Below are 144179 nucleotides of genomic sequence, written 5' to 3' on the forward strand. Positions count from 1 at the left end.
TTTTAGGAACATGGTATGGCTTCTACTGGACATTATGCTGAGGTTAAAAATCAGTATAATCAATGAAGAAAAATAAGTCAAATTATTAGAAAAGGAAAAATAAGATTATCATTTTTCTCTGATAATAGCACTATGTCTTTTAAAAAAACACCATCTAGGGGTGCCTGGGTGGCAAAGATGGTTATGTGTTTGACTTTGGTTTCAGCTCAGGTCATGATATCAGGGTCCTGAGATCAAACCCTGTGTCAGACTCTGTACTTAGTTTGGAGTCTGCTTGAGATTCTCTGCCCTGGTCTCTCTGCCCCTCCTGCTTGTGCTCTCACAAACACTATCTCTCTCAAATAAATAAATAAATAAATAAGTCTTTAAAAAAATCAAGGGTACTAAATGAGAAAAATATGCGGCCAAGAAATATTTTATCCAGCTAGGTTGTCACTGAAAATGGAAAGAGAGATAAAAAGCTTCCAGAAGAAACAGAAACTAAAAGAATCTGTAGTCACCAACCAGCCCTACAAAAAATATTGAAAGGGATCCTCTAAGCAGAGAGAGAGCCCAAAAGTAACATAGAAAGGAACAGAGACAATATACAGTAACTGTCACCTTGCAGGCAATACAATAGCACTAAATTCATATCTTTCAATAGTTACCCTGAATGTAAATGGGCTAAATGCTCCAATGAAAAGACACATGGGATCAGAATGCATAAAAAAATCAAGACTCATCAATATGCTGTCTGCAAGAGACTCATTTTAGACACAGAGACACCTCCAGATTTAAAGTGAGGGTAGACAACAATTTCTCACACTAATGGACATCAAAAGAAAGCTGGGGTCACAATCCTTATATCAGACAAATTGGATTTTAAACCAAAGACAGTAATAAGAGATGAGGAAGGACACCATATCATACTTAAAGGGTCTATCCAACAAGATCTAACAAGTGTAAATATTTATGCCCCTAAAATGGGAGCAGTTAATTATATAAGTCAATTAATAACAAAATCAAAGAAACACATTGACAATAATATTATGATAGTAGGGCACTTTAACAACCCCCTCCTGAAATGGACAGATCATCTAAACAAAAGATCAACAAGAAAATAAGGCTTTTGAATGACACACTGGACCAGATGGACTTCACAGATATATTCAGAACATTCCATCCCAAAGCAACAGAATACACATTCTTCTCTAGTGTACGTGGAACATTCTCCAGAATAGGTCACAACTTGGGTCACAGATCAGGTCTCAACCAGTACCAAAGAACTGGGATCACTCGTTGCATATTTTCAGATCACAATGCTTTGAAACTAGAACTTAACCACAAGAGGAAAGTTGAAATGAACTCAAATACATGGAAGATAAAGAGCATCCTACTAAAGAATGAATGGATCAACCAGGAAATTAAAGAAGAATTTTAAAAAATTCATGGAAACAAATGAAAATGAAAACACAACTGCTCAAAATCTGTGGGACACAGCAAAAGGGGTCCTGAGAGTAAAGTATATAGCAATACATGGCTTTTTCAAGAAACAAAAAAGGTTTCAAGTACATAACCTAACGGTACACCTAAAGGAGCTGGAGAAAGAAGAGCAAAGAAAGCCTAAACCAAGCCAGAGAAGAGAAATATTAAAGGTCAGAGCAGAAATCAATGAAACAGAAACCAAAAGAACAGAAGAACAGATCAATGAAGCCAGGAGCTTGTTCTTTGAAAGAATTAAAAAGACTAATAAGTCCCTGGGCAGACTTATCAACAAAAAAAGAGAAAGGCCCCAAACAAATAAAATCATGAATGAAAGAGGAGAGCTCACAACCAAAACCAAAGAAATACAAACAATTATAAGAATATATTATGAGCAACTATATGCAAACAAATTAGACAATCTGGAAGAAATTGATGCATTCCTAGAGTCATATAAACTACCAAAGCTGAACCAGGAAGAAACAGAAAACCTGAACAGACCCATAACCACCAAGTAAATCAAAACAGTAATCAGAACTCTCCCAATGAACAAGAGCCCAGGGCCAGATGGCTTCCCAAAGAATTCTACCAAACATTTAAAGAATTAATACCTATTCTCCTGAAACTGTTCCAAAAAATAGAAATGGAAGGAAGACTTCCAAACTCATTTTATGAGTCCAGCATTACCTTGATCCCAAAACCAGACAAAGACCTCACCAAACAGGAGAATTAGAGACGAATATCTCTGATTAACATAGATGCAAAAATTCTCACCAAAATACTAGCCAAAAGGATTCAACAGTACATTAAAAGGAGTATTCACCACAACCAAGTGGGATTTATTCCAGGGCTGCAGGGTTGGTTCAACATCCACAAATCAATCAATGTGATACAACACATTAATAAAAGAAAGAACAAGAACCATATGATACTCTCAATAGATGCTGAAAAAGCATTTGACAAAGTACAGCATCCCTTCCTGATCAAAACTCTTCAAAGTGTAGGGAAAGAGGGCACATACCTCAATATTATCAAAGCCATCTATGAAAAACCTACCGCAAATATCATTCTCAATGGAGAAAAATGGAAAGCTTTTCCGCTAAGGTCAGGAACACGGCAGGGATGTCCATTATCACCACTGATATTCAACATAGTACTAGCAGTCCTAGCCTCAGCAATCAGACAACAAAAAGAAATTAAAGGCTTCCAAATCGGCAAAGAAGAAGTCAAATTATCACTCTTCGCAGATGATATGATACTATATGTGGAAAACCCAAAAGACTCTACTCCAAAACTGCTAGAACTTGTACAGGAATTCAGTAAGGTGTCAGGATATAAAATCAATGCACAGAAATCAGTTGAATTTCTGTACACCAACAACAAGACAGAAGAAAGAGAAATTAAGGAGTCAATCCCATTGACAATTGCACCCAAAACCATAAGATACCTAGGAATAAACCTAACCAAAGAGGCTATGAATCTATATGCAGAAAACTATAAAGGACTCATGAAAGAAATTGAGGAAGACACAAAGAAATGGAAAAATGTTCCATGCTCCTGGATTGGAAGAATAAATATTGTGAAAATGTCTATGCTACCTAAAGCAATCTACACATTTAATGCAATCTCTACCAAAATACCATCCATTTTTTTCAAAGAAATGGAACAAATAATCCTAAAATTTATATGGAACCAGAAAAGACCTCGAATAGCCAAGGGAATATTGAAAAAGAAAGCCAAAGTTGGTGGTATCACAATTCTGGACGTCAAGCTCTATTACAAAGCTGTCATCATCAAGACAGCATGGTACTGGCACAAAAACAGACACATAGATCAATGGAACAGAATAGAGAGCCCAGAAATAGACCCTCAACTCTATGGTCCACTAATCTCCGACAAAGCAGGAAAGAATGTTCAATGGAAAAAGGACAGCCTCTTCAATAAATGGTGCTGGGAAAATTGGACAGCCACATGCAGAAAAATGAAATTGGACCACTTCCTTACACCACACACAAAAATAGACTCGAAATGGATGAAGGACCTCAATGTGAGAAAGGAATCCATCAAAATCCTTGAGGAGAACACAGGCAGTAACCTCTTTGACCTCAGCCGCAGCAACATTCTTCCTAGGAACATCGGCAAAGGCAAGGGAAGCAAGGGCAAAAATGAACTATTGGGATTTCATCAAGATCAAAAACTTTTGCACAGCAAAGGAAACAGTTAACAAAACCAAAAGACAACTGACAGAATGGGAGAAGATATTTGCAAACGACATATCAGATAAAGGGCTAGTATCCAAAGTCTATAAGGAACTTAGCAAACTCAACACCCAAAGAACAAACAATCCAATCAAGAAACGGGCAGAGGACATGAACAGACATTTCTGCAAAGAAGACATCCAGATGGCCAACAGACACATGAAATAGTGCTCCACATCACTCGGCATCAGGGAAATACAAATCAAAACCACAATGAGATATCTCCTCACACGAGTCAGAATGGCTAAAATTAACAAGTCAGGAAATGACAGATGCTGGCGAGGATGCGGAGAAAGGGGAACCCTCCTACACTGTTGGTGGGAATGCAAGCTGGTGCAACCACTCTGGAAAACAGCATGGAGGTTCCTCAAAATGTTGAAAATAGAACTACTGTATGACTCAGCAATTGCACTACTGGGTATTTACCCTAAAGATACAAACATAGTGATCCAAAAGGCCACGTGCACCAGAATGTTTATAGCAGCCATGTCTACAATAGCCAAACTATGGAAAGAACCTAGATGTCCATCAATAGATGAATGGATAAAGAAGATGTGGTATATATATATATATATATATATATATACACAATGGAATACTATGCAGCCATCAAAAGAAATGAAATCTTGCCATTTGCGACAACATGGATGGAACTAGAGGGTATCATGCTTAGTGAAATAAGTCAATCAGAGAAAGACAACTGTCACATGATCTCCCTGATATGAGGACGTGGAGATGCAACATGGGGGGTTAGGGGGATAGGAGAAGAATAAATGAAACAAGCTGGGATTGGGAGGGAGACAAACCATAAATGACTCTTAATCTCACAAAACAAACTGGGGGTTGCTGGGGGGTGGGGTGTTGGGAGAGGGTAGGGGGTTATGGACACTAGGGAGGGTATGTGCTATGGTGAGGGCTGTGAAGTGTGTAAACCTGGCGATTCACAGATCTGTACCCCTGGGGATAAAAATACATTATATGTTTATTAAAAAAAAAAAGAAAGGATGAATACCCAACTTTTGTAGCAACATGGACGGGACTGGAAGTGATTATGCTGAGTGAAATAAGTCAAGCAGAGAGAGTCAAGTATCATATGGTTTCACTGATTTGTGGAGCATAACAAATGACATGGAGGACATTGGGAGATGGAGAGGAGAAGGAAGTTGAGGGAAATTGGAAGGGAAGGCGAACCATAAGAGACTATGGACTCTGAAAAACAATCTGAGGGTTTTGAAGGGGCGGGGGTGGGAGGTTGGGGGAACCAGGTGGTGGGTAATAGGAGGGCACGTATTGCATGGAGCGCAGGGTGTTGTGCAAAAACAATGAATACTGTTACGCTGAAAAAATAAATAAATAAAAATTAAAAGTAAAATAAAATAATGAAGTCATACATTTGCAATGATGTGGATGGAACTTGAGGGTATTATGCTTAGCAAAATAAGTCAATCAGAGAAAGACAATTATCCTATGATCTCACTGATATGTGGAATTTAAGAAACATGGCAGAGGACGTTAGGGGAAGAGAGGAAAAAATGAAACAAAAAGAAACCAGAGAGGACGACAAGCCATAAGAGACTCTTAATCTCAGGAAACAAACTGAGGGTTGCTGGAATGGGGTGGGAGGCATGCAGTGGCTGTGTTATAGACATTGAGGAGGGTATGTGTTGTGGTGAGCACTGTGAATTGTGTAAGACTGATGAATCATAGACCTGTACCCCTGAAGCAAATAATACATTTTATGTTAGTAATAATAAAAATAATAAAAATTTTCCATGGAGAAGCAACATGGGGGGTTAGGGGGATAGGAGAAGAATAAATGAAACAAGATGGGATTGGGAGGGAGACAAACCATAAATGACTCTTAATCTCACAAAACAAACTGGGGGTTGCTGGGGGGAGGTGGGGTTGGGAAAGAGGGAGGGGGTTATGGACATTGGGGAGGGTATGTGCTATCGTGAGTGCTGTGAAGTGTGTAAACCTGGAGATTCACAGACCTGTACCCCTGGGGATAAAAATACATTATATGTTTATTAAAAAAAAATTGGAAGGGGAGGCGAACCATAAGAGATTATGGACTCTGAAAAACAACCTGAGGGTTTTGAAGGGTCAGGGGTGGGAGGTTGGGGGAACAGGTGGTGGGTAATAGGGAGGGCACGTTTTGCATGGAGCACTGGGTGTTGTGCAAAAACAATGAATACTGTTAGGCTGAAAAAATAAATAAATTTAAAGAAACAGAATGTTTAGAACAAAAAAAATAATAAAAATTTTAAAATAAAAAATCACCATCTACAGATTTTTTAATTACAAATAAGTTTCTAAAAAGTTGCTTGATTTAAAAAAATCAATGTATAAAAATCAGTTGCACTTCTAATTAATAGTAGCAAGCAGATGGAAAGTGTAACTTTTCAATTTTCACATTTATATTCAGAGTAGAGCCTACATTGCTATTCACAGTTAAACAAATATTAATGGAGTGAAGAACCACATAACTAATGTTTAGTCACAAAGTAGAATATTGTCAGCACTGCAGCAACCCCCTACATACTTCTCCTTAATCATAACTACTTCCTTCTCCCTAAGTGTCAACACTATCTTGGTTTGGGACATAATAATTCCCTTATTTTTACCACTAACTTTTAAAAAATATATATATTATTTATTTATTCAAGAGAGAAAGAGAGAGCATGAATGGAGGGGTATTGGTTAGAGGAAGAGTGAGAAACAGGCTACCAGCTAACCAGAGAGCCCCATATGGGTCTTGATCCTGGACCCTGGGATCATGACCTGAGCTGAAGGCAGAGGCTTAACTGATTGAGTCACAGAGGAGTCCCTACAACTAAATTTAACATACATGTAGGCATGCATAAACAATATAAATTACTTTTGCTTGGTTTTCATTTTTATACAAATGTAATCATACTTAAAATTCTTTCATATTTTGCCACTTCTGTCAATGTATCAATAAGAAAAAGACAAGTAATTAAATAGAAAAAAAATGGGCAAGGTACCTAGAGAAGGACTTTGCAAAAGATGAAACTTAAGTAATGAATAAACATATAAATAATCACATCAATCTCATTACTAACTAAGAAAATGCAAATTGAAGACACAATTAGATGCTATTTCATACCCAACAGAGTCAGGGAAAAAAATCAAACACATATAGGGATGTGAATTAACTAGAACTCTCATGTACTATGGTGAAATGTGACTTGGTATCACCACTTTGGAAAATGAACCGGCTTTATTTATAAAGTGCAACTAGAAATGCACATATTCTATGTGCTAACTTTTCCACTTTCAGGTAAATTATAATAAACAAGTAAACTCTTGCTTAACTAATCATGATATATTCATATAAACAGTTCTTAGGAGCATTGTTTTTAGAGCAAAACCAGGAAGCTACTCAAATGCAATAAAACAGATAATTAAAATAATAAATGAATTACAATTTATAAATACTATACAATACGACAAAATTGATGAGTTATAGTTATAAATCATGAGGGTGAATACAAATACTAACATTTCTGGACCTCAGACCCTTTTTCTATAAAATTAAGGGTTTTCCCAAAAAAGGAATTTATATTACCCCTCACAAGCAAACTGAAAAGGAAAATCCCTTAAGAACAGATTTTTAATACTAAAAAAATAACATTATTCATTAAAGAATAATTCAGGATAGTGGAGCCTGGGTGGCTCAGTTGGTTAAGCAAATGACTCTTGATTTCTGCTCAGGTCATAATCTCAGGGTTGTAAGATCCAGCCTGCTTAAAGATTCTCTCTTGTTCTCCTCCTGTCCCTCCCCCCACTCTCTCTCTAGAAAAAAAAAAAGAATGATTCTGGATATATTATGCAGGAGTTCAGTGATTTCATTTACATAATTTTTCACTCAACCCTTTTTATTTTTTTAAGATTTTATTTATTTAAGAGTGAGTGACAGAAATAGTGACTGAAATAGTGAAAGAGAGCACAAGCAGCAGGCTCCCCACCAAGCAGGGAGCCCAACATGGGGCTAGATTCCAGGACTCTGGGATCATGGCCTTAGCCAAAGAGGACACTTAACCAACTAGCCACCCAGGCGGCCCTCAACAGTGGTTTTCTTGTTGTTGTTGTTGTTTTACAGGGGTCTTTTATATGCAGATGGAGGAATAGTCCATAGTGCAAGGTTATGCCCAAGCAGAATACTGGCCAAAGTGGGTAAAAAATGTGACTAGTTACAACATTTTACCAAGAAATATTTACAGTTAGAAAACCAGGTTGAGGAAATGTGCTGTCAGGAGGGAAAATATAAATCCAAAGCCGAACAGAACAAAAAAAATGCTAAGAAGAGAGAGGGAGCTGATGAATAACATCTGAAGAAGGTAATCGACAGGCTGTAAGTATATGTCAAAATATACTGGAAGAGGAAGTCTGAGTAAGTTTGGTCCTGTTATTTCTGTTAGGAGTGCTTCCTTATATTGGCAAAACAACACTGGACATCTTAAATGACTCTATGTAAATAAAATCAACTAAATCCATTTGAGAGGTTGGGATGGGGAAGGAGAATTGATTTTCACCAGCATTACAAATTGAAAATTAATTTCCAATCACTTTTACATTTTTGAGAAACTGATTACATAATCAGTAGCAGAAGGGGAGGCACTAGAATGACATAGTAATGGGGAGATTATATTTAAACATAGGAACATTGATCATTACAGTAAAATATTTACTTTTTCCCTTATGACTTTTAATGAAACATCAATAATTGAAAATGTAGGTCAATTTTATTTTGTCTACTAGGAGACAAGTATCATTGTAGCCTTGTATCCTACAGACTCTCAAATTGTATTTCTCAGCTGCTGGCCATTGGCTTACCAGGCCATACTTTCATTGCTTTGTACCTAGAACCATCTTTGCCCCTCATTAATTTGACAATAATTGGTTTCTCTACCCTCTTTGTTCTCTCTCTCATTCATGGGTCCAGACCAAAGAGGTGGTCTTCAAGTTCACCATTCTGGAACATTTTTGTAAATTGATGAGGGTCAGATTCAATGATTTAAAATCCTACACCAGATACCTGTTGTATCATGTCTAATTTACTATTATCCTAGGTAGGTAGTATAGGCATAGTAATTCAATATCTTCATCTTTGCAATAAAACATTGGGAAATAAAAGCCAAATTTAAGTCAGAAATAATATTTAATTTTAGGAATATTGAGTTGGTTTTCCCAAAGGCAGAGATGGAGATGGGGATTCTTGAGCAAGTAATTTATGGGGGGATGTTCTCAGGAGAAAGGAAGTTAAGGAAGCAGATACAGCAGGTAAAACAAACAAACAAAAAAATAAACAAAAAACAAGAATGTGGTTTATCCTGGAGTTTACATTGAGCATGAATCTTACAGGGGATGCTGGAGCATGAACTACACCAGAGTAGGTACTGCCATTTGTATGCCCATACCAGTCTGCTTCTGAGAGTGTGGGTAGCACTAAGTTTAGGGGAGTACATTATCTCTCCAGGAAGATTAAGGCAATTCTCTAGAGAGGGGCCAGCTATAAATGTTGGTAGCCAAAACCCATGACAGCTGAAGGACAGGAACAACAGCCAGGTAAAGAGGATCTTGATATGGTGCCAAGAAGGTCTACTAGAAGCAGAAAGAAATTTCCTACAAACACTTTCAATGATTACTGGACCATGGAATTGATATAATAAAAGTTGCCAAGTTTGAATTCTGTACAATATATTGTTTGATACTTCACAAGCATATTCCAATTTACTAGAACAAAAAGACTGGTTTTTAAGAATACCTTCAGTTTAAAATGAGATAGGATCTACCCTATTTTCTATTAAGATTTCACTGAGAACAATACTTATGAACTGAATCACTGATGATTGTCAAATGGAAGGAACTATACCAATACAAACTGCAGCATTTCAAAATATTTGACAGAATAATGAGGATTAGGGCATTTTAAGATTCTTGTATAATTTTTAAAATATTATATTAATAAAATACAAGTAAATCACATGTATCTGACCAAAAAAGGGGAAAACTTCATAAAGAGAGATATTTCCCCCAGAGAACTCTGAGTAGAAACACATAGCTTTTCCCTCAAAAAAAGTCTAAAATCAACATTCATAAATTATCCCAAATCAGATATAATTTTAAAGAGACCCACTGGCAATAAGATTTATCATCATTTATAAACAAAAGAGCTGACTAATTACTATAAATGGTATCCATTAGATTTAAGCCAACCAAGATCTTGGGCCGCAGCTCAGGCTATCCAGTTTTACTACAAGTACCTTAACTTAGCAATTTTCCCTTCTTCCTACCTCATATAAATGAGACTGACCATCTTTCCATACCACCTAGTGTAAGATCCCTGAGCTTCATTCTTCTACTTCTGATGACACACTAAATACTGCTCCATTCCACTGTGCTCACTCCTACCCATTATTGAAAATAGTAGTAATTTTATTGCAAGGGGAAAGTGGAGGATATCAGTATTTGTTGAGTATCTCTTATAAGACAGGAAATGTACATGTTTTAATCAAGTAGTAAGTTTTGGGGGCACTTGAGTGGCTCAGTCGGTTAAGCATCTTCTTTGGCTCAGGTCATGATCCGAGCATTCTGGGATTGGGCCCCAGGTCAGGTCCTTGCTCAGAGGGGAGTGTACTTCTCCCTCTGGCCTTCCCCCTGCTCGTGCATACTCTCTCTAGCTCTCAAACAAAATCTTTTTTTAGAAAAAGTAGTAAATTTTCACTTCTATTATCTTTTTAAATAAACCTATAAACCTTATTCTCATCCTAAAGCCAGAGAAACATAACTTAAAAGCAGTTAAATAACTTGACAGATATCTTACAAATAATAAATGACTAGGTAGATACTTGAGCCCAAAGATTGGCCTCTTTAAACATCTGCACCCTATTATATCAGTGACTCCCAAAGTGCAGTCCCTGGACCAACAGCATTACCTCAGAACTTGTTGGAAGCTCAAGTTCTTGTACCTTATTCCAGACCTACTGACTAGATACTGTCAGATGTAGACCCAGAAATCTGCATGAGACTTTCAGATGATTCAGGTGCATCCTAAAATTTGAGAATTTCTGTCCTATACTGTATTTCTTTTTTTCAGTGAAAAGAAACAGATGATGTCTATAATCCAGCTTTATGTACTTTCTCCTATTGGAAATTCTATGATGTATGGACCCCAAAGATAACCCCAAACTTTGACTTTAAACACTGTTTCTATTAATAAGTTTATTCAAGGTTTTGTTTACTTTTTCCTTGATGCTAGTAAATAGTTCTATTTCCTGGACATCAACCTGAGTCTCTCCAACATTACCACACTTTTCACTTAATGCCTAATTATTCATTCATTCATCCATGCACTCTTCCATGCAACAACTTTATTTGAAAGCCTTCTGTGCCTCAGGGTCTTGTGCAAGGCAGGTTAATGGCCTCACAAAGAGGTTCATGTTCTAATGTCCAGAAATTCTGAATACATTATGCTACAGGGTAAAGGGAAGTTAAGCTTGCAGATAGAATTAAGGCTTTGAACCAGCTACTTTAAAATAGTGAGATTTTCCTGGATGATTAGCACTTTAAAAATGGAATACTTAGGAAGGGAAGGAAAATAAGATAAAAACAGAGAGGAAGGCAAGCCATAAGAGACTCTTAACTCTAGGAAACAAACTGAGGGTTGCTGGAGGTGGGGTGGGTAAGGGGATGGTGTGACCGGGTAATTCATTAATGCAGGTACTTGATGTAATGAGTACTGGGTGTTATATACAACTGATGAATCACTAAATTCTACCTCTGTAACTAGTAACACACTACATGTTAACTAAATTGAATTTAAATTAAAAAAATTATAAAATGAAAAAGATCTGTATGAGAAAAACCACAAAACTCTGCAGAGCAAAATCAAAGAATAACTAAATAACTATATAAATGGAGAGATAGCCTGAGTTCATGGACGGGAAGATTCAGTATTGTCAAGATGTCTTTTCCTCACAATTTGATCTATGGATTCAATACAATCCCAGACAAAATCCCAGAAAGTTATTTTATGGATGTCAATAAACTTATTCCAAAGTTTATATGGAGAGCAAAGACAAAACAAAAAGCTAAAACAATATGGACAGAAAAGAAGAAATTTGGAGGACTAATGCCACCTGCTTCAAGACTTCATATAAAGCTATAGTAATCAAGGCAATGTGGTTTTCAAGAAAGAACGGTCAAATTAATGGGACAATACAGAGAGCCCAGAAACAGACCCATGTAGTTACCTGATTTTTAATAGAAGAGCAGCAGAAATACAATGGAGCAAAGATAAGGCTCTTCAAGAAATGGTGCTGGAATAACGGCATTCACATGCAAAAAAAAAAATTAATCTAGACAAAAAACTTACACCTTTCACAAAAAATACCTCAAAATAGATCATAGAGTTAAATGTAAAATTCAGAACTCTAAAATTCTTACTAAGATACAATAGAAGAAAACCTAGAAGACTTTGGATATGGTGGTGCCTTTTTAGATGTAACACCAAACGCAATTCATGAAAACATAACTGAGAAGTTGGACTTCATTAAAATTAAAAATTCTGCTCTGTGAAAGATAACATTAAGAGAATAGGAAAACAAACCAAAGATGGGGGCAAATATTTACAAAAGACATCTGATAAAAGACTGTTATCCAAAATGTACAAAGAACTTTTTTTAGAGTTTTATTTACTTCTTTGACAGACAGAGAGAGACAGCAAGCAGAAGCAAGGGGGTAGGCAGGGAGAAGGAGACTCCTCGCCGAGCCTGATATAGGGTTTGATCCCAGCACCCTGGGATCATAACCCGAGCCTAAGGCAGACACTTATCCAACTGAGCCATACAGATGCCCCTGTAGAAAGAGCCTTTAATATTCAACAATAAGAAAAAAAAAAACCTTTTTTTAAAATGGGCCAAGACCACAAAAGACCCCTTACCAAAGAAGATATACAAATGACAGATAAATATATAAAAAGATGTTCCACATCATATGTCATTAAGGCAATGTGACTTAAAACAACAAGACAGCATGAAGCGCATATTAGAATGGCCAAAATCTGAAACACTGATGACATCAAATGCTGACAAGGAGGTGGAGTGTCAGGAATTCTCATACGTTGCTGGAGGGAATGCAGAATGGTTCCATTACTCTGAAAGATGGTTTGGCAGTTTCTTACAAAATTAAACGTTGTCTTACCATACAACCTAGCAATTTACCCAAAGGGGGTAAAAACTTATGTCCACATAAAAACCTACACATGGATGTTTAGAGCAGCTTTATTCATAACTGCCAAAACTTGGAAAAAGCCAAAATGTTCTTCAGTAGGTGAATGAATAAACTGTGTTATGTCCAGATAATGGAATATTTTCAGTATTAAAAATAAATGATCTCTCCACCCATGAAAAGACATGGAAGAGTGTTGTATTCATATTAGTGACTGAAAGAAGCCTATCTATGAAGACTAATATTGCATGATTTCACTTGTAGGACACTCTGGAAAAGGTCAAACTATGGAGATAATGAAAAGATCATTGACTGTTGGGGAGGGGGTGGGGGGAAATAAATAGGCAGAACACAGCGAATTTTTAGGGAGGTAAAAATACTTTGTATCATATTATAATGCTGGGTATATATCATTATACATTTGTCCAAAATCACTGAATGTACAACACCTAGAGTCAACACTAAGGTAAAGTATGGACTTTGAGCAGTCTTAATATATCAATATAGGTTTATCCTTGGTTAAAAAAAAAAAAAGTACTACACTGGTGAGTGATGTTGATAAGGTAATATGGTATGCATATGTGTGATCAAGGTATATATGGGAAATATCTGTACATTTTACTCAGTTTCATTGTAAACCTCAAACTGCTCTAAAAAATAAAGACATAAAAAAATAAAAAGTTCTACTTAGAGTAACTTTAGGCCCTTTAAAAATGAATTTCTTCCTTAGCATTTCTTTCACCAGTGTGAGTGTGTGGGAAGAGAAGTTGTTTTTCTTAAAGGCTTCTAAATGATAATTCTTTTTAGCTACAGATTTTGAAAAGCATTTAAAAAGAGTTTCACAGTGTACTCTCCTGGATGACATCTTTCTCTTGATGTAAAGGACTGACTTTAAAAAAAATATATATGTTTTAAATAGTTGCTCTCCCCAAGGCAAAGGTACCTCATTCTAATGTCTCTTCAGCCTCTTGCCTCTTTTCACCCTTCAATTTTTCCAAAGTCTTTCAACGTTACTGATGAAATTCCCCAATATTTTATTAGGTGGGCTAGACCAAATGAAATATTTTATTCTATATTGTCTCCATTTTGAAGTTATAAAGAAAAAATATTCTAGGTAATAGAACTCAATTTTTGCTGTGTTTAATTCCATTACCCATCCTGTTAACTCAACAATTTCTAATTTTCTTTTTTTTTTTTTAAAGATTTTATTTATTTATTTGACAGAGAGAGATCACAAGTAGATAGAGAGGCAGGCAGAGAGAGAGAGAGGGAAGCAGGCTCCCCGCTGAGCAGAGAGCCCGATGCGGGACTCGATCCCAGGACCCTGAGATCATGACCTGAGCCGAAGGCAGCGGCTTAACCCACTGAGCCACCCAGGCGCCCCTCTAATTTTCTTTTTTTAATAAAACACAAAAAGCTCAAATCTACATGGTTGGAAGTAGAGATATTAAGATTAAAAATGGATGTTCTTTAAGTGCTCAACAATTAAAAATAAAGAAAATAAACAGTGTCCTGGAGTTTTACTGCAACACCCACAGTAGCAGGAGAGAGGTGTCATATTTACTATGATCTTTCTTAATATTTCACCAAACTGTACAATGTAATTTGAATTCCCCAGGCCTTGCTAATAATTCAGGAACCTTATATTTGTACATAAACTTCTTCCTGGAGAGTTCAAATCTCTTTCATAACATTTTCTCTAACCATACCAACATTCTACTTGGAAGTCTTAGTTATTTGTTTTCTTCCCAATGGCACAGATGAGAAAATGAGATGTAAAGACTCTGTATATCTGATAATCTGAGAAATTGTTGAGTCAAAACTATAATGTATCACTTAAGTTCCAAACTAATTATCAAGTCAGCTTTGATTCTTTCCTAGGTTAAAAGTTAACATTTATTCTTTCTGGTGAGAAACTCCCTCTTCTATCCAAGACTAGATTTAGCTTCCTGTGTGAAACAACTAAAAACAAGGCAAAATGTGTATTAAAAATGGGTTAGACTCTGTATATCAGTATCACAAAATAATGATCCCTAAGGTAAGGAAAACTAATGGGATAATACCCTGATTATACCATATTATCTAGAGAAAGTTTCCAAGCTATAGCACAGGGATGGAGAGCACAAGAAGAATGTGAAGGACACCCTGATTTAGGATATGGAGCTAGAATATGGGAATACCAAGGCAACTAGAGTTTTCAGGACAGTATACTAGACAGGAAAGAGTTTCAAAAAGAATGACTTTAGAGACCTGCAGAGGGTCCCCAAGTCATCTTCTTAGATCAATGCACATACATGAGGAATTATCTCATGTCAGGGAAAGAACTAGTCAATGACAATTTTCTATGGGTCTCTACATTAGTATTCCAGGGCTTACATTACAAACTGGGTGATTTAAACATAGAAATTTATTTTATCACAGTTTTGGTGGCTGGAAGTCCAAGATCAAGGTTCTAACAGGGCTGGTTTCTCCTAACACCTCCCTTGACTTGCAGATGGCACCTTCTTGCTTTGTCCTCCCATGGTCTTTTCTCTGTGAATATGTAACTCTGGTATCTCTTCCTGTTTTTCAAGGATATAAGTCATGTTGGATTAAACCCCAGGCCCTATGACCTCAATTGATCTCTATTACCTCTTTAAAGGCCCTATCTCCAAATACAATTACAGTGGGGATAATATAAATTATATATTTGACATATATATTTTTTGACATATAAATTTTGACATATAAATTTTGGAGGTTTATAATTAAGTCCATAACAATCTATTATTTCTGCATGTCATCCAAGCAGATTTACTAACTGCCTTTGTTCTAGTATATCATTTCAAGGATGTTTATACAGTGAACTATTTTATAAGATAGAGACAATGTCTACCTTGGAAGTAAGTGGTGGCATACTTTTTCTCCAATATAAAATATCTATATTTACTAAGCTTAGAGTTTCCTCTTATAATGAAACCTACTGCATGTTCAGGAGTCACCTGGTCCTCTTCACATTGTCCTGTGAGAACTGGGATTTATAGAAGTTAACTCTGTTCAAATCTTATATCTTCTGCCAACATTTATGATACTGTATCAGCTAAGTTGTTGGCTTGCAAGTAGAACAAAAGCTCAGAATCTTCAGAGAACTTCAAAAGAACTATCCAAAAGAATTAGAACAGGACCAGAAATAGTTCTTGGTCCCACCAATCAAAACGGAAAACTGTAAGTCACAAGGTATATCAGAGAGGACTCAGAATGACACTGATGTAATAATGGAGAAAATTTAGCCCTCATGACTTCTGTAGTCCTATCTGACAAAGCTTAAAAGCAAGCCTCGAAAGGATGAAAGCATTTCAAAATAATTTAACTGCGACTCAGAAGAAACTCAGAAGAAAGTTCAAGAATATCTAGGGCCTAACAAGGTTTTCTAACGTTCAATAAAAATATGACTAGATTCACAAAGAAGCAGGAAAATATGTCCACAATAAGGAGAAAAGGAGATCAATAGGAACTGATCCAGAAGTTAGACAAATGTTAGAATTATTAGATAAGGACTCTAAAACAGTTATCATAACTAATGCCATATGTTCAAGAAGGTAAAAGACAAAATTAGCATATTAAACAAAGAAAAATTCATAGAAATTAAAAAATACACTGACTGATTGAAAAAAATTCATTATATAATATTAACAAGAGATTAGCCATTACAGGAAAAAAAAGTAGTGAACTTCAAGACATACCAAGTAGGAATGGTCCCAAATAAAAGAGAAAAAGACTAAAAAAAAAAAAGAGCCATATTATTGAATTGTGGTATATCAAGTTCTCTAATGTATATGTAAATGGAGTCTTCAAAAGTGAGGGGGAGTATGGTGAACAGGAAAAAATGTTTAAAGGAACAATGGCCAAAAATTTTCTAACTTTGAGGAAAACTAGAAATCCAAATCCACAAAGTTCAACAACCCACAGGCACAAGAAATATCAAGATGTATTTATCATTGCATATCACAATCAAATCATGTAAAACCATAGATAAAGAAAAAATCTTAAAAGGAGCCAGAGACAAAAAAGACATTACATACAGGGGAATAAAAGTGGGAATTATAGCAGATTTTGCACTGGATTCAATGCAAATGAGAAGACAATAGAACAGCATCTTTAAAAGAATGGAGAGAGGGAAGGGAAGAAGGAAGGAAGGGAGGGAAAGAAAGGAAAAAAGTAAGGAAGAAAGGAAGCAAGAAAATCATAAATCCTGAATTATGAACCTAGCAATAATATCTTTCAAGATAAAATTAAATAAAGAATTTTCATACTTGCAAAAGCTGAAATTACTCCTCATCCAGACTTTCATTACAAATAAAAGTTAGAACAATTCTTCTGGCAGGATGAAAATAATACTAGTTGAAAATCTGTATTTTCACAAAGGACTAAAGAACACCAGAAGTGGCAAACACAATAACTTTTAGAATATTTCTTAACACTCTGTGAAATATAGTTGTCAATTTAAAAGCAAAACAATAATAATGCAGGGTATTGTTTATAGCATATATAGAATAAAATCCATAAATACCATAGTGTAAGGACTGAGACAGGGGAAAACTGTTGGAAGATTTTTGTACCATAGAAAGTACTATAATATTAATCTAAGGACTAGGAAAAATTATATATGTGTCCTGTAAACCTTGAAGCAATCACATAAAAAGGAGAAACACAGCTAATTAGCCAACAGAGGAAATACAATAAAATCATTAAAAAACCCATTCCCCCCAAAAAAGGCAGAATAGGAAGAGGAAAAAAAAACAAATAATTGATGCATGTAGACAAAACAGACAGATGGTAAATTTAAACCCAACCATATCAATAATCACATTAGATTTAAGTTGTCTAAATGCCACAATAAAATACAGAAATATATTGAATAATGTAGAAAGGAAGACTGAAGCATAGGTTAAACCAAGAAATCCAATTTGATTATGAAGACGAGAGTAGGTTAAAAAAAATTGACAACAGATATATCATACTAACACTAACCAAAAGAAGACCAGACCAGTTATATTAATACCAGAAAAAGTAGATTTCATAACAGAATATTTTTTAGGGTGGGGTGCCTGGATAGCTCAGTCAGTTGTATCTGACTTTTGGTTTCAGTTCAGATCATGATCTCAGGGTCATGAGATTGAGCTCTGTGCTGGGCTCTGCACTGGATGTGGAAACTGCTTAAGATTCTCTCTCTCTCTCTCTCCCTCTTTGCCCCTCCCCCATTCCAATAAAAACCAAAAAGAGTATTCTTTAGGGGGAATAAGAGGCTACTTTGAATACTGTACCTCCCAAAGAACAATAAAATATGGTCAATTATTAACTCAAATCTGAATTCTGGTCACTATCCACCTTTTCTTTTTCTTTTTTTTATTAATTTTTAATTTTTTTTTATAAACATATAATGTATTTTTATCCCCAGGGGTAGAGGTCTGTGAATCGCCAGGTTTACACACTTCACAGCACTCACCATAGCACATACCCTCCCCAGTGTCCATAACCCCACTCCTCCTCTCCCAACCCCCCCTCCCCCAGCAACCCCCAGTTTGTTTTGTGAGATTAAGAGTCACTTATGGTTTGTCTCCCTCCCAATCCCATCTTGTTTCATTTATTCTTCTCCTGCCGCCCAGCACTCCATGTTGCATCTCCATGTCCTCATATCAGGGAGATCATGTGATAGTTGTCTTTCTCTGATTGACTTATTTCAACTAAGCATGATACCCTCTAGTTCCATCCACGTCGTCGCAAATGGCAAGATTTCATTTCTTTTGATGGCTGCATAGTATTCCATTGTGTATATATATACCACATCTTCTTTATCCATTCATCTATTGATGGACATCTAGGTTCTTTCCATAGTTTGGCTATTGTAGACATGGCTGCTATAAACATTCTGGTGCATGTGGCCTTTTGGATCACTACATTTGTATCTATAAGGTAAATACCCAGTAGTGCAATTGCTGAGTCATACAGTAGTTCTATTTTCAACATTTTGAGGAATCTCCATGCTGTTTTCCAGAGTGGTTGCACCAGCTTGCATTCCCACCAAGAGTGTAGGAGTGTTCCCCTTTCTCCGCATCCTCGCCAGAATCTGTCATTTCCTGACTTGTTAATTTTAGCCATTCTGACTCGTGTGAGGAGATATCTCATTGTGGTTTTGATTTGTATTTCCCTGATGCCAAGTGATGTGGAGCACTTTTTCATGTGTCTGTTGGCCATCTGGATGTCTTCTTTGCAGAAATGTCTGTTCATGTCCTCTGCCCGTTTCTTGATTGGATTGTTTGTTCTTTGGGTGTTGAGTTTGCTAAGTTCCTTATAGATTTTGGATACTAGCCCTTTATCTGATAGGTCGTTTGCAAATATCTTCTCCCATTCTGTCAGTTGTCTTTTGGTTTTGTTAACTGTTTCCTTTGCTGTGCAAAAGCTTTTGATCTTGATGAAATCCCAATAGTTCATTTTTGCCCTTGCTTCCCTTGCCTTTGCCAATGTTCCTAGGAAGAATGCTGCTGCAGCTGAGGTCAAAGAGGTTACTGCCTTTGTTCTCCTCAAGGATTTTGATGGATTCCCTTCTCACATTGAGGTCCTTCATCCATTTCGAGTCTATTTTCGTGTGTGGTGTAAGGAAGTGGTCCAATTTCATTTTTCTGCATGTGGCTGTCCAATTTTCCCAGCACCATTTATTGAAGAGGCTGTCCTTTTTCCATTGGACATTCTTTCCGGTTTTGTCGAAGATTAGTGGACCATAGAGTTGAGGGTCTATTTCTGGGCTCTCTATTCTGTTCCATTGATCTATGTGTCTGTTTTTGTGCCAGTACCATGCTGTCTTGATAATGACAGCTTTGTAATAGAGCTTGACGTCCGGAATTGTGATGCCACCAACTTTGGCTTTCTTTTTCAATATTCCTTTGGCTATTCGAGGTCTTTTCTGGTTCCATATAAATTTTAGGATTATTTGTTCCATTTCTTTGAAAAAAATGGATGGTATTTCGGTAGGGATTGCATTAAATGTGTAGATTGCTTTAGGTAGCATAGACATTTTCACAATATTTATTCTTCCAATCCAGGAGCATGGAACATTTTTCCATTTCTTTGTGTCTTCCTCAATTTCTTTCATGAGTCCTTTATAGTTTTCTGCATATAGATTCATAGCCTCTTTGGTTAGGTTTATTCCTAGGTATCTTATGGTTTTGGGTGCAATTGTAAATGGGATTGACTCCTTAATTTCTCTTTCTTCTGTCTTGTTGTTGGTGTACAGAAACTCAACTGATTTCTGTGCATTGATTTTATATCCTGACACTTTACTGAATTCTTGTACAAGTTCTAGCAGTTTTGGAGTGGATTCTTTTGGGTTTTCCACATATAGTATCATATCATCTGTGAAGAGTGATAATTTGACTTCTTTGCCGAATTGGATGCCTTTAATTTCTTTTTGTTGTCTGATTGCTGAGGCTAGGACTGCTAGTACTATGTTGAATATCAGTGGTGATAATGGACATCCCTGCCGTGTTCCTGACCTTAGTGGAAAAGCTTTCCATTTTTCTCCATTGAGAATGATATTTGTGGTAGGTTTTTCATAGATGGCTTTGATAATATTGAGGTATGTGCCCTCTATCCCTACATTTTGAAGAGTTTTGATCAGGAAGGGATGCTGTACTTTGTCAAATGCTTTTTCAGCATCTATTGAGAGTATCATATGGTTCTTGTTCTTTTTTTTATTAATGTGTTGTATCACATTGATTGATTTGTGGATGTTGAACCAACCCTGCAGCCCTGGAATAAATCCTACTTGATCGTGGTGAATAATCCTTTTAATGTACTGTTGAATCCTATTGGCTAGTATTTTGGTGAGAATTTTTGCATCTGTGTTCATCAAGGATATTGGTCTGTAGTTCTCTCTTTTTTTTTTAAAGTGTTATGGATACTTTTAAAAAATATTTTATTTATTTATTTGATAGACAGATCAAAAGTAGGCAGAGAGGCAGACAGAGAGAGAGGGAAGCAGGCTCCCCGCCGAGCAGAGAGGCCGATGTGGGGCTCGATCCCAGGACCTGGTATCATGACCTGAGCCGAAGGCAGAGGCTTTAACCCACTGAGCCACCCAGGCGCCCCTGTAGTTCTCTTTTTTGATGGGATCCTTGTCTGGTTTTGGGATCAAGGTGATGCTGGCCTCATAAAATGAGTTTGGAAGTTTTCCTTCCATTTCTATTTTTTGGAACAGTTTCAGGAGAATAGGAATTAGTTCTTCTTTAAATGTTTGGTAGAAGTCCCCTGGGAAGCCATCTGGCCCTGGGCTTTTGTTTGTTTGGAGATTTTTGATGACTGTTTCAATCTCCTTACTGGTTATGGGCCTGTTCAGGTTTTCTATTTCTATTCTTCCTGGTTCAGTTGTGGTAGTTTATATGTCTCTAGGAATGCATCCATTTCTTCCAGATTGTCAAATTTGTTTCTTGTTTCTTGAGAAAGGCTTTTATTGCTATATATTTTCCTCTCAGGACTGCCTTTGCTGTGTCCCACAGATTTTGAACCATTTAGTTTTCATTATCATTTGTTTCCCTGAATTTTTTCCATTCTTCTTTAATTTCCCAGTTAACCCATTCATTCTTTAGACGGATGCTGTTTAGTCTCCATTATTTGGATTCTTTCCAAATTTCCTCTTGGGATTGAGCTCTAGCTTCAGAGCATTGTGGTCTGAAAACATGCAGGGAATGATCCCAATCTTTTGATACCGGTTGAGACCTGATTTAGGACCCAGGATGTGATCTATTCTGGAGAATGTTCCATGTGCACTAGAGAAGAATGTGTATCCTGTTGCTTTGGGATGAAATGTTCTGAATATATCTGTGATGTCCATCTGGTCCAGTGTGTCATTTAAGGCCTTTATTTCCTTGTTGATCTTTTGCTTGGATGATCTGTCGATTTCAGTGAGGGGAGTGTTAAAGTCCCCTACTATTATTGTATTATTGTTGATGTGTTTCTTTGATTTTGTTATTAATTGGTTTCTATAGTTGGCTGTTCCCACGTTAGAGGCATAGATATTTAAAATTGTTAGATCTTCTTGTTGGACAGACCCTTTGAGTAGGATATAGTGTCCTTCCTCATCTCTTATGATAGTCCTTGGCTTAAAATCTAATTGATCTGATATAAGGATTGCCACCCCAGCTTTCTTCTGATGCCCATTAGCATGGTAAATGGCTTTCCACCCCCTCACTTTAAATCTGGAGGTGTCTTCGCATCTAAAATGAGTTTCTACTCGAAATGGATAAAAGACCTCAATGTGAGACAGGAATCTATCAGAATCCTAGAGGAGAACATAGGCAGTAACCTCTTCGATATCAGCCACAGCAACTTCTTTCAAGATATGTCTCCAAAGGCCAAGGAAACAAAAGCAAAAATGAACTTTTGGGACTTCATCAAGATCAAAAGTTTCTGCACAGCAAAGGAAACAGTCAACAAAACAAAAAGGCAACCCACGGAATGGGAGAAGATATTTGCAAATGACAGTACAGACAAAAGGTTGATATCCAGGATCTATAAAGAACTTCTCAAACTCAACACACACAAAACAGATAATCATATCGAAAAATGGGCAGAAGATATGAACAGACACTTCTCCAAGAAGACATACAAATGGCTATCAGACACATGAAAAAATGTTCATCATCACTAGCCATCAGGGAGATTCAAATTAAAACTACATTGAGATACCACCTGACACCAGTTAGAATGGCCAAAATTAGCAAGACAGGAAACAACGTGTGCTGGAGAGGATGTGGAGAAAGGGGAACACTCTTCCACTGTTGGTGGGAATGCAAGTTAGTGCAGCCACTTTGGAGAACAGTGTGGAGATTCCTGAAGAAATTAAGAATAGAGCTTCCCTATGACCCGGCGATTGCACTGCTGGGTATTTACCCCAAAGATACAGATGTAGTGAAAAGAAGGGCCACCTGTACCCCAATGTTTATTGCAGCAATGGCTACGGTCGCCAAACTGTGGAAAGAACCAAGATGCCCTTCAACGGATGAATGGATAAGGAAGATGTGGTACATATACACAATGGAGTATTATGCCTCCATCAGAAAGGATGAATACCCAACTTTTGTAGCAACATGGACGGGACTGGAAGAAATTATGCTGAGCAAAATAAGTCAAGCAGAGAGAGTCAAGTATCATATGGTCTCACTTATTTGTGGAGCATAACAAATAACATGGAGGACATGGGGAGATGGAGAAGAGAGGGAGTTGAGGGAAACTGGAAGGGGAGATGAACCATGAGAGACTATGGACTCTGAAAAACAACCAGAGGGTCTTGAAGGGGTGGGGGGTGGGGGTGGGAGGTTGAGGAACCAGGTGGTGGGTAATAGGGAGGGCACGTACTGCATGGAGCACTGGGTGTGATGCCAAAACAATGAACACTTTTATGCTGTAAATAAACAAATAAACGAATAAAAAAAAGAAAAAAAATAAAATGAGTTTCTTTTAGGCAACATATAGATGGGTTTTGTTTTTTTTATCCATTCTGATACCCTGTGTCTTTTGATTGGGGCATTTAGCCCATTAACATTCAGGGTAACTATTGAGAGATATGAATTTAGTGCATTGCATTGCCTGTAAGGTAACTGTTACTGTATATTGTCTCTGTTTCTTTCTGATGTACTACTTTTAGGCTCTCTCTTTGCTTAGAGGACCCCTTTCAATATTTCCTGTAGAGATGGTTTGGTGTTTGTAAATTCTTTCAATTTTTGTTTGTCCTGAAAGCTTTTTATCTCTCCTTCTATTTTCAATGATAGCCTAGCTGGATAGAGTATTCTTGGCTGCATGTTTTTCTCATTTAGTGCTCTGAATATATCATGCCAGCTCTTTCTGGCCTGCCAGGTCTCTGTGGATAAGTCTGCTGCCAATCTAATATTTTACCATTGTATGTTACAGACTACTTTTCCTGGGCTGCTTTCAGGATTTTCTCTTTGTCACTAAGATTTGTAAATTTTACTATTAGGTGATGGGGTGTGGACCTATTCTTGTTGACTTTGAGGGGGGTTCTCTGCACCTCCTGGATTTTGATGCTTGTTCCCTTTGCCATATTAGGGAAATTCTCTCCAATAGACCTTCTGCTCCCCTCTCTCTTTCTTCTTCTTCTGGAATCCCAATTATTCTAATGTTTTGTCTTATGGTGTCATTTATCTCTCAAATTCTCCCCTCATGGTTCAGTAGCTGTTTGTCCCTCTTTTGCTCAGCTTTTTATTCTCTGTCATTTGGTCTTCTATATCACTAATTCTTTTTTCTGCCTCGTTTATCCTAGCAGTGAGAGCCTCCATTTTTTATTGCATCTCATTAATAGCTTTTTTTATTTCAACTTGGTTAGATTTTAGTTCTTTTATTTCTCCAGAAAGGGCTTTTATATCTCCATAGAGGGTTTCTCTAATATCTTCCATGCCTTTTTCGAGCCCGGCTAGAACCTTGAGAATCATCATTCTGAACTATAGATCTGACATATTACCAATGTCTGTATTGATTAGGTCCCTAGCCTTCGGTACTGCCTCTTGTTTTTTTTGTTTTTTTTGGTTTTTTTTTTGTGGTGCATTTTTCCACCTTGTCATTTTGTCCAGATAAGAGTATATGAAGGAGCAAGTAAAATACTGAAAGGGTGGCTAAGACCCCAGGAAAATGCGCTTTAACCAAATCAGAAGAGACCCCAAATTGTGGGGGGTACAAAGGGGATAAGAAGAGGTTCAGAAAAAAAAAAGAAAAAGTTAAAAAAAGAAAACAAATAAAGAAAAAATATAAAAATGAAAAAATATATATATTAGATAAACTAGTTAAAAACGTTAAAAAAGAAAAGGGTAAAAGTTAAAAACATTTAGCAGAAGAAGAAAAAAATTGAAAAAAAATTAAATTAACTGCAAGACTAAAGAATCATGGGGAGAAAGCCATGAGTTCCATGCTTTGCTTTCTCTTCCTCTGGAATTCCGCTGCCGTCCTTGGTATTGAGCCCGCTCTCCTTGGTAGATGAACTTGGTCCTGGCTGGATTTCTTGTTGATCTTCTGGGGGAGGGGCCTGTTGTAGTGACTCTCAAGTGTCTTTGCCCCCAGCGGAATTGCACCACCCTTACCAGGGGCCGGGCTAAGTAATTGGCTCGGGTTAGCTTTCAGGAGCTTTTGTTCACTGAGCGCTTTCTGTAGAGTTCCAGAGGACAGGAATGAAAATAGTGGCCTCCCAGTCTCTGGCCTGGAAGAGCTGAGAGCCCGGGCCCCACTCCTCAGTGCACCCCCAGAGAACAGCGCCCAATGAATCCCCGCCCTCTGGCCGCACTCCGAGTTCATCCAGCCTGCGACTGGTTCAAGGTAACCCCAATCTGAGAGCTCAGTCCTCAGCTCTGTCTCTGTAGCTGGCTTCCCTGTTCTAATTCCTGCAAGCTCTGCGACACTCAGACATCCCTGATCCTTCTGTGACCCAGCGGGACCTGGGGCCACGCTGACCCCACATGGGCTTCACCCCAGTTTAGCCTCTGGAGCAATGTCCCTCAGTGGAACAGACTTTTAAAAGTCCTGATTTTGTGCTCCGTTGCTCCGCCGCTTGCCGGGAGCTGGCCCCTCCCCCCGCAGTCTATCTTTCCGTCGCTTTGGTCCTACCTTTCAGAAAGTGGTTGATTTTCTATTTCTAGAATTGCTGTTCTTCTCTTCAATCTCCGGTTGGATTTGTAGGTGTTTGCAATGTTTATATAAGCTATCTAGCTGATCTCCTGCTACCTCATGTAGTCTCAGCCTGCTACTTCTCTGTCATCTTGACCCACCTTTTATTTTTCTGACCTTTATTCGTATATGAGAGGGATTTGGACTAGAAGATTCTTAATTCTTGAACATTATTAGAAGTCTAGAATTTAGTAAGTTTTCCACTACTGAAAATTATCCAACTATTTGGCAACTCATGGGTAATGCTTTTGATGATATTTAGGAATGGTATAAAATATGATGTTATAGTCGTCAAGTATCTTATAAAACTGGAATTCTAAGTTTTTATATTAATATTGGTAACACTGTTATTTTACAAAAGTTTATGAATTACTGACTAAATACCTTGCAACAACTCCATGGGAGTTTCATTGGTAGGTCCAAAAAAATTTCTGCCTTGAAAGTCCAGTTAAATACTTTAAAAAAAAAAACTGTACTCTTTTAAATTCTACATTGGTAGAGAGACCTAGAAGGAGATGAAGAAAACCTGTTTCAAGGCTAAGCAACAGAAGGCAGATAAAAGATATTTCATGGGGTATCCGGGTGGCTCAGTGGGTTAAAGACTCTGCCTTCGGCTCAGGTCATGATCTCAGGGCTCTGGGATTGAGCCCCACATCGGGCTCTCTGCTCTGCGGGGAGCCTGCTTCCTCCTCTCTCTCTCTGCCTGCCTCTCTGCATACATGTGATCTCTGTCAAATAAATAAATTTTTAAAAAAGATGTTTCATATACCCTCAACAAGGCAATATATATTGTTCAAATATATTTTAGCAGCTACTAAAGCAAATAGAGAGAAGGAGATAAAACAAAAAATTTCAAATGATCCTATGGAGACCAAGGAATTGTGCTGTTTTAAAGCTATATATTTCTGTAAATTCCAGACTTTTCTAAATTCTTAATTGTTCTTTTTAAACTTTTAACATATCTGGGAACTGTTAATCCTGTGTCTTGGTGCTCTACCCACCTTAAAGAACTACCAAAAAGTCTAGAGGTGTCTCCTGGGGGAAAAGGGAAAAAAAAACAAGATAACCAAGGCCAAGTCAATTTCTAGCAACAGAACTGGTTGCTCTCCATACTGAAATATATATCCTAATTGACTTATGGAATTGAATTGGCAGGCTAAAAGGTCTGAAGTCACAGTGACGAATAGGGTTGTGTGCTGAAAAAAAAAATGGTCCAGGAATCAGGAGACAGGTCTTTGTTAGTATAGTAACAATTTTATGGTCCCTGATAAGTTACTCAGCATTTCATGGCTCAGCATCTTATTTATACATAGAGAATTCATCCCTGCCTATCTCAGAGACCTCTTTTTTGGATCAAATTATATAAGTTCTATAAAATATTTAGAAATAGTAAATAGAATGAAAAGATAAAATGAGCAATAGCCAGGGTAAAATTATTTGTGAATTATTCTAAACGTTTTAAAGTTTAGCAGTGCCTAGATGGCTCAGTTGATTGAGTGTCTGACTCTTTCTGCTTGGATCATTATCTCATGGGTCATGGGTTTGTCCCACATCAGGCTCTGAGCTCAGCAAGGAGTCTGCTTGAAGATTCTCTCCCTCCCCTCACTGGTTCTCTTTCTCTATGTCTCTCTATCAAATAAATAAATAAATCTTTAATTAATAATTATTTTAAAGTTTGCAATGCTTAATATTTTATACAGTTGACATGTATACTTATTTCATTATTATGTCATTTATTATTTTATTATTAAAACTACCCTTTGTATTACATAAAGGAAATATTTAATTTTCCAAAAGAGAACCTGAAAAAGGTATTGCCCAAGTTCAAAATCTAGTTCATAATATAGTCTAAGGAAGATGTTTCCCAACAAGTTGAGGTACCCAGAAAATGGAACAATCTATCTCCTAAAGAAATAAGTTAAAAAAAAAAAAGTTCCAGTTCTCTAGATATTATAAAGATTATTCCTGCATTGAAAGGAAGGAGGTAAATGAATATTAAATGAACCCTAAGCTGCCAAATGGGTCTATGTAAAAAAAAAAAAAAAAAAAAAAAAAAAAAAAAGCTAAAGAACCCTAGGGACTAGTGATTCTCCCACAGAATGGGGTTTGGCCTTGATGTGCAGGCAAATGCAAGATCTGAGCAAACTGCAAACTGTGGGAGACAGTGGAGGGAGAGGCGTGCACAAACTACATTTTTCTATGGGATAGGAGAAAACAATGTATTGTACCATCCTCTAGTTGTGATACATGAAAAATGTTTCAGTTGACAATGGCTGTGAACATTCTGGTGTCCAATTTAAGAAGCCACTGCTCTAGAATATTAACCAAACCTGGTAAAATTCTCATTAGATGCACTAATGTCAGACTTAAGGTTAACATAACATACACACATACACAAAAATACACAACTCTGCTATTAGGCCAGGGTAATCCCCTTGTTCACCATATCTCAAAAATTAAGTTTCATACATTTCAATGTCAATATATTTACCTGTAATAAATAAAAAAAAATAATTCCCACATCTGTTTAAAATCCAAACAATAAAACTAACCCAAGGTTACCTATAAGATATTTGTGTTCATTGAAGAGGAAAAATTTTCAACAATTATATTTTAGAGGAAAAGCAAATATTCCCTAAAGGTCTATGTTCCAGTATTTTCTTTAGTAAATAAAACTTTAAAATTTACAAATTGTTATTAAAGCATTGAGCTTTTCACTGAGTTTCTAAGAAAGATAATACTGTACTAATATTATAAAGATATTTATAAAAAAGATAGTAATATATAAAACAATTACTAATCCTTACAAGAACCCTATGAGGTAGGTACCATTATTATCTCTGTTTCAAAATAGGAGCATTGGATTTAGAGAGATTAAAATACTCGCCCACGGTCGCAAAAGTGGAGAAGCCTGGATTTAATGAACTATTTATGCCCCCAATATGGGAGCAGCCAACTATATAAGACAACTGTTAATCAAGATAAAGGGTCATATTGATATGAATACATTAATAGTAGGGGGTCTTAACATGCCACTCTCAGTAATAGAAAGATCATCCAAGCAGAAAATCTATAAAGAAACAAGAGCATTGAATGACACATTGGACCAGATGGGACTCATAGATATATACAGAACATTCCACCCTTAAATAGAAGAATACTCATTCTTCTCAAGCGCACATGGAACATTCTCCAGAATAGACCACATACTGGGTCACAAATCAGGGCTCAACTGATACCAAAAGATTGAGATTATTCCCTGCATATTCTCAGACCACAATGCTTTGAAACTGGAACTCAACCACAAGAAAAAGTTTGGAAGGAATTCAAACATTTGGAAGCTAAAGACCACCTTGCTTAAGAATGTTTGGATCAACCAGGAAATCAAAGAACTTAAAAAATTAATGGAAACCAATGAGAATGAAGACACTTCAGTCCAAAACCTATGGGATACAGCAAAGGCGGTCCTAAGGAGGAAATACATAGTCATCTGAGCTTCCCTCAAAAAAATTTAAAAATCCAGAATACACCAGTTCTCTTTACACCTTAAAGAACTGGAGAATCAAGAACAAATTAAGCCAACCCCACACACAAGAAGGGAAATAACCAAGATTAGAGCAGAGATCAATGACATAGAAACTAGAGATATAGTAGAACACATCAACGAAACTAGAAGCTGGTGTTTTGTTTTTTTTTTGGAAAGAATCAATAAGATCAATAAACCATTGGCCAAACTAATCCAAAAGAACAGAGAGAGGATCCAAATTAATAAAATTATGAATGAAAAGGGAGAGATCATGACTAACACCAAGGAAATACAAACAATCATCAGAAATTATTATTGACAGTTACATGCCAATAAGTTAAGCAACCTAGAAGAAATGGATGCATTCCTGGAAACCTATAAACTTCCAAAATTGAATCAGGAAGAAACTGAGAATCTGAATAGACCAATATTAAGTAAGGAGATTGAAGCAGTGATCAAAAATCTCCCCAAAAACAAGAGAGCAAGACCTGAAGGAATCCCTGGAGAATTCTACAAACATTCAAAGAAGAAATAATACCTATTCTCCTGAAGCTGTTTCAAAAAATAGAAACAGAAGGAAAACTTCCTAACTCTTTTTATGAAGCCAGCATTACCCTGATGCCCAAACTAGGCAAACACCCCACCAAAAGGGAGAATTTCAGACCAATATCCCTGATGAATATGGATGCCAAGATTCTCAACAAGATCCTAGCTAATAGGATCCAACAGTACATTAAAAAGATTATCCGCCATGACCACTTGGGATTTATCCCTGAGACACAAGGGTGGTTCAACATTTGCAAATCAATCAATGTGATAGAACAAATCAATAAGAGAAAAGAACCACATGGTCCTCTCAAATGATGCAGAAAAAGCATTTGACAAGATATAGCATCTGTTCCTGATTAAAACGATTCAAAGTATAGGGATAGAGGGAACTAATTCATTTAGAATGAGATCATAGCTGTATGTGATGGCTCTCTGGAAGGAACCATGGTAAGGAATTTGCTTACACGTTTCCACTTAATCCCCTATAACTCCATTAATTCAGTACCATCATGATCTTCTTTACAGATAGGCAAACTGAGATTAGTGAGATCTAGAGTCTTCTAGTTAAGATATCTAAGATTTAGGATTCTCCCCAGGCAGTCTGACTCTAAATCCAATGTGTTTAATTCCTGCACTCTACTGTTTTTGCAAAGTAAAAGAGGTACTTAAAATGACTTCTGCATAAAAATACTATAATCATCTTATCCTTTATACAATGCAGGAGCATAAATCTTTCCAATTCTTCAAACTTTATTCTATTTTTCATTTGTATTAGTTACTTTCTTAAGAACATGGTACACATTACGAATTTCAAAAACATCCATTCACTGGAGCATCATTCTGGGTTACATGGACCTAAGTTCTCTCACTGTGTGAGTACAGTATCCTTTTAGATAGAAAACTTGCTGTTGTTATGTACAGCCACACAGTAAAATCCTTTCATAGTTCAAGAATAAAAACCCCAAACACTTACAGAACTAAAAGGCAAGTAAACTGCAGAAATGCATTTGCACGGTATTATTTATCCTTACTTCACTTTTTCAAAAACAGGAAGGGGCTATCATTTGGTAACATTTCCTGAAAACCCCAAATAACAGTATATCTAGTACTTGTTTCTTCTAAAAGGCCTAGCACACAAAATCATTTGTGTGATATTTCTACCAAAAAAATGCACAACCTGAAACTAATCATGAGGAAACATCATACTAACTTAAATTGAGGGCCATTCTACAAAATAACTGCCCAGTAGTATCCCAAAATATCCTAGTCACGAAAGCAAAGGAATCTAAGAATTCTACATTAAAGAGGACTTAAGAAATATAACAAGTGAATTTAACATGTGATTCTGGATTGGATCATGAACTAGGGAGAATTTTTTTTTTCTAAAAAAGGTACTGGCACAATTAGCAAAAATTTACATCAGATCTATGGATCAGCTGACAGTATTACATCAGAATTAGTTTCTTGATGTAAACAATTGTACTGGGTGATGTAAGAGGTCGTCTTTGTTCTGAAGAAATAAGTAAAGAGATCTTATTTTTACAAATCTCAAATATTTTGGAAAAAAACGTATGTACCAATCCACTGTTTTTTGAAACCAACTTTGCATGCTTTAACTCTATATTAAATTATATATGGATTCACTGGATGCCAAGAGCCAATTTGTTCATTTTGAAGCATTGGGCATACATTAGCATTTTAATAAAATATTGGTGGTGATGTTACCTATATTAACTTTATGAAAAATCTGACTTTGGATGATTACTACTCTATAAACCATATCTGTAGTTTGAAACCTTGTTATACCCTAGAAGCTGGCTTAGCTTTTCCAGGCAACATGAAAAGGATCAATCAACACAATGTGCCTGTCAGTTCTCATCCTTGTCAACTCTAATCCCCAACATTACTGGTCATTTCTTAGCCAGTCCTGAGTATCCTAGAAAGCCCTGGTGGTATTGGACTCTGATCCCTGAATGATTTAGACTCTGTCAATATACTGATCTGCATCTACTTTCTACCACACTGCAAGTCTCAAATTCTTGAAACTCTCTATGACCTCAAACTAACCCATGGCATATTATTTCCAGGAATATGTGGATCCTCAGATTAAAAGAGGCACTCTCACACCACAAACCCTCTATACTTTTGTCTACTTTTATATTCTTTTGATTTTAATGCTAGATTAAACCTCTATACACTGATAGTTTCAAAGGGATAAGTTTTTGAAAGAAATATACAATATTGATCAAATTATCATTCAAACAATAAAAAAGGAAAGTGTCAATAAATAAGAAGCTTAGCTAGTCTTATGTATTTTAAGAATAAATGGATCTTTCCTGAGTCACCCTTGGGGAGGAAAATCTTTTCTAAAGTAATCCTCAGATCTGTTCACTACAAATCTGATTCTCCATGTAATGTGAGTATAGGTAAAAGAGAATTTTAAATACTTCCATGGTTTGTCATTGGAGAAATACTCCCTTTTACCATATGCTATACACTACAAAGTCCTTAATTGCCTTTACTTTGGAAACCAGAAATATGGTCATCTAAATTCTTGGTTGATAAGGAACAACAAAAGACCATTAATTAAAGCAAACAATAAAAATCTAAAAATAAACATAGTCTACTGAAACACCTCAAATACATAATAATTTCTTATTTTGAGAAAAATCTTTATTGTTTGTAAAAGTTTTCACCAATGTTTTCTAAAACACAGATCAGAAGACCTTAGTCCCATTACCACTCTAGCCTCAACATCAGGACATCCTTCTTTTTGTTCGATCATAGTTTCTGAGTATTTTATATTCCTTATACTTCCACACCTAGTAACTTGTGCTTATATTCACCCTTCATTCTATAATTCCTTCATCAATGACAACCTTCTAACTTCTTCGTATCTGCCCAATTTTTATCTGCCTTTCTAGAATCAAGTACAGTATTACCTTCTCACTTACCCTCTCAGTAAGTTAAAATTTCTCATAAGCATCCTGCAACACTCACATATATGGACTATGGAATATCTCACATGGCCTATACCAATACTGGGTAGATGTGGTAGTTATTTTGTACATGTCAACTTGGCTAGGCTATGGTATCCAGATATTTGATCAAACATAATTCTAAATGATTTTGTGAAGATACTTTTTATAGGAGATTAGACTTTAAACCAGCAGACTTTGAATAAAGGAGACTACCCTCCATAATGTGGACTGGACTCATCTAATCATTTGAAGTACTTAACAACAAAAGACTGAACTCTCCCTAGGAGGGAATTCTGCCAGCAGTCTTCAGACTTGAACTCCTTCCTCCCACTCATCTCCCCACCCTCTCTAGATAGATATGTATGGATATAAACATATACACACACATCTTACTGATTCTATTTCTTTGGAGAATCCAGACTAAACTAATACATTGGAGGATACTGGAATGTTTTACTTTGATTCCCTGTATTTTTATGTATCTTTAAATTTTTCCATAACGAAGATCCCACTGGAATTTGGATGTACATACTCTAAAATGCTAACAATTATTATATTAGTGTGTCTTTCATAATTTTTATTTGTATTAGTCCATTTTCAAAGTACCATGTCAAGAACAGTATTACTTATGTTAAACAGAAAGAAAAAAGTTTCGTTTTGTGAGAAAGCATCAGAAATCCCTTTCAGTTAGTTAATCGGAGATTTCATTTATCTCTAGTGCTATTTGTACCCTGATTTGAAGACAGGTGAATAAATGCTTGAGGTCAGCCATTTTGGAAGGTCAATAAAAATGATAAAAACTGTAGTGAACTAGAGAATGTGTGCCTCATCAATAAATGGCAGTAGCTATAGGTCCAGTAGATCACAATTATAAGTTTTTTTTTTTTTTACTGTATCTTTTCTTTTTCTTTTTTTTTTCCATTTTATTTATTTTTTCAGCATAACAGTATTCATTCTTTTTGCACAACACCCAGTGCTCCATGCAAAACGTGCCCTCCCCATTACCCACCACCTGTTCCCCCAACCTCCCACCCCTGACCCCTCAAAACCCTCAGGTTGTTTTTCAGAGTCCATAGTCTCTTATGGTTCGTCTCCCCTCCCCAATGTCCATAGCCCGCTCCCCCTCTCCCAATCCCACCTCCCCCCAGCAACCCCCAGTTTGTTTTGTGAGATTAAGAGTCATTTATGGTTTGTCTCCCTCCCAATCCCATCTTGTTTCATCTATACACAGAAAATTATAAAGTACTCATGAAAGAAATTGAGGAAGACACAAAAAAATGGAAAAATGTTCCATGCTCCTGGATTGGAAGAATAAATATTGTGAAAATGTCTATGCTACCTAAAGCAATCTACACATTTAATGCAATCCCTATCAAAATACCATCCATTTTTTTCAAAGAAATGGAACAAATAATCCTAAAATTTATATGGAACCAGAAAAGACCTCGAATAGCCAAAGGAATATTGAAGAACAAAGCCAAAGTTGGTGGCATCACAATTCCGGACTTCAAGCTCTATTACAAAGCTGTCATCATCAAGACAGCATGGTACTGGCACAAAAACAGACACATAGATCAGTGGAACAGAATAGAGAGCCCAGAAATCGACCCTCAACTCTATGGCCAACTCATCTTCGACAAAGCAGGAAAGAATGTCCAATGGAAAAAAGACAGCCTCTTCAATAAATGGTGCTGGGAAAATTGGACAGCCACATGCAGGAGAAGAATAAATGAAACAATTATAAGTTCTAAAAATATGTTAGACTCTTCTTTTGTTCAAAATATAACAATTTTAAAATGATGACAACTAAGTAAAACAACAACAACAACAGCAACAAACCACTTTGCTTTTCAAACAAACCACTGACAACCCTAATTTCTGGCCTTAGGCTGATACTCCTTCAAATTGATTTACGTTCTCAGAAATAAAATGTTTTAGCATACCCCACTGAGACTATCGTCTTTCAGAATGGTTCCGAATGCTTCTACACATTGACTAGGGTATGAATTTCAGAGACAGAATTAAAGAATTGCACATATCTATTGATGAAGGATAATTAACTGCATTTAAAGCAGAGTGTTTCATCTGTCTCTCTTCAGTCAATTCAAGGGATCTCCCAAGCTAAAAATTACTCAGTCACAACTCTAGGCTATTTTAAAAATATATATGAATAATAAGCTTAAGAAATCAAGGACACAATGAATCATGGAATACTACATCAAAAACTAATGAGATACTGTATGGTGACTAACATAATAAAAAAAAAATCAAGATCTTTTGCTGACATAGTTAATTTAGATTCGTGGTTTTCTAAGGTCATCTGTATCACTCACCCCAGGGAAATATTTTAGGTTACCAAAGTGATGGAGGTGGAAAGGTACCAGAATGGAGTATACAGAGGTCCAGAAATGCCCCAGATTGTCCCAAGCATAAAGAACTATCCTGTCCTTCTAGGACTTCCAAACATCCCCAGTGAATGTTCATGACATGAAAAGCTTATGTGAGGATAGACTTATCTCACTTTATAAAGAAACACAAACCATGTTTGTAAAGTTTTAAAATAACCTAAATTTTCTAGGAATTTGACTTATAGGTACATTGAGGAAAGCTGTGCTTTGCTCTCCAGAATGTTACAAAGAATTTCTCAGTATTCTAGAACATTATGCCAGTGAAGTCAATGCTGCTCATAGCATTTCAGTAGTCCACACTACACATCTGCATCTGTCAGTATGTATAGCTGTCGCAAGTCCACTGATTCTATGGAAAGCTACAAGCACCTGACTATCTCATCATATCTTCTATAGTGGTCATACCTAAGAATTTACATAATGAAAATACATTTTAAAAAAATAAAGTGCTTGGCATTTATGTCTCCTGTAGTCAGAATATTATATTGCTTTTGAAAATTTATGTCAGTAGGTTATATTAACTATAAATTTTATTTCAGGATATTAAATGAGGCATTAAAATATTTATTATTAAAAGAGATTGTTAGGTCCAACTGAGCTGAGAAACACTAATTTAGAATATATCCTGACTGATGAGCCTAATCATTATTCATGTCCTCAAGGTTAGAAATGAAGTATAGTCATTCCATCTCTGAAATGAAATGTTTTACTTTTGCCAAATTATGGACTTATCACAGTGAAGAACATCATTTCTTAAAATTTTATGAAAGCTTTCTTGTTTAAAAATTCAACAACTTAATTTTGCACCTACCTTTTTTTTCATAATCATTGAGTAGGATTTAGGTATACTTATTTTACCACTCTTCACTATTATGGCTTGTGCTAGCTCAAAAAAGAAATAGTAAAAACACATTAAGGGTACTCATTAAGCATTTATAAAATTTGATTTATGTGCACACCATTACTAGATAACCTGTTATTAATGATGCTTTGAAGACTATTACCGTCTATTGCCAAAATCAGAGCCCTGTGAGCTACGGCTCCATCCTCTAATTTTTTAGATTGCATCTAAAACACTTGGCACACCAAGCTTAAACTGTTCAAGTTTCATTGAGATTTGACTAATAATCCCATTCTAGGAGAAATAAAGAAGTCTTTGTTATTAATAACTTAAGACAGCTTAAATTCCCCTTTAAACTGACCTCCAGAACTTTTTAGAAGTTCTACCTGGAGGTCAGATGCAGCTATATGCTTATCAAAACCACTTAAATAAGTCATCATCTGAAATGAAGCATACAGCTTCAGGAAGAAAACAAGATAACAAAACAAGCCACACACCTGGCCACCCAGACGAGCTAAATTAATTCTGGATGAATCAATAGGTTGAGGTAGCTATAACCCAATTTCACCTGCCAGAAATATCTTCCTACAATGTCATCTGAATCTATTTCAGCTATTCAAGTCTGCTGTAGACATTTTCCTCATTATCTTGTTACCGACTCCTTAATATCTAATTAGAATGCAGCATAATAAACAATTAACCAACAAGTAAACGAATGGAAATATTCTCCCTCCAACCTTTGCTTTTTCAGTCAGAGCTATTATCACCACTGCCCCAATGAATTTAGCAGCATAGTATAGCTCTCTTTTTTTCCTAATTATTTCATATAACATTTAGCTCATTCCTATTTTCATTAATTACTTAAACAAAAAAGTCCTGTCCTGTTTCTCCTTTATTCTCTTATATCTGCAAATAAATTTCACTGTGTCACTTTTCTGACCTAAAGTCAAAACCTCTGAACCTGATATTGTTGAACAAGTTGGAATGAGTGGGTTAATATACTGAAAAAGCTTTATTTAACTCATCCTGTTTTCATACCTTCACTGAAATATAACTCATATACTATCATTCACTTAAAGTATACAGTTCAATACTGAGAGACCTCATACCCATAAACAGTCAATCCAAACCTTCCCTCCTCTACCCCAGCCTTAAGCAACACTAATTTACTTTCTGTCTCTATAAATTTGCCTATTACACACATTTCATGTAAATATAATCATATAATATGTGGTCTTTTACAATGGAGTTCTTTTAACTTCACATTTTCAAGATTCATCCAAGTTTTAACATGTATTGGTACTTCATTCCTTTTTATAGATAATCTACTATACAGATATAGCACACTTTATTTATCTGTTCATTAATTGATGGATATTTGGGTTGTTCCTACTTTTGTCTCTTATATGGTGCTATAAAAATTCACGTACAGGTTTGTGTGTTGACACGTTTTCATTTCTCTTCAGTATATGCCTAAAGTATGTTGCTACATCATATGGTAACTTTATGTTTAACCATTTGAGAAACCAAAAATTTTCCTAAGTATTTGTAGCATTTGCCTTTGTAAGGTGCCAATTTCTACATATCCATGCCAAATCTTGTTCCTGTCTTTTTTATTACACTGATAATATAGGAGTTAACTGGTTTTGATTTGCATTTCCCTAATGACTAAAGATGTTGAGCACCTTCTCATGTTCTACCTGGTTTATGTACACCTTCTTTAGATAATTATCTATTCAAATTCTTTCCTTATTTTTAATTGGGTTATTTGTCTTTCTAATCAAGTTGAGAATTTATATATTCCAGATACAAGTCACATATCAGATATATGATTTAGAAAAATTTTTCCCATTCTGTGAATTTCCTTTTCACTTCTTCGATGATGTCCTTTGAAGAAAAGTTTTTAATTGTGAGGTAGTCCAATTTATCTACTTTTTCTTTTATCATTTTTACTTTTGATATCATACCTGGGAAGTCATCACGTAATGCAAGTACATGAAGATTTACTCCTATATTTTCTTCTAAGAGTTTTATAGTTTTAACACTTACCTTTAGGTCTATGATCTATTTTGAGTTAATTCTTTTGTATGATCTTTTTAATATGCTGTTGAATTTGTTTTATTTTATATGCCTTATTTTAAAATTTCATACATTGGGTAGAAAAGATTTAACAGTGAATGCAACACCCTTTAAAAAGTACCAATTATGGTGTGTCACCATTCAGTGTTTGCCCTAAGAACCCAAATTCAAGGGTTTAATTTTCACTGTCACAGATATTTTTAAGAATCATGATAATAGCCACTATGTTCCATATACTTTATGTGGCACATTGAGAGAAATCAATGGGTATCTACAGGATATTGGGCAAGCCATCCTATAGACTTCAATTTTGTCATTAGTAAAATGGTGATATAATAGAGCTCTTAAAGGATTGTAATAGGAAATAGTAAAATGCATGTAAAGTGCTCAGAATAGTACTTGGGACACACAATAAGCTTATTAGATCTCTTTAATAATAGCAGTCTTACTGTTTGTATTACTAATATCATTAATTGTATCTCATTTAATCCCCACAACACAGTCTATTGCAGACAGATTGTATCAGTTAGGAAAACACATATTTCAAAACAGGTAATTTAAAACAGAGAACTAGGTGCAGAGGTAATAGAGAGGGACAGAAAAGGGCCAGGGAAGGAAACTGAGAGAAGAAAATCTAGCAAACTCCCGCCAGTTCTAAAGCCAGAGGAATAAAAAGGGTAGATTATTTTAGTTTATCTCAGAAGACAGGGTTGCCAACAGAAGAGGTGATGTCTGAGAAGCTGGTCATGCAATAACTGGGAACCTGGATGTAGGGCTACTGTCCAGAGGAGAGCCCCGGTGCAACTGGGACCAAGGAGAAGAAAGCGTCCTGCAGAAACTTCAAGAGATGATTCAGGCTCTGCTAGAGCTGCCACTTTAGGAAGAGAAAAAGGGAAGAGACAGTCTGGGGGACTACTTCTATCCTCCAGTGTCCTGACAGTGCTACCCATTGGTTAAACCTAACCAGAAGCAAGGCTGCCCAGGGAAATGTAGTTTGCAGTAAAGGGCTGAGAAGAGATCTGAGAGCAAACATACAGACATCTGACACAGAGGCTAAGTATGTGTAAGAATCTTGTCTCCTGTGCCTGCTGAGTAAGGATTTGGCATGGGAATTCTCTTTTCATCATTAAATAAAACCTCTTTACAATGCTTAAGGAAAAAAAAAAAAAAAGCACTGGAGGATGCCTGGTGTAATCCTGGCAGCAGTAATTTAGATAGTAATTAATTTAATAATTTAGGAGGCAGTCTGCTTTCACTTTAATGGAGACTCAGATTGTTTTACTAGTCCTAAAATCATAAAACTACTCTGATTATTTCTGTCACCACTTGAGAGAGTCAACTATATTAAAACACAGAGACAGAGAGAGTGCTACCTCAAGGTTTGAGGTAGCAAGTTGAGTTCGGTCATTTTACTCAGTCTGTGGTACGTTGTCCCACACAAGGACCCAGTTTTATGTACTGATTTAATACCTGAATGCCTCCCTTTTCGCTATACTCCACTCTTTTCTCCTGTTTTCAGTCCCCATTTAAATTGAATCTTTATATGTGTTTCTTACAAAGTGTATTCGTTTTATGTGAACACATTTTTAATGCATGTGCAAGTAGTTTTAGTTCACATTTTGCTTAATTTTTATCACTCAACTCCATCAATGTCTTTAAGATCTATAAAAATTGCTACTTGTACATCTAATCTCGTTTCTAACTGCTCATATAATGTTTTAAGCTGTGCACCTACCACATTTGACCTGAACACTCTCCCAGAGATACACAGACTGCCTCTATCTCCCAGGCATACCATCAACACTTCAATAAATTTCCGGTACACATACTCTCATGTGCTTCTATGAAAATTTCACTGGCATATAAATACACAAAATCACTGAAACAGGTATATTATATGCCTAATTAAATAAAATATTATATATTAGTATTTATATGAATATATATATTAATACACATTAACATTAATATAAATATTATATATATTTAACTTTACTATGTAGTACATATTGCTTCCCTGAATGGCTGCACTGGTCTATAGTTTCAGAAGCAATGATGAGGCTTTTGATGTCCCCAAATCTCTGACTACACTTGGCACAACCCAGCTATCTAATTATTACCAGTCTAATAGCTGTAGAGTGATTTTTTTCCTTTCCATTTCTATTTCTCTAACAATAATTTAGGGAATCTCATTGCATTCTTGTTACTTTCTTGGGTTTCTCTTTAGTAAGGTGCTTCTATAAATCTTTGATCTATTATTTTTTTGTAACTGCAGTAATATTCTTTATTTGCAGATCATTTTATGTAAAACATAAAACTCTTCTCGATTTTAGACATCAGAAATAGATTTTTCCATTTTGCTAACTGTGAATTAAACTTGTCTAATGTTCTTCACTGAAAAAGAATGGAAATCTTTGTTATGCTCCCCAAATAAGTGAGACCATATGATACTTGACTCTCTCTGCTTGACTTATTTCGCTCAGCATAATTTCATGGAGGACATGGGGAGATGGAGAGGAGAGGGAGTTGAGGGAAACTGGAAGGGGAGATGAACCATGAGAGACTATGGACTCTGAAAAACAACCAGAGGGTTTTGAAGGGGCGGGGGGCTGGGAGGTTGAGGAACCAGGTGGTGGGTAATAGGGAGGGCACGTACTGCATGGAGCACTGTGTGTGATGCCAAAACAATGAACACTGTTATGCTGTAAATAAACAAATAAAAAAAATAAATTAAAAAAAATGAATGAATAAATAAATAAATAAATAAACATTTAAAAAGAAAAAAAAGAATGGAAATCTTTAACTTTTATACAGACTCATTAAATTTTTGCCTTTTGGTTGGTATTTTTGAAGTTTGAAGGAATACTTACCTCTGGATAGTACCTTTCTACCTTTTCTTCTATTAACATTGCTGTTTTACCATTCAAATTTTGACCTTTAAGCCAGTTATGTTACTTTTCCTTGTGGTGATAGGTAATAATTAAGTTTTATTTTGCTCCATATAGTGATCCTTTTTGCCCACCATTTATTAAACAATCCATTTTCCCTATCAACGTGTGTGTCACACCTGTGTAAAGTTCTTACCTATGTCTGTGAACATACTTTAATGTTTCGTTTGCTGAATTTTTCTTGCTTTGACAGCACAATCCATTTCTCTGTGGCTTTGTTTTATGTCTTAATATCTGGCATGGTCAGTCCTCTATCTTTACTCTTATTTTTAAAGACTGGCCTGGTTATTTCTAAATTTTCATTTATCCATATACTTTTATAGTAAAAAGTGAGTTTAGTAAGCTCCTCAAATATTATATTGTAATTTTGGTTGGAGTATTATTAAATTTATCAATGAATTTGAAACAATCAGTATCTTTACAATATTTTGTCATCTGAATCAATAGCTTGGAATATTTTGTGTCCTCTATTTGTTCTAAACTTCAATTATAAAGATCTATTTTTCTTATTAAAGCAAATTCCTCAATTACTAATGACAACGTGTTCTCTTATTAAATGTTCTAAGTGGCTATTTCTGATCATTTTTCTAGAATGATCTTGTTATCAGCAACATAGCAGGTGAATGCTTTAAGAATCCTTAATTCTGATAGTTTGTTTGGAATCTGTCAGTTTTTTTAGGTAAATTTCATCACAAAAAGAGTGTCGGGGCACCTGGGTGGCTCAGTGGCTTAAAGCTTCTGCCTTCCGCTCAGGTCATGATCTGAGTCCTGGGATCGAGCCCCGCATTGGGCTGCTTGGTGGGGAGCCTGCTTCCCTCACTCTCTCTGCCTGCCTCTCTGATTACTTGTGACCTCTGTCAAATAAATAAATAAAATCTTAAAAAAAAAGAGTGTCAATTTTATTGTCCTATATTCCAATCCTTACATTTCTAGTTTCTTTCTCTAATGCTGGCTAGGTTGTCCAATCCTAGATTAAAATGCAGCAGTGATAATATACTTGTCTTGTTATAAATCGCAAAAAGAACATATTTCAGTTACTCAAGTACAATATTTGAAATAGTGTGTTAGAATACAAATTTACCAAGATAAGGAAGTTCCTTTATATTCTTGACTTGATAGAATTTTCTATTTTAAATTGATGAAGAACTATATCAAGTATTTATTCTGTACTAGTTAAGATAACTGTATGAATCCTCCCTTAATTGACTTATGTGGAAAACAGTATTGATAGATTTCCTGAATTTGGGGATAGTTTTGCATGTGTAGGATAATCTTGATTATGGTGTATTACTTTAATAAGCTATTAGATTTAATTTAATATTTTATTGGGGATATTGGCAACTATGTAAGAAAAAGGAAAATTCTTTTCTGATTTTGTAATCAAGATTATATTATCTTCACAAAATGACCTAGGCATAAGTGTTCCTGTTTTTATATTCTGGTGCATGAGACAAGAGGAAATGTAAAAACAGATCTTTGACCATTGGGTAGGACTCATATGTAAAACCAACTATTCTTAGACTATTCTCAGAGAAGTGGGCCTAATACCATTTTAATTGCTTTGATTCTTATTGGCCTACTGAATTCTTTGAACCAATTTAAACATTTTACATTTATCTAGATTATAAACTTCAATCACATTTTCACCTATATTAATATATGCTTTCACATGCAGTTACTTTCTAAATTATTGGATACAAATTATTGTATTTCTTTTTTTTTTTTTTTATTTTACCCTTTTTATTTATTTATTTTTTTTCAGCGTAACAGTATTCATTCTTTTTGCACAACACCCAGTGCTCCATGCAAAACGTGCCCTCCCCATCACCCACCACCTGTTCCCCCAACCTCCCACCCCTGACCCTTCAAAACCCTCAGGTTGTTTTTCAGAGTCCGTATTTCATTTTGCCTATTATTTATATCTTCTCTTTTTTCATCTTGACTACATTACAGAAGGCCTGACTACTTTATTAATCTTTTCAAAGTATAATCTTTTATTATGGTAATTTTATATTAAAGCTGGTCACTATTTGATTTCTACCCTTATATTTTTCTTTTTATTATTTACTGAAGTATAATTAACATGCAGTGTTATAGGGGTTTACAATATAATGATGCAACAATTCTATACAGTGCTCAGTGCTCATTATGCTGAGTTTACTCTTAATCTCCTTATCTATTTCACCCAATATTATTTACAATAGCCAAAATATAGAACAGCCCAAAACCTTTTCTCAATTTAAAAAATGCTTATTTTCCATGACTTTTTACATTATTTATTATATTGATTCTCCTTTTGAACCAGTGACTTCAAAGGACTTATATTTATATTATCTATTTTAGAAAATATTTATTTACACTATTCCATATTTTTTCTTTGACTTTGTCATTTACCTTTTCACTCTTCCCTGTTTTCTATTGGCTACATCAGTATTTCTTTTCTAGGTTTAAAATTTAAACATCTTATTTTGAAGATATATCTACACTCATGTTTATTGCAGCATTATTCACAATAGCCAAGATATGGAAAGAATCTAAATGCCCATTAATCAATAATAAAGATGTGGTATCTATACACAATGGAATATTATGCAGCCATAAGAAAGGAGGATATCCTGCTATTTGCAACAACATGGATGGACCTTGAGTACATTATGCTAAGTGAGATAAGTCAGATAGAGCAAAACAAGTACTGTATGATATTACTTACAGGTGGGATCTAAAAAAAAAAAGGCAAGCCCATTAAAAAAATAAAAGCAAAATGGTAGTTACTAGGGAATAGGAGATGGAGAGGTAAGACTGATTTATTTAAGGGTACAAACTTGAAACAAGTAGTAAATAAGCCTTAGTGATCCAGTAATCTAATGTACTATATGATGAATATAGACAAAATATTTACCATAATTTTGTAATGTACTATGGCTATAACGGCAACCATATTATAATATATAAATGTATCAAGTAACACACTGCACATGTAAAATTCAGATGTTATATGTCAAATGTAATGGAAGGCAGCTATGCTCACCACTATACCACCAATGCCGATATGTAAAATACAATGAACTAAAGAAATAAAAAATAAAAGCGAAACATTTTATTCTGCTCTTACACTGTTTGCCCTTAAATTATGATACATCTGTGTATTTATTTAGCCTATTGGTATTTCAAACCATATCAGTATCTATATTGTCCTTATAAAAAACAAAGTACATTAGCACACATTTATTTCTCTTTGTTTCCCCACCCCAATGTAACAATAATGTCTAAAATTTTCTTTTACTTCTTCTAGAATTTTCCTTAGATACAACAATTACCAGATATTGATTTACCCATGATTAATAGAAATTTTTCATTTTCACCTGAATTTAACTATAAAAAAGCATTTAAAACCAATTTGTGTATTTCCCTCATAATTACCATGGTAATTTGGTCAAAATGTCCTAAAAGAGACTGCCCTTGCAAACAAAATATATAGTATAGTATAGAAGACAAAATAAAATCCTTTTTTGTTTCTAGAATTTCTTGCTGGGACAAAGGAAGGGTTCATTTTGAAATAATAAATAAAAAGTTAAACTCTCTCCTCCAAAAGTCATAAATTTCAGGTCTTCCTTTTCAAAAGATGAATTCAGGATCTTTTTGCAAAACTTAAAAAATCCCAAGAACCTCTTATTTTAGTATGATGTTAGAGCTTTCAACAGAATATGAACTACAATACTAACTTAAGGTTAAAGATGTGGCATGATCCATTTTAATACAGGTTTTGAACTGAAGTAGGTAAATTGAAGTAGGGGGTCAACTAAGGGCATAAACATTACCAATTCGGGATCCTGAAATAATCATCCTGTTCAAGAAATAATTAAGCTCTAAAGCTCAGGAATGTGTGGGGATATACCAAAATGACAAGTTAACTGATAAAATTATACTTTTTCAAAACAGTAATTTAGAATATACCCATTTTTAGCAGTTTCGGAGACACAGTTGGCTAATAAAGCATGTATCAGTGGAGACAGGGCATAGATGAGAACTTTACTTTCTCATCAGTTTTGCTGTGAATTTAAAATGAGTTTAAAGAATAAAGATTTTAAGAAAATAAAATAAATTAGTGACTGGCCTCATCATGCCAAATATTCCCACTAAAACTGGAACTAAAAATATCTTTAAAATAATTGCGTTATCCACTATGCAAAGAAACACAATAGGACAAAGCATTTTAGTAACTCCTTCACTGATCTGCATGTATTAGAGAACTCTTCCTTGGAAAAGGGATTACTAGTTTAGACATGAGTTTTCCTTTGTTGGGTGTGCACAGATTGATTATATGCTCATTCATAAAAATACTTCTTAGTAATTAGACTACCTTACTCTGGAGGATTCTGAGCCAACTGCAATGGTCATAAAAGATACTTGAAATCAGTTAAAGCTGTAGGTATAAATCTAGCACAGATGCCTTCAGTACCATTAGGTATTTAAACATTTATCATTTCTTCAGTAAAAATCTATTAAATTATTTCTACAGATTCAAGTTCTCTTAGTATACAGTAGTTTTATATAACCTCAAGAGAATAATCAAAATCCAATATAGTTAATCCAGGCACCATCAAATTTAAGAATAAGAATATGTGGTTATACTTATTTTGTCAGTAACCTGTTGGACTCAATGTTCATTATACTGTGCATATTCAGTATTTTTTTTAAAGATTTTATTTATTTATTTGGCAGACAGAGATCACAAGTAGGCAGAGAAGCAGGCAGAGAGAGAGGAGGAAGCAGGCTTCCTGCTGAGCAGAGAGCCCACCCGATGTGGGGCTCAGTCCCAGGACCCTGGGATCATGACCTGAGCGGAAGGCAGAAGATTTAACCCACTGAGCCACTCAGGTGCCCCCCATATTCAGTATTTTTAAAATGACTTATTCTCTAGCCTAAGGAAAAAGATTTTGGATTTATGGATTATGGATTTAAATTCCATATCTATAAGTCAAGCAGAGAGAGCCAGTTACCATATGGTTTCACTTACTTGTGGAGCATAAGAAAAACACGGAGAACATTGGGAGATAGGAAGGAGAAGTGAGCTGGGAAAAATCAGAGGGGGAGCAAACCATGAGAGACTGTGGCCTCTGAGAGACAAACTGAGGGTTTTGGTGGGGAGGAGGGTGTGGTTTGGGGTGAGCCTTGTGGTGGGTATTAAGGAGGGCACATATTACATGGAACACTGGGTATGTTGCATAAACAATGAATTTTGGAACACTGAAGAAAAATTTAATTAAAAAAAAAATTCCATATCTACGATCTGGACTCTAGGTTTTTCTCCATCACATGGAAGGTGGTTGGTGTTTGGAGTGCTAATGCCTATATTTGAATCCCAGCCATAGTATTTACTTGTAGTGTTACCGAATAAAGTTACTCAACACTCCTGAGCTTCAATTTCCTTTTCTACTAATAGGAGCTAACACTAAAATTGTACTAAGTCCCAAGAAAATTCTTAAGTTATATAAATGACCTTCACAATAAACCCATTCCTAGATTCTATTTTTATTCTCATTCTTAAAGAGTGTATACTAAAGAATTGATACTAAAATGCCTTGCCCAATGACCAGCACTGATACTGAGGCAGGCTGATTTCAGAGTCAACTTCTTTGTGAAGATTAAAGGCTATCAATTCTGTAAAGCATTTATACTGGTTATAGACTTTCACTAATCACTGGTTAAATGTTAACTAACTAATCAAGTATCATAGCATGTGTATTCAGGGAGTGGGGGGGCTTAGGCTTCACGTTTAGACTTTTGATATAAGACAAAGTATATTTATTCAGAGAGATTTATTTCTATGCAAATATATTAATTTGTTGTAACTAAGAATTTAAATTATACTGTGGTTTTTGTTACCACTCTTCAGCACCTCTCTTTTTTCTTTATTTACAATATGTGTACTTTTTAAAAGATTTTATTTATTTATTTGACAGAGAGAGACAGTGAGAAACGAAACACAAACAGGAGGAGCAGCAGGCAGAGGCAGAAGCAGACTCCCCACTGAGGAATGAGTCCAATATGAGCCTTGATCCCAGGACCCAGGGATCATGACCTGAACTAAAGGCAGATGCTTAATGACTGAGCCACCCAGGCGTCCTGACACTTCACTTTTTAAAATTTGTGAGATACATTAAAAAATGAAGGCCCAGACAATGAAATATGATTTGACAATAAAAAGGAATAAAGAGCTGATACATGGATGAAGCTCAAAAACATTATGCTAAGTGAAAGAAGGTAGACACAAAGACTATTATAGGATTCCATTTATATGAAATATGCATAAAAGGAAAATCTCTAGGGACAGGAAGTAGACAGTGACTGCCTGGGACTCGGGGTTGTGGGAATGGGAGTGAACATAAATGGTCATAAAGTTTCTTTTCCAAGTGACGGAAATGCAGCATGTTATAGTACAATCTAATTTTAGTACAATTTTTATTATACTTTATGGTATGTATTTTATCTTCCAATGAAGCTATTACAGAATATGCAAGTAGCCTCGTCTCCCTTAGTCTCTGTGAACAACTATAATTAAATACCTGGGTGCTTTAAACAATTACCTTTTTCTGTTTCATCATTCCATCTAGCAGAACACTCACTCATCTATCTTTTTTGTTTCACTTTTTAAGTTTCAATGTATAATTATTATATAAAAACTGCACATGTTTAATGTATACAATATGATGAGTTTGAACATTGACATACACTTGTGAAACTATCACCACAATCAAGATAACATACCTATCACCACCAAAGTCTCTTCCTGCCCTTCTTGTGTGTGTGTGTGTGTGTGTGTGTGTGTGTTACGAATATTTAAAAGGGGATCTACCCTCTTTAATTTTATAAATGCACATCAAGGTGTTGTTAACTATAGGCATTATGCTGTAGAGCAGATCTCTAAGACTTACTCATTTTGCATAACTATAACTTCTTACCCACTGAACTCCCTGTATTCTACTCCCCCAAGCCCCTTGCAACCAGTATTTTATTCTGATTCTGTAAGTTTGACTAATTTTAGATAGTTCATATAAATAGAAGTATGCCTTATCTGTCCTTCAGGTTTATTCATGCTGTTATGTATGGCATAATTTCCCTTTTTTAAAAATAATTTATTTATTTATTTGACAGAGAGAGATCACAAGTAGGCAGAGAGGCAGGCAGAGAAAGAGAAGGAAGCAGGCTCTCCACTGAGCAGAGAGCCCAACGCGGGACTCGATCCCAGGACCCTGAGATCATGACCTGAGCCACGCAGATGCCCCAATAATTTCCCTTTTTTAAGGCCAAGTAATATCCTGTTGTATGTGTATACTCCATTTTCTTTATCCATTCGTGTGAAGTGACATTTACTTTCTCATCTAATAGTCCTATCCTTGATAACAGATACCATGTCTTTTTCTATCACTGTGCCTCCAAGAAGCAATGCAAACATCTGTTTAATAAATGAACAAATGGGGTTATTTTTCTTTTATGTAATTAATTCTTTCAATAATCCCTGAGATTTGGGCAACTTTTCTTCATTTTACAAATGCAAAAACAAAGGCTGGGCAGGTTAACTAAAAAGTATTGGATCATGTAATTTGTAAGTATTTGTAGGTAGAATTTAGACTAAGAATGATGACTGTGTCTCTATTATATCTGAACAAAAAGCCTTATGTCTACCCTTCCTCCAACCCAGGATTGACACATTCTGCAGGAAAGACATAAATCCCTTTAGACTAAACATCTGAAGGGTGTTTAATTTGACTTTACTTTTCCCTGAAATGCAGAAGCCACTTCTCTATTACAAGCAGTACTATTTCTCTAATTTCCCAATTTTGACCAAGGCTTTATTAATCTACATCTGATTAAGAGCCAAGACCACCATCCTCTAACATCCAAATTAAAGGAAAAGTGGCATGAGTTTTAAAAGAGATAAAAAATTATAAAACATCCATGTCTGAAAATGTTGATGATGCAGATTTCTTTAGCACTTATCTTTTTAAGCAAATACTTTAAAATAGTTCGGAATTTTTAACAAAATTATTCTTGCAATAAATAAGCAGGGATTTTTAGTAGCTTTGCTTATGATATTAAACTTCTGTAGGAAGGTAAGAATAAATGTATAATGAAATATAGACATTTCTACTCTAGGTTATGGATGGTGAGTATTTATATCACTTGTAATCAATTAAAAAAACCCTTATCTCGTAGATATATAAAATTGGGCTTTTCAAAGAAAAGGCATAGTGTTTGAATGTGAGAGAAAGAGAGGACTAATATAACAATTTACATCCTACACTTCTATTAGAGACATCTGCAAAAATGAGAATCACATTCCTTAATTAGGAATCTAGCACCATGTGGATTTTTCTACCTTAATGTGGTCATCTCAACTCTCTTTTAAGTACATTTGAAAAGTTATTACCAAAATAAAAGAGATACTGAGATCAGTAAAATAAAATGGCATTTCCAGAATTCCAGATAATTGAATAATCCAAACAAGGTGGTAAAGATAAGAAACACATTTTCCTTGTATTTTACCTTGTAAGGGTAACATTTACATGTTTAATGAAACCCAGTAATTTGACAAAACACAGAGGTTAAGTCCTGTTAATTATTATAGCACACCATATATTTTTGTTTTTAATCAAATTCTATGTCTACAAAGAAATAAATGACACATATGCTTTCAAATAACTATATATAACAAATATTAGGCCAATGTTCCAGAATCGGCTGGCAACTGGCGTAAGATCATAACGTCTAACTAGCCAAGAATGTTATTTTCCTTCTTGGAGTTTCTAGAGTACATACCTCCTCTATCACTTATCACATAGTGTTCACAGCCATTCTTTACACTGCTGTCTAGTTTTATTATTCATTCTTGTACAGTGATTTATCATCCACTGTCATGACTTATGCCCAGTCTAGATTGACACTTCTTATTGAAAAGGACTGGGTATTATATTTCTGAGTGTCCTCTACTCCCTCAAAAGCAGATGCTGCATACATGGCAGGCCATCAATACTATTTGTTGAATGATTGCAGGGAGGTTGCTGGGCCCAGCATTCCTGTTCAATTGCCTAGGAGAGGGTATACCGATGTTGCCACCCTTTTATTATGTAGGAGAGATATCTTCCATTTGTAGCTGCATGTTCAAGAGAAAAGTAAAGTACATTCTTTGTGTTGCTTTTTTCCCCTTTATTCTGATGTTCTTGTTTAAAATTGAAGAAATTTACTGAAGATATTTGCTGATTTGGAAAAAATATATATATTTCTGACACACTGATAAGAGAAAAACCGAAAAATTCAAATTCATTTCTAGTCAAATTAGAGAAGTACTACTCTGTTTTCTTGAGACCTACTTTCACACTTCAATGCCCATTTATTAAAACTCTTTTATTTCTGTATCATGGAAATTATAGAATCAAATGTTTCACCTAGAAAGAAATGTCAACTGCAACCAATTAGGGCCTGAATTTGTGAATTTTTGTTTTAGAATGTCTAATTTCAAAGTATTCATGAATGTGAGCTCTAGAAATTGTTTTCAATAATTGCTTTCTTAAAGTTTCTTGCTTTCTAGGGTTTTGAAGATGAGTAGTCATTTTTGTTCATAAACATACTTACGGAAATAAGTTTAGTGTAGATTTAGAGATATTCCAGTAGAAATATTTGTATTTTAAAATTAATGGCATACTTTGAGTAACTCCCATTTATACAAGCATGAAATTCAGGATATTATCACAAATTGAACATATCATCAATAAAAAAAATCAATTTCTACCCCTTAAAAATAGATGACACTTCTTTACCAAATTTTAATTTAAAATTACATGTTAATTAGGAGTTCTTTCCAATTCAATAGTCTCCCTTTTGAAACATATCACATGTACTCATAAATATGAAAATATAAGAAATACTTTTTCCTTTTTTAATGAAAACAATCTTTAATCCTTGAATAAGTCAAAAAAGCTCTCAGAAGAGACAAAAATTATAAAATGGCAGTTTCTATATCTCATTCTACCAATCAACTAAGTAGAATTTTAGTAACTGACAGTTCAATAGATGTATTAAGAAAAGATGAAAACTTGGCTTACTTCCTATTTATTTCTATTTGTATTTAAATTTTGGAATGCATATGAAATTCAGGTATAAGCATTTAATACCAATACTGAAATATGAGGCTTTTACAACTTTGTTACAATAAACATGAATTATTAAATATTGTGTCCTATTATAATATTTCTCCATTTCTAACTGAATTATAAATCTGTTAAAGGCAAACAACATATCTTGTACTTTTCTATATTTCCTCCAGTTGCTTGCATGAGCCATTGTCCAATTTCTGTTGATCTTATTCTGATCACAAATCTCACAAGAAAAACTTTTTCTGATTTCATAATAAGGAAGAATTAGTAGAAAGTGTGTCATTAAATAATGAAATACATTTTAGTCTTCCCTTTAATTTGCTAAGGTATTCCTCCAAGCACTGTGACAAACTGTTGAACAATGTAATTATGAGATCTCCATTTAGAATGAGGTAAAATTCTAAACTGAATAAACATATTATTCTGAAAGCATTATGCTTAATTCTAGGTGCTGTAATATATGGAAGATGCCAGTCAGATTGACAATGAATTTCAAGGGTTGTTATGAAAGCCAAGGAAAACAAAGAAATGAAGAATTCCACATTTTCTGGCATGATGAAAGGCAACAATACATCTAAGTACTCAGAACAATCAAAACTTGGCAGATGAAAACAGTCCTTTAAACCAAGAGTATTAATATCACCACTGGATGTGTATATTTTCCCCCACCCATGGCTCTAGCTTTTGCCACTAATTGATTATTATTTAACAGATGAGTACACACACAATAAAGATGACTTTAGAATAATAAGAAACAAAGATTCATGCAGAGAACCAGGATTAAATCACAAACTGGCAATATAACAGAACCTTTATTTCCAGAATGCAAATATCTCATCATTAATTTGTAAACACTGCTAATATAATTCTTTTAAATTTGCATTACTGAACACTGGATAAATTTTTTTTTCCGATTTTATTTATTTTTTTCAGCGTAACAGTATTCATTATTTTTGCACAACACCCAGTGCTCCATGCAAAACGTGCCCTCCCTATTACCCACCACCTGTTCCCCCAACCTCCCACCCCTGACCCTTCAAAACCCTCAGGTTGTTTAATGAAATAGACATATTAATAGCTTCATTCTTCTGTTGGTTTCACATGTGAAAAATCTTTTAATTATAAAATGATGCCATGTACACATGCATGCCTTGCACACATCTTCCCATTATGTTTAATAATAAATCACTACTAATTAGTATACAAAGTAATACATTTAATAAGTGTTAGATATGAAATCTTGCCCTTTCATGTGAATAGAAATACTGACTCGTCCACTTATTTAATTAAAAGGCCATACTTATGGGTGCCTGGGTGGCTCAGACAGTTAAGCATCTGACTCTTGATTTTAACTTGAGTCATGATCTCAGGGTCCTGGGATTGAACCCTGTCTTGGGTTCCCAGTTTAGCAGGGGTCTTCTTGTCTCCCTCTCCCTCTGCTCATGCTCTCTTAAATAAATCTTTAAAAATAAATAAATATAAATAAATAAATAATATAAATAAATAAAAATAAAATAAATCTTAAAAATAAATAAATATTTAACTCATATGCATCATTTGACAGTTTGCACATCCTTTATTTCTGAAGAGATTTGCCAAGTGAAGACATTTCATGATGTGCAATAACTTTTTTTTTGAGAGATAAGGAGAAAGTACATGTGGGCACTTGCAAGTGGGTTGGTGGAGGAGCAAAAGGAGAGAGAGAGAATCCTAGGCAATTTCCACACCCAGTGCGAGCCCAACCTGGGGCTCAATCTCACGACCTTGAGAACATGACCTCAGTAGAAATCAAGAGTAAGATGCTTAACTGACTGGGCCACTCACACTCTAAAGGGCATTAACTTCTAATGAAAAAAAGTTCTAAAGAAATTTACCCCCAAAGCATATCTTTAAAATTCTTTTAAAAATACCTATTTATTTATAACAGGAATAGATTTGAGGAATAAATACTCTTCCAAGGATAAAGAATTATTTTTAAAAAATCCATATTCCTAGTGAGCAGATCTGATTCTCAGTTCTATCTAGTTATGTCACATTGAGCTTATATTCAAACCTATTAAACCTCATTTTCTCATCTGTAAAATAGAGACATTCATAACCCCCAGATTTCTGCTTGTTCTCAAGCTCCCTTTGCTAGTTCTGGAAATAGATTAAGTTTTCACTAAATATAAGAGAAAAGGATGCTGGTCCCTCAAGATAATTTTTCATTTTTCTATATATGATGACACATTTTCATCTAGCTTCCCTTAAAAAAACTTATCATAAATATAACACACATGTAAAAAACTGCACAAAAACCTACAGCTCAGTTATATGCCATAAAGCAAGTGCTCATGAAACCACTCTCCAATCCAAACTTAGAACATTACCACTACACAGATGCCCCCTCCTGGGCCACATTTCATTCTGTCTTGCTCACAGGTAATCACTCTCCTGATTTTCCTAACAATTACATTCTTATTTTTTCTTTACACTTTATAAAAGTACATCCCTAGATTTTCCTGTGCTTCGAAATTTATATACATATTTTTATATACCACATATCTTGCTATCTTCTTTCATTCAACATTGTATCTGATTTTCATCTATGTTGCTACATGTGTTTGCAATTCTCCTTTTCATTACTTTGTAGTATTCCACTGAGCAAACATGCAAAAATTTAGGTTTTTATCCATTCTACTATTGATGAATGTTTCTGTTGTCTCCAGTTACTAATATAATGGATAATGTATATGAACATCCACTCTCATGTGTACTGGTAAGCACATGTGTACATTTTTAAAGGTGTATTTCTTGAGTGGAATTGCTAAGTAATAAAGCTAAAATATTTTCTCAAGTGACAAAGACCAAAATACAGAATTCTGGTTTTTTTCTATCATTTTGCTAAGATTTTTGTACTATAATTTTAATATTAGCTATTCTGCAGCAGTATATCATATTTAAACTTACATTTTACCGATGACTGAAGGAGTTTGAATCCCAGATTATATGTTTGTCAGCCACTTGGATAAAATCTTTCCAAAATATTTTTAAAAGTTTATTTTCTAATTGTTACTATTCCCCAAAGGGGAATAAAAGACACAAAAAATTTATGCTTTTTGGTCTCTGTCCTTCACTTCAATCAGACAGTGTTGACCTTCAAGAAGGTATATTCAATATTTTTGCCCTGTACATTATTTTCAGTTATCAGATTAAGTTTAATTACCTCCTACACCATTTCTAGAAGACTTGTAACTCATTTGCTATGCAGCAATAGCAATTTAAAGAACCTGTAGGAACACGCATACTTTTCCCATCTTACTAACTTACCTTATTGAGGGCCATCCCATTTTCCCAGTTTGAAACACCCTTCTTTCTGTACCCAGTATCATGGAGCTTCCAAACTAGTGATTCTTATATTCAGTACTTGGAATCTTCTAAATACAATTAAAAGGAGAAAAGAGGCTCAAAGTAGAAAGGTGACTAGAATCAAGCTTCTATGAATATTTCTGTTCTTTGGGTCTGTTGTCTTTCCTCCTCTATGCCTGACTCTTGATGGATTTTACTTGTTAATAAGCTCACCCTACTTTGCTTTGAATGGTCCCCTCAACACACATCTTCAGTTTTCTCTTTCCCTCAATTATCCACAAACTTCTTGGAACCATCTTGCCCCTCCAGCATTCCAAATACTTTTGCTTTCTAGCCCATCTGAGAAAATGCCTTCAGACCTACTGGTCCATGAAACCAGTTAATTCAGTTCATTCTGTATGTGTCCAGGTTCTGAGATGACATAGACACTCACAGTGTTTAAACTCCCCAGTCTGTCATTTTTGTGGTAATGTTTTTTTTTCCATTTTATTTATTTTTTCAGCATAACAGTATTCATTGTTTTTGCACAACATCCAGTGCTCCATGCAAAACGTGCCCTCCCTATTACCCACCACCTGTTCCCCCAACCTCCCACCCCTGACCCTTCAAAACCCTCAGGTTGTTTTTCAGAGTCCATAGTCTCTTATGGTTCACCTCCCCTTCCAAATTTTTTTTTTAATAAACATATAATGTATTTTTATCACCAGGGGTACAGGTCTGTGAATCTCCAGGTTTACACACTTCACAGCACTCACGATAGCACATACCCTCCCCAATGTCCATAGCCCCCTCCCCCTCTCCCAATCCCACCTCCCCCCAACAACCCCCAGTTTGTTTTGTGAGATTAAGAGTCATTTATGGTTTGTCTCCCTCCCAATCCCATCTTGTTTCATTTATTCTTCTCCTATCCCCCTAACCCCCCATGTTGCTTCTCCATGTCCTCATATTAGGGAGATAATATGATAGTTGTCTTTCTCCGATTGACTTATTTCACTAAGCATGATATTATCCTAATTCCATCTTACTTTTTAGAGTTCTTACTTACTCCTTCAATTGTGTTTCTTTCTTTTCTTATCCCCCAAATGTATGTTTCTCTGGATACCAACTCCTTTGAAAAGCACAAAGGCCAGGATTCCATTAATTATTATTCTACTATCTAAACCTGCATTAAAAGTTCTGACTTCTGGGGCGCCTGGGTGGCTCAGAGGGTTAAGCCTCTGCCTTCAACTCAGTTCATGATTTCAGGGTCCTGGGATTGAGCCCCACATCGGGCTCTCTGCTCAGCAGGGAGCCTGCTTCTGTCTTTCTTTCTGCCTGCCTCTCTGCCTACTTGTGATCTCTCTTTCTTTCAAATAAATAAATAAGTTCTGACTTCTACCAAAATTATAGCTAATTCTAATTGCCAATGGGTCACAAAACCCAAAACTGTTGTCTTAATATCACCTACATTTGTGAATTTGGTATTTTCATGACATCATTCTTTCCATTGTCCCTCAAGTTAGTAATCTGAAAATATGAATGCTAATTTTTCTTAAAATATCCTTCTAATTTGCCTTCTACTTTATATACCCAGTACATAAAAGTAGAGTATGTAGACTGGGGTTTTTCATTCAAGGGTGCATGGAGTTATGGGTAAGTGACAGAGAATCTGTGCATCCATAGAAAGTATACATAATTTTGTATATACCTATGTGAATTCATAAAGCAACAGTATTAATTTTCATTAGTTTATTAAAGGATTAAGAATCAATGTTCCAGATTTTAATCACCTTATACCAGGATTATTGCAGTAACCCCTTGGGCTTAATAGGCTTGTTTTCTAAATTTGGCTGATCCAGGTGATGAATCTTTAAAGACCTATTTTAATCCATCCAATATTAATTTATTCATTTAATAAATATAAATTGAATATCTCCTATGTGACAAATACTATTCCAGGTTCTGGTTTACAGTGGTGGACAAGATAGAAAAAAAATCCCTCTTCTCATGGAGCTTACATTTTAATGAGCAAAGAAAAATCAAATAATCTATCAATAAACAAAGAATCGAGGAAATACCCATCAGTCATATTTTCTGTCCATATAAGTAAATAGGGAGATTTCATAGTTATGGGGTACCTATTTCAGAAGAGATGGTCATGAAAAGCCCCTCTAAGAATCCGATAGCTCTAAATGAGAAGAAACAACCCACATACAATGAGGAAAAGCATCCCAAACAGAGGTATACGTTAACACAAAAGCCAAAAGAGGGTAATGACCTGGTATTTTGTAAGAACAAAGGAAGAGGCCAGTTTTGCTCAAGTACAGTGAACAAGAGGGAAAAGTGGGGGTGAGGTCAAAGGGATAGGTAGAAGCAGATAATTTAAGTCTTTGGAAGTGAGAACAGAGTTTGGATTAAGTGTAAGCACAATGAAAATTTAGCGGAAGTGATGGTATCTGATTTACCTTCTGTAAAGAATGAAAGCATCTTGACAAAGTAGAAGAGAGGCAATTGAAGTATTGCAGCTAAGAGAGTGTGGAGGTTGAAATACTTGTCTCTGCAAAGCCTACACTATTTTCTTCTTGGGGCCTCAGTGTAGTCATGGTGATGTTACCTGTGCTTTATTTGTCTCCCCTTGCTTTTGCATACATTACCTCCTTTTCTTGACATCACAACTCCACAGTATTAAACCTGTTACACAAACACTATTAAAAAAAAAAAAAGGAAGACACCAGAATGGTTGAGATTGATCTTGAAACAATCAAGTGGCAAAGTGAACTCATTATTATTTACATGTGTCTTTTAAATTCTGTTATAACTTTAACTACCTTATTGACAGAACCTGGCCTCTGTACTATTTGTACCGATATGTGTATTAAGCACTATGGTAACATGTAAAAGTTCAGGTTTTGAAGTACTTTATTTATAAAAATAATAGTCAAAATACTGTTTTATCTTTAAAATGCTAATGAATACATTGTAAAAAAGGAAACATTTTTAAATCAATATTAATCAATGTCATTTTTAAAAGCAATTATACACCATGAATCATGATTATAATTGTATGGAAACTACCTTCAGCTAATAAACAAGTAGGATTAAAATTAAAATGTTTTGAGGGTAGATTTGATCTATTATAACTAATTTGTGTTACTTCTACCCTAATTCTGTTCTTAAATGCCATTCTCTTCTTCAATTTTCCTTATATATCATCCTATCCCCTTTTATTTCAAACATTCGTGCCCAACCTTGTCTCTATACATGTATTTGTAAAACTCTTTTAGCTATTAGCAAAGTTTAAATATTATGTGCCAGAAAGTTATTAAAAACTGATGGTGAAAGGAAGCAACATGAAACTCATATTATGTGGATTCTTAGCAGAAGACCATTATGACATTTGTGGTTGGAGAAACGAAAGTAGGTTCAACAAATGCATTTAATTTTTTTATACCTGATTTCTAGTTAATCTTTCTACAAAGGAAAAAAAAAACTGGTTAAAAGCCCTTGGAAAACTTAAGGCTTAGAAGGACCTCAAGGCTTGCATTAGGCAGAAAGTTAGTTTTGTGTAGGTAATATTTGCACATTATCTTGAATGTACAGAGGAAAGATACTAGAATAAGTGAAAATTCCATCAAATTAACATCAAACCTGAATATTCCTGACTCCTACAAGCAAACCAACCATCTTAGCTAAAATTCAAATCAGGGCACAATTATGCTGAACTTGTGATTATCAGAAATAACCAAGTTCTACCAGTAAAACATCATTTATCACTTCATTCACTTTCCAACTTCTTGAAATTTAATTACATATAATCCAGGAATCCCACTTCAGGGTATCTATCCAAAATAATTAGTCAGGATCTCAACAAGATATATTAGCACTCCCATGTTCATTGCAGTACTAGTCATAATTGCCAAGTTGTGGAAACAGATGAAAAAAATTTTAAAGGTGTGGTATATATATACAATGAAATATTATTTGGCTTTAACAACGAAGAAATTCTGACACACATTACAACATGAATTAAACTTGAGGGCATTATCCTAAGTGAATTAAGTTATAGAAGGACAAATGCTGTATGATTTCACTTATATGAAGTATTGAAAATAGTCAAATTCACAGATTCAAATAATAGAATTGTGGTTTCCAGTGGCTGGGCAGAGGGGGAAATGGGGAGTTTGTAATCAATGGGTATAAAGTTTTAGTGTCAGCAAGATGAATAAGCACTGCTGATCTACTGTACAAGATAGTGACTATAATCAGAAACATTGTATTCAACACTTAAAAATTTATAGACCTCATGTAGTCATTACTGCAGCCAAATAAAAAGTAGTAATTAGCCCTGTATAAAAACTAACCATTCTTGTAACCGTTGTTCCTATAGTGCAGTGTTTTCAGTTCTATACTCATTTCATTATAGTTACTAGTTCATATGTCTGCTTTTCCTATCAGAAGAAAAGTTTTGGCCATTACATTTTATCTCCATCTTTACAAAATCCTTATGAGACAGAAACAACAGAGATCCCAGACTATATATTAAAAAAGCAAGGCGAATTGATTCAACTGTCAAGAACAAGCTGGAATATCAATCTACTTTCTCAGACTCCAAAGCCATGTTGTATTCATTAGTCCATACCCAGTAGCCCTTGTGTTAAGAACTCTTAGCACAGATAGAAGGAGGGACTTATATTTGCTTAAAAGTTCCTTAATGACCTCAGCCTGTGGGTCTAGAGGTCATCATTAGTTATCCTAAGTTTCAGAGATGAATCAATATTGCAGTGTTTTATAATGGATTTAGGGAAAAAGTTAGAAAACTATATATATGCAACCTCCAGAAACCATGCTTCATCACCTCCTCAATTATCATCAATTGAAAAAGTTGCTTTGACTACTTTTCAAGATGCACTTCTGATGAATGTATGACAAATGAATTACAAACAGAAGGGTACCTTCCTGAATAAAGAAATCCAAATTAAACACCAAAAAAATTTAATTATGTCAACTGATAGGAACATTTCTCCAAAAATCATCATATGTTGTATTAAATACAAAGTTCAGGTTTTAAAGCAACTTCTTTTCAAAGATCAACTGTCAAGATATGGTTTTTGCCTTCAAAATACCAGTACATTCACATACACAACTGTAAAACAGAAATGATTCCTAGACAATATTAATCAACATCATTTGTTTAAAAAAGCAATTGGTGCACATCATGAGTCATGATTATAAATGTATGCAAACTGCCTTTGGCTAATAAACAAGAAGAATTAAAACTGTACTGAGTGTCAACCAGATCAATGATAACTAATTTGTATAGATTTAAGTTATATCTACCTACCTCAGGCAATCACTGATTTCTTTAACAACTGTGTTGGAACATACTTTTGAGCAATTAGAACTCAGTTGCTATCAAATAGCTAAGATTTTAAAATGGCATTTAAAAATTACACGCTTGAACATTTAGAAGAAATTAAAATCCTCTTTATTTCTGATTGCTTATTCTTTAGGCCACGAACATTTTCTGAGTTCAATTTAAATAATTTCCTGTGGTATTTTCTAGCATTCTTGATATTCGTAGGCTTCAAGGATGAGGGTTAAAATAAAACACAACTTTGTTGCAAACCACATAAATAGGATTAATTCCTAACAAATAAAAAAGTGACTAGGGGCGCCTGGGTGGCTCAGTGGTTTAAGCCGCTGCCTTCGGCTCAGGTCATGATCTCAGGGTCCTGGGATCGAGTCCCACATCCAGCTCTCTGCTCTGAAGGGAGCCTGCTTCCCTCTCACTCTCTCTGCCTGCCTCTCTGCCTACTTGTGATCTCTCTCTGTCAAATAAATAAATAAAATCTTAAAAAAAAAAAAGTGACTAGCCTATGTATCTTGTCTTAACTTGAAAACTCCAGAACTCAAATTAAAGAATCCATTTGAAACCCTCAGGTTGCCCCAACCTCCCACCCCTGACCCTTCAAAACCCTCAGGTTGTTTTTCAGAGTCCATAGTCTCTTATGGTTCGCCTCCCCTCCCCAATGGGAGGTTGGGGGAACAGGTGGTGGGTAATGGGGAGGGCACGTTTTGCATGGAGCACTGGGTGTTGTGCAAAAAGAATGAATACTGTTACGCTGAAAAAATAAATAAAATGGAAAAAAATAAAAAAAAAAAAAAAGAATCCATTTGACTGAGAAAGTTCCAGGTAAATTTTCTTTCTCTAAATTTCTGGGATAAAAATCCAAGAGCATCTCCTATGCCATGCATAAGGGAAGAGGTCTAAGACTGCCTATGTTCTCTGATACAAACAATCAAGTTGATTCTAGAAAAATCACTTAAATCTCTACCATCCACCTCCAAGTAGATAATGGTTGAAAATTTTAGGCTCCAATGTCCTATAAAAACCCCTCTCCCTTTCCCTTAGATTCCCTTCAAGGCTAGTATTTATACCTTAATTTGAGAGGATGATTAATAAGATATACTCTTATTCCTTATAAATCATGAAGAGATAATGAAGCCAGCCTCTGAAGCCTGAACCATCACAGTGTTTCACAAATCTATGCTAAGGGCTAACCATAAAACTATCCTCCTATTGCAAAGAAGTGATCATTGAAAATATAACTTAAAGGCTACCTGGATGGCTCAGTTGGTTAAGCAACTGCCTTTGGCTCAGGTCATGGTCCTGGAGTCCGGGGTCGGGTCCCCCATCAGGCTCCTGGCTCTGTGGGGAGTCTGCCTCTCCCTCTGACCTCCTCCCCTCTCACACTCTCTCTCCCTCTCTCTCAAATAAATAAGTAAAATCTTTAAAATTTTAAAACCAAAACTGTTTAGATTTTCACTTCTTGAAATCAAGTAGATAACAGATATCAACTCTCCCGTAGAAAACAATTTCTAAAAACTCTTTAAATAGCTTCTGAAAAACAATGAAGAGAAAAAATGATAGTGAAGAATATATAGAAGTGAAAACCTAAAAGAATTAAAAGAGCTCTCAAAGCTTATTTTGTCTTGATGACATTTTCTGATCTGGAATAAATATCTAAAAAACTAAGCTGCAATTTTGGCAACATCATACAGCAACAGGAAAATACAAAGTTCAGGGCCTTCCTAATGTTGGGCTCTGACATTCCACTCATTGAGAATATATGCATATATGTTTATATATAAACAAAATGAATGGCAACAATGTTAAAAGGAACAGGAGGGGGAAATTAGGATCACTTGTTATGGTAAGGCATTCACACTACCCTTGAAGCTGTTTACTGTCACTTGAAATTAGATTGGCTTAGTTGTAAATGTATACTGAAACCCTCCAGTAACAACTTTGAAAAGAAAAAAAAGAAGTATAACTGATATACTATGCTAAGAGAGGAAATAAAGGGGACTTATATAATATGCTCAATTAAAATCAAAGAAGACAGAAGAAGAGTGGAAGTTAAAACTAGGAACAAAGAATAAGGGAAACAAATAGAAAAGAGTAACAGATACTAATCCAACGAAGTAATCAATAATGACTTTGAATGTCAGTGATCTAGACACATTGTCAGAGAGGATCAAAAAACAAGATTTTGGGGCGCCTGGGTGGCTCAGTGGGTTAAAGCCTCTGCCTTCGGCTCAGGTCGTGATCTCAGGGGTCCTGTGATCGAGCCCCGCATTGGGCTATCTGCTCAGCAGGGAGCCTGCTTCCTCCTCTCTCTCTCTGCCTGCCTCTCTGCCTTCTTGTGATCTCTGCCTGTCAAATAAATAAACAAAATCTTAAAAAAAAAACAAGATTTTATCTTGTATACCAAAAACTCACTTTAAATATAAAGATACATATACTGTAAAAGTAAATGGTTGGAGAAAAATGTACCATGCTAACACAACTCAAATACAAACAGAAGTAAGATATATTAACTTCAGACATAACATACTTCAGATCAAGAAAAGTTATCATCCATAATGAGGGACAGTGCATCATGATGAAATCCATTCTCCAAAAAGATGTAACAATCTCAAAATGTATGTAATTAATAAGAGCATCAAAATACATGAAGCAAAAACTGACAGAACTGTAAGAATTAACAGACAAATCCACTATTACAGTTGGACATTTCAACATCTACCTATCAGAAATGGGTGGATCCAGCAGGCCAACGTCCATAAGAAATAGATGAACTCAGTAAAACAATCAACTAGGTATGATGGATATCTACAGATTACTTAAGCCAACAACAGAATAAAAATTCTTCTAAAGCTCACATGGAACATTCACCAAGATAAACAACATTCTGGGCCATAAAACAACAATGCAAAAGAATGGAAGTCATACAATATCTATCCACACATCACAAGAGAATTAAACTAGAATTCCACAGCAGAAAGGTAGCTGCCAAATACAACATACTTGGGGACACATTTCTTAGTAACATATGGGCCAAAGAAGAAATCATGAAAGAAATTTTAAAATAGTTCAAACTAAAGGAAAAAGACAAACAGCTTACCAAAATTTGTGGGATGCACTGAAAGCAGTGATGAAAGGGAAATGTATAGCATTGACTCTATATGTTGGATCAGAAAAAAAAAAAAAGATCTAAAAATCAATCATCTAAGCTTCCCTTTAGGAAACTAGAAAGGGAGAACAAATTAAACACCAAATATGCAGGGGGAAAAAAGCAATAATAAGAGAGAACTTAAGATGGCTGCATAGTAGGAGGACCCTAGGCTTGTCTCATCCCTTGAAAACTATCAAATCATTCTAAGTACTTCAGAAATCAACCTGAGGACTGACAGAACAAACTCCATAACTAAAGGGAGAGAAGAAGCCACATCAAAGAAAGTAGAAAGTGCAGAGATGTGGTTTGAGAGAGAAGTGGATCATCTGTGCTGTAGAGGGGAGGGAGTCCTGGGTTCAGAGAAGGGTGAGGGTGAGAGGGACAAAGAGAGAGAGGAGCACATGGGGGAATATACAAGGAGGATATTTCCCCCAAGCCACTGCCTGGGAAAAGGAGAGGAGGTGATCTTCCTGAGTTCTTGCTGCCAGGGGCTTTAAGACTAGAGTTTTAAAGAACAGTGAGCTTGGCTGGGATACAGCCCAGAGGGTGCTGCCTTACTCCTAAAGAGTAGGCAAGCAAACAACCCTGGGACAGATGGGCATGGAAACAGAGATTTGAAGAAAGCCTGGGGCACACAGGGGGCAGATGATTTGCTCATCTTGGGGCACATGCCTGAAGAGGCAGAGTTTTGGGAGATGCTTCTCCAGGAACAAAGGAGCTGATGGGCACCAATTCCTGCCCTGTCCCTCATCATTAACACAGAGCCAAGTGCAGAAACCAGCTCAGCCCTGATACCAGCTGCCTAACCTGCTTACACCATGTCCCACACCTCTGTGCACTAGCAAGACTTGCCTCAGTTCCATCATGGCAGGACCCTCCCCCAGAAGACCAGCACAGGCCCTTGCCCACACCATGTACCTATGCCTGGACTCTTAAAAGTCAGTGGGCTTGGCTGGAATAGTGCCTAGAGGGTACTGCTCTTCTCCTGCAGAGAAGGCAAGCAAATAACCTGGAGGCAGACAGTGTGGAAACAGCATCTGCAAAACACAGGGGGCACATGGGGGAGGCAGGGACTATTCCCACTTCTTGGAGCACTTCCCTGAGAACAGTGGGCATGGAGACTGCTCTCTGGGGACAAAGGAACTATTTGGTGACATTTCCCTCCCACACCTCTGAACATAAACAGAGTCACCTGCAGGAAGCAGCACAGCCAAACCCTGGCTGCCTAATCTGCTTATACCAGGGCCCACACCCCTGGTTTTGGCAGTACTGTCCTCCACAAAGCTTGCCTCAGTTCTAGCCAGGCAGGCCCCTTCCCCACAGGACCACAGGAAGCCCCTGCCCAGACCATGTCTCCCCAACCAGAGAGTTCTGTGGGCATTCTGTTCTAGTGCAAGTAGTATGGGGTCTCATTTCATAAGCAGGTCAGAGCACACCACATTCTGTCCAGGGACCAAACACTGCCCACTACAGGCAAGGAGAGCCTCTGCAGATGACTGGTCTGAGGGACAGAGCAGCCAAAACACAACAGCACACATGGAAGACACTCCCTGAAGCACCAGGACCTGGACAATACATGACCTCTTCATAAAGCAATTACTCTCAGGAAAAAGAAATGCAATGGGATTTTCTAACACAGAGAAGAATACAGAGACTTAGACAAAATGCCAAGATGGAGGAATTCATCCCACATGAAAGAATAAGATAAGGTCACAGCCAGAGATCTAAGTGAAACAGATTTAAGTAACATCCTGATGGAGAATTTGAAGCAACACTTATAAGGATACTCACTGGACTTGAGAAAAGAATGGAAGATTTTAGGGAAACCCTTATCACAGAGAGAAAAGAGTTAAAAAACAATCAGTGTGAAATGAAAAATGCAGTAACTGAAATTGGAAACAGTCTTAATACAATAAACACAAGGCTGGAAGACCAAAAGAATGCATAAGTGATACAGAAGAAAAATAGTGGAAAATAATGAAGCTGAACAAAAGAGAACACAAGAATACACTTAGGGAACTTAGTGACTCCATCAAACATATTAACATCTGTATTATAGGAGTCCCAGAAAATGAAGGAAAGGGAAAAGTGGGCAGAAAATTTATTTTAGGAAATAATAACTGAAAACTTCCCTGATCTGGGGAAGGAAACAGACATCCAGACCCAGGAGGCACAGAGAACTCCCATCAAAAATCAACAAAAGCAGGCCAACACCAAGATATATTGTAATAAAATTATCAAAATAGTGATAAAGGAAAAAATATATATTCAAAACATCACAAAAAAAGAAGTTCCTAACTTACAAGGGAAGACCCCTATGGCTAGCTGCAGATCTCTCCACAGAAACTTGGCAAGACAGAAGAGAGTGGCATGATATATTCAACATGCTGAATGGGAAGAATCTGGAGCAGAGAATAATCCATCTGGTAAAGATATCATTCAGAATAGGAGGAGAGACAAAGAGTTTACCAGAAAAACAAAAACTGAAGGAGTTTGTGACCGCTGAACCAGCCCTAAAAGAAGTATTAAAGGGGACTCAATGAGTGGAAAAATCTCCAGACACAAGCACAAAATAAGTAATAAGATGGCAATAAATATATATCAATAATTACTCTGAATGTAAATGCACTAAACTGTCCAAAAGACACAGAGTTTCAAAATGGATATTAAAAAAATAATAAAAATAATAAATAAAAAAAAGAAGACTCAGGGTGCCTGGGTGGCCCAGATGGTTAAGTCTCTGCCTCCGGCTCAGGTCTTGATCTCCAAGTCCTGCAATAGAGCCCCAAGTTGGGATCCCTTCTCTAAGGGGAGTCTGCTTCTCCCTTTCCCCCTCCTTGTGCTCTGAATAAATAAAATCTAAAACAACTACAACAACAACAACAAAAAACAAGAGTCATCATGGCACCTGGGTCACTCAGTCAGTTAAGCGTGTGCCCTCAGTTCAGGTCATGATCCCAGGGTCCTGGGACAGAGCCCAGCATTGGGCTCCCTACTTTGTGCAACATCTGCTTCCCCCCTCCTGAAGCCCCTGCCCCAACTTGTGTCCTCGCTTTCTCTCTCTCAAATAAATAAATAAAATCTTAAAAAAAAACCCACAAGACTCATCTATATGCTACCACAAGAGACTCATTTTATACCTAAAGACAACTGCAGATTTAAAGTGAGGGGATAGAAAAACATTAACCATGCAAATAGACATCAAAAGAAAGTTGGAGGGCACCTGGGTGGCTCAGTTGGTTAAGTGACTGCCTTTGGCTCAGGTCATGATCCTGGAGTCCCAGGATCGAGTCCTGCATCGGGCTCCTTGCTCAGCAGGGAGCCTACTTCCCCTCTCTCTCTCTGCCTGTCTCTCTGCTTACTTGCGGTCTCTGTCTGTCAAATAAACAAATAAAATCTTAAAAAAAAAGTTGGGGGCGCCTGGGTGGCTCAGTGGGTTAAAGCCTCTGCCTTCGGCTCAGGTCATGATCCCGGGGTCCTGGGATCAAGCCCCGCATCGGGCTCTCTGCTCCGCGGGGAGCCTGCTTCCTCCTCTCTCTCTGCCTGCCTCTCTGCCTTGTTGTGATTTCTCTCTGTCAAATAAATAAAATATTAAAAAAAAAAGGTTGGAGCAGCAATACTTATAAAGGACAAACTAGACTTTAAAACAAAGACTGTCACAAAAGATGAAGAAGGGTATTGCATCATAATAAAGGGGACAATCCAACAAGATCTAGCAATTGTAAATATTTATGCACCCAACATGGGAGCACCCAAATATATAAAACAATTCTTAAACATAAAGGAACTCATTGATAATAATACAATAATAGTAGGGGACTTTAACACCCCATTTAGAGCAATGGACATATCACCTAAGCTGAAGATCAACAAGGAAAACAGTGGCTTTGAATGATACACTGGACCAGAGGGACTTAACAGATATAGTGAGACCACTTCATCCTAGAACAGCAGAATACACATTCCTTTCAGGTGCACATGGGGCATTCTCTAGAATAGATCACATACTAGGTCACCCATCAGGTCTCAACAAGTACAAAAGACTGAGATCATACCACACATATTTTTTGACCACAATGCTATGAAACTTGAAGTCAACCACAAGAAAAAATTTAGAAAGACTGAAAATACATGAAAGTTAAAAAACAGGAGCAAAAAATGAATGGAACAACCAGGAAATCAGAGAAAAATCTAAAAAATACATGGGAAAAAATGAAAATGAAATCATAATTGTCCAAAACATTTGGGGTGGAGCAAAAGTGGTCCTAAGGGAGTATATAGCAATACAAGGCCTACCTCAAGAAGCAAGGAAAATCTCAAATAAACAACCTAACCTTACCCCTAAAGGTGCTAGAAAAAGAACAAATGAAGCCTAAAGCCAGCAGATAAAGGGAAATAATAAATCTGAGAGTAAAAATAAATGATAGCAAATTAAAAAAAACAATGGAACATATCAACAAAACTAGAGCCAGTTCTTTGAAAAAAATTAATAAAATTGATAAACCCATAGCCAGATGTATCAAAAAGATAGGACCAAAATAAATAAAATCACAAATGATAGAGGAGAAATGAACAACAGCACAGAAATACAAAAATTATAAGAGAATATTATGAAAAACTAAATGCCAACAAATTGGACAACCAAGAAGAAATGGATGAATTCCTACAAATATATAAACTGCCAAACTGAAATGAAAAGAAATAGAAAATTTGAACAGGCCAATAACCAGCAAAGAAATTGAATCAGTACATCAAAAATTACCCAACAAACAAGAATTCAGGACCAGATGGCTTCCCAGGGGAATTTTACCAAATATTTAAAGGAAATTTGATACTTACTCTTCTCAAACTCTTCAACAAAAGAGAAACAAAAGGAAACCTTCCAGATTCATTCTATGAGACCAAAGTACCCAGGTATAAAAACCAGAGCAACGCTCCAGTGAAAAAGAGAACTACAGGCCAATATCCCTGATGAACACGGATGTAAAATTTCTCAGTAACATACTAACAGCCAATTTCAAAAGTACATTAAAAGAATCATTTACCATGACCAAGTGAGATTTCTTCCTGGGCTGGTAGAGTTCATTTTTTGCCGATCGATTAGCATGATATACCACATTAATAAAAGAAAGGATAATAACCATATGATCCTTTCAACAGATGCAGGAAAAGCATTTGACAAAGTACAACATCCATTCATAATAAAAACCCTCAACAAAGTAGGGATAGAGAGAACATATCTCAATATAATAAAGTTCATCTGTGAAAAATCCACTGTTAGTATTATCCACAATGGGGAAAAACTGAGAGCCTTTTCTCTATAGTCAGAAATAAGACAGGGATGTCCACTCTCACCAGTATTGTTCAACATATTACTGAAAGTCTTAAACACAGAAATCAGAAAACAAAAGCAAATAAAGGGCATCGAAATTGGCAGAGAAGATGTCAAACTATCACCATTTACAGAAGACATGATATTCTATAAAGAAAACCCAAAAGATTCCACCAAAAGCTTGTAAGAACTGTTACACTGATTCATTAAAGTCACAGGATACAAAATCAATGTACAGAAATTGGTTTCATTTCTATACATCAGTGATAATTAAGCAGCAAAAAGAGAAATCAAGGAATCAAACCCATTTACAATTATACCAAAAAATAGTAAGATACTTAGGAATACACCTAACCAAAAAGGTAAAAGATCTATACTCTGAAAACTGTAAAACCGTGGTGAAAGAAATTGAAGGTGACACAAAGAACTGGGAAAGACATTCCATGCTCATGGACTGGAAGAATACTGTTAAAATGTTGATACTATCCCAAGGAATCTACACATTTAACACAATACTTATCAAAATACCACTTGTATTTTTCACAGAGCTAGAACAATCCTAAAATTTGTATGGAACCACAAAAGACCCCAAATAGCCAAAGCAACCCTCAGAAAGAAAAACAAAGCTTGAGGCATCACAATTGTGGACTTTAAGTCATATTACAAAGCTGTAGCAATCAAGGCAGTATGGTACTGGTACAAAAATGGACACATAAATAAAATGAACAGAAAATGAAACATAGAAATGAACCCACAAGTATATGGTCAATTTATCTTCAACAAAGCGGGAAAGATTATCCAATGGAAAAAAGACAGTCTCTTCAACAAATGGTGTTGGGTAAACTGGACAGCAACATGCAGAAGAATGAAACTGGACCACTTTCGTACACCATACACAAAAAGTCAAAATGGATTAAAGACCTAAATGTGAGACAGGAAACCATCAAAATCCTAAAGGAGAATACAGGCAGCAATCTCTTTGACTTTGGGCATATCAACTTCTTACTAGACATGCCTCTGGAGGCAATAGAAACAAAAACAAAAATAAACTAGTAGGAATTCCTCAAGATAAAAAGCTTCCACACAGAGAAGGAAACAATAAACACAACTAAAAGTCAACCAAGAGAATGGGAGAAGATATCTGCAAATTACCTATCTGATAAATAGTATTCAGTCTATAAAGAACATACCAAACTCAACACCCAAAAAACAAATAACCCAATTAAAAATGGCAGAATACATGAATAAACACTTTTCCAAACACATTCAGATGATAAACAGACACACGAGAAAATATTCATCATAACTTATCATCAGGGAAATGCAAACAAGACTGCAATGATCTATGACCTCACATCAATCAGAATGGTTAAAATTCACAACAAAGGAAACAAAAGGTGTTGGTGATGATGCAGAAAAAAGGAATCCTCTTACACTGTGCGTGGGAATGCAAATTGGTGCAGCCAATCTGGAAAACAGGTTGGAGGTTCTTCAAAAAGTTAGAAATAGAATACCCTACCACTCAGGAATTGCAGTACTAGGTATTTACCCAAAGAATACAAAAGATACAAATTCAAAGGGATACATGCACTCTGATGTTTACAGTAGCATTATCAACAGTAGCCAAATTATGGGAAGAGCACACATATCTATCAACTGATGAATGGATAAAGAAGATGTGGTATGTGCAACGGAATATTACTCAGCCATCAAAAAAACTACATGGATGGAGCTATGGAGTATTAAGCTAAATGAAGTAAGTCAGAGAAAGAAAAATAGCACATGATTTCACTCATATGTGGAATTTAAGAAACAAAACAAAAGATCATGGGGGTCATAGGGAGAAAGAGAAAAATCAAGAAACAAACTCTGGGGGCGCCTGGGTGGCTCAGTGGGTTAAAGCCTCTGCCTTCGGCTCAGGTCATGATCTCGGGGTCCTGGGATCGAGCCCCGCGTAGGGCTCTCTGCTCCGCAGGGAGCCTGTTTCCTTCTCTCTCTGCCTGCCTCTCTGCCTACTTGTGATCTTTGTCTGTCAAGTAAATAAATAAAATCTTTAAAAAAAAAAAAAGAAACAAACTCTGAACTATGGAGAACAAACTGATGATTACCAGAGGGGAGAAGGGTGGGGGATGGGGTAAATAGGTGAGGGGGAATAGGAGGGCACTTGTCATGATGAGTGTTGGGTGTTGTAAGGAAGTACTGAATCACTAAATTGTACACCTGAAACTAGTATTACACTCTGTGTTAACTGAAATTTAAATAAAAACTAAAAAAAAAAAAAAACAATGATATGAATTAGAGCAGAAACCAATGAAAAAAGAAACCAATAAAGAAAAACAACAAAACCAAAAGCTGGTTCTGCAAAACTTTCAGTAAAACTGATACACTTAAGCCATAACAACCAATAAAATAATTTAAAAAAGGACATAAATTACTAACATAAAACACGAAGGATAAGACCTCACCAGAGATTCCATGGACATAAAAGGATAATCAAATAATACTATAAATATCTCTATAATCTCAATTTTTATAATCTAAATAAAACATATTACTTCTTTGAAAGAAGCAATATTCCAAAATTCATACAGGACAGAATTGAACTGAAGTTATGTTATCCACACAAGAAGAAAAAGATAATCTGAATAGGCCCATATTTATTAAATATATTGGATCAATAACAGAATGCATGGAGAGGAGAAGGGATTTGAGGGAAATTGGAAGGGGAGGCGAACCATAAGAGACTATGGACTCTGAAAAACAACCTGAGGGTTTTGAAGGGGCGGGGGGGGGGGGGGAGGTTGAGGAACCAGGTGGTGGGTAATAGGGAGGGCACATATTGCATGGAGCACTGGGTGTGGTGCAAAAACAATGAATACTGTTATGCTGAAAAGAAATTTTAAAAAAGTGAAAAAAAAACAGAATGCATCAAGCCTAGATGGGTTCACTGTTCAAGTCTACATTTAAGGAAGAAGTTGTGCCTATTTTCTACAATCTTTCCCAGATGATAGTAGCAGAGGACTCATTTCCTAATGCTTGGCATGAGGCCACACATCGACAAATGATGCTGGATATCCACATGCTCAGGGGAAAAATCTAAGTACACACACCTTAGACAGTTTGCAAAAATTAACTCAAAATGGACCATATACCTAAATGTAAAATGAAAAACTCCTAAAAGAAAACAGGCAAAAACCCAGACAATGTTGAGTGTGGTGAGGACTTCTTAGATCTATTACCAAAGGCATGATCCATGAAGGAAAGAATTAATAAACGGGACTTCATTAAAATTAAAAAGTTCTTTTCTTCGAAAGACAATATCAAGAGAATGAGAAGAGAATCCACACTAGGAAAAGTATTTGTGCAAGACACATCTGATAAATTACTTTTATCCAACAACATACAAGGAACTTTTAGAACTCAACACTAAGTAAAAAAGTCAAACGAAAAGTAGGCCAAAGACCTTAAGAGACACCGCACTGAAGATACACAGATAGCAAATAAACCTATGAATAGATGCTCCACGTCATATGTTATAAGGGAAATGTAAATAAAAATGAGATAGCACTACACATCTACAAGAATGGCCAAAATCCAGATCACTGACAACACCAGATGCTGACAAGGATATGGAACAACAGGATTCTCATACAGTGCTGGTGGGAAGGCAAAATTATACAACCACTTTGAAAGACAGTTTGTCAGTTTCTGATAAAATTACACACACTCTTAACATGCGATCAGTATGCTCCTTGGTATTTACCCAAATGAACTAAAAACTTGTGTCCATATGAAAACCTACACATGGATGTTTACAGAGGGGTTTTATGACAATGAAAGTTTTCTATAGAATACTAGGGTGGCAGATAACATGTTTATTAAAATACACAGACTGTACAATATTAAAACTGAACCCTGATGTAAAGCATAGACTTTGGGGTGATAATGCTGTATCAGTGTAGGTTCATCAATTCTAACAAATGAGATGATGACTTGGGGGAGGATGTGCATCTGTGGGAGTAGAAGGTATATGGGAATTCTCTGTACTTTCTGTTCAATTTTGCTATGAACCTAAAAGTACTCTAAAAAAATTAAGTTTATTGTAATTAAAAAGCTTATTTGATCTAAAAGAGTGTATAAGAAGAACATTTATAAGGCTGTTTATTCTATAGGAGTGTGGTTACAGCCAGTTAGCAACTGACCTCACCCCAAATGAATAAACTGTATTCACATTAAAAAAAATGTTCACAGGAATTTATTTTTGTGGATATATGAAAAAATATGCTGTATTTTGATAAATTTCCTCCTCTTTTTGTATTTTAGTCTTCAGGGACAAGTATGACAAATAACTTCTTAAAAAATCAATGTCTAGATCATATACACAGATAGGAAAATATGACATAAGTGAGAATAATCTGAATTAATAAATAGCACAAACCAAATCAGAGAAATTTCAGCTATTGAAATTAATTGGAGCTCCATATTTGGAGTAGAAATGAAATCCTAGCTGGAAAATATGGATGGAAAAAGAGGATTCTAAAAAATGATGGACTGGGGTGCCTGGGTGGCTCAGTGAGTTAAAGCCTCTGCCTTTGGCTCAGGTCATGATCCCAAGGTTCTGGGATTGAGCCCTGCATCGGGCTCTCTGCTCACTGGGGAGCCTGTTTCCTCCTCTCTCTCTGCCTGCCTCTCTGCCTACTTGTGATCTTTCTCTGTCAAACAAATAAATAAAATCTTAAAAAAATAGAAAGTGATGGCTAAGTAGATATTGGAAACATTTTAAGTAAATGAAATAAAAATTCAGAGTATAGTTTTAATAGTAGATAGATACAACTGAAGATAGAACTACTAAAAAAATTACTGATAATTCAGCCAAAAACAGACAAAATGGATGGAAAATACAGAGGAGGCACAGAGCTACAATGACAAGGTCTAACTTATACTTAGCTGTCCCTAAATGAGAGTAGAGAAATATTGGAGAAGGGAAATTTTAGGATCTAATGACAAATATCCAAAACTTAAGCAAGATTACTATTCTACAGGAAAATATATATCCACAGGTGGGGGAATGGGTTAAATGGATGATGGGTATTAATAAGGGCACTTGCTGTGATGAGCGGTTCATGTTGTATTTAAGTAATGAATCACTAAATCCTACACCTGAAACTAATATGACACTATATGTTAACTGGAATTTAAATAAAACTTGATGAAAACACATACACACAGAAGCACTGCAACAGACTCCAATAGAAAACACTACAAATGCCCATCAAAAGTGGAATGCACAGGCACTGTGCCCAGCAGTTGGGAGGTCTGTCTTTTGTTCCAGCAGTGTTTGGAAGGATCCTTCTACCAGCCTCCATGCACCTTACAACTCTTTATCGAGATACAACTTTTGGAGCCATCTTCTTGGCCACCCTCTGCCTCCAGGACCAGCCAACACCCAATTTTGAGCTTAACTCCTTATCACTGATCAACCATGAGCTCCCACATTCATTTGTCGTTTTTTTTCTTTTTTAAATATTTTATTTTACTTACTTGGCAGAGAGACACAACGAAAGAGGGAACACAAGCAGGCGGAGTGAGACAAGGAGACCAGGCTTTCCGCTGAACAGGGAATGCCATGCAGGGCTCCATCGGAGGACCCTGAGATCGTGACTTGAGCAGAAGTCAGACTCTTAATAACTGAGCCATCCAGGTGCCCCTGGCTCCCACATTCCTCAGTAGTATGCCCCCAATGGGGAGGCCACAGTCAACTGCCTGGTCAATGTGCATCTGTGGGCCTTCTACACCTACCTCTTTCCGGGCTTCTATTTCCACCTGGACGATGTGACTCTGGAAGGTGTGGGACATATCTTAGGCTAGTTGGCTGAGGAGAAACCCCAGGGTGCCCAGCATCTCCTAAACATGTAAAACCAGCCCAGCGGCGCCCTCTTCCAGGACGTGCAGGAGCCATCCCAGGAGGGGAGTGTAGTAAAACCGTGGATGCCAGGGAAGCCGCCCTGGTTCTGGAGAAGAACCAGAACCAGGTCTGTCTGGGTCTGCATGCCCTGGGTTCCGCCCGCACGGACCCCCAGCCCTTTGACTTCCCAGAGAACCACTTCCTACATGAGGAAGGGAAACTCATCAAGAAGATGGCAACCAGCTGACTCACCTCCGCAGGCTGGCCGGCCCCCAGGCTGGACTTGGCGAGTATCTCTTCGAGAGGCTCACCGTCGAGCACCACCAGGAGCTTCTGAAGCTTAGCAGTCTTTGAGGGGCCCCTCTGGCATCACGCTGGTGCCAAGGCTTGTGCCCCGGGCCTTTCCCTGAAGCCACTAGGCAGCTTTTCAACCACCCAGGAATCCTCTCCCAACCTGTGGACCAAATGGAAACAATAAAGCTTTTTGCATCAAATAATAATAATAATAATAAATATATCGATGTATAATACTTAAATAAATTGTGACATACATTTAGTGAATAGTACAAAGCAATAAAAATGGGCAGATTTCCACCTCATGTTTCAACAATTAGGAGTCTTGTAAACACAATCCCGAATGATAGAAATGAGATTTCAAATGATACAATGTGATTAGCGATAAAGTAAAAAAAATTAATTTTATATATGAGATGAAATTACAAAGTAAGTAGTTGTTTCAGCCAGCAATGGGGTTCAAATCCTCTCAGTACATCCCCCTGCCCTCTTCCATAGCCCCACCTCCTCTGACCTTCTCTTCTGCAGGCCAATATCTTCTGATTACATTGGGCCCACCTGGACAACCCAAGACAAAGCTTTTAAGGTCATCTGATTAGCAAACTTAGTTGAATCTGCAACTTTGATTCCATTTTGCCATGCAGCATAACAGTCACAGGTTGGAGGGGGTAGGGGGAGAGAATAAGGAAGTAGGTGTCTGAGAGGGTGGTTATTCTGTCTACAAGTTATATTTTTATTTAAGTTTTGAAACACATTTTTCTCTCACTGTTTCTTTTCAGCTCACCTAAAGCCACATCTTGAAGTTAAATTCACATTCAAAATTGAGGTAAAATGTGATGCCAAATTTCATTACTGTTCTGCCAGTGGGATTTTACACATTTACTATGCCAATATGGAAATTAAGTTGAATAATTTCCTCTTTCAGCTCACACCCAAATATAAAATGGAACTAAGTAGGTAAATATTTGTAAAAACATATTGATACTCTGGCATAGTATATGGTCTGTTGATATTATTATTCCTTCATTATCATCAAATTCTGATACACATCTTTGAACTAATTGCAGCTACTGCCTAATTCTATATTAAGCAAAGGAATGATTCATAATATACATATCGTAGAAAAATTTCACTATGAAGAATGAAAGCAAAGGATACACGCGCACACACACACACACGCACACACACACACAAATAAATTGCATGTTGCTCCATACGTCTCTCTTTATATATGCTGTTCTCAAACAAGTGAAGTTCTTACAGTCCTAGTAAGTCCAGTTAGAAAGTAACTGCCACATTATTATTTGAGACTGTCTCAGGTAACTATTGGTCTATTTCCTACATTTACGATAAATGAAAACTGGAGGAAGTATCAAAAATATTTTTTTGTTGTTGAACTTGCAATAATACAACCCAAACAGTATTGCATTGAATTTTTCAGACCATCACAATCTGGAAGGTAGTTCTGTATTTTTAAAGGTGGGAAAGTACCAGCTTATGTAAGCATTTCGTCTTACATACACTACTGAGGCACAGGTAAGTTGATTTCTATATCCAAAGAAGAGTTGCTAACAGACCTGGGACTGAAATTTAGTCAAGAACACTTAAGGTTACAGAAAATGTGCTAGATCTTTGGTCACTTGACAGTGTTTTAGCAAAAGGAGGTACTCTTTGTAGAAATGGCCAATATAATTCTTCCTTAAATGAGAACAACTCATCCATCCATTTTCCTATCCATCTCTCATTTCCTCCTCTCCTCCCTCCCTCCCTCCCTCTTCTTTACATAGCCTAATAGCATCTACCAAAATTAGTTGAACTTTTATTTGACAACATGTGTACTCCAAACTTCCATTAAGATGATAATGTGCAATTTTAAATATTCTTTTGAAAAAAAATCAAAGTAGTTCACCCTTTCTTCAACCTTCAATATTGCTTTCTTTTAATGTCAAAAATTACCTTATTTTAACAGAGAAACTACTTTCCAGTTAGCATCCCCAACTGTCAAAGTAAAGAATGCTTTAGGAAGTTCCCAACAGCTTTAAAAATTACATTCTTGGAGTGCCTTCAATCCTTACTGACTTGCACACTCATCCAATAGATATTAACTGAGCACTTAATACATAAGTAATGAAAATCTAAGATTTTAAAAGATAATCATTAGAATAGCACTTAAGAACCCATCTCATTTGATAGTTACAATCAAATATATTTGATCTAAAACCTTTTTTCATAGCCTATGATTTTTCAGAATACAAATCACATCTCTAATTACTAAAGAGACTTGTGTCTAGTAACTACCCCGAGTTTCTACATAAAAAACTATTAATTTGCATAATCCTAAATTTAAAATGTCTGATAACTCCAATTTCTTTATTACCATTTTTAAATCCCCCTTTTTATGCATTTGTCCCTCATTCAAAATTTTATCATCTCTCAAATAAAAATCTCAGTTTGAAGTTGACTTAGAATTCCAATTTGTGAACTTCTTCGTCTGAATTTCACACAGAAGAAAATAATTGCAAAGATAAGAACTCAATTTAAATATACGCTTTTTGGTGAAAAGTTATGTTTCTAGAGCTTGTATTTAAGTGTTGTTCATGCTTTACTAAGTTATGAACAGAAGACACAAATAAAGGTATATATTTCCATGGCAACATATGTCCCAGGTTCTATTATTTACAATCTGGGTCAGTGTAGGCAGCTTGGGCTGCCATAACAAAATACCACAGACTGGGTGGCTTCAACAACAGGAATTAATATTTTCACAGTTCTGGAGGCTAAAATCCAAAATCAAGTCATGATCAGTTTACGGTGAGAGCACTCTGCCTGCCTTAGAGAAGGCTACCTTCTCACTGTTTCCTCGCATGGCCTCTCCTTGGTTTGTGTACACAGAAAAAAAGAGAAAGAAACCGAGCTTTCTGGTATACCTTTTTATAAAGGCACTAATCCTCTAAAATCAGGGCCTTACCCTTATGACCTCAGTTAATTTTGATTACTTCCTTAGGGCCCCATCTCCTAATACAGCCACAATGGGGGCTTAGGGCTTTAGCATATGAACTGGGGAGGACAGAACATTCAGGCCAGATAGTCAGCTTAAATAGCCATATGTAATGGTAATTGATCTTTAAGTGTAATCTGGAAGTATATGTTAGGAGTGCTTTCCTGGCCAGGAAATGCAGGGATACAAACAGGTACCATAAGACTTTAGGAATTATGCCTCTCCCAGAATTCTCTGAAAACAGCCCTCTTAAGCCAGTTTTAAGCATAGTTTGTTAACGAATGATATCCCAATACCAGGTCTCCTTCAGAAATATACACTTTTTCGGGGAGGAGTCAAGATGGCGGAGAAGTAGCAGCCTGAGACTACATCAGGTAGCAGGAGATCAGCTCGATAGCTTATCTAAACATTGCAAACACCTACAAATCCAATGGGAGAGCGAAGAGAAGAAGAACAGCAACTCTAGAAACAGAAAATCAACCACTTTCTGAAAGGTAGGACTGGCGGAGAAGTGAATCTAAAACGACGGGAAGATAGACCGCGGGGGGAGGGGCCGGCTCCCGGCAAGCGGCAGAGGAACGGAGCACAAAATCAGGACTTTTAAAAGTCTGTTCCACTGAGGGACATTGCTCCAGGGGCTAAACCGGGGTGAAGCCCACACGGGGCCAGCGTGGCCCCAGGCCCCGCAGGGTCACAGAAGGATCGGGGGTGTCAGAGTGTCGGAGAGCTTGCAGGTATTAGAACGGAGAAGCCGGCTGGAGAGACAGAGCCGAGGACTAAACGCTCAGCTCGGGGTTACCTTGAACTGGTCGCGGGCTGGGTGAGCTCGGAGCGCGGCTAGAGGCTGGGGATACGGGAGTGATTGGGTGCTGTCCTCTGGGGGCGCACTGAGGAGTGGGGCCCCAGGCTCTCGGCTCTTCCGGGCCGGAGACTAGGAGGCCGCCATTTTCATTCCCGTCCTCCGGAACTCTACGGAAAGCGTTCAGGGAACAGAAGCTCCCAAAAGCGAACCCGAGCCTATTACTTAGTCCGGCCGCCGGTAAGGGCGGTGCAATCCCGCCTCGGGCAAAGACACTTGAGAGTCACTACAACAGGCCCCTCCCCCAGAAGATCAACAAAATATCCAGCCAGGACAAAGTTCATCTATCAAGGAGAAAGCAGATTCGATTCCTAAGACAGCAGAGCAATTCCAGAGGAGGAGAAAGCAAAGCACGGAACTCATGGCTTTCTCCCCATGATTCTTTAGTCTTGTGGCTACTTCAATTTTTTTTTTCTTTTTTCAATTTTTTTTTCTTTTTTCTTTTTTCTTCTTCTGCTAAATTTTTTTTTAAACTTTTACCCTTTTCTTTTTTAACATTTTTTGACTAGTTCATCTAAATATATATATTTTTTCTTTCTTTTTTATATTTTTTATTTGTTTTATTTTTTAAATTTTTTCCTTTCTTTTTTTTTTTTTCTTTTTTTTTCAGAAGCTGTTTTTATCCCCTTTCTCCCCCCCACAATTTGGGGTCTCTTCTGATTTGGTTACAGCGCATTTTTCCAGGGTCTTTGCCACCATTTTAGTAGTTTATTTGCTCCTTCATATTCTCTTATCTGGACAAAATGACAAGGCGGAAAAAATCACCACAAACAAAAGAACAAGAGACAGTACCGAAGGCTAGGGACCTAATCAACACAGACATGGGTAATATGTCAGATCAAGAGTTCAGAATGACGATTCTGAACATTCTAGCCGGGCTCGAAAAAGGCATGGAAGATATTAGAGAAACCCTCTCTGGAGATATTAAAGCCCTTTCTGGAGAAATTAAAGAACTAAAATCTAACCAAGTTGAAATCAAAAAAGCTATTAATGAGGTGCAATCAAAAATGGAGGCTCTCACTGCTAGGATAAATGAGGCAGAAGAAAGAATTAGTGATATAGAAGACCAAATGACAGAGAATAAGGAAGCCGAGCAAAAGAGGGACAAACAGCTACTGGACCATGAGGGGAGAATTCGAGAGATAAGTGACACCATAAGACGAAACAACATTAGAATAATTGGGATTCCAGAAGAAGAAGAAAGAGAGAGGGGAGCAGAAGGTCTATTGGAGAGAATCATTGGAGAAAATTTCCCTAATATGGCAAAGGGAACAAGCATCAAAATCCAGGAGATGCAGAGAACCCCCCTCAAAGTCAACAAGAATAGGTCCACACCCCGTCACCTAATAGTAAAATTTACAAGTCTTAGTGACAAAGAGAAAATCCTGAAAGCAGCCCGAGAAAAGAAGTCTGTAACATACAATGGTAAAAATATTAGATTGGCGGCAGACTTATCCGCAGAGACCTGGCAGGCCAGAAAGAGCTGGCATGATATATTCAGAGCACTCAACGAGAAAAACATGCAGCCAAGAATACTCTATCCAGCTAGGCTATCATTGAAAATAGAAGGAGAGATAAAAAGCTTCCAGGACAAACAAAAACTGAAAGAATTTGCAAACACCAAACCAGCTCTACAGGAAATATTGAAAGGGGTCCTCTAAGCAAAGAGAGAGCCTAAAAGTAGTAGATCAGAAAGGTACAGAGACAATATACAGTAACAGTCACCTTACAGGCTACTAATGGCACTAAATTCATATCTCTCAATAGTTACCCTGAATGTTAATGGGCTAAATGCCCCAATCAAAAGACACAGGGTATCAGAATGGATAAAAAAACAAAACCCATCAGTATGTTGCCTACAAGAAACTCATTTTAGACGCGAAGAAACCTCCAGATTTAAAGTGAGGGGGTGGAAAACAATTTACCATGCTAATGGGCATCAGAAGAAAGCTGGGGTGGCAATCCTTATATCAGATCAATTAGATTTTAAGCCAAAGACTATAATAAGAGATGAGGAAGGACACTATATCCTACTCAAAGGGTCACAAGAAGATCTAACAATTTTCAATATCTATGCCCCTAACGTGGGAGCAGCCAACTATATCAACCAATTAATAACAAAATCAAAGAAACACATCAATAATAATACAATAATAGTAGGGGACTTTAACACTCCCCTCACTGAAATGGACAGATCATCCAAGCAAAAGATCAACAAGGAAATAAAGGCCTTAAATGACACACTGGACCAGATGGACATCACAGATATATTCAGAACATTTCATCCCAAAGCAACAGAATACACATTCTTCTCTAGTGCACATGGAACCTTCTCCAGAATAGATCACATCCTGGGTCACAAATCGGGTCTCAACCGGTATCAAAAGATTAGGATCATTCCCTGCATATTTTCAGACCACAATGCTCTGAAGCTAGAACTCAATCACAAGAGGAAAGCTGGAAAGAACCCAAATACATGGAGACTAAACAGCATCCTTCTAAAGAATGAATGGGTCAACCAGGAAATTAAAGAAGAATTGAAAAAATTCATGGAAACAAATGATAATGAAAACACAACAGTTCAAAATCTGTGGGACACAGCAAAGGCAGTCCTGAGAGGAAAATATATAGCAGTACAAGCCTTTCTCAAGAAACAAGAAAGGTCTCAAGTACACAACCTAACCCTACACGTAAAGGAGCTGGAGAAAGAACAAGAAAGAAACCCTAAACCCAGCAGGAGAAGAGAAATCATAAAGATCAGAGCAGAAATCAATGAAATAGAAACCAAAAAAACAATAGAAAAAATCAATGAAACTAGGAGCTGGTTCTTTGAAAGAATCAATAAGATTGATAAACCCCTGGCCAGACTCATCAAAAAGAAAAGAGAAAGGACCCAAATCAATAAAATCATGAATGAAAGAGGAGAGATCACAACTAACACCAAAGAAATACAGACAATTATAAGAACATACTATGAGCAACTCTACGCCAACAAATTGGCCAATCTGGAAGAAATGGATGCATTCCTAGAGACATATAAACTACCACAACTGAACCAGGAAGAAATAGAAAACCTGAACAGGCCCATAACCAGTAAGGAGATTGAAACAGTCATCAAAAATCTCCAAACAAACAAAAGCCCAGGGCCAGACGGCTTCCCAGGGGAATTCTACCAAACATTTAAAGAAGAACTCATTCCTATTCTCTTGAAACTGTTCCAAAAAATAGAAACGGAAGGAAAACTTCCAAACTCATTTTATGAGGCCAGCATCACCTTGATCCCAAAACCAGACAAGGATCCCACCAAAAAAGAGAACTACAGACCAATATCCTTGATGAACACAGATGCAAAAATTCTCGCCAAAATACTAGCCAATAGGATTCAACAGTACATTAAATGGATTATTCACCACGATCAAGTGGGATTTATTCCAGGGCTGCAAGGTTGGTTCAACATCCGCAAATCAATCAATGTGATAGAACACATTAATAAAAGAAAGAACAAGAACCATATGATACTCTCAATAGATGCTGAAAAAGCATTTGACAAAGTACAGCATCCCTTCCTGATCAAAACTCTTCAAAGTGTGGGGATAGAGGGCACATACCTCAATATTATCAAAGCCATCTATGAAAAACCCACCGCAAATATCATTCTCAATGGAGAAACACTGAAAGCTTTTCCGTTAAGGTCAGGAACACGGCAGGGATGTCCATTATCACCACTGCTTTTCAACATAGTACTAGAAGTCCTAGCCTCAGCAATCAGACAACAAAAAGAAATTAAAGGCATCCAAATTGGTAAAGAAGAAGTCAAACTATCACTCTTCGCAGATGATATGATACTATATGTGGAAAACCCAAAAGACTCCACTCCAAAACTGCTAGAACTTGTACAGGAATTCAGTAAAGTGTCAGGATATAAAATCAATGCACAGAAATCAGTTGCATTTCTGTACACCAACAACAAGACTGAAGAAAGAGAAATTAAGGAGTCAATCCCATTTACAATTGTACCCAAAACTATAAGATACCTAGGAATAAACCTAACCAAAGAGACTAAGAATCTATACACAGAAAATTATAAAGTACTCATGAAAGAAATTGAGGAAGACACAAAAAAATCGAAAAATGTTCCATGCTCCTGGATTGGAAGAATAAATATTGTGAAAATGTCTATGCTACCTAAAGCAATCTACACATTTAATGCAATCCCTACCAAAATACCATCCATTTTTTTCAAAGAAATGGAACAAATCATCCTCAAATTTATATGGAACCAGAAAAGACCTCGAATAGCCAAAGGAATATTGAAAAAGAAAGCCAAAGTTGGTGGCATCACAATTCCGGACTTCAAGCTCTATTACAAAGCTGTCATCATCAAGACAGCATGGTACTGGCACAAAAACAGACACATAGACCAGTGGAACAGAATAGAGAGCCCAGAAATCGACCCTCAACTCTATGGTCAACTAATCTTCGACAAAGCAGGAAAGAATGTCCAATGGAAAAAAGACAGCCTCTTCAATAAATGGTGCTGGGAAAATTGGACAGCCACACGCAGAAAAATGAAACTGGACCACTTCCTTACACCACACACGAAAATAGACTCCAAATGGATGAAGGACCTCAATGTGAGAAAGGAATCCATCAAAATCCTTGAGGAGAATGCAGGCAGCCACCTCTTCGACCTCAGCCGTAGCAACATCTTCCTAGGAACAACGGCAAAGGCAAGGGAAGCAAGGGCAAAAATGAACTATTGGGATTTCATCAAGATCAAAAGCTTTTGCACAGCAAAGGAAACAGTTAACAAAACCAAAAGACAACTGACAGAATGGGAGAAGATATTTGCAAACGACATATCAGATAAAGGGCTAGTATCCAAAATCTATAAGGAACTTAGCAAACTCAACACCCAAAGAACAAACAATCCAATCAAGAAATGGGCAGAGGACATGAACAGACATTTCTGCAAAGAAGACATCCAGATGGCCAACAGACACATGAAAAAGTGCTCCACGTCACTCGGCATCAGGGAAATACAAATCAAAACCACAATGAGATATCACCTCACACCAGTCAGAATGGCTAAAATTAACAAGTCAGGAAATGACAGATGCTGGAGAGGATGTGGAGAAAGGGGAACCCTCCTCCACTGTTGGTGGGAATGCAAGCTGGTGCAACCACTCTGGAAAACAGCATGGAGGTTCCTCAAAATGTTGAAAATAGAATTACCCTATGACCCAGCAATTGCACTACTGGGTATTTACCCTAAAGATACAAACATAGTGATCCGAAGGGGCACGTGTACCCGAATGTTTATAGCAGCAATGTCTACAATAGCCAGACTATGGAAAGAACCTAGATGTCCATCAACAGATGAATGGATAAAGAAGAGGTGGTATATATACACAATGGAATACTATGCAGCCATCAAAAGAAATGAAATCATGCCATTTGCGACGACGTGGATGGAACTAGAGCGTATCATGCTTAGTGAAATAAGTCAATCGGAGAAAGACAACTATCATATGATCTCCCTGATATGAGGACATGGAGAAGCAACATGGGGGGGTAGGGGGATAGGAGAAGAATAAATGAAACAAGATGGGATTGGGAGGGAGACAAACCATAAATGACTCTTAATCTCACAAAACAAACTGGGGGTTGCTGGGGGGAGGTGGGATTGGGAGAGGGGGAGCGGGCTATGGACACTGGGGAGGGGAGGCGAACCATAAGAGACTATGTACTCTGAAAAACAACCTGAGGGTTTTGAAGGGTCAGGGGTGGGAGGTTGGGGCAACCTGAGGGTTTTGAAGGGTCAGGGGTGGGAGGTTGGGGGAACAGGTGGTGGGTAATGGGGAGGGCACGTTTTGCATGGAGCACTGGGTGTTGTGCAAAAAGAATGAATACTGTTACACTGAAAAAATAAATAAAATGAAAAAAGAAAGAAATATACACTTTTTCAAGCATGTCTCTGTGATGGTCATTACTTTCTGGATGTGATCCATGACAAACACAAGACGTGAAAAAGAAGGTGACACTGTTTTTTATGTGGAGAGTTTCCAAGTCTGCCAAATTTGCTCCAGCTGTATTGGCCTGAGTCACCAGATTATGAAGCCATTTGTGGTAACTTTAGCTAGGTTTAAAGAGAGCTGTGATATATAGAAATTCTCATCCCAAACAGGTAAGTGCTATTTCCTGCGACCAGCAAGGGAAGAAAATAGGCACAGGACAGAGGTCTGAGGCTCTGGTGTTGCCTAGATCAAAGAGGCTCAGCTGTTGCCAACAGTTGTAAAGGTGAGGATTGAGGTGGGTAATGGATCGACTTCAGATAGCAGTCAATATAAACAGAGGTCTTCATAAGTTTTCTACAGACCTGACCAAGGCCTTTCTTTTGTGAGGCTATATAACATTAGTGCTATGTTATGTACAAAGCCCTGCCACTCTGTTTGGGATCAAGGTCCCAAGGAATTCCTACTGCACTGTGTGGCTGTTGCACTTGAGTCAGATTCCAGCTTCACGTTCAGAACAGAAAGTGTCCCAGCTTAATGGGTTCATACACTTCAGCCATGAATTCCATTTTACAGGTGCAGTAAAAAATGGCACACAGAGAGGAAAACTTGCCCGAAATAATGTATTCATTTTCCCGGAAATCTTACCCGAGTTGCACTGTGATCTGTTTTGTTAGCCAAGCACGAAAACATGAAGAAAATCTATATTGCCCCCACTGGGAATCTAAAGCATAATGTACTCTCATGTAACTGCCAGAGCAAGAAAAAGAGGACTGAGATCCTAAGTCATTGGTTGATATTTCCGTGAGCAGTCTTCCTGCCATGATGAAATTTAAGGGAATTTGGTGTTTAGTTTCTGAGACTGCGGGAGTTAGTCACTTGCAGTTGAAATCATTACCACGGGGAGGCGCTGTTGATCTGTGGACCCTCCCTAGACTCCACCTTTAGGGTTGTTGGCACCTGAACCAGTGTTCTGTGTTGGGAGCCCAGAGAGTACCACAGTACACTGAGCAAGCTGCACCTCACATAAACGAAAGTCATCAAAGGCTGGACAGTAGGTCCAGCAGAAGGTCTTCAGTCATTGGCCCACATAGACCTAATCACTTAGAAAATAATGGGCATCAAATGCTAAGTATTATTCTAGGCACCAGAGGTATGTCTGAACAAAATATATCAAAATTTCTGCTCTCAAGAACCTTCCATTTATAAGAAAACAATTTTAAACCTAGAAACTTGATTTTAAGAGAAAAAAATCACACTCAAATTGAAAGTAAGCAGTTCAGGTCATGATCCTAGGGTCCTGGGATCGGGTCCTGGGATTGGGTCCCGCATCTGGCTTCTTTCAGTGGGGAACCTGCTTCTTCCTCTACCTGCTTCTCCCTCTGCTTACAGCTCCCCCTGCTTGTGTGTGCTTTCTCTCTTTCTGACAAATAAAATCGTAAACAAACCAACAAACCAACCAACAAACAAAAACAGGGTTTGGAAGTGGGTTAGAGTACCAAGAACACTGAGTTTGACTTGGGGAGTGTATAAACTCTTAGAAGCATGAACTATTAGGGATAGACCAACAGGTAAGGACACGATAAAAAACTGACTATGCACACAATGGAGACACACAAAGGGAGGTTAGTGAGATCAGGAGGCAGAACCAGGATAGAGCCTGAGAGAACATACAAGAAAATAATGTTTTATTTAATAGCTATGGCTTTACAGCAGGGAGGATGTTAATAAGAGCACCTATCTCATTTACACAAGCACAGTACTTAAGATTAAATTTTATGTTAATACTGAGGAGCTATAGAAAAAAAAAATCTGGATTAAGATACCATGCTTTGAAATGTTCCCAGAACAAGTTCTAGCTTTAGCTACTCACCTTTATTTATTCTTCCATTTTAATTGGACAGCTATCTAGAAAGAAGGCTCTGCACTTTGTCATGGGATTTACAACAGGTTCTTTTAATTGCCGGTCTCCCTTACTAAACTGTAAGTTCTGAAAGAAAAACTACTTTGATGCCATTATCCTTATATTCATTGCTGGCACCTATCACAGTGCCTCATTTCATTTTATGCAGGACCACCTTATATAGTTGTGCAGATTGTGCACTGCACAACTCCAGGGGCACTACACTTATAAATATGATGTGAATGGTACCCCTAAAGTCACACAGTCCACAACCTCACAAACATTTATGGGTGCCCTGGACCTCATCAGTGTTTATTAAATTAATGAAAATATTTGCACCACTTATGATTTGTTGTCAGATGTCAAATAAATATGCCAACTTGTGACATACATAAGGGTACATGGCAAGGACAATGGCATTGTATAATAAATGAAATGGGTTTCTATTTTAATCTTGGACTAAAAAGAGATGGCTTTGAAAATTTGTGTTGATTACTTAATGAAGTGACAGAACAAGTACACTCATTTAAAAAAAAAACAGCTTTCTAGCTTGAGAATAAGTAGATTCCAGTTTCCTATGAAATGGATAATTTTAAAAAGTGGAACTTTTAATATAGTTAAATTAGCAAACTAGAAGATTCACTTACTTGGGTGAACAGCAAACCTGGGGAAAATATTTTATTTTAATAGAATTTGGTCTCCCCCAAAACATCCCCACAAAGTAATCTTAATAGTTATATATGCCTTGACAATCCAGTCACCATTTTTTCCACATCATACAGCCCGTAAAGGTAATGTAAAATACTTTTTTTCTCTAATTAGCTTCAAGTTTCCTTTAACAGATACAAATTAGCAGGCAAGCCAAAGTGATGAATGTCCACATGTAATCTTACAAATAATAAGTGGAGGTGAAGTGATGAAAGCTTCATCATTTCCATCTGTGCAAGAAATTTTGCAATTTTGGCGTCTTAATTTTATTGCCTATGATTTCTTGCTCATGTACATTGTTAGCGTAGGTGTATGTGTGTGTCTTTAAGAATAGTAGTCTGAAGTAGTCTACTAATTTGTATCCAATCATGCTGTCTATGAATGTTTCTATCATCCCAAATGAACATTCATGATCTTTTCCAAATTGTCACTCTAAAATGTAATATAAACCATTGCAACCAGAATAAATTGAACTGAAGTTATTTTATCCAAAAACACAATGCCTGTTAGAACAAGCTGACATGGGGAGCTTTTGAATATGGTGTCCTCCACTGGTCTCTAACGTGTCATTGATGAGCCATCTAAATATGGTTAACCACTTATAAGGCCTCAATATTGTGAATGAAGCATTTTCTTTAGTGAATAAATAATGAATGTACCTTTGCTATCAAGATTCTACAATTCCATTTAAAGCAGATACTTTTTCAATAAAGGAAAAATACATTCAATTACTAGAGTAACAAAAATAACAAAAGTGGTTAAAAAAAATGGATCTCAAAACAAGGACCATTTGGGGCACTGATTAAACGTTCAGATTTCTGCAGTCAAAGCTGGAATACAACTTCAGGTAGATGGAGCTGCAACAGACATGTGATTATTAGACAAGCTCCCAGGAGAGTCCTGCATATGCTACATCTTGAGAACAAGTGACTTACAGAATAGTTTTCAAGTTTGTTTAATAGTTTTATTTAGTTCATGTGGCCTGAGAAGTTTGGACATCTGCTTTCTAAACATGGAAATATTAAAGAGGCCATGGGTATCTAAAATGAGACTTCTGTTTAGCTCTCTTTATGTTATATTTAGATATGTTTGCTAAAATGTCTAAATTCAATTCCCAAAGGAAAAGTCATAGTTTCAAGAACCTGAGGTTTCACTCTGCTTTACAAGCTAACAAGTTATCCTGTCGGTTTCATGGATACTAGTAGGTAAGTGAGTACTGGCTCAGAGACCTTGGGTGGGCGCAGGGTGGGCTCTCCTGGATGGTCAGGAAGGCCTGTTCTAATCACATGAATCCCTGAGAAACTTTCCTGGCTGGGGTCAGAGGAAGAGATGTGAGGCTGAAATCAGGGACAGAGAGATGCTACCTTGCTGGCTCTCAAGATAGAGGAAGGGGACCATGAGCCAAGGAACAAAGTGTCAGCCTTTAGAAGCTGGAAAAGGCAAAGAAATGAGTTCTTCCCTGGAACATCCAGAAGGAAGGTCCAGAAGGAACACAGCCCTGCCAACACCTTGATTTTAGCCCAGTGAGAGCTGTGACCCCCAGTGAGAGCTTCTGACCCCCAGAACTGTAAGATAATACATATGTGCTGTTGTTTTCCAATGCAGGGCTTGAACTCACAACCCTGAGATCAAGACCTGAGTTGAGATCAAGAGTCAGAGGCTGAATTGACAGAGCCACCCAGGCGCCCCATAAATATGTGTTGTTGTAAGCCACTAACTCTTAGGTAATTTTTTAATAGCAGCAATAGAAAATCAATACAAGCTGTAGCCAGAGCATCAGCATTTTTGTGCCAGTTCTCCCAAGCCCCAGTTCTCACAGGGTAACTCAGAGAAAGCCAGGTGACAGTCGCACACACAGTGATTCTCTTATAGGAGAAGAATCCTGAATTTAGGGAACCTGAATCTTTTGTAATGAGAAATAAGCAGGCCTGACTTTCACTCCGGAGGGAGACACTATCTCTGTCTCCCAAGGCTGTTTGCTCTACAAATATCCTTGAAAAGATTCTCTGAAGCAAAGGGCAGTTGGTTATTTCAGTGGCAAATTTAGCAGAAACACAACAGACGAATATACAATTGTTCTTCAGCACAAGATGCCATCCAAATTCATTACTCAAGTGTTCCTGAAATACAGTTTTCATATTCAAACTGAGTGACTATAGTTTTTAGCATAACAATAGGTGATGAAATTGATACAGCTGTATAAGCAATGTCTGCTAATGAGAATCCAAAAAAAAATGAAATCCATTATTATAAAGCCAAAATTAACATGAGCATATGCTGGGGTGGTTTTATTTATGATACTATCCATATACGAACACACAAATATGCTATCACTATTGAAATTGCTACAGGTAAAGAAATCTCATTATTGCTAGTCTGGAACTTTTTATATTATAAACTGCTTTCCACTTGAAACAATTGTTTTTATTATGGAATTTTTTAATACTGTAAAGTTTTTTAGTACTCTCCCTCATATTATAGCAAAAGCAGGCTGTGCTTTTTAAGATAAGATTTATTTTTCTATAAAACGTAGAAATAGATTTTTATTGGTATCTTGGTTAAATTGGACCAAGTTGCAAAGGGATGAGTATAAATTGCATTTTCCAGTAAAAACAGCTGAAAATACCAGCATGTGATAAACTTTCTTGTCCTTCTTGAGTTGATAGGCTAAATTAAACCCTAGTTACTCATTTAAAAGAAGTACTTTACATCCTCTAGCTATTATTAAATGAAATAGTATCTATAAATGGAGATATATTTCAACAGCAGTAGAAAATATACTGGGTCATGTGGTTTGCCTCATAAACATTACAGTCACCATGGTTACTATTATAATCCCTAAATCACAAGGCCCTCTATTCTGCTCAGGTTTGTCAGTGTTTGTGAAATCTGTTCTGTGTGTCCTTCTATCAGAATATGCTCCTTTATCCAGGTCTGCTCCTGAGGATGTCCAGGAAGTTCCATTCCATCTCAGAACTTAGGGGACCATTCAAGCTTGCCATTTGGTCTCTCTGAAGACTAAAATAATACTCAAGAGAGCAGTTTAAGCATTGACCCTTAATCCCTTTAGAAGAGATGAAAGGGTTACGCTTCTGAATTCTAGTTTAGATCCTGTTCCCTCATCCCCACTGTGCTGGCCCTTAAGTTGTTGCCTCTCAACCTCAAACCTACCCCTCTGTACTCTGCTTTGTGGAGCACAGGCTAAGACTATAGACCCCATTTCTGCAATTCGAGCTGCTCTGTGTTAGGCTTTACCAAGAAAGAGTTCCATCAGGAGATTGTAGGGCTCAACATGGGAGGGAGAAATGCGGTCAGAGGCGGAAGGAACTATTCTGTGGGAACCCACCTTCAAGCCTCTCTTTTTGAATATTATAAGTTCTTTCTTTTGCTACCCAGTGGTAAGGATAGTAGCTACTTTTTGCAGCTACTACCACTCTGATACCTCAGGGTCCCCTTTTGGCTTTTTCTGCTCTGAGTAATTTAAAATTATTAAGTCTTCATTTTAAGTGCTTTCTTAAATTTATTTATTTTTTAAATAACATTCTTTTTTTAAGATTTATTTATTTATTTATTTGAAAGACAGAGATCACAGGTAGGCAGAGAGGCAGGCAGAGAGAGAGGAGGAAGCAGGCTCCCTGCTGAGCAGAGAGCCAGATGCAGGGCTGGATCCCAGGACCCCAGGATCATGACTTGTGCCGAAGGCAAAGGCTTTAACCCACTGAGCCACCCAGGCACCCCTAAGTGCTTTCTTTTAAAACAACTGGTGGGCTTTGGCACTCTGGCTCTTGACCGATAGAACTCCCACTGTTCAGGTTAAACATCTCAGAGTTAATTCTGGACATGAACATAGACTATCTTGGGGGAAATGAATTCCAGAGCACGGAGTCCTCAAAGAGCCAGTAGATGGTCTGATACTTGATACAAGGATCGCATGTTCAGTAAACATGAATGGAATACCAAGGGTTTCTCAGGCACCTTGCTTAATGAGAGGTGAAATCTGTTCTCAGGTGATGTACATCCAGAATAATGATGGAGCCAATACCAGAAAGGTTACAAAGTATAGTAATGTTAAGTTGAAAAGCAAAAGAAGACCTAATAGCATTATAGGACACACATAAGGTAATAAAGGAGACTGCTTGATGACTTCCTGGCCAGAGAAATCTTCTCTGGCCAGGAAGTCATCAAGCAAAAGAAAAGTAGAAACAAATTTAGGAAGAAAGAACCATGTATGCTTAAACCAAGAGGTTTGTAAAAGTAGGGCCACTGAAAGAACTGAAAATCATTCCACATAGGTTATGAGAAATAAGGCCTTACTAAAGATGAGGATATAAATGTGGATAGGGACCATATCATGAAGAGACTTTTCTGTCTTGCTTGGAAGTTCAGCCTCCAATGGACAAAAGAGGAGGGCCATTGAAGGCATTCAAGACAACTACGACTCTGACATACTTACGTTTTTCAGAGTCCATAGTCTCTCATGGTTCATCTCCCCTTCCAATTTCTCTCAACTCCCTTCTCCTCTCCATTTCCCCATGTCCTCCATGTTTTTTGTTATGCTCCACAAATAAGTGAAACCATATGATACTTGACTCTCTCTGCTTGACTTATTTCACTCAGCATAATCTCTTCCAGTCCCGTCCATGTTGCTACAAAAGTTGGGTATTCATCCTTTCTGATGGAGGCATAATACTCCATCGTGTATATGGACCACATCTTCCTTATCCATTCGTCTGTTGAAGGGCATCTTGGTTCTTTCCACAGTTTGGCGACTGTAGCCTTTGCTGCTATAAACATTGGGGTACAGATGGCTCTTCTTTTCACATCTGTATCTTTGGGGTAAATACTCAGCAGTGCAATTGCAGGGTCATAAGCAAGCTCTATTTTTAATTTCTTCAGGAATCTCCACACTGTTCTCCAAAGTGGCTACACCAACTTGCATTCCCACCAACAGTGGAAGAGGGTTCCACTTTCTCCACAACCTCTCCAACACACGTTGTTTCCTGTCTTGCTAATTTTGGCCACTCTAACTGGTGAAAGGTGTTATCTCAATGTGGTTTTAATTTGAATCTCTCTGATGGCTAGTGATGATGAGCATTTTTTCATGTGTCTGTTAGCCATTTGTATGTCTTCATTGGAGAAGTATCTGTTCATATCTTCTGCCCATTTTTTGATATGATTATCTGTTTTGTGTGTGTTGAGTTTGAGGAGTTCTTTATAAATCCTGGATATCAAACTTTTGTCTGTACTGTCATTTGCAAATATCTTCTCCCATTCCGTGGGTTGCCTCTTTGTTTTGTTGACTGTTTCCTTTGCTCTGCAGAAGCTTTTGATCTTGATGAAGTCCCAAAAGTTCATTTTTGCTTTTGTCTTTTGGTTTTGTTAACTGTTTCCTTTGCTGTGCAAAAGCTTTTGATCTTGATGAAATCCCAATAGTTCATTTTTACCCTTGCTTCCCTTGCCTTTGCCGTTGTTCCTAGGAAGATGTTGTTGCGGCTGAGGTCGAAGAGGTGGCTGCCTGCGTTCTCCTCAAGGATTTGGATGGATTCCTTTCTCACATTGAGGTCCTTCATCCATTTGGAGTCTATTTTCGTGTGTGGTGTAAGGAAGTGGTCCAATTTCATTTTTCTTCATGTGGCTGTCCAATTTTCCCAGCACCATTTATTGAAGAGGCTGTCTTTTTTCCATTGGACATTCTTTCCTGCTTTGTGAAGATTAGTTGACCATAGAGTTGAGGGTCCATATCTGGGCTCTCCACTCTGTTCCACTGGTCTATGTGTCTGTTTTTATTCAGTACCACGCTGTCTTGGTGATCACAGCTTTGTAGCAAAGCTTGAAATCAGGTAACGTGGTGCACTTTTTAAAAATGTGTGTTCTACAGTTGTTGGCTATAATATACAAAATATTAATTAGGAAGTTTGTTGGTAATGTTTGTAAGGTTGGGTTATCCAAAAGCAGATATTGACAAGTTGTCAGCATAAGATATTTACTACATAGCAACACCTGTGAATAGGTGGGAGTAGGTTAAGATTAAGCAAAGAGAAAAATTAAATTGTATTGTAGTCCCAGCAAAGCTTCAGAAAATACCATACCACTGCCTGCAATGTACACAGCCCATCAGTATTATTCCTTAGTGGACTGAAAGTCTTTGATCAGGCATGAAATGTAGAACCCTACCATAATCAATACTTGGATGTGGGTTGTCTAAGTTAACAAGTATGCTCTTGTGGCTCTCTGCAGTTGAGGCAAAATGTGAGGGAAAAAATAAGTGAGGGAACAAATTCTTCCTTGAAGAGATTATTGGTTGTGAATCTTTGTGACCACCAGTATTCTTTAAATCCACATTCACACTGATTTTTTCTGTTACTAAAGCTTGTTTCATATGTTTTGAAGCTTTATTGTCAGATATATACTTATTGTTGAATCAACTCTTATATGATTATAAATTAAACGTTTTTTTTTATCTCTGTTAATGGCTCTTGTTTGGGGATCTACTTCATTAATATAAACACCACGTCTTTCTTATACTTAATGAGTGTATGGTATTAACTTTTTTCAATTCTTTAATTTTAACTGTTTCTGTCTTCAAATTTAAAATGTTTGTTTGAACCTGACACCAGTTAGAATGGCCAAAATTAGCAAGACAGGAAACAACGTGTGTTGGAGAGGATGTGGAGAAAGAGGAACCCTCTTACACTGTTGGTGGGAATGCAAGTTAGTGCAGCCACTTTGGAGAACAGTGTGGAGATTCCTGAAGAAATTAAAAATAGAGCTTCCCTATGACCCTGCAATTGCACTGCTGGGTATTTACCCCAAAGATACAGATGTAGTGAAAAGAAGGGCCATTTGTACCCCAATGTTTATTGCAGCAATGGCTACGGTCGCCAAACGGTGGAAAGAACCAAGATGCCCTTCAACGGATGAATGGATAAGGAAGATGTGGTCCATATACACAATGGAGTATTATGCCTCCATCAGAAAGGACGAATACCCAACTTTTGTAGCAACATGGACGGGACTGGAAGAAATTATGCTGAGCGAAATAAGTCAAGCAGAGAGAGTCAAGTATCATATGGTCTCACTTATTTGTGGAGCATAACAAATAACATGGAGGACATGGGGAGATGGAGAGGAGAGGGAGTTGAGGGAAACTGGAAGGGGAGATGAACCATGAGAGACTATGGACTCTGAAAAACAACTAGAGGGTTATGAAGGGGCGGCGGGGGAGTGGGGTGTTGGGAGGTTGAGGGACCAGGTGGTGGGTAATGAGGAGGGCACGTACTGCATGGAGCACTGGGTGTGATGCCAAAACAATGAACACTGTTATGCTGTAAATAAACAAATAAAAATTAAAAAAAAAATTTAAAATGTTTGTTTGAAAACACCATGTAGTTTGGTGTTGCTTTTTTAATCAGATTGAAAATCAATCTTTTGAATTTTAGCTCCTTAATACTTAATATAATTATTGATATGGTTGAATTTAAATCTACCATGCTTCTATTTGTTTTCTATGTGACCTCTGTATTCTTTCAAACTCCTTTTTTTATGTTGACCAAATATTTTCATAAGAATCCCTTATGTCTCCTCTATTGGTATGTCTAAATGCTTGCTGCAGTAATAAATTACCTTATCATAGTCTACTCTTAATTAATAGTATAAAAAGTTTACAGTAGTTTAATTCCATTTATACTCTTTTCAATACTTTGGCCTGATAAATTTTTACTTTATTCCACACTTTATATATGAAAATTTTCAAAGGCTTTAGAAGATATTATCTTCTCTCAGGAGAGTTAACCATATATTCAGAGAGAAAAAGTAAAGACAGATTACCCTAATCCAATCAGAGACTGAATGTAATAAAAAACAGATTGCAATTTTCATGAAGTTCCATTTCTCTCTGTTTTACATTCACTTTTGGGAGTGTAACCTGCCAGAGATCCTTAATTAAATGCTAATGGATTTACTAAGGAGTCCCCTTTACTCAGTTCTGAATTCCAATTCCAATTCTAATTCTGTCCTCTCAACACTATGAAATGGATATGAACTTTGATCTGCTTTTCTTCAGTGAGACAAAGTATTTTTTAAAGCTGAGCATACTAATATATCCTATCCCATATGTTGTTATTGCAATTTAATGCTGAGTGTAAGAGGTAAAATCCATGTTTTTTTGATTCTGGGTGAGTCTGTTTCTATGGCAGAAGTGATGCTCTGTCACTTCGGTAACTAAGTCATAAAGGGCAACATGACTTCCTTCTATATGGTCCTTTGGGAATATTCTTCCTTGGAACCCAGCCACCATGCTATGAAGAAGCCAAAAGTCACCTAGAAAGGCCATAAGAAAGAATTTGGATCACAGCTCCCAAAGAGATCCCAGACAATAGCCAGTATCAACTGCCAGAAACCTAAGTGGTGAGGAAATGAGCTTTTGTATTATTTCAGCCTCCAGTATCAAGCAGGCCCAACTGACAATGAGTAGGGCAGAGATAATCTATCCCTTCCAAGCTTTGCCTATATAGCAGAATCATGAACCAATTAAAAGAAATCATCTAAACCTGTGTCTTTCTCTTTAATGTTTTTAGCTACTGGTAGGATATGAACAACTACCTGGAGAATACTGTCAAGTGCTGCAGGTCACTAGTCTGCCTCCATTTTTCACCAGGATCTCAGCCCCATAAGTCCTGGTTCCAAAATCCAATCTTTGTTTCTCAAGCCCCAAGAGACTGCCAAACTTTCTGTTGGTTTCTCCGCTTCTTTTTCCAAGGGGTGGGAGGGGGAGGTTATAGCCCAGACTTCAGGATCTTTATTTTTGTTTATTTTTTCCCACATTTACTAAGGCATAATGGAGAAATAAAGTTGCATACATTTTTCTCTCCTTTTTCATTATACCCTTCAGACAGAATTCTCAGCCTTTTGCCCAGTGTCAAGAAGTGACAGATGCCAGAAGAGGGAAAGGAGCTTGTAAAATTTTGGCTTGCCTCTCTGTACTTCACTTTGCACAGGGATCATAACTGTTTTTTTTTTTAAGATTTTATTTATTTATTTGACAGACAGAGATCACAAGTAGGCAGAGAGGCAGGCACAGAGAGAGAGGAGGAAGCAGGCTTCCTGCTGAGCAGAGAGCCCAATGAGGGGCTTGATCCCAGGACCCTGAGATCATGACCTGAGCCGAAGGCAGTGGCTTAACCCACTGAACCACTGAGGTGCCCCAGGGATCATAACTGTTTAAATGATATTCCTTAGTTATTTTTCTTGGTTTTGTTTTTCTGTTTGTTCTCAATGGCAACATTGGCCTGCCACAATTACTTCATCAGGAATAAAAGTGGAAGCTCATACTGCATTTTTCAAGATCTTCCTGGTATTAATATAGAGAACGGATCTGAGGGAGACCAACCTGGAGGAATAGTCAACAATCTGGGTGAGAAATGATGATGGACACAGCTATAGTAAAAGTAGCAGGGCTAGAAAAATTTGTCAGTAGTATTTGATGAATAATTAGAGCATGTACTTTGCAGTGTTTGGTATGGATATAAGGGAGAAGAAAGTATTGGGAGCTTTGTAGGATTCTTGCATGTATACTGGAGGAAAGGGTAAGATCTTTCACTGAGAAAAGGAATATTCCACACCAAGGAGGGATACACAGAGTTACTATGTTAAATGTGGAAATTGATAGGTTTGATCTGTCATTAGGATATCTAGGTGGAAATGACCAAATGCAAATGGATTAAGAATTCAGAAAAGAAAGCTTGACTAGAGATAAAAAGATAATTGGGAGACCAAAGTGTATTAGTATTATTTTAACACAAAGTTAATTAAAACTACCCAAAAATAACACACAGTGAGAAGTAAAAAGATGAGTCTCAGACAGAACCAACTTGCTTCAGCATGTATTGGAAGGAAACAAAAGGGAATAGAACCATGAGCATCAATTTCATGGTTTTACTTCTTTTATTTTCTCATATTGCTTTGTGTCTCCAATATAGATTTAGATGAATGTTTCCCAAACTGTAGAACACACTTTTTTTTAATGAAAAGAGGGAAAAAATCTGAAAAGTGTTATGAGTCAAAGACAAAGGGAATGGTTTCCTGTGGTTCTCAATTTTAAACAACATAAAATTTCTAAAATAAGTCATATAAACCGTTATATGCTCATATTACAAACCATGCTTAGGATCTTGATTGATAGAAAAAATCAAACATTCCAGAAAACACACAACCATAATTTCACTGGATTCATTTCAAAAAAAGGAGAGCTTTATTAGAAATTTCATGAAATATAAATAAAGTGGGACAAATATAAGGAGGATGTGTAATATTATCAGAAAAGTTTATCACTTACAACTAAAATTAAAACTTCTTGAGAAATAACAATATAGAACGCATTCTTCACTGAAACTCACAACCTCTACCATATGCTTTTAATTGCCTGATGACAAATACATTAAATTCTATTTTAATTCTGTTCACAGTGGAACATAATAATTCAATGTGTCATAAAGACAAAAGAAACTACCATTTCTAAAAAAGATAAAATAATGTAATCAAATTAGTGTATAATAAATGACATAACATGAAAATATACACTGTCTACTGTGGACAACTTTGTTTCTTTTTTCTTTTTTTAAAGGTTTTATTTATTTATTTGACAGACAGAGATCACAAGAAGACAGAGAGGCAGGCACAGAGAGAGGAAGGGAAGCAGGCTCCCTGCCACGCAGAGAACCCGATGCGGGGCTCAATTCCAGGACTCTGGGATCATGACCTGAGCTGAAGGCAGAGGCTTTAACCCACTGAGTCACCCAGGAGCCCCGACATCTTTGTTTCTTAAACCATCATCCATTCCTTCTCCTTTTGATGATGGAATATTCATTTTCCTTTACACAAACAGATATGCCCACTTAACTGTTTCTGGAATTTTTGAGCTTACATTAGTTCTAGAAACAAGCAAAAGTCCTATGCTGGCTTATCAGTGTACCTCATTTTTCCTGCCATGGCTTTTGGTTCAAGAATGCTCAAGTATCTTTAGGGTAAATACCCAGTAGTGCAATTGCTGGGTCATAGGGTAGTTCTATTTTCAACATTTTGAGGAACCTCCATGCTGTTTTCCAGAGTGGTTGCACCAGCTTGCATTCCCACCAACAGTGGAGGAGGGTTCCCCTTTCTCTGCATCCTCTCCAGCATCTGTCATTTCCTGACTTGTTAATTTTAGCCATTCTGACTGGTGTGAGGTGATATCTCATTGTGGTTAAAGAAGATGTGGTATATATACACAATGAAATACTATGCAGCCATCAAAAGAAATGAAATCTTGCCATTTGCGACGACGTGGATGGAACTAGAGCGTATCATGCTTAGTGAAATAAGTCAATCGGAGAAAGACAACTATCATATGATCTCCCTGATATGAGGACATGGAGAAGCAACATGGGGGGTTAGGGGTATAGGAGAAGAATAAATGAAACAAGATGGGATTGGGAGGGAGACAAACCATAAATGACTCTTAATCTCACAAAACAAACTGGGGGTTGCTGGGGGGAGGTGGGATTGGGAGAGGGGGAGGGGGCTATGGACATTGGGGAGGGGAGGCGAACCATAAGAGACTATGTACTCTGAAAAACAACCTGAGGGTTTTGAAGGGTCAGGGGTGGGAGGTTGGGGGAACAGGTGGTGGGTAATAGGGAGGGCACGTTTTGCATGGAGCACTGGGTGTTGTGCAAAAACAATGAATACTGTTATGCTGAAAAAAATAAATAAAATGGGGGGAAAAAAAAGAATGCTCAAGTAACCCAAAATGAAAATCAACTACATGGTTCTGCTGGAACATTAAGTAAGAAATATTTCCAGTGGGGCTTCAAAGTGGAAATATGTAAGCTGGGAGTTACTTGCATTCATCTTGTTAAGGCCTCCATACATCTCAATTACCTGGGACAACCCTAGCTTATACATGGGGTCTCACTATACTTAGTATACAATTTATTGTTCAAACCAAGACAGCGTTTTATTACTAACTTTACTCTTTCAAGGAAACCTGCCTAAGAATAAATTTCAAATGGAAAAAAAGGACTCCTGAGAGATGAAAAGCAACCACAGATTCTAGACATCATTTGATCACCCTGAGTCAGGTGTACCTGCAACTAGGTCTACCTTGGATTTCTCTGTTATGTGTAAGTAAATAAGTAAATAAATAACTCATTTTGTAATCGGGTTTAAGTTGAATTTCTACTACTTGCAGCTAAAACAAGAATGATTATGACTATACACTATGTTAAAGCTTTATTTAATGACAAGATAAAGCATACATTTATACAGAGATTTATACAAGGATGAGTCTGAATCTTCTTTATTCTTTCAAGAATGTAGAGACACTAAACATTCTTCTGCTATAGAAAAATCACTAAATTCAAGAATAAATGCATGATTTATTTTCAGTGATTTTCAGGAATCTTCTGGCTGAAATTCCATTCCGTATTTCATTATTAACAACCCATACTCATCTTCCAAGGCTTATAAAATAAACTTTGTGTCCTCAGGGATGCTTAGTTGAACAGCCAAGTGGGAGAAAACAAATACCTTTGTGTCTACATGCAGCAAACTTCTATAACTTTCACAATAATACTATGTATTTCTTAATCAGCTTTATTGAGGTTATTATTTTCGTATATTACATTTCACCCATTAAAAATTTCACCCATTAAAAGTGTATATAGTTCTGATATGCATACATTTTTGACAATTGCATACAATCATGTAACTACCACCATGATAAATATATAACATATCCATCTCCTCCACAGTTTTCTCCGATTCCTTTGCATTCAATCTCCTTCTTCCACCTCAGCCACTGGCAATCATTGATCTTTCTGCTACTATGGCTTTTCTTTTTCTAGATTTTAAATAAGATGATTGAGAAAATATGTAGTCTTTTATGTCTGGATTCTTTCACTTAGCACAACGCTTTTGAGAGTTAACATTGTTCCTTTAAAATCAGGAACAAGATGGATGGCAAGAATGTGCATTCTCACTGCTTTTATGTGACAGAGTATTGAAAGTTATAGCCCAAGAATTAGGCAAAATGAAATAAAAGGCATCCAAATTGGAAAAGGAAGAAAGAAAACTGCCACTATGCAGATGACATGAATTTATATATATAAAACCCTAAGCACTCCATCAAAAACCTACTAGAAAAAAATGAATTCAGTAAAGTTTCAGAATACAAAGCTAATATACAAAAATCTGTTATATTTTTATACACTACAACAAACTTTAAGAGAATTTAAATGATGGATATTAAGGAGGGCATGTGATATGATGACTACTGGGTGTTACATGCAACTGATGAATTATTGAACTCTACATCAGAAACTAATGATGTACTTTATGTTGGCTAATTGAAATTAAATTTGAAAAAGAAAAAAGAGATTTTAAGAAAGTAATCCCATTTATATTTGCATCAAAAGGTATAAAATAATGAGGAAAAAATTTAATGAGAGGAGGGCATGTGCTGTGATGAGCACTGGTGTTATACTTAACTAATGAATCATTGAACACTGAAGAAAAAAAGGTGAAAGACCCATATACTGAAAACTAAAAAACATTGCTGAAGGAAATTGAAAAAGGCACAAATAAATGGAAAGATACTTCATGCTTATGGATTGGAAGAATTAATATTATTAAAATGTCTGTATTACCCAAAGCAATCTATAGATTCAATGCAATCTTTATCAAAATCCCAATGTCATTTTTCACAGAAGTAGAACAAGCAAGCCTAAAATTTGTATGGAACCATAAAAGATCTCAAAGGGCCAAAACAATCTTGAGAGAAAAGAAAAAAGCCAGCAGTATCACACTGCCTGATTACAAACTGTATTAGAATGCTATAGTAATCAAAACAGTATGATATCCGTATAAAACAGACAAAAAGATCAATGGGACAGAATAGAGATCTCAGGAATAAACCTACACATAAACTGTCAATTAATCTCTGAGAGAGGAGGTAAGAATACACAATGGGAAAAGAGAGTCTCTTCAATCATTGGTGTTGGGAAAACCAAACAGCTACATGCAAGGGAAAGAAAGTGGACCAGTATCTTATACCATACACAGAAATAAACTCAATATGAATTAAAAATTAAAGAATATAAGACTAGAAACTATAAAACTCCTAGAAGAAAACATAGGTGTTAAGATCCTTCACATCACCCTCTCTTAGTTGTATTTTGGACCTGACTCAAAAGCAATGGCAACAAAAGCAAAAATTAACAAATGAGACTAATCACACTAAAAAGCTTCTGAACAGGGGCGCCTGGGTGGCTCAGTGGATTGGGCCACTGCCTTTGGCTCAGGTCATGATCTCGGGGTCCTGGGATCGAGCCCCGCATCGGGCTCTCTGCTCCGCGGGGAGCCTGCTTCCTCCTCTCTCTCTGCCTGCCTCTCTGCCCACTTGTGATCTCTCTCTCTGTCAAATAAATAAATAAAATAAAAAATCTTTAAAAAAAAAAAGCTTCTGAACAGTGAAAGAAAATGTCAACAAAATAAAAAGGCAATATACTGAAAGGGAGAAAATATTTGCAAAGCCTATCTGCTAAGAGATTAATATCCAAACTAAATCAAGAACACACACAACTCAATAGCAAACAAAACAAAAGCAAAAGCAATATGATTAAAAAATAAGCAGATCTGGGGCGCCTGGGTGGCTCAGTGGTTTAAGCCACTGCCTTCGGCTCAGGTCATGATCTCAGGGTCCTGGGATCAAGTCCCGCATCGGGCTCTCTGCTTGGCAGGGAGCCTGCTTCCCTCTCACTCTCTCTGCCTGCCTCTCTGCCTACTTGTGATCTCTCTCTGTCAAATAAATAAATAAAATCCTTAAAAAAAATAAGCAGATCTGAATAGACATTTTTCCAAGGAAGACATCCACCTGGATAACAGGCACATAAAAAGATGCTCAACATCACTCATCATTAGAGACATGCAAATCAAAACCACAATGAGTTACTACCTCACACTTGTCAGAATGACTAAAATCAACAACACAAGAAACAACAGGTGTTGGCAAAGATATGAAAAAAAGTGGACACTCTTACACTCCTGGTTGCAATGCAAGTGATGCAGCCACTATGGAAAACAGTATGGAGGTTCCTCAAAAGGTTAAAAACAGTACTACATGATCCAGTAATTCCCCTCCTGAGTATTTATCCAAAGAAAACAAAAACACTAGTTCAAAATGATATATGCACTCCCATATTCATGGCAGCATTATTCACAAGATTATTATGTTAAGTGAAATAAGTCAGACGGAGAAAGACAAGTACCATATGATTTCACTTACATATGGAATCTAAAACACAAAACCAATGAACAAACAAAATGAAATAAAACAGATGCAGAGAAAAGACTGATGGTTGCCAGCAGACGGGGGTGTTGGGGATGGGCAAAATGGGAGAAGGGGTCAAGAGGTATGAACTCCAGTCATAAAATAAATAAGTCAAGGGGAGGTAGTATACAGCATAGTGATTACAATCAACCTTATTGTATTTGTGTATTATGTAAATTTAGATGGTGATGGAACAACTTAGACCTACTGAAACCATCTTACAGTATATATAAGCATCCAATCATTATGTTGTACACCTGAAAATAATATAATCTTGCATGTCAATTATGTCTCAATAAAAGACTTCATAAATACCAACTGAAAAATCATCATGTAATTATAAGTTTAAGGGACTTTTAATGTTATGTACACCATGCAAAAGAAAAATTAAAGAGAAAAAAGGAAAAAAACCCAAACATATAATTTATAGTACATCTGTTGGTTGCAATTATATTTAATTACTTAAACTATGAATTTTGACTATAGTTATGACAAAGAAAAATAAAAAGAGGTGCTAAGTTTCTGTTTGTATTGTAGTTGACACCATTTGTATTCCTTGTATTATCATTATAATTTTACCAAATAAATATATATTAGAAAAAAATGAAAAAAAATTGTCCTAAAGGTTATAAGTGGCTATTCTATGTAAGTTTTTAAAATTTATTGTCAACACACAATGTTACATTAGTTTCAGGTGTACAACACAATGATTCAACAAGCCTATACATTATACTGTGATTACCACAAGTTTAGCTACCATCTGAAAGTGACTTTATTCTTAATCGAGTTCATTCCTTCTGATGGTGTTTTGGGTTTGCTTCTTTGCTTTAATATCATTTTATAAATTATAAGCTTTGTGGTCAAATATTCCTAACTATTCTTTGATAACTGCATTGACATGAGTCAACAGTACACCTTTACTGATATAACAATTGGGCACTGACATTGATTGGGTAAATCAAATAAGATTTACTTGTCACAAAAGTAAATCTGTGCATTCACTGAAGAAGTGGCCAAGTTAGCTGAATCTAAAATCTATACCAGGCAGAGATGCATGCTAAGAATGAGAATATATGACAGAGGATCCCTTTAGAGATTATGTTTATAAAAATGGTTTTAAAATAGGATATTTAGGCTTACATAAACTTAATTAAATCTGCATGTAGTTAATGTCTGCATACTTAAGGGATATAAATTTATCTGGATCAGTTATAAATTACACAATAAGTTCACAGAGGTCATTGCATTACAAGAATAAACCTTTCTGTTATCCTTAGTTCCCCAAAATAATCACCACCATGTCCAAAAAGATTCCTGAATTTCATATACTATGTAAGTAAATCCAGCATCAGTTATCTCTGGGTGTTACTAACCAGTCCTGAGACCATGCGTATAGCACATCCTGAAACAGGTTATCTTAGATTTTCCCAAGGTTTTTTTTTTTTTCCATTTTATTTATTTTTTCAGCGTAACAGTATTCATTCTTTTTGCACAACACCCAGTGCTCAATGCAAAATGTGCCCTCCCCATTACCCACCACCTGTTCCCCCAACCTCCCAGCCCTGACCCTTCAAAACCCTCAGGTTGTTTTTCAGAGTCCATAGTCGCTTATGGTTCGCCTCCCCTTCCAAATTTTTTTTTTAATAAACATATAATGTATTTTTATCCCCAGGGGTACAGGTCTGTGAATCACCAGGTTTACACACTTCACAGCACTCACGATAGCACTTACCCTCCCCAATGTCCATAGCCCCCTCCCCCTCTCCCAATCCCACCTCCCCCAGCAACCCCCAGTTTGTTTTGTGAGATTAAGAATCACCTCACACCAGTCAGAATGGCTAAAATTAACAAGTCAGGAAATGACAGATGCTGGCGAGGATGCGGAGAAAGGGGAACCCTCCTACACTGTTGGTGGGAATGCAAGCTGGTGCAACCACTCTGGAAAACAGCATGGAGGTTCCTCAAAATGTTGAAAATAGAATTACCCTATGACCCAGCAATTGCACTACTGGGTATTTACCCTAAAGATACAAACATAGTGATCCGAAGGGGCACGTGTACCCGAATGTTTATAGCAGCAATGTCTACAATAGCCAGACTATGGAAAGAACCTAGATGTCCATCAACAGATGAATGGATAAAGAAGAGGTGGTATATATACACAATGGAATACTATGCAGCCATCAAAAGAAATGAAATCATGCCATTTGCGACGACGTGGATGGAACTAGAGCGTATCATGCTTAGTGAAATAAGTCAATCGGAGAAAGACAACTATCATATGATCTCCCTGATATGAGGACATGGAGAAGCAACATGGGGGGTTAGGGGGATAGGAAAAGAATAAATGAAACAAGATGGGATTAGGAGGGAGATTTTCCCAAGGTTTTAACAACATTAATATTTTCAACTCTTCCTACTTTCATCTCTAGACTTCATGTTCTGAATGTTTTTCTTTCCAAGTAAAGTTCTTGATTATAATTCATGTTCTAAATTTTATTACAGCCAAATAAACAGTCTGAGTTTCAAGTAATCTGAGATAACCAGTGACCATGAAGTATGCAAGACTTTCAGGAAAGAAACAATGGACTGTCAGGTTCCACTTGCGTATTTTGCAGCTTCAGCTTATGAAAATGTTGAGATTTGGCTTTTCAAATAAATAAGTGTAAGGCAACGGCCACCATTTTTGCTTTACATTCATCCATGGATGCAAGCACCTGAGATTAGAAACTCCTGCACCAGTTCTTATGGAGGATTGTTTAGGAAAAAAACGTTTCAATCATTAAGTTTCAAAATGTTCTTAGAGCACTGTCAGTGAGGTAGAAAGTCTGAGGGAATAAATGCTGAAGTATGTAAATCTGCATTATCGACGAGCTTTGAATAATTAATTAGAGCAGTGCTGGATTACAATAAAAGGTTCTTCTTCACAATTCTATCTTTCTGTGTGCCATGATTCAGGCCAGAAGTCTGAAGTGGAATACGTAAAGAAAAACTGTTGTATGAATGAATATAATTAATTCACGTAAGAAAAGCTACATGTAATTTTAACTTCTAAGTGCAAAAAAATAGTAATACAAGGACTCATGTAAAGTTGTGCTTATGTCAATAAAAACTTAAAGGACATATTTATATGCCACAGGATTAACAAAAAACATATTCCACACCCCAGTGATTAATATGACGTCATCAGGTTGGGAATGTGGAAAAGCAATGGTTGAACCTATTTAAGTCTAATTTGACAAGGGCGGAAGAAATGTTCTGCACAGTTAAGTATTTTGATTAGACGTGTTAAGAGGATAAAGTGTTAGGGGAATTGATTTTAGAAGCGATGTTTTTACTTAATTAGTGAAAAGCAGAGAGGTCACAAGAAAAGACCTACACAAGATCAAGTCCTTGTCTATCTTGTCTGGAAGACCAAGAAGTGACGAGTATTAGAAATTGTGTAACTGAAAGAGGGAGAGCTTCTAGAAGAGTACCTAGAAAATATGGAAAAACTTAAGATGCTGACAAAGTTGCCTGGAAACAAGACTGAGGCCACAGTGTCAGTTACAATGTATATGAAGAAGAATGTATCTATTAACATGTTAAAAGTGCTGCCTCAAATTACCTCAAAGGAGGTTTTTTCTTTTCTTGCATTATTCTTCATATAATGTAGGTCTTGATATTTTTATATTTTGACATTAGGCCTGGTATATATTTTAATGAATCCTTTAACTTGTCTTTTCAGTCAAATGGACATTATACTAGACAAGTTAATTATGAGAGAACTAAAAGGCGTCTTCCTTGAGACATATTCATTAGTGCTTTTTAAATAATTGAAAAGAATGTTTTCAATATTCATGAAATTTCTTTATAAAAACCTATATTTGCAAATCGTGTTGCAAATGCCTCAAAAGGAATCAATAGACAAAGAGTGTAAATGATTTGGTCAAATTGAGCTCCTGGTTCTTTCTCAGATGTTATTAAATTAGTCTAAGGAAGGAACAAAAGTCAAATTCAATTTAATTAGCCAATATTTCTTAAGTGTTTATTATGTACCAGACACGGTACTCAGCACTAATAACTTCTACCATGTGGGACATTGAGAGAGTAATGAGTTGTGTTAAGGCAATACTCTGGAAAAGATGTTACTGAAGTTTGCTATTTCAGGCCTCAGATTAACAACTGCATTAGCAAAGTGGGGTCTAGAGGTTCAGATCTAACATCTGGACTATGCCTACCTCCACACCCAAATCAACTATATTGAACACCTATATGACTTACAAGACACTGCTGGCTCATACCATAGTTCACAGTATTAACTTTTACTATAAAAGAAGTATTATTTTTCCCAATGTTTGAAAAATGTATGAACATACAGAGAGAGTCAATTATTATATGGTTTTGCTTATGTGGAGCATAAGGAATAACACGGAGGACATGGAGAGATAGAGAGGAGAAGTGAGTTGGGGGAAATTGGAGGGGGAGATGAACCATGAGAGACTGTGGACTCTGAGAAGCAAAATGAGGGTTTTGGAGGGGAGGAGGGTGGGAGGTTGGGTAAGCCTGGTGGTGGGTATTAAGGAGGGCACGTATTGCATGGAGCACTGGGTGTGGGGCATAAACAATGAATTCTGGAACACTGAAAAGAAATTTAAAAAATAAATGTTTTTTTTAAAAGTATGAACATAAAGATGAATGATTTTTAAGTAACTTGCCCCTGTAAGAAATGATGGCATATACTTAACCTTGTATATGAACTCCAGAGTGTATATTACAGTCACTGGTTTTCAAATATAACTATGTTATCTTTCTGACTATATACAATGCTTAATAAATAAATATCTTCATCTATCTAGGTTCTACTGCTTCTCTTCTCTAGTTCAAAAAAATGCTTTGTAATGGGATATTTATTTTAATGAATATTAAAATATGAAATGCATTGCAACTTCTACAAATGCAATTTTCATGTTCACTTTTAAAATACAAAGATAATCAATAAAATTATTAACAAGAGCTTTGCTTTTCTCTAATATACTTTGTATGATCCTTCATCTATTTCTCCATGACTATGGAATGAATTCACCCTAGAATATCATAGTGTAGATGCTATGCTTTGTATTGGATTCTTATCTGCTTATATAATAATCTGTTTTGTGTGCACTAATCAAGATTCTTTGATGGATGTGTTTTTATTATACTCAAATTTGTCTATAAGTTCAAATTGCAGGCTGAATCCTGGTTAACAACAGATACAGGGATGAGCAAAAATGTGAATGTTGTGATACTTCTTGTTTACCACAGTTCAATATTCCCTCTGGCTCTCACTTTGGGTGGTCTCTATTTTACCATTTCACTTCCAGTACTACCTGAGCTCAGCTATTTTATACAAAGAACCCATATACCTCTAGGTAAATATAATTGAGTATGTGCATTTATCTCTGGTTCCCTCCTGAAACTCCACCAAAATGACAGTGAAGGAATTGAAAATTTTATAAACCTAGAAAGAAATGGAGAATGGAAGAGGGGATGACAATGGGCAAGATAGGTCATCCAATATTTGAAAGAGGAAAGGCAGATGGAAGTTATAACTCAGTAAGGAAAGTTGAGGTAGCTAAAACCTGAGTGTTATAGAGAGACATACTGATAAGTAACATTTGCAGAATGTTGTACATTTGCAGAATGCTGGAGGGCATAGGATCTTCATGGTAACAGCTCCTGTGAAGGACTGGGGTGAAGCAGTCACTAGTAACTAGAATATCCTAGTCATTAAACTTTCACATTTTCAAGCCTTTCCCATGAAGGAAATGAATATCAGAGAATCTAGATTCTTGGAGGATGGGAGAGATATGTCAACCTAGGACTCAAATACCCTCAGCAGGAAATTAGAGGTGTTTTTGTTTTGTTCTGTTTTTTTGTTTGTTTGTTTGTTTGTTTGTTTTTTCTTGAGAAACAATATCTGCAGAGAAAATTCTTACCAATAAGGAAGCTACTGTTCCTCTTCTAATTACCATGGAACTATGCCCTGTAAGTCAAATCTGGCTGGCAGACTGTTTTTGTATATAAACTTTCATTGGAAATCAGCCATACTCATTCATTCACAATTGTCTATGACTGTTCTCTCATTTCAATAGCAGAGTGGAGAATATGTTGCCCTTGAGGCCTGAAATATTACCTTCTGGCCATTCTCAGAAAAAGTCTGCCAGACGCTCTAGAGAAACCTGTATCAACAATTCCTGTGATGTTGAGATAACAACTGATTTTTTAGTGCCTCAAATAAAAAGATATCACCAAGGATCACCATATATTGGAGATAATTTTCTAACACAAATGACATAGATTAAAAACAAACTACCCAATGCAGATAAAAAGAAAAATTTGTTGTAAAAAAAGAAGATATGTTAGAGATACAAGAAGAAAATGAAAATAAAAATTCTATCAATATGGCTATATGCTACAAGAGGTAGCATTTCATGGCTTAAATGAGAACAGGAAGTTAAGCAAAAGGATTATCAGAAAACAAGAAAGATCTAGAAGTTTCAAATCTGATAATTAAAAATAAAGCAATAGGACTTGTGCTATAAACTGTTTCTCTTTAAAATCTCTCTTTTTCCTGTATTTTCTCTTTTGCTATTTAGGCCCAGATATAGGCAATGGCTCCACAGAACATAACTCGTTTGTTATTATCCTCTTGCTTTTCATCCCCCACCCTTTCTGCCTACCCTTTTCCTTTTCCCTGGCTGCAACATAGACTAAGATCTTTAATTTAAGAACTGAAACCACAATGAGATATCACCTCACACCAGTCAGAATGGCTAAAATTAACAAGTCAGGAAATGACAGATGCTGGAGAGGATGTGGAGAAAGGGGAACCCTCCTCCACTGTTGGTGGGAATGCAAGCTGGTGCAACCACTCTGGAAAACAGCATGGAGGTTCCTCAAAATGTTGAAAATAGAACTACCCTATGACCCAGCAATTGCACTACTGGGTATTTACCCTAAAGATACAAACATAGTGATCCGAAGGGGCACGTGTACCCGAATGTTTATAGCAGCAATGTCTACAATAGCCAAACTATGGAAAGAACCTAGATGTCCATCAACAGATGAATGGATAAAGAAGAGGTGGTATATATACACAATGGAATACTATGCAGCCATCAAAAGAAATGAAATCATGCCATTTGCGACGACGTGGATGGAACTAGAGCGTATCATGCTTAGTGAAATAAGTCAATCGGAGAAAGACAACTATCATATGATCTCCCTGATATGAGGACATGGAGAAGCAACATGGGGGGGTAGGGGGATAGGAGAAGAATAAATGAAACAAGATGGGATTGGGAGGGAGACAAACCATAAATGACTCTTAATCTCACAAAACAAACTGAGGGTTGCTGGGGGGAGGTGGGATTGGGAGAGGGGGAGGGAGCTATGGACATTGGGGAGGGTAAGTGCTATCGTGAGTGCTGTGAAGTGTGTAAACCTGGCGATTCACAGACCTGTACCCCTGGGGATAAAAATACATTATATGCTTATTAAAAAAAAAATTTGGAAGGGGAGGCGAACCATAAGAGACTATGGACTCTGAAAAACAACCTGAGGGTTTTGAAGGGTCAGGGGTGGGAGGTTGGGGGAACAGGTGGTGGGTAATGGGGAGGGCACGTTTTGCATGGAGCACTGGGTGTTGTGCAAAAAGAATGAATACTGTTAGGCTGAAAAAATAAATAAAATGGAAAAAAAACATTATAGATAAATAAAAAAAAAAAAGAAGAAGAACTGTACCCAAAAAGATGAGAAGACCCCTATACCTGATGACATCACTGCACTTGTATCCATTTTGGACTGCCTGCACCCAAACTTTGTGCTTCATGAGAGGGAAAAGGCAAAGAAAAATAATGTTTAAACTGGTTCACCCTTGTTATTTGCAAGAGAATGGAAAGATGGAATTCTAAATGACAGAAACAGGCTAAAGGTCATCTCCCCAAAAGCAAAAGAAAAATATGAGATGGAAATGGCAAGGGAAACAGACGTAAGAACATCAGAGGATCAATATAAGCAGTCCAATACCTGTTGAGGAGGTCTATCACAAAGAAAGAAATGGGGGGGATGGGAGAGAAAAATTTTTTAAGAATTTATTTATTTATTATTTGAGAGGGTCAGGGGAGAGTCAGAGAGATAGATAGACAGAGAGTGAGGAGGAGAAGGAACAGAGAAAGAGAGAGGAAGAGGGAAATAATCTCAAGCAGACTCCATTCTGAATGCAGAGCCCAGCACAGGGCTCAATCCCAGGACACTGAAATCATGACCTGAGCCAAAACCAAGAGTCAGATGCTCAACCAACTGAGCCCCCCAAGTGCCCAGGGAGAAAAGTTTAAAAAATGAGCCAGAGAACATTCCCTCTGAAAGATATGCTCTTTAAATCAAATAATTCCCTGAGTGCCCAGCATAATAAATGAAAATTTTTCATAGTACCAAGAAAAAGTGAAAGTAAAATTTTAAGACTTGAAAAACAGCAGCATTGTAATCAGACTGGAAACAAGATTCTGAAAACCACCATCTAGTGTTGGGGAAAAAAGTGTTGGGGAAAAAAACCCTATTTTCAACTATGAATTTTTTTTAATTTTTTTTAAGTTTTTTTTCCCATTTTATTCATTTTTTTCAGCATAACAGTATTCATTGTTTTTGCACAACACCCAGTGCTCCATGCAATACGTGCCCTCCCTATTACCCACCACCTGGTTCCCCCAACCTCCCACCCCCGCCCCTTCAAAACACTCAGGTTGTTTTTCAGAGAGAGTCAAGTATCATATGGTTTCACTTATTTGTGGAACATAACAAATGACATAGAGGACATTGGGAGATGGAGAGGAGAAGGAAGTTGAGGGAAATTGGAAGGGGAGGCAAATCAACTATGAATTTTATATGAATCCAAACATTCAATCAACTTTATAAACAATTTAACAAATAATGAGTTCTTAGCTACTTAGGATAAAGTGATAAGCAAATAAATTTTTAAAAACCCTGCTCTCATAAAGTTTACATTTTAAGGGAAAGACTATAGACAGTAAACAAAATACATAAGTATATTACAGAGAATAGCACAGGATGGTAGGTAATATGGAGAAAAATCAATCAGGGAATTGAGATTGGGTGCTGTGAAGAGTTATTTTCAGGTTGTAAATTTGCCATTCAGAAAAGATGTTCTGAGGAGTTATATTTAACTCCTCAGGACTTGAAGGAAGTGATAGTGCAGTAATTGGGAGGTGGGAGCATGTTAGTGACATCCTACCAAGTTCAAGGATTCCAATATGGCCTGAAGCAGACTAAGAAAGAGGGATAGTCATAGGAGATGAGGCCAAGAGTGGCTCACATAGTGCACTGGAGGCTGTGGGTGGGATTTTGGCCTTTATCGTGAGTAAGATGGAAGCCTGCTGAAGACTGAACAGAAAGAAACACCTGACTTAGGTTTTAAAAGGATTGCCTGGGGGTTTTTGTTTGTTTGTTTGTTTGGTTTTGTTTTAGAATTGACTAAAACTGAGCAATAGCAGAAGCAAGTTGGAAGGTGATTAGAATACTCAGGATGAGAGATAATAGTGGCTTGCACCCCAGTGCTAACCAGTGCATATGCCATGAAGTGGTCAGATTCTAGATCTTTTTTTGAAGGCCAGTGGGATTTGTTTATGGATGGAATACACATGGAGCATTAAGAGAGAGGAGTTCAGGATGTCTCAACAATTAAAATGACAGAAGAGTCATTTAATGAAGTAGGGGGAACAGGTTTAGAGAGAGCAGATTCAAGATAAAGATAGACATGCAAGGATTACAATAGTTTACCTCCTGTGTGTACTTTCCCATGAAGCCCCTGGAAGATGTGCTTTAGCAAAAGGGAAGGCGTAAAGTGAGAAAGAGAGAAAAGGGTCATCAGGAAAAAGGAGATTCAGAACAATAGTGAAGAAACATCCCAGGATGACAAGAAACATCATGCATTTTGAGAATAAGAGTTGAGCCTGAAGACAAGGGATAGACAGTTGAGGGAGGAAGGAATCTGGGAAAGTAAAATATAACTAAAAGAGCATTGAGAATTGTGTTTGATCAGTTAGAAAAAAAATACAAATACACTTGTAAGAGATCTGTTGGAATACCTGGAGAAAAAGAATGAAAGATACTCAGAAAAACAATCAAAGTACAAGGTCACTATAAATGTAAGGAAAAATTAAAAGTGCCATGAGAAAGGAAGTATGTTGAAATGCACTGCTTGATTAAGTATAAAATATTTTGATTAATTATACTGAGAAATTGTGAAGAGGAAACTTCCCAGGGTCATCACACCACAGTTGGCCTACTGTTTGTTTATCACCTGTAGTCCTTTATCATCTATCTCCCCTACTACAGTAGTGTCATGAGAAGATACTGTTCTAGTCTTCTGCATTGCCAGATCCTAGAAAACACATAATGTATAGTAGACATCCAGAAAATATTTGTTGAAAAAGATGAGTAAAGGAGAAAATGTGAGGAAAGTTTACATGTTAATAAAGTAACACTGGAAGTGTCTAAATGGGATAAAAAACAGTAGTTTAAGCACATTTGTTAGAAATATGTAGGTAAATTCCAGAGGAAAATATGGAATAGAATTAGATGTGCTTCTTCTGGAGAGCAGGACTGAAACGAGGTGTATGAGGGAGTAAGGGTGGGAGAAACATGAGAATGCTATTCCATTAAAAATTACATAACTGACTTTAATGATACCCATGCATTATCTGGGTAAGAATAAAAATGAATTTGGAATATTTTAAATGCAAGATTTACAAAGTTCTAAGGAAATACTCAGGTCTATAATTATCCTTGATCTTCCAATATATAGTTTTCTCTTTTTTTCCCTTTGGAAATTCAATAATGAGTGCTGGTTATTATATGCAACTGATGAAACACTAAACTCTACCTTGAAACTAATAATACACTATATGTTAACTAATTTGAACCTAAATAAATTAAAAAAAAAGACAGGGGCACCTGGTTGGCACAGACAGTTAAGCATCTGACTCTTGGTTTTGGCTCAGGTTGTGACTTAGGGTCATGAGAATGAGCCCCGCATCAGGTTCTCAGTGTGGAGTCTGCTTGAGATTCTCTCTCCCTCTCCCTCTGCCCCTTCTCACCCTCTCTAAATAAATAAATAAATAAATAAATCTTTTAACAAAAACAATAACCTTAGATGAGTACTCAGAAGGAATTTCTTTATACCAATGACATCTGATTATTTCATGCTATAAAACTCTAAGACTACTCACTTAAGATTATAACTTAATTATCAAAGTAATCCTATGTGTTTATTTTCATATTAGATTGAGTTTCAATCAAATTTATTGGAATTTCTCATGTCTAAAATTTCTTCTTGATAGGAAAGTTAACCATATCTCACTTGAAAGTTTGTAGCTCTCAAGCCCTTTTTACCAAGCTCTTTTAAATACATTATCTAACTAGATTCTTTCACCAAACATAGGAAAACAGTATAATAATATTTTGTTATATGTGATTTTGTGTAGAAACAAGCCTGGTTTCAAATCCTGCCTCTGCTGTTTAATTATGGAACTTTGAACAACTTGCATTGCTCCTTTTAGTAACAGATTCATCATTAATAACATGACAATAGTACATGTGTGTCTATGTTGTGGGGATTATGTAAGAAAATGTATGAAAGGGCACATGGCAGCCATGCACAGCACCCATGTGATGAATAGTATCAAAGAAACTTGCTAAAAATTTGGTAAAAAATGTAGCACGTACAACTGATATATGAGGAAACTGAGTCTCAGAAGTTCTATTTTTGTCTGTTCCAATAATCTATCATGGCTAAAGAAAAGCCAGAGTGTTGGGGCGCCTGGGTGGCTCAGTGGATTAAGCCGCTGCCTTCGGCTCAGGTCATGATCTCAGGGTCCTGGGATCGAGCCCCACATCAGGCTCTCTGCTCCGTGGGGAGCCTGCTTCCTCCTCTCTCTCTGCCTGCCTCTCTGCCTACTTGTGATCTCTCTCTGTCAAATAAATAAATAAAATCTTTAAAAAAAAAAAAAAGAAAAAAAAAAAGAAAAGCCAGAGTGTTTTTACTGTTACAGAACTATTCTTACTAATTTAAACCTCTTAGAGAAATTACAGTCTACCGGGAAAAAACAAGTCATTTTCAAACTCCCAAGAGGTCCAAACTCTTGTTCTGTGAGTTGTATTTGCCTCACAGATCTGTTGTATTTAGTTTGTTAGTATGTCTTTGTAATTTTTTGAAGACTTTTGGAAGGTGTCTCACATTTAACTCATCCTCATAATTCCCTATTATCCTCTTGAAAGTTGACTTGACTCTAACCTGTCTGGGTCCAGAAGGTATTTAAAATCACTACTTATACATTAGTTCCAAGCAATAGTATTTTTTTATTCCCTTGACTAACTCTCAAGTCAGTGATTTTTTTTTAAAGATTTTATTTATTTGACAGATAGAGATCACAAGTAGGGAGAGAGGCAGGCAGAGAGAGAGAGAGGAGGAAGCAGGCTCCCTGCCAAGCAGAGAGCCCGATGTGGGACTCGATCCCAGGACTCTGGGATCATGACCTGAGTGAAAGGCAGAGGCTTTAACCCACTGAGCCACCCAGGCGCCCCAAGTCAGTGATTTTTTAATGCCTATTTTATAGGATATTGGAAGAAAGATCTATTGCCTGCTATCTCTTCTGTACCCCAAACTGCTAGAGATATTTAAGATATGGGCCAGGAATTTTTTATCATATAGATAAATTAATAATTTGAATTATCTCTAAGTGAAATTTAGCCTGGAGTAACACTTTTTCTGAAATATGACCACAATCCTGATCTCATGATATTATTTCAGTTACCTTAGAGTAGCAGACTGTGTGAAGTGTTTTTTATCATACTTTCCTCAACCCTGCAGTACATCTGTTTTCAATTGCCCAATTACTGCAATCATTTGTCTTAGTTGTGTGTGGCACTGCTCTAATATTCATGGTACTAACCATTAACATTTATCAAGAACCCATTACAGGGCACCTGGGTGGCTCAGTGGGTTAAGCCGCTGCCTTCGGCTCAGGTCATGATCTCGGGGTCCTGGGATCGAGTCCCGCATTGGGCTCTCTGCTCAGCAGGGAGCCTGCTTCCCTCTCTCTCTCTCTGCCTGCCTCTCTACTTGTGATCTCTCTCTGTCAAATAAATAAATAAAATCTTAAAAAAAAAAGAACCCATTACAGGTGCTAGGCATGTTACATAGATCACCTTATTTAATCTTCTCAACAGTATTAAGAGACATGTACTGTTATTAGCCCCATTTTAGAGATGAAAAAACTGATACTTACAGAAACTAGAAAACTCATCCAGTCACACAGTTGACAAAAGATCCAGTCATTTGAATTCTATGCCTGTAGGCTGACCACTGTTCTAGTCTGAAATATAATAGATACTTTTTGGAGAGGTCTATTGTTTGTATTTTCTCTAAGCCTCATTTGATGTTTTGCCCATTTTAGTTGTGAAATGACTAAAGGTTACTTTATAAAAAAACTTAACTGGAGAAAACTGTATCATATTCTACTAAGCTATAATATTATCATCGATCAGGGGCCTTGCAGGATCAGGGTTACTACAATATTGTTGACATGCCACAAGATAATGGAACTAGCACAACCAATAGCTACAGCTTAAAAGGCAACATGGTACCTAAAATCATTATGTGAAATAAACCGCTATCGAACTATCACACAGAGTCCTGTTACTCATGGAAAATTTCTTGTTGTTATGTTCAAATAATAGAACAGAAAATGCTTTCAAGTTCTCTAGGCCTTGCAAAAAAAAAAAAAAAAAAAAAAGCCTAAAGACAATTGTACTGTTGCTTTTGAAAAAACAAACATTATATTTTTAATGTCTATGCAGAAATGATACACTGATGAGAGTTGAAAATGATGATCAGAAAAACATTTCCTGTCTTATTAGCAAAATCTTCCTATAAAGGTTTCTTTTAGTGCATTTTTTTGTTCATGTGTGTAATTTAATAAGAAAGTTAAGAGCCCACACATTCATATGTAACACTCCCACTAAACAGCTGTGGGATTGCAGGCATATGAGGAAATTCCTAGACTTCAAGTTTGTCCTTTTTAAACACAAGTTTATCTTAATACTTCTTGGATTCTGTCCATCTCTAAAGGTCAATAATTCTAGCTCTTGTAAGAGAGCCACAGAAATAATATTGAAGATAAAATCATTTTTACTTGAATTTAAATAAGTTGATGAGGACTCTGGAAGGCTAAGGATTATATCATTAAAGATTTATTTTAATCATCAAAAGTAAAAACAAATTAAATTATAAAAGACACTCAGTTCCTCCACCCACATTCCCTCCACCAACCCAGAGACTAACTGCATCTTTCGTTGACAGTCCTGTCCATGCTTAGGGCTTCCTACCTCAAGCACTTGGGTCTCTCTGACTAAGGACTTGCTCTAGACATTGAAGCATGCCAGAGGTATTGGAGAGTTCATACTTTGAAACACACGGAAATGGAGGATAAATACCCAAACATCTACACTTATCGGTCCGACAACTCTGAAATACATTCCATACAGGCACTTAGACAGTTCCCAGGGAGTTTAAGCATTACTGCCCCACAAGAGTACACTGCTCGATAATACAGGCTTCACTGGATTTTCTCCTTTGCTCTTCTCCTTTCCCTACTCCCTTTCTGCATTTCCTGGGATCACAACCTAAATGAAACATTTCCACCAGATCTTCATCTCAGAACGTGCCCTGGAACAACCCGATCTAAGATACATGGCATGAAGGGCAGGCCTGAGTTCCTTAAAGGTTGTACAATGTTGAAAAGAGTAATGTTTTAGATTCAAGGCAAGAATCATCACTGGTTTCTAAAACTAGTGTGTGAAGTTTGGTGAGTAACAAAATATTAACATAGTCTCAAGCTATCTCCCCCAATACAATTGTCAAATACAGAAGGGAAAATAGTAACTTTACACTGAAGAAACAGGGCCCCCTCACCAACAATGCCCATGTTCTAATCTCCAGAACCCCTTTCTGTTCCTTACATGACAAAAGGGATTTAAAGATGTGATTAAGATTAAGGAACTAGAGACTGGAGATTATCTTGGATTATCCAGATACACCAATATAATCATAAGAATCATTAAAAGTGGAGACTCTTTCCCAGCGGTGGTAAAAGGGAGATGCTGACCATAGAAAAAAGGTCAGAGAGATGTAGCATTGTTGGCTTTGAAGGTGGAAGAAGAGGCCACAATCCTGTTTGCCACCTCTAAAAGCTAGAAAAAACAAGGAAAAGAATTCTTCCCTAGAGTGTCCAGAAGGAACACAGCCCATTGACACTAATTTTCATCAGACCTGTGTCTGATTTCTGACATACAGAGCTGTAATAAAATCAATTTGAGTTGTTTGAAGCCACTGAGTTTGTGGTAATTTGTTAAAGTGGCAAGAGGAAACTAATGCAATAACCAAGTACCTGAAGTTAACAAAAGTTAACAAAAGTTAATAATGGACGAAATCAACATCATGTAAACCCTAATGTGATAGTATCATATCTATTATGCTCCTGCCACAAAATATATAACCTGAATCTCATCACACACACAAAAAATAAGACAAACTCAAATTGAGAGAATTTCCATTAAAGAACTGACCTGTATTCATTAAAAAAAAAAGGTTCTAAGAGACAACAAAAGACTGAAACATCCAGATTAAAAGACATTTTTTTCCATTTTATTTATTTTTTTCAGCCTAACAGTATTCATTGTTTTTGCACAACACCCAGTGCTCCATGCAAAACGTGCCCTCCCTATTACCCACCACCTGTTCCCCCAACCTCCCACCCCTGACCCTTCAAAACCCTCAGGTTGTTTTTCAGAGTCCATAGTCTCTTATGGTTCGCTTCCCCTACCCAATGTCCATAACCCCCTCCCCCTCTCCCAATCCCACCTCCCTCCAGCAACCCCCAGTTTGTTTTGTGAGATTAAGAGTCATTTATGGTTTGTCTCCCTCCCAATCCCATCTTGTTTCATTTACTCTTCTCCTATCCCCCTACCCCCCCATGTTGCTTCTCCATGTCCTCATATCAGGGAGATCATATGATAGTTGTCTTTCTCCGATTGACTTATTTCACTAAGCATGATACGCTCTAGTTCCATCCACGTTGTCGCAAATGGCAAGATTTCATTTCTTTTGATGGCTGCATAGTATTCCATTGTGTATATATACCACCTCTTCTTTATCCATTCATCTGTTGATGGACATCTAGGTTCTTTCCATAGTTTGGCTATTGTAGACATTGCTGCTATAAACATTCGGGTACACGTGCCCCTTCGGATCACTATGTTTGTATCTTTAGGGTAAATACCCAGTAGTGCAATTGCTGGGTCCTAGGGTAGCTCTATTTTCAACATTTTGAGGAACCTCCATGCTGTTTTCCAGAGTGGTTGCACCAGCTTGCATTCCCACCAACAGTGTAGGAGGGTTCCCCTTTCTCCGCATCCTCTCCAGCATCTGTCATTTCCTGACTTGTTAATTTTAGCCATTCTGACTGGTGTGAGGTGATATCTCATTGTGGTTTTGATTTGTATTTCCCTGATGCCGAGTGACGTGGAGCACTTTTTCATGTGTCTGTTGGCCATCTGGATGTCTTCTTTGCAGAAATGTCTGTTCATGTCCTCTGCCCATTTCTTGATTGGATTGTTTGTTCTTTGGGTGTTGAGTTTGCTAAGTTCCTTATAGATTTTGGATACTAGCCCTTTATCTGATATGTCGTTTGCAAATATCTTCTCCCATTCTGTCAGTTGTCAGCAATCTACACATTTAATGCAATCCCTATCAAAATACCATCCATTTTTTTCAAAGAAATGGAACAAATAATCCTAAAATTTATATGGAACCAGAAAAGACCTCGAATAGCCAAAGGAATATTGAAAAAGAAAGCCAAAGTGGGTGGCATCACAATTCCGGACTTCAAGCTCTATTACAAAGCTGTCATCATCAAGACAGCATGGTACTGGCACAGAAACAGACACATAGATCAGTGGAACAGAATAGAGAGCCCAGAAATCGACCCTGAACTCTATGGTCAACGAATCTTCGACAAAGCAGGAAAGAATGTCCAATGGAAAAAAGACAGCCTCTTCAATAAATGGTGCTGGGAAAATTGGACAGCCACATGCAGAAAAATGAAATTGGACCACTTCCTTACACCACACACGAAAATAGACTCCAAATGGATGAAGGACCTCAATGTGAGAAAGGAATCCATCAAAATCCTTGAGGAGAATGCAGGCAGCAACCTCTTCGACCTCAGCCGTAGCAACATCTTCCTAGGAACAACGGCAAAGGCAAGGGAAGCAAGGGCAAAAATGAACTATTGGGATTTCATCAAGATCAAAAGCTTTTGCACAGCAAAGGAAACAGTTAACAAAACCAATTAAAAGACATTTTTAAAAAATAACCTTATAACATCATACAACACATGATCCAGGGGTTTATTTTCCAATAAAGGACATTATAGAAACAGTTGGTGGAATTTGAATAAAGTCTTCAGATGAGCTAATATTATTGTATAAATGGTAATTTCCTTTTTGATAATTACACTATGGTTAGGAGTACCCTTAACATCTATCTATCTATCTATCTATCTATCTATCTATCTATCTATTACACGAATGCAGAGGGTACATGCCAATATTTGGAGAATATGATTGAAGAATATACAAGAATTCTTTGTACTATTCTTGCAACTTTTTCATATCATGTCTGAATCTATGTCAAAATACTTTTTTAAAAAAATATTTTATTTATTTATTTGACAGACAGAGATCACAAGTAGGCAGAGAGGCAGGCAGAGAGAGAGGAGGGAGCAGGCTCCTCACCGAGCAAAGAGCCCAATATGGGGCTCGATCCCAGGACCCTGGGATCATGACCTGAGCCGAAGGCAGAGACTTAACCCACTGAGCCACCCAGGCACCGCCCAAAATACTTTTAAGGTAAAGTTTTAGATATATTAGGTGATTATAAAAATACACAGGATAACATAACATGGAAATCTGGGATAATCAAGATATATCCTATTCTAGCCCTAAAAGATAGTGATTATTTTTAAATTAAGTTTTCCAACAAATATGTATTTAGTACATTACTTGTACCACATCTACTTCTGTGTTAGAAATTTAACTGTGAAAAAAATGAAAAATTCCAGCCTTTCTAAAACTTGCATGTTATGAGAGCTTAGATCTTAAGGTGTCAGTGAACTAAGGAAGCCATTTGTCTAAGTGAATCATTTTTCATTACATTTTTAATTACATTATCAGTAATTTGAAATAGTCTTCCAATGAAAATAACTCAAACAATTTCTTTGGCCTAAATATCATTCCCTCAACCCAATTTCCACAGTTATGACCTATATATTAATCATTTGAAAGATTTCTGGAAGTCTAAACTTTGATCATTTTTTTCAAGTTGATTAATGTGAGAATATATGCTTTATTAGGGTATTTTCTTCCTTGCATCAGATTGCTAACCCCAAAACACATTTGTTTTTAATTCTACAGTGTTTCATGTATTCGGAATTTTAAAAATTATTAATGTTATTATTAGTTAAGTATTATTTTTATTTTTATTATTATTGGTACCTTTGAAAAAATTATTTTACCTATCACATATAGTTTAAACATTATCTACTTGGCCAAGAAAAAAATCTAACTTAATGGAAATGTAATTTAAAAGAAGGGTTTGGAGGAAAAAGTCATTGCTAGTTATAGGGGAAGAATCCCCAACAGAGAACAGTGGTAAAAATTGCTCAGAAAAGAAAATATAAAACTATCTAAGGAAATGATAAAATGATCTTTTTTAAAGGCCAGGTAATCCACACATGAGTCACTTGGGAGTCACAAGGAGATAATGGACAGAAGAAAGGAACGTGGGCTCCAAAGGAAACAAGAAATGCTAATGCCATTCCTGCATTCCTGGTTGCTACTTAGAGCATCAGTGCCTATGGAGACAAGAGAGGGAGAAGCTGGGTACTTAAGTCCCAGACACCAGGCACCTAACATCACTAATAGAATAGTAGGCTAGGAGTGCATACTTAGGGGTCACTGTGGCAGGGTACTAATTAAGCTTCAGAAATTAATATGCAACTTTTCAGTGTTGACACATATTGTATGCCATTCTCTGTTTGCAGCTATGTCTCCCACAGGACAGAAACATATCAAAGTCCTCTAAGTGACAGAGGAATCATCACCATAACCATCATCATCATCATCATCAACCTTTTTTGATAGACTCAAGTGACACCAAGTTTTAAGTACTTTACATGTATATCTATCATTTTAAAAAATTTTTTAAAAGATTTTTATTTATTTGACAGACAGAGATCACAAGTAGGCAGAGAGACAGGCAGAGAGAGAAGGGGGGAAGCAGGCTCCCTGCTGAGCAAACAGCACAATGCAGGGCTCAATCTCAGGTTCCTGGGATCATGACTTGAGCTGAAGGCAGAGGTTTAACTCACTGAGCCCCCCAGGCACCCATGTATATCTATTGTCAAGCTTAAAAGAACATCATGTTTGGTTTTAAAAAGAGAAATCTGAATAGCACAGAAATAAATTACCTAGGGTTACACACCCACTGAGTGTCAGAGTCAGGAGCCAAACATAGGCACCAAAAAGGTGTTCTAGAAAAGAACTTATTCTCATACACTCTGCTTGAGGATCAGTGTCCTCTGAGGGTATTATAAGAAATAAGCCAAGAGAATCTGAGCCACTGATGTGGAGCCCTGGCAATAGCAAGCCTTTATTCTGCCTTCACCTGTGAGCTTCACATTATGTGAGATCATAAATTTGCTTATTGTCTCCCTTTATTTGCATTTGATGCAAAGGTTTTTATCACTGGCAGCTGAATAAAATTACTCTTCCTTGATTTTCTTGGTCATACTTCCTTGCCTTCCCTCATCATCATCTTTGCAGAGCTGAAAATATGTGTGGTTCTGATATCTAGTCAGGATTACTGAGAAGAATAATTTTGGTTCTTTCTTTTCATGCCTCACTTTAGAGGTATATTAATAGTCTGTATGAATGTTTTATGGCATTGTAGAGGGTCAGTCACTAACTATGGACACTACACAGCCGAATTCCATTCCATCTTCAGTCTGTGCTTCACTCTCTAGAATGCCACGTGCACATTTAGCTTTCATTATTGTCATTTTTTCCTCTGATTTTATCCTTTGCAAGACCATAAGATTTTACAGTGTTTTATCATTCTACCAGCAAATCTTGAAAAATGCAAAACTCTTCTAAGATGATATAAAAATTTAATGCCTTCTAAATTTTTATTTTATTTTGATTTCTTGGCTGGCATTATCTTGCTGGGTTTTGTTACAGATTTTAGTCTTATTCAGTGATACACATTTTGGTTGAGATACTCTTCCTTGCAAAATCCTAGTTAGCAAAAGAAACTCACCACACATTTAATTAAAGGATTATAAAAATTTACATACTTTTATGGGTCACTAACTTCTTCAGGTTTTCTCATAAATGTATGATACATTGACAGAGCTACCTTTCAAAGAAGGATTCTGGTTGGGGCCGGGGAAAAAATTTTTTTTCCTAAATTTTCACGGCATCTTACAAACATATAATTTCCTACATTTGGCAAACAAAGTAGAAATATGTGGTTTATTATGCAAATAGCAGTGTCATGCCAGATAATTGCCTTTTTTAAAAATTTATTTATTTGACAGAGAGATCACAAGCAGGCAGAGAGTAGGCAGAGAGAGAGGGGGGGAAGCAGGCTCCCTGCTGAGCAGAGAGTCCGATGTGGGGCTCGATCCCAGGACCCTGAGATCATGACCTGAGCGGACGTCTTAACCCACTGAGCCACCCAGGCGCCCCAGATAATTGCTTTTTAAAGCAAAATCACACCACCTACCTCCTACTAACACCTTAGAAGTAAATAAAATACTTTCTCATACCAAGCATTCAAAAAACACTGAAAATTGCTATCAAGTTATTTCTGAGGAAAAGCATGCCTTGGTAACTTACACCCTAAGTGTTTAGATGGCAGTTCTGAAAAAAAGCAACCTTCAAACTATTTTCTGTTTTTGAAATTTTGATGAAATACTATTTGGCCTAATTCTTCTGAAGTGAATTCTGGTAACACAATTATTATAAAGTAAGTTTGTATCGGCTATTTGATATGCTAAGCTCCAGATCCAAATACTGTTTTAAAGAATTATCTTATAGTGTGTGCCTAGACCAAAGCGTATGTACAACTTCTTGCCTTATTTTAAAGGACTGTAACTATTCTGATCTTCCTGTGAGAGTTGAAAGCATTTATAAGAATGAGAGATGTAAAGTCAGACTTCCTCAGTTCTTCCCAGCACAGTATGATCTAAGCCAGGGGTTTTCAAAGTATGGTCCCCAGACAGCATCATCAGCGTTTCCTGGAAACTTGTTAGAAATGGAAATTCTCTGACCCCATCTCAAACTTACTGAATTAGAAACTCTCAGGGATAGAACCCAGCCACCTGTATTTTAACAAGCCCTCCAGGGGATTCTGATGTGCCTCCAAGTTTGAGGACCTCTGATATTAGACAACTGAATCAGTCGTGGTCTGCTGTTTTGACTTGCAAATTTATTTAACTCTGAAAAGCTGTTATAAATCCATAATCTGCATTCAACTTGAGGTTTTGCTGACTAGTTAGATTTCTTCTATAGTATATTTTGTTTCAGAGTTTTCTTAGTAGATACCATCTGTATCTTGAATTATTAGTGTTATTTAGTTGCTTTTTCTAACTGCAAGAATTAGTGTCAAATTTTCCTTAACCTCGATATTATCCATATGTTTTACTTTCACTCCTATGTCTAAATAAATAGTGTATGCATACAATGGATCAATCGCCTTTCCTCCCTATTGTCTGCTTATTAACGGCTAGTTCATTTGTCATTTTTCTATGAAAAATAGCTCAGAACTGCATTGCATTGCAAAGGTTACTTTTATCTTACTTCTTGCCATATTCCTAATAGCCCAACAATAGGTCTGAAGTGATGTTATCACTTTCTGAAGCTCTGACAGGCTGCTCACCTTAGGTCCAAGTAGTAAATTCTTTTTATCAGGTTTTGCTTCTTGATTTCAGTCTACCATGTGCTGCATCCTGAAAGTCCCACATATTTTCATTGAATTACCAGCTATAACATTGTACAGGCATTGATTTTACTTTTCCCGGAATGATTTGATCATAGTAGCAATTTATGAGTATGAAATTGAGGACAAATAGCCTCTTAAAGCAGCAGATTAATAGAGTCATACCTATTTAATTTAGGCATGTTTATTTTTTAAGAGAGCTCAAAATCAATTATGTATAGATTCACTAGGTTAATGCACTTTATTTCTTACTGCAGACTTCCACTTCCATGAATGATTACATACTAGCAAGAGGTGGCATGTGTTTTAAAATAAGATTCTATATATTTTTTCATATTCATATCCTCAATAAAAGAGCATTCAAAAGAGTACTGGAGGGGCGCCTGGGTGGCTCAGTGGGTTGGGCCGCTGCCTTCCGCTCGGGTCGTGATCTGGGGGTCCTGGGGTCGAGTCCCGCATCGGGCTCTCTGCTCAGCGGGGAGCCTGCTTCCTCCTCTCTCCCTCTCTCTGCCTGCCTCTTTATCTACTTGTGATCTCTCTCTGTCAAATAAATAAATAAAATCGTTTAAAAAAAAAGAGTACTGGACATGATATCCAAATATCTAATTGTTTCTCCCATGTAACACACACACACACACACACCCCCCTGGCGGCCACTGCTGTCATTCTACAAATGTGATGAACAAAGTCTCAGAGAGACTAAATTACAGCCTGAGGTCAGAGCTAATACTAGATTTAAAATGTGGCGATTTTTCTCAAAATTACCTCTTTAAAATATGGGATACTCTTACACTCTAGATCAGAAATTTACAATTTTTTTCTTTTTTTTTTAAGATTTTATTTATTTATTTGACAGAGAGAGATCACAAGTAGGCAGAGAGGCAGGCAGAGAGAGTGAGAGGGAAGCAGGCTCCCTGCCGAGCAGAGAGCCCGATGTGGGACTCGATCCCAGGACCCTGAGATCATGACCTGAGCCGAAGGCAGTGGCTTAAACCACTGAGCCACTCAGGCGCCCCTACAGTTTTTTTCTAGGGCTAGACAGTGAATAGTTTAGGCTTTGTAGTCCATATAATCTCTCTTGCAACTATTCACCTCTAATGTTGTGTTGTGAAAGCAGTCATACACAAATGTAAATTAATGGACATGGCTGTGTACCAATAAAACTTGATTTATAAAAATAGATAGTTGATCAAATATGACATGTAGGCCAGTAGTTTGCCTACTTCTGTTTCAGACTCATTACTTCTCAATTTTCATATGTATACTAATCTCCTTAGGGATACTATTACAATGCACATTCTGATTCAAAAGATCTGGGCTGATAAAAATACATTATATGTTTATTAAAAAAAATTGGAAGGGGAGGTGAACTATAAGAGACTATGGACTCTGAAAAACAACCTGAGGGTTTTGAAGGGTCAGGGGTGGGAGGTTGGGGGAACAGGTGGTGGGTAATAGGGAGGGCACATTTTGCATGGAGCACTGGGTGTTGTGCAAAAACAATGAATACTGTTACGCTGAAAAAATAAATAAAATGGAAAAAAAAAAAAGATCTGGGCTGAGGTTCTAAATTCTGGTCCTATTTCATGCTGGATGCTGCTAGTCTACAAGACTCTTATTTGAGTCATAACGTTCGACTTTAGAAAGCCTTTTGTACTGTCTCAATAACTTTTATACAACATAGTCATGATGGAAGAAGAGAAATTAGCCTGAAACTACCTTAGTCACAACTCCTTTTGGATATTTCAAATTTTTAAACAGATTTATCAATTATTACAGCATAATCTCACAAGGGCAGTTGTTGGGCATCTTTGTAAATAAACATTTTATAACTCACTTTTTAAAGCCCTACAAAAGTGCTTATGTTGTGAAGATCGCAAGGGTAGACTTACAGGATAAATAAATTGAAACTCCATTAATGTTGTGGGAATAGATACTTAGGCCCAGGAATAAAAATTCTGGTGACAATATAAGTCATTCAAAATATCTTAGAAGTAAGCCGAGTTGGTATGAAGTAGAAAATGGATGACTCAAAAATGGTTGCTATAAAACTGTAGATAACATTTTAATTACCTACTGAAAAACAAACCATCTCTAAATTAAGTTAGGTTGAAATACAACTTTTTATTTTCCCAGGATTCTGCAGTTTGCACCATTTTTGCTGGGAATGGCTTGTCTCTGCTCCATGTGGCATTTCTTGGAGTCGCCAAGCATCTGAAAGCTTGGCTGGGGCTCTTAGATCGAAGATAATCTCTCAACTTTATCATTCACTAGTCTGATGCAAGCATTATTCCAGCATGGTATCTGGCCTCAAAGAGTGAGTGGTCCAATAGGGTAAGCCTGAATATTCACATGTCACATTTTTATCAAGTCTTCAGTTGCATCACACTTGCTAAAGCTCCATTAGCCAAAGGAAGTCAAAAGACCAAGCTGAGAGGTAAATGATACTACACAAGAGCAGGTGGCATGGTATATCAGGGGTCACAAATATAACAGTCTCCCGCTGTTAATGACATCTAAGATTTATGTGAGGAGTTGAAATAAACTTCTTTCATAAAATATGAAGGAAAAACCCCAGTACATCTAAACCAATAATATTTATGTAACATGTATTTAAATATGCAATTGAATTATTTAAATATGTCAAATAGAGACAATTTCATCTACAAATTAGTGTATTCACAGTTTTCCAAATTGAAAACATATTCACATTGGAAAAAATGGGGAATTGATTTACATTCAGGATTTCTTTATATAGTAAGCTTTGTTATCTAAGACAAGCTACTGAGTTTTTGTGACCTCATTTCTAAAACAGGGATTATATTGCATTTGAGATGGTGGTGGGGATTAAGAGAAAGCAGGTATAGGAACTAATTAGGAATAAGATGAAGATATAGAGAAGCAGATTTGAGAGTAGAACAAAGCGCTGATTTTTTTTTGTGTATGTGTTTCTATGTCACCATGCTACAGTAGTAGATTGTAAGTAAATTCACTGAGTCTGAGTTATTGTGATAATAAATAGGATAATATTTGTAAATGTTATTTATTACTACAAAGGGCTATGCAAAAGTAAAGCATTATTGTGTAACTTCAGGAAAATGCTTAGAACACCTTTGCGTTAGCCTTGAGCATAATCATACTATGCTCTTTTAGGGCAGGGATGGTCATATTCATCTCCCTCTTAATAAAACATCTGCCAGAGCATGTAGTCAATATTTATTTATTTTCTAGATTGAAAGTAGATACCATAAAACTTACAATACTGGGAATTCATTCTCTTATTCCTAGAAAGCACTCGTGACTTTTGTGTTCTCATTGAATTATAATTTAGAATTACACACACAAAGAAAATTTTGAAAAATATTTCTACATTAGAATTTCCTTTTAAATGTCTAGTCACTTACATCAGCTCATTGCTTATAAAATAATTTAATTAACCAAATAATAAACATTAGTACTGACAAGAGAATCATGAGGACACTGCTATGTATAAGGATTTTTTTTTTAGATTTATCTGCAAGGTTCTCACACATTTCTTAATCAAATAACATGGAGGGATGCTGTCAAATAAACTTGTTAGGAATCATTCCATTAACTTACACTTAACTCATTTATACCTGCATTATTACTGAGTACTGAAATGACCTCTGTTACTGTTGGTAATAAAAGAGGGCAAGTTTTCAATTTAAAATACAATGGAATTGATTTTTCAAGAGTAGGTAAATACAAAACTTTAAATTTGTGAAGTGATATGAACACATAAATAACATACATTCCATATCAACTAACTCAAACTTAGGAGTAAAGAATCCTTTTATCTTGTTTTCAGTTTGCTTTCCAGCACGCTTACATTCCCCAAACATATTCATTACTCACCTATCAATTTACCACTGACTCAAATCTCTCATAGAACATTTATTATTATTTCCCCTTTCTAATCAACATTTCTTATTGGTCCTTGAAACTTGCATATAAATTCTATGTGTAGTTTTAACTAGTCACCACTACTTAAAAGTAGAATAAAAAGAGGAAAATATATTACAGCTGTGAAAATAATTAACAACAGCTTAGTAATAGCCTAATTGTACTGTGTTTTTTCTATTTTTATTTTTAATAAAATTCATTCATTTACTTTAAGGGAAAGCAAATTGAATACAAAAGAAAATCTGTTTTACATGAAATAAATGATTCTTCTAAGAGTTATCATACCCTAAAAGAGTCCTCTAAACCCAATATATTGTAGAAAATAGTAAGAGGCTGAAGTCATTATTTATTTTTTTAACCCATGCTTCAGTTAAGATATTGATCAACTCCCTGCTTTGAAAGATGAGATGAGTGCTTGCTTTTTTCCACACATCCTGTGATCATGTTAATACTATCTGACCAAGATTTGTAAATTTTACATTCTATTCCATAACCCTACCAATTGTTTGGTATTAATTCTATTATAAAGGGATTTAATCATTTTTATCAATTTTATTAATTTCTTTGAGGGATTTTCATTTTAAGTTTTTCAATTGTCTAGATTTCAATAATGTCACAGATTGTAAATTAATTTCCCCCTAAACACAAAACCAAATACAAAGCCCATGGATATTCTCCCTCACTTCTTTTATTAAAATGGTTGGGGGCACCTGGGTGGATCAGTGGGTTAAAGCCTCTGCCTTCCACTCGGGTCATGGTCTTAGAGTCCTGGGATCAAGCCCTGCGTGGGGCTCTCTGTTCAGCGGGGAGCCTGCTTCCCTTCCCCTCTCTCTGCCTGCCTCTCTGCCTACTTGTGATCGCTGTCTGTCAAATGAATAAATAAAATCTTAAAAAAAAATTTAAACGGTTGGTTGATACTGTCTACGTCCCATGCCTGACAATACATTTTCAGTTAAATTTTCCTTCAGAAATATCTGGATTTTTCATCTTCAAAATGACTTAATTTTTCTCTCTGGATGACTAAATATTTTTTCACACTTCCCCTTCAATAATTGAACCACAATATGTCTCAGTGTTTCTTGGAATAAGGATTTTTCCCAATCACTTTAGATTGTTCTCCAATTTTAGAGCAATTTTTATCTGTTTCAATCTGTGTTCATTGGGATTCTCTATTAAATTATTTTTACTTTGAATCATAGATATCTGCATTCTATATCTAATAGCTTTTTTCTAATGGTTTTAATCCCTTTGTTTTCAGTTTGATCCATGTTGACCATGATTGTATCAGCCATCTCTCCAGGTTAGTAATTCCGTTTTCCATCATTTTTGTTCTGTTCTCTTCAGGTTATTTATTCTTAACTTATTTGTCCTGAATGGTATTTGTTTTTTCCTTAATACGTTATTTCTTATGATCTGTAATACTCATTTTAATCTCATATTAATCATCTCATCTTTGAGCTCTAGTCTTATTGAATACATATATTATAGTGCAAAGGACATGGAGGGAATTATCTTTTCTTCCTTGGGTTATGCTTCATTCTAGGCTGACTAATTTATGTATTGCATTACCTGCTCCCTCTTCCTGCCTTCCTCACTTTCTTTTCTCTCCTTCTTTTTTCAATAGTTACCATGCTGTTTCTTTTCATCTTGCTGGTGATTTAGGACCCCCGAGGTCTGTTTTGTTTAGGTATGCCCTAGAGGACTGTTGAACTCCATTCTCACCACATCAGAGACATGTGTGTCACTCTGAGCTGCACTTTAAAGATGTACTGCCTTCCCACTCGACCTGACCACTTCTCCCATAACTTGAAATCACTTGAGGGGGGAAAATCTCAGCTTAGACAGTGACTTGCCTTTGTAAAAATTTCTTAGACTCAGTTCACTGTTGTGCAAGTTTGTTATATGCCTTGTTAGGATTTACTCCTTTTAGTTGGAGAGTAGTATATTACACTGATACAGAGGAATAACTCTATCAAAGGTAAAAACCAGACATTTGTTAAAAACCTATTTAGTAACTACTGACAGTAAAGGAGCTAGCTGGGCTCAGTTCTAATTTTCACAAAGGTTATTGGGTGTTTTAAAGGGAAATGAAGGGAGGGGAAGGGGAGCGACTAAGAGTGGAAGGGTTCACTCAAGTAGAGTCAGGGAAGTAAAAAAATTACAAAGTGTTGGTCAGTGTAACTGTGATTAAGCCAGATGTGTCTGCAAGCTGGTGATTATCTAAGTTAAGATTCTATCCATGCACAGAGACTGGGATACAGAGGCCCTATCCTTACTGATGGTTACATTTCAAAGAAACGGCTTTCAGATCCAAGAGAAAAACAGTTCTGAGTTATAGGAGACACATACATGTTATAAAAAAAAAAAAAAAAAAAAAAGAGGAAGGGTTGGAGTCCAAGATCTCAATGCAGGAAGACTCTGATTTCACCTCTTCCATGGAATACAACAAATTACACCTCTTTATAGTGCACTTCCTCTTGAAGAAGAACTGGGGGCTGATGGAATAGCTTCTATACAACAAAAGATAGGGAGAACAAAAGAGAAGAGAAAGAGAGACAAAGACCTGGTAAAAGAGGAAAACTTCACCCTGATGTGAACTGTGGTGGGGAGGGATAGTATTGAGGGCCTGAGTGCAGATTCTTCTGTCCTTGGGCATAAAACAAATCCATGATTTGTTTTAGCAGCTACCATACAAAAGAACAAACCCTAGAACTCCACCAGTGGTGGAGGATGTGCCAGGTAAATCTCTTTGGTTCAGAGGGACTAGAGAATGACATGGTGTCATGGTGACATGCTCCCACTTCACCTTGAAAATTCAGACAAGAGCAAGATCCAGATGTTACAGCCAACTTGCTCCTTCAATGAGCCCCCAAGTGCTCTAGTCCACACCAGCCCCAGACACAATGGGGCATAGAAAAAAAGCCATGGCTTTAAAATGTCAACCAGCATATGAAAGAACCAGTTCTAGAACTCTACCAAACTACAGTACAGGGCAGAGAGCTGATAGAACATTCTCCAGAGGGAGGGGCTTGTGGATACCATTTACCTCCTTCTACACCTTAAGAACTGTGAATGGAAGCAGAGCCCATATGCCCTAACCCTCTTGCTGCTTCAGCTAGATCCAAGTTCCCTGGCCCACATCAGCCCCACATGCCCTAGGACAAAGAAAAATTGCTTCAATTTAAAAGAACAACTAGCATTAAAAGAAGTACCCCTAGAACTCTGCCAAACAAGGAGGGAAGGGCTAGAACTTCCTCCATGTGGGGAGGAGCTGATGGAGAGGGCCAAGGCTCCCCTCTTCACCCTGAGAACCCAGACCAGTGCATGGTCTGAACACCCTAATGGACATGACACCCCCATGAACCCAAGGCTCCTAGGCCACACCAGCTCCAGGCATTCCACCAAAGCAGCCACAGGGCAGTGCATCTGGGACAACCCTGGGAAGGGCTCACTACAGCTCTAGCTTTCTTCTCAAGGTGACACAGAAGCCCAGCATACCAGAACCCCCAGGCCCACATCACTTTGGCTTCAGATGGCTTGCTAGAGCAACCTAGGTACAGAGCACCCCAGGACCTCCCAGCTGATGCCTGCTTCTGATCCAGTCACCCAACAAGGGTGACTCCTGCACAGGGTGCCCCAGGAATCTCTGGCTCATGCTTGCCTTTGTTCGAGCCACTCATCCAGTACACCCTCTGTGCAAAGGACCCTGAATATCCCCGCCCATGTCAGCTTCAGCTCCAGTTGTCCAGCCAGGGCACCAAGCACCCCAGCACACCGTTGCTGGTACCTACGTCAGCTTTAACTGTCCTGCCAGGGCACATGTTGCATGAAGAATCCAAGGACCACACAGGACTGATACCACTTTGGGTTTAGCTGTCCTGCCCAGAGTGCTCCCTGTGCTGAGCATCCCAGGATCCCCTAGGCTGTAACCTATCTTGGCTCCATCCACCCCTCCAGGGCACCCTCTTCCCAGAGAGCCCAGGAGCCCCCAGACTGCAACCACTTCAGCTTCAGCTGTCTTACCAGGGTGCCCTCAGCATACAGAACACCAGCCTGCCTGTACCTAATTCAGCCTGTATCCAGCCTGCGCCCAATTCAGTTTCATCTGCCTATCCAGGGTATCTGCTACACAGAAAGCCCTGACCTCCTGGCCCATACCCCACCTCAGCTCCAGACATAATGCCAGGCACCTTCTGTGCAGAAAGCCCCAGGATACCCCAGAAACATTCATTGGAGCTTTAGCTATGCTGCCCATGTACACTCCGCATGTAGGGCCCAAGGACCAAACAGAGCTGCACCCACTTCAGACTTAAGCTGTCTTGCCAGCACACATGCTTCATGGAGAGGCCTGGGACCCCCAGCTCACACCAGCCACAGCCACAGCCAGTCAGCCGAAATTACCAAGCACATACCTTGTACATAGGGGATGGCCATACACAAAACCACTACTTTAAATTTGACAGACATAGCTGTTCTTCTGAATGCATAGAAACAAACACAGAAAGTCAAGCAAAATTGGGGAAATAGAAGAATATCCTCCAAGAGAAAGAGCAAAAAATAGAACAGAAAAAAAGTTTCCAAATTCATTCTATGAGGCCAACATTATCCTGGTACCAAAACCAGATAAACACACTACAGGAAAACAAAAACAAAAGCAAAAACAAAACAAACAAACAAAAAAACTACAGGCCAGTATCTCTGACAAATATAGATGCAAAAATCCTCAAACAAAATATTTACAAACCAAATGCAACAATACATTAAAAAAACATTCACTATGATTAAGTGAGATTTATCTCTGGGATACAAAGATGGTTCAGTATTTACCGGTCAATCAATATGATACATCACATGAACAAGACAAAGGATAAAAACTATTTTATCATCTCACTAGATGTAAAAAAACATTTGACAAAGTACAACATCTATTCATGATAAAAACTCTCAACAAAGTAGGTTTAGAGGGAACATACCTCAACATAATAAACTCCATATGTGAAAAACCCACAGTTAACATCATACTTATTGGTGAAAAACTGAGAGCTTTTCCTCTAAGATCATTAATAAGGATCATTAATAAGGATGTCCACTCTCACCACTTTTATTTAACATAGAACTGGAAGACTTAGCTCCAGCAATCAGACAAGACAAAGAAATAATAGGCATCCATATTGGTACAGAAGAAGTACAATTTTGACTATCCACAGACAACACAATGCTATATATAGAAAACCTTGAAGACTCCACCAAGAAACTGCTGGAAGCTAAAAATGAATTCAATAAGGTTTCAGGATACAAAATTACCATACAGAAATCTGTTCCATTTCTGTATGAAGTAGCAGCAAGAGAGATTAAGAAAATAATCCCAAATGCAATTGCCCTCAGAAGAATAAAATATTTAAAAATAAATTTAAATAAGTTTAATTTTTATTAATATTTTAATTTAAACATTTAAGAATAAACTTAAGCAAGGAGGTGAAAGAACTGTACTCTGAAAACTATAAGGCATTGCTGAAAGATACTGAAGATGACACAATCAAATGGGAAGATACTCTATGCTCATAGATTGGAAGAACAAATATTATTAAAATGTCTATACTAGGGGAGAGGAGTCAAGATGGCGGAGAAGTAGCAGCCTGAGACTACATCAGGTAACAGGAGATCAGCTCGATAGCTTATCTAAACATAGCAAACACCTACAAATCCAACGGGAGAGCGAAGAGAAGAAGAACAGCAACTCTAGAAACAGAAAATCAACCACTTTCTGAAAGGTAGGACTGGCGGAGAAGTGAATCTAAAACGACGGGAAGATAGACCGCGGGGGGAGGGGCCGGCTCCCGGCAAGCGGCGGAAGAACGGAGCACAAAATCAGGACTTTTAAAAGTCTGTTCCACTGAGGGACATTGCTCCAGGGGCTAAACCAGGGTGAAGCCCACGCGGGGCCAGCGTGGCCCCAGGCCCCGCAAGGTCACAGAAGGATCGGGGGTGTCAGAGTGTCGGAGAGCTCGCAGGTATTAGAACGGAGAAACCGGCTGCAAAGACAGAGCCGAGGACTGAACTCTCAGCTCGGGGTTACCTTGAACTGGTCGCGGGCTGGGTGAGCTCGGAGCGCGGCTAGAGGCTGGGGATACGGGAGTGATTGGGTGCTGTCCTCTGGGGGCGCACTGAGGAGTGGGGCCCCAGGCTCTCGGCTCCTCCGGGCCGGAGACTGGGAGGCCGCCATTTTCATTCCCGTCCTCCGGAACTCTACGAAAAGCGTTCAGGGAACAGAAGCTCCCAAAAGCGAACCCGAGCCGATTACTTAGTCCGGCCGCCAGTAAGGGCGGTGCAATCCCGCCTCGGGCAAAGACACTTGAGAGTCACTACAACAGGCCCCTCCCCCAGAAGATCAACAAAATATCCAGCCAGGACGAAGTTCATCTATCAAGGAGAAAGCAGATTCAATTCCTAAGACAGCAGAGCAATTCCAGAGGAGGAGAAAGCAAAGCACAGAACTCATGGCTTTCTCCCCATGATTCTTTAGTCTTGCGGCTACTTCAATTTTTTTTTCTTTTTCAATTTTTTATTTTTTTTTTCTTTTTTCAATTTTTTTTTCTTTTTTCTTTTTTCTTCTTCTGCTAAATTTTTTTAAAAACTTTTACCCTTTTCTTTTTTAACGTTTTTTGACTAGTTCATCTAAATATATATATTTTTCTTTCTTTTTTATATTTTTTTATTTGTTTTATTTTTTAAATTTTTTTCTTTTTTTTTTTTTCTTTTTTTTTCAGAACCTGTTTTTTATCCCCTTCCCCCCCCCCACAATTTGGGGTCTCTTCTGATTTGGTTACAGCGCATTTTTCCGGGGTCTTTGCCACCCTATTAGTAGTTTATTTGCTCCTTCATATCCTCTTATCTGGACAAAATGACAAGGCGGAAAAAATCACCACAAACAAAAGAACAAGAGACAGTACCGAAGGCTAGGGACCTAATCAACACAGACATTGGTACTATGTCAGATCAAGAGTTCAGAATGATGATTCTGAACATTCTAGCCGGGCTCGAAAAAGGCATGGAAGATATTAGAGAAACCCTCTCTGGAGATATTAAAGCCCTTTCTGGAGAAATTAAAGAACTAAAATCTAACCAAGTTGAAATCAAAAAAGCTATTAATGAGGTGCAATCAAAAATGGAGGCTCTCACTGCTAGGATCAATGAGGCAGAAGAAAGAATTAGTGATATAGAAGACCAAATGACAGAGAATAAGGAAGCCGAGCAAAAGAGGGACAAACAGCTACTGGACCATGAGGGGAGAATTCGAGAGATAAGTGACACCATAAGACGAAACAACATTAGAATAATTGGGATTCCAGAAGAAGAAGAAACAGAGAGGGGAGCAGAGGGTCTATTGGAGAGAATCATTGGAGAGAATTTCCCTAATATGGCAAAGGGAACAAGCATTAAAATCCAGGAGATGCAGAGAACCTCCCTCAAAGTCAACAAGAATAGGTCCACACCCCGTCACCTAATAGTAAAATTTACAAGTCTTAGTGACAAAGAGAAAATCCTGAAAGCAGCCCGAGAAAAGAAATCAGTAACATACAATGGTAAAAATATTAGATTGGCGGCAGACTTATCCACAGAGACCTGGCAGGCCAGAAAGAGCTGGCATGATATATTCAGAGCACTCAACGAGAAAAACATGCAGCCAAGAATACTCTATCCAGCTAGGCTATCATTGAAAATAGAAGGAGAGATAAAAAGCTTCCAGGACAAACAAAAACTGAAAGAATTTGCAAACACCAAACCAGCTCTCCAGGAAATATTGAAAGGGGTCCTCTAAGCAAAGAGAGAGCCTAAAAGTAGTAGATCAGAAAGGTACAGAGACAATATACAGTAACAGTCACCTTACAGGCTACTAATGGCACTAAATTCATATCTCTCAATAGTTACCCTGAATGTTAATGGGCTAAATGCCCCAATCAAAAGACACAGGGTATCAGAATGGATAAAAAAACAAAACCCATCAGTATGTTGCCTACAAGAAACTCATTTTAGACGCGAAGACACCTCCAGATTTAAAGTGAGGGGGTGGAAAACAATTTACCATGCTAATGGGCATCAGAAGAAAGCTGGGGTGGCAATCCTTATATCAGATCAATTAGATTTTTAAGCCAAAGACTATAATAAGAGATGAGGAAGGACACTATATCCTACTCAAAGGGTCTGTCCAACAAGAAGATCTAACAATTTTAAATATCTATGCCCCTAACGTGGGAGCAGCCAACTATATCAACCAATTAATAACAAAATCAAAGAAACACATCAATAATAATACAATAATAGTAGGGGACTTTAACACTCCCCTCACTGAAATGGACAGATCATCCAAGCAAAAGATCAACAAGGAAATAAAGGCCTTAAATGACAAACTGGACCAGATGGACATCACAGATATATTCAGAACATTTCATCCCAAAGCAACAGAATACACATTCTTCTCTAGTGCACATGGAACCTTCTCCAGAATAGATCACATCCTGGGTCACAAATCAGGTCTCAACCGGTATCAAAAGATTAGGATTATTCCCTGCATATTTTCAGACCACAATGCTCTGAAGCTAGAACTCAATCACAAGACGAAAGCTGGAAAGAACCCAAATACATGGAGACTAAACAGCATCCTTCTAAAGAATGAATGGGCTAACCAGGAAATTAAAGAAGAATTGAAAAAATTCATGGAAACAAATGATAATGAAAACACAACAGTTCAAAATCTGTGGGACACAGCAAAGGCAGTCCTGAGAGGAAAATATATAGCGGTACAAGCCTTTCTCAAGAAACAAGAAAGGTCTCAAGTACACAACCTAACCCTACGCGTAAAGGAGCTGGAGAAAGAACAAGAAAGAAACCCTAAACCCAGCAGGAGAAGAGAAATCATAAAGATCAGAGCAGAAATCAATGAAATAGAAACCAAAAAAACAATAGAAAAAATCAATGAAACTAGGAGCTGGTTCTTTGAAAGAATCAATAAGATTGATAAACCCCTGGCCAGACTCATCAAAAAGAAAAGAGAAAGGACCCAAATCAATAAAATCATGAATGAAAGAGGAGAGATCACAACTAACACCAAAGAAATACAGACAATTATAAGAACATACTATGAGCAACTCTACGCCAACAAATTGGCCAATCTGGAAGAAATGGATGCATTCCTAGAGACATATAAACTACCACAACTGAACCAGGAAGAAATAGAAAACCTGAACAGGCCCATAACCAGTAAGGAGATTGAAACAGTCATCAAAAATCTCCAAACAAACAAAAGCCCAGGGCCAGACGGCTTCCCAGGGGAATTCTACCAAACATTTAAAGAAGAACTCATTTCTATTCTCCTGAAACTGTTCCAAAAAATAGAAATGGAAGGAAAACTTCCAAACTCATTCTATGAGGCCAGCATCACCTTGATCCCAAAACCAGACAAGGATCCCACCAAAAAAGAGAACTACAGACCAATATCCTTGATGAACACAGACGCAAAAATTCTCGCCAAAATACTAGCCAATAGGATTCAACAGTACATTAAAAGGATTATTCACCACGATCAAGTGGGATTTATTCCAGGGCTGCAGGGTTGGTTCAACATCCGCAAATCAATCAATGTGATAGAACACATTAATAAAAGAAAGAACAAGAACCATATGATACTCTCAATAGATGCTGAAAAAGCATTTGACAAAGTACAGCATCCCTTCCTGATCAAAACTCTTCAAAGTGTAGGGATAGAGGGCACATACCTCAATATTATCAAAGCCATCTATGAAAAACCCACCGCAAATATCATTCTCAATGGAGAAAAACTGAAAGCTTTTCCATTAAGGTCAGGAACACGGCAGGGATGTCCATTATCACCACTGCTATTCAACATAGTATTAGAAGTCCTAGCCTCAGCAATCAGACAACAAAAAGAAATTAAAGGCATCCAAATTGGTAAAGAAGAAGTCAAACTATCACTCTTCGCAGATGATATGATACTATATGTGGAAAACCCAAAAGACTCCACTCCAAAACTGCTAGAACTTGTACAGGAATTCAGTAAAGTGTCAGGATATAAAATCAATGCACAGAAATCAGTTGCATTTCTGTACACCAACAACAAGACTGAAGAAAGAGAAATTAAGGAGTCAATCCCATTCATAATTGTACCCAAAACTATAAGATACCTAGGAATAAACCTAACCAAAGAGACTAAGAATCTATACACAGAAAATTATAAAGTACTCATGAAAGAAATTGAGGAAGACACAAAAAAATGGAAAAATGTTCCATGCTCCTGGATTGGAAGAATAAATATTGTGAAAGTGTCTATGCTACCTAAAGCAATCTACACATTTAATGCAATCCCTATCAAAATACCATCCATTTTTTTCAAAGAAATGGAACAAATAATCCTAAAATTTATATGGAACCAGAAAAGACCTCGAATAGCCAAAGGAATATTGAAGAACAAAGCCAAAGTTGGTGGCATCACAATTCCGGACTTCAAGCTCTATTACAAAGCTGTCATCATCAAGACAGCATGGTACTGGCACAAAAACAGACACATAGACCAGTGGAACAGAATAGAGAGCCCAGAAATCGACCCTCAACTCTATGGTCAACTAATCTTCGACAAAGCAGGAAAGAATGTCCAATGGAAAAAAGACAGCCTCTTCAATAAATGGTGCTGGGAAAATTGGACAGCCACATGAAGAAAAATGAAATTGGACCACTTCCTTACACCACACACGAAAATAGACTCCAAATGGATGAAGGACCTCAATGTGAGAAAGGAATCCATCCAAATCCTTGAGGAGAACGCAGGCAGCAACCTCTTTGACCTCAGCCACAGCAACATCTTCCTAGGAACAACAGCAAAGGCAAGGGAAGCAAGGGCGAAAATGAACTATTGGGATTTCATCAAGATCAAAAGCTTTTGCACAGCAAAGGAAACAGTTAACAAAACCAAAAGACAGCTGACAGAATGGGAGAAGATATTTGCAAACGACATATCAGATAAAGGGCTAGTATCCAAAATCTATAAGGAACTTAGCAAACTCAACACCCAAAGAACAAACAATCCAATCAAGAAATGGGCAGAGGACATGAACAGACATTTCTGCAAAGAAGACATCCAGATGGCCAACAGACACATGAAAAAGTGCTCCACGTCACTCGGCATCAGGGAAATACAAATCAAAACCACAATGAGATATCACCTCACACCAGTCAGAATGGCTAAAATGAACAAGTCAGGAAATGACAGATGCTGGAGAGGATGTGGAGAAAGGGGAACCCTCCTCCACTGTTGGTGGGAATGCAAGCTGGTCCAACCACTCTGGAAAACAGCATGGAGGTTCCTCAAAATGTTGAAAATAGAGCTACCCTATGACCCAGCAATTGCACTACTGGGTATTTACCCTAAAGATACAAACATAGTGATCCGAAGGGGCACGTGTACCCGAATGTTTATAGCAGCCATGTCTACAATAGCCAGACTATGGAAAGAACCTAGATGTCCATCAACAGATGAATGGATCAAGAAGATGTGGTATATATACACAATGGAATACTATGCAGCCATCAAAAGAAATGAAATCTTGCCATTTGCGACGACGTGGATGGAACTAGAGCGTATCATGCTTAGTGAAATAAGTCAATCGGAGAAAGACAACTATCATATGATCTCCCTGATATGAGGACATGGAGAAGCAACATGGGGGGGTAGGGGGATAGGAGAAGAATAAATGAAACAAGATGGGATTGGGAGGGAGACAAACCATAAATGACTCTTAATCTCACAAAACAAACTGGGGGTTGCTGGGGGGAGGTGGGATTGGGAGAGGGGGAGCGGGCTATGGACATTGGGGAGGGGAGGCGAACCATAAGAGACTATGGACTCTGAAAAACAACCTGAGGGTTTTGAAGGGTCAGGGGTGGGAGGTTGGGGGAACAGGTGGTGGGTGATGGGGAGGGCACGTTTTGCATGGAGCACTGGGTGTTGTGCAAAAAGAATGAATACTGTTACGCTGAAAAAAATAAATTAAAAGGGAAAAAAAAATTTAAAAAAATGTCTATACTATACAAAGCAATGCACAAATTTAATGTAATCTCTGTCAAAATGCAAACAACATTTTTCACAGAACTGTAACAAATAATCCCAAAATTTGCATGGAACTAAAAAGAACAAGAATAGCTAAAACAGTCTTGAAAAACAAGAACAAAAACGGAACAGAATAGAAAATCCAGAAATGAACCCACAACTATGTGCTCCATTAGTTTCTGACAAAGAAAGAAAGAATATTCAATGGGAGAAAGACAGTCTCTTCAAAAAATGGTGATGGAAAACTGGATAATTTCTTATACCATACACAAAAATTAATTCAAAATGGATGAAAGACCTGCGAAAAATGCTGGTGGCATTTTGACAGGGATTGCACTAAATGCGTAGGTTGTTTTGGGTAGTATAGACATTTTAACAATGTTTGCTCTTCTAATTCCAGATTGGAAGAATGGAAGAATGGAAAAATGCTTTTCTGTTTCTTCGTGTCCTCTTCGATTTTTTTGGTAAGTGTTCTATACTTTGTGGAGTACAGATCTTTTACCTCTTTGGTTAGGTTTATTCCTTGGTATCTTACAGTTTTTGGTGGAATCGTAAATGGGGTTGATTCCTTGATTTCTCTTTCTGCTGTTTCATTACTGGTGTACAGAAATGCAAGACAGACACTGGAGTGACTCAGTCAGTTAAGTGTCTAACTCAATTTTGGCTCAGGTCATGAGCCAAAAAAATGTTTCACAAAGATGCAACGGATTTCTGTATATTGATTTTTTATCCTGTAACTTTACTGTATTTGTTCATCAGTTCTGGCACTTTTTAGTGGAGTCTTTTGCATTTTCTACATAGCATATCATGTTGCCGATGAGTAAAATTTGACTTCTTCCTTGCTGATTTGCATGGCTTTTATTTCTTTTTGTTGTCTGATAGCTGAGGCTAAGACTTCAAGTATTATGTGAGACTGGACATCCCTGACTTGTTCCTGGCTGTAGAGGAAAAGCTTTTAGTTTCCCCCCATTTGAGTATGATATTAGCTGCAGATTTTTCATATATGGCCTGTATGATGTACAGAGCTAGAACAAACAATCCTAAAATTTGTATGGAGCCAACACACTCTTGAAAAAGAAAAGCAAAGCTGGGACATCACAATTACAGACTTCAAGCTCTATCACAAAGCAGTAGTAATCAAGACAGTATGGTAGTGACACAAAAATAGACACATAGATCAATGGAAGAGGATAGAAAACCTAGAAAAGGACCCACAAGTATACAGTCAACTAATAATCATGGACCCACAAGTATATGGTCAACAAAGTGGGACAGAATATCCAATGGCAAAAAGACAGTCTCTTCAACAAATAGTGTTGGGAAATCTAGACAGAAACATGCAAAAGAATGAAAGTGCACCATTCTCTAGACTACCTTCTTGCACCATACACAAAACTAAATTTAAAATGAATGACAGACCATAATGTGTGACCCCAATCCTTTAAAGTCCTTGAAGAAAGCATAGGCATTAGTTTCTCTGGCATCAGCCATAATAACTTTTTTTCTTGATAGGTCTCTTCAGGCAAAGGAAATAAAAGCAAAAATGAACTATTAGGACTACATCAAATAAAAAGTTTCTGCACAGTGAAAGAAAAAAAAACTAAAAAGCAACCTACAGAGTAGAAGATATTTGCAAATTATATGTCCAATAAAGGGTTGGTATCCAAAATATATAAAGAACTTATACTACTCAACATCCCAAAACAATCCAACTTAAAAATGGGTAGAAGACATGAGTTGACATTTTTCCACAGAAGATGTACAGATGCACAACAAACACATCAAAGATGCTCAACATCAGTGATCAACAGGGAATGGAAAAACTATAGTGAGACACCACCTTACCCCTGTCAAAATGGATAAAATCAACAATGCAAGAAATAACAGGCATGGGTGAGAATGTGGAGAAAGGACAACCCTCTTGTGCTATTGGTGGGAATGCAAACTGATAACAGTCACTGTTGAAAACAATATGGAGTTTTCTCAAAAATTAAAAATAAAACTACTCTGGAATCCAGCAATAGCACTACAGGGTATTTATTCAAAGAATGCAAAAATATAAGTTCAAAGGGATACATTCACCTCGGTATTTATAGCAGCATTATCTATAATTGTCAAATTATGGAAATAATCCAATATTCACTTACTGATGAATCAAGATTGATAAAAAAGAAGTGGCATATATACAATGGTATAATACTCATCGATAAGAAAGAATGAATTCTTGCCATTTTCAACATGGATGGAGCTAGAGAGTATTATGCTAAGTGAAATATGTCAGTCGAAGAAAGAGAAATATCATACGATTTCACTTATGTGTAATTCAAGATACAAAGCAAATGAGCAAAGAGAAAAAAAGAGAGAGGCAAACCATGAAACAGACTCTTAGCTATAAAGAACAAAGTGATTGTTAAAAGAAGGGAGCTGGATTTGGGGATGGGTTAAATAGGTAATGGGACTTAACGAGCACACTTTTTGTGGTGAGCACCAGATCATGTAGGGCAATGTTGAATCATTGTATTGTACACCTGAAACTAATATTGTACTGTGTGCTGACTAACTGAAATTTAAATAAAAACTTAAAAAAAATTAAAAACAGAATCAAGAAAGAAAAAAAGATTATTTTTCAGAATTGAAGGAACCATAAAGTGTTTCCCATATAAACATAAGTTTAAAAATTTATCACCACTGAACCAGTTCTTAAAAGAAATGTTGTTGGGGCATAACACTTAAGTGAAAAACAATGGCCATAATTAGACATCAAAACATTATGAATAAAAAGTTTACACAATAAACATGGAGAAGGGAGTAAAAAAGAAGTTTTTTAAAAATGTGTTGGAATTTACACTACCATCAACTTCATAGGGACTGCTATATACTTAGGATGTTTTATGTGAAAGTCTTGTTAACCCACAAGTCTAAAATGTGTAACAGATACACAAAAAATATAAAGAAAGGAACTCTAGCATAACACTACAGAAACTCATCAGAAAGAAAGAGAGTAAGAGAAGTAACAGAGAACTACAAAAAAAAAAAAAAACCCTCAGAAAACAATGAAATGACAAAGGTACATATATATATATATCAATATTTACTTTAAATGTGAATAGTCTAAATGATCCCTTCAAAAGACATAAAGTGGTGAAATCATTAAAAAAAGAGAACCATCTATATAATGCCTATAAAAGACTCACCTCCCAACCAAAGACATGTACAAAATGAAAGTGAAATGGATGGTAAAATATTTACCATGCAAAGGGTAACAAAGAAAGAAAAACCCAGGGTAGCAATACTGAGTCAAAAAAGAGTTAAACAAAACCTACAACAAGAGGTAAACAAGGGTATTACATAATGATAAAAGGATCAATCCAACAAAGTGATTTAACAATTGTAAATACACACCAAACATGGGAACACTTAAACACAATTAACCAATACAATACAAGAAATTGACAGCAATACAATAATAGTGGGGGAACTCAACACAACACTTACATCAATGTATAAATCATTAAAACAGAAAAGCAGCAAGGAAACAGTGGCTCTTGAATGACACATTGGACCTGATGAACCTAACATACACTCAGAACATTCCG

At 37.0% G+C, this 144179-nt stretch overlaps 1 pseudogene; it reads left to right on the forward strand.

The window, feature by feature from the left end:
- Positions 1 to 25271: 25271 nt before the first annotated feature.
- On the forward strand, positions 25272 to 74599 carry LOC123934574 (annotated as a pseudogene).
- Positions 74600 to 144179: the final 69580 nt, after the last annotated feature.

This window comes from Meles meles, chromosome X, assembly GCF_922984935.1.
Source record: "Meles meles chromosome X, mMelMel3.1 paternal haplotype, whole genome shotgun sequence".
Taxonomy (NCBI): Eukaryota; Metazoa; Chordata; class Mammalia; order Carnivora; family Mustelidae; genus Meles; species Meles meles.